Below are 144,179 nucleotides of genomic sequence, written 5' to 3'. Positions count from 1 at the left end.
ACAACAAATGCATATTTTAAAAATGAACAGTTTTGAGAGGAAATTGTGAATTGTACATAAATATCAAACAATTGAAGGAGACTAATTCATGAAGAAGCAAAATCTTCAACTGCAGAAATATAGGAATAATTGGACATCTGTAATTGGAATATGCTATGAGCCTCATAACTTTCTTCTGAAGAATTAACAGTTTGTTTAAATGGTTCCTATATGTGTTTCCCCATGCAACATTATAATAATTTAAGTGTAGCATAATAATAGCATTGTAAAGAGTTACTAAGATCTGCTGAGGTAGAGAGAAACGTAACTTATAAATGACACCAACACCCCTTGATACCTTAGTACAAACATAACTGAGGTGATTTTTCCATGAAAAAATGATCATCATCTATACAACCCCCAGAAATCTTACATCTTGACTTCGATTGATCTGATGGCCTCCTATTGATAATGGATTAGTATCTTCAGGGACCCTTTTACCCCTTGTTCTAAAGACAATATATTCAGTTTTACTGGCATTCAATAAAAGCTTGTTACAACAAAACCATTTAAATATATTTTTAATTTCATTGTTAGTTGAGAATATAAGAGTGTGCATATCTTTGTGATGGGAAAGTAGGCAAGTATCTTCTGCGAATAGTGAATAAGTAAACAATTTTGATGAATTTATAGTGTCATTAATATAAATCAAGAACAATAATGGACCCAAAACCGAGTCTTGGGGTACACCACATTTAACCTCCTTAGATTGTGATTTTACTCCATTAATCATTACATACTGACATCTATTTTTTAAGTAATTTTTAAACCAACTTTAGGCTGTCCCACGAACACCATATAATGCTTGTACAATAACATTTTATGATCGATAGTATCAAATGCCTTCGATAAATCTAGAAACACCAAAACAAAAATTTCCACTATCAATTGCACTTATAATGGTATTCACAAAATTCAATACGCCCATACTTGTGGAGCAATTCTTTCGAAAGCCAAATTGTTGTGGTATCAGGATATTATGAAGTTGAAGGAAAACATCAAATCTTTTGTACTATTTTCTCAAGAATTTTTGAGAATATTGGTGACAACGCAATAGATCTGTAATTTTTCAATGCATTTACGATCATTCTTTTTAAATACTGGGACTACTTTAGCTATTTTCAGTTTGTCAGGGAAAATACCCTGAAACAAGGACTTATAAAAAATATCGTATAGTACAGTATATATGGATGAGTGTGTGGGGGTGGGGGTGGAATGTGTGTGCGAATGTGTTTTGCTGTAGGTGGCCCGTGGGTATGTATTGAGGGTGTACGTATGAGTAGGCCTACATTACTATAGTTCAATTGTGTAGAGATAAGTGTTGTAATCTGTAGCTGCATTGCTATTCGCTTTGTTTACCATCACCTTTCTAACTTTTAACTGTTAAATTTGTACCTTATTCTTTAATCGTGTAACATTTCAAATTAGTCTATACTATACATAACTTTGTATTTATAATTTTGCTATATCTGTATATATTAGGTGTATCTACTTTATAATTAAAGGGTCCCAACGAAAACCAGTGTTTGTATTGATTGGGCTACCCTTTTTAAATAAATAAATCGCATAAGGGATCAACGATGCATTGAATACAATTGTTATTCCCTTGCGAGAAATACCATCTGACCCACATGCCTTTGATTAGATTGTTTTAAATTCGAAACCAAATTAGAAATTTCATGAACAGATGTTGGTCGAAAATACAAGGATGATGAGTTATTTTGGACGGACATAAAATCTTTGTATGATGTTTGGACAGGAGGTATTTCCTTGCTTATTTTAGAAGGTAGATCAATAAAATATTTATTGAAATACTCTGCTTTATGTAAATCCGAATTTAACAATAATCCGTTATGATACATGTCATTTGGGAGTGGTAATTTCTTCCCCCTCCCCAGCAGTTCATTGACATGTGACCAAGTCTTTCTGATATCATTTTGATTTGTTCGAAAAACATTATCATAATAATTCTTCTGACTATTTTGTAGTCATATTTTACTAGAACAGAATTATTTCTGACTAGAATATATGTCAGAAATGTGACTAGACATATCAGTTGCACCCAGCTGACTATTGATTTAGTCAATTTGACTGATTTTGTTTTTTAAATGTACTTTGATCGTATCTTTCATTTTTACTTTGTCAATAATCCAACTACCATGGTTGCAATGAGTTAATAAAGAAAGAAAGAAAGAAAGACATAAATAAATGAATAAAACCCGTTAAAGAACAGTATGTCTGTGGGCAAAGCTGGACTGGGTGTCCTTCCGATTTCACTTCCTTCGTGTCTCTTTGTATATATTGTCTTTCATGTTTCTTTCGTACTTGTTAATTTATATTTGGCTTTTATCGTTCTTACGTTTATTGTGAATTTCGGAGTATCAATGAATTCAAAATAAAAATAAGATTTGAAGGGTACAGGAGGGGATGGGGAAGGGACGTTTCTATATAACCGTGGAATTTTAGTTTGAATGGGAAAGAAATTCAAAAACATATAAAGGCCTATTATTTTCAATACACGTTTGTATGAAAAATTCGATAATTGTTAATTTCACAATTTATGGTTTTTGGACCTTTTTTTCCCCTTTCCATTCGTTTTCACCCCGTTCTTCTTATATTCTTGTGCTCTTGCATTTGGTTCTTATATGACTTTTTATGCTGTTCTCCCCCCCCCCCCCTCCTGCTTCTGTTTCGTCTCCATAGATTCGAGCGGACCTCAGAATATCAAAGGTATCATGCACGAAATGGATAAAGCAAAGGCCACTCAGGACATTCGTGAGTAGATATTATATTGATCTTACCATGCAGATGTACATGTATTTTAAAGATATCTAATAATATGAATAATTATTGAATTAATAAATATGTGATTCAGAGAAAGAAAGAATGAATGATTTAGAGACAAATAGGCATAGACAGTGCCAGATCCATTTTTTTCAACGGGGGTCCATTTTCATTCAGAAAAAACCCGATAAGTAAAAAAAAAATCAGTTATATCTGGCAAGTAGGGGGGGGCAACAGCCGGATGTGCCTCTCCCCTGATTCGCCACTGCCTAAAAGAAAAAGAAGATACATGGCACATGAATAATTAATAACAATTTACGAAAGCAACCTTTTGTTCATAGACTTTGTAGCGTATCAGAATGAGAAATATGATAAGAAGAGAGAGAAAAAGAAAGGGGAGGGGTCAAAACGGGATCTATGGGTGGTGCAGACCAAGGCCCCTAATAGACCTCTGCATCCACCCATTAGTTCGTGTGTCACTATCCCGCTTCTTCGAGAAATTCCAGGGAAGTAGGCCAACAACAGGGACCGCGGAACGGTTTTCAAAGTGGGGGGGGGGGGGGCTGAGCAAAAAGTGGGGGGAGGGCTGACTATGCAAAAAATCACAATCATAAGGTAATTTTTACGTTTTTGTACACGGTTATGGAAAGAAGTGGGGGGGGGGGGCTGAAGCCCCGCCCCCTGCTTCCACGGCCCCTGAACAAGCCATGAATTTGAAATCACTCATTTGTCTTCCATTACATCATGTTCATGAACGGCGTCATCATCGTCTTGCTGTGCAGTTCGACGTCGAAAGCAGAAGTACTCGTCGTTTGTGATGGAACCGATGATGGGTCGACCCGTGGTGGAAACTCCTGGGATCGGGGAGAGAGAGGCCAGGATATTACATAGACATGGTATTGTGAGGGTAAGTTATATACACTGGCTTACAGATGGAAGGAGGGGGTGGTCTTGTGGCCATCGCCCCAAAAAAGTTTCACTAAAAAGAAGAAGAAAGGGGAAGGGAAAATATTATTATACTTTTATGTTTGCTTGACAATAATGTGAAAATTAATACCCTAATTCTATTTTTGCATAAAAAGGACAAAAAATGCCCCATACGCCGTGTCTGGCACTCCCCAAAATTTAGGCTTGTGAGGCTACTTGTAAGTCAATGAAAGAAAATACGAATTAGCAGCCATGTATGGTACCCTTTCAATTCCGCGATAAACCCAAATCTAGCCATAGTGTTACATTCCCGCCTTTCCCGGGCAAAATTCTTAGCAGTGCAGCTTTGTAAGATCGGCCCAATTTAAAGATAACAATCTAATTTACTACTCAGTACAATACACCAATATTTTTAGGTTCTCAAGAAGCAAAATATTGTATTTCCTCTCAAAACATTAATAGTGTCTCTATATAAATAATTTTCTTTTTCTTTATGGTTAACAATACCTGGTGCTTTTAGAGTGAGAGAAACAAAAAAAAGATCTTTAACAAAGAGTCGATGAGAGAACAAACAAGGTGTTAGTTTGCCCCCCCCCCCCTTAGAAAAAAAATGAAAGAGCTATTCCCCTAGTTCTGGACGTACATTAAAGTGTTTGTAGTATTATCACAAAAAAATGATGATTAACTTTATTACGCTATAAAGGGACATAATTTTATTTTCTAGACTTTATTCATAAATTAGTTTTTATTCCCGTTCTCACAACAAAATTACCAGAACATCTCTTCTAAAGGATGGAGACATGACAGCATTCGAGATCTGGTTATCTGGTAATATTTTAAAGCTCCCATACTTATCATCCTTTTTTGTCTAATTTCTTGACAGTCGACGCATCTCCGAGAAGCTTTCCTAGACCTTGGAAGGAAAGAGTTCATCGAATGGCTCTGTGACATGGGTATCGCCGAACACGGTGCGAAAGAATGCGCTCAGTCTCTCCACGATTGGTGCGTCAATTATATCAAATTACCTCGCTAGAACAACCACAGTTCCACGAGAGGAGGTGTGAAGATTCATGATGTGGGAGGGGCTGCATGTAGGCCCCGCCCCTATGAGGGGTACGATAAAACTGAAATGGCCTGGGTTCAACTTCGTATATACTTACATTTTCTTAAACTTTTCAAATCGAAATTTCACTGTAAAAACTGTGGTGTTAAAACTGACACCAGTTGGTGTGAATAGAGGACCACACCCTGAGGTGTTAAAATAACCCCTAGAGATTGAACATAACACCAAAGAGTGTAAATGTAACAACCATAGGTGTTGTAATAACACTTATAGGTGTAAAAGTAACACCATCAATTTAACACCGGTGTGAAATAATAGGTGTGGTCCTCTACGTACACCGGTTAACACCACAGTTTTTGCTGTGTTTGATCATAAAAAGTTCATCATCGACTTACACAAAGGCCTATAATTTATGCCCCAGTTGGTATGCCATGTAACACCGAGGGAATAGTTTAGAGCGTGCATGTATAGTATGGAGCAAATGGTTTCACTGCAAAAACGCCGGTGTTCATTTAACACCAGTCTGGTATCTATTTCAGTCTACACCAGAGAGCTGTTGAAACAACATCAGTAGAGAATAAAACCGATATTGGTTCAACACTAATCGGTGTTGCTTAAATGCCAATTGGTGTTAACCTAACACCAAACCGGTCTTGTTTCAACACCTCTCTGCATGTGTGGACCGATATAGATGCCTGGCTGGTGTTGCATTAACACCGGCGTTTTTGCAGTACAATCAAAACGCTGTTTGCTATGAACTTTAACAGATTAAACAACCATACATAATTTATCGATAATGAAATATTTCAGAATAAGCTTTGCTGTTTAAGATTTCAAACACTGACTTGTTTCAACCGTTTACATCTACTTTAAGGTTAATATGTATTAAATAGGGTTTTAAATATAAACATTTAAACAATTTTTTGTGTATGAGGGATCAGATCACCAAATAGACGGAGCGGATGCAGACCAATCTACCACTCGAGTGTGACACGGATAATGGGTTTATTAAAGAGAAATTCCAGTAGTTGCAGTAAACACTGATTTCATGAGAAATTCTGTAAAACAAGGCTTAATTGTCAGTATATCAACAAGGATCTAGATTTGGTACAGTTACGTTAACTGAACTTTGTGAAATCTTGAAATCTACGCTGAAAAATGTTCACGCCGAAGATCCCCAACACAGATAAGCGCACGTGGGACAATGTATAATTATTGCTTAGGGCGTCGGGGCCGATCGACGCTTTACCCGAATCCTGTAATTATTTGCTGATTTCTCAGCAATTACACAATTTCTTCCAGAATCCTTTGGCACATGCGTTTTATTTATACAAATATACACTTTGGTGGTCATTTCATTGGATTCTGTACAAACTCATTTTTATATTGTTACCAAAACTAGTATTTACCTTTAAACGAGTCTGTAAACGGTTGCCAAGTGTATTCGATTAATGCAGTTTATACAGCTCCCAAGAATGTTCTGTAATTTGATTGGTAAAAACTGGATCACATGATATTCAGCAAATTGTACTATGGCACTATCCTGCCCTATGACGTCATACAAAATGTGTTATCTGCAGTCTGACGTCATACCAAATGCACTATCCCGCACTCCGACGTCAGAGTGCAGAATAGTGCGAGGTCTGGAATTATCTAGAATTTATTAGATCAAATATAGTATTCGGGGCAACTCAGTAACATGGGGGGAGGGTGTTTCAAATAATGCACGCGTTCTTTTGTGCTCGACTAGCCATATGGATATACCGCTCTCGGTCCTGCGGACCTCGTATATCCATTGGCTATTCTTGCACATAATTCATTTTGTAGCCCTGCATGCACGCGCTTACGTTCATTATTTTGTATAATACTCTGGTCTTGAGGCGAAAGTTTGCGCTGTGTAGCGTAGATTCTGAATGTTTAATTTACATTCTATCAAAAACAAGGTCTGTATAGGCCTACTAATATTTACACTGCATTATCACTTTTCTCCGATGGCATGCAGCAGCTTTTATATTTAATACTTGATATATTTTGTATTTATATTATATAATAGTGTACAATCTATTGTACAATATACTGGATTATATGTACGACAAATATAAAATTATCCCGAGTGCAGGTTTATTTCACCGAGGCCGAAGGCCGAGGTGAAATAGGCTTGCACGAGGGATAATTTTATATTTGGAGTTCATATAGTCCAGTAATATTGTATGATAGAACGTTCACTATTTATTATAGTAAATAGATCCCTTAATCTAAGCCCCCCATCATGGATTTTGCCATCCAAAAATCGAAAGTTATATTGTACATATGTACAATATAACTTTTTGAAGGGAGGTCACGTGGTACAAATCCAGCCAATCACAGCTCGTATTTTACTACCACTATTTACTATAACAGTATATAAGATATTTAGCATTATTCAATCTCAGCATGGATGAACTTAAAAAATGTATAAACTCGGGATTGCAAGATTATTTTGTTACATGTATTACTGCAGGGGCCGCGGGACTGTTTTCAAAGTGGGGGGCTGAGCCAAATGTGGGGGGGGCTGACCATGCTAAAAATCACAATCGTATGGTCGTTTTTGCGTTTTTGTACACGGTTTTGGAAAAAAGTTGGGGGGGCTGAAGCCCCCCCCCCCCGGTTCCGCGGCCCCTGATTAGTAATTAGTGAAAGATATTGTAAGTATATCATATAGGATATAGTCAAATAACTGAACGCAGAAACTTTCCGTAGGACGCATAAAAGCGAGGGAAAATTCAACCATGATTGTCATGGGGCACTTTATAGTGTTTTCTATAGTAAAATTGAAGGTTTTGTGCTCAATTTTGGTGAATTTGGAATAAAAAAATCGTATTCTAATATACGATCTTAGAGAATTTACGTTTTGCTCATCGGATAAGAAACATGTCGAAAAATATCTACTGATTCGTATATCATTCACGTTAATACACTGTAAAAACTGCGGTGTTAAAACTGACACCGATTGGTGTTAATAGAGGACCATACCCTGAGGTGTTAAAATTACACCCTAGAGATTGAACATAACACCATGCAAAGAGTGTAAATGTAACAACCATAGGTGTTGTAATAACACCTACAGGTGTAAAACTAACACCACCAATTTAACACCGGTGCAAAATAACTGGTGTGGTCCTCTATGTACACTGGTTAACACCACAGTTTTTGCTGTGTAGACTCAAGCATATATGTAATTCAGGTATAGGCCTACTTCATGCCATACCTAGCAGTTTTTATTTTACAATTTATTATTAACCTACAAAAATATATATATAACTAATTTTCCACATAGCGGGAAGTCTAATAGGCCTGATGAAAGATGTTGAATTTAAAAAAAAGCAGTATCAGTTGGAAAATTCTAGATCCTGTTTTTATTCTAGATCCTGTTTGATGTTGCCTGCCTCATATCTTAATCCCTCCCCACTTGAGGTCTTTCTTTGGCCTTACTCACACTAACTTCCCTTTGTGTCTGCCTACTCCTTTTCTTTCATCCCCTTCATTAACCTGATTGGTCATCTCTTCTCACTAATGCCCCTTTTGTCTCCTTGTTTCCAGTGTTGCTGTTGAATGTCTGTGGTCTATATTATGGTTGTTCCACTTTATATGTTTGTCATTTTGCCTCCGAAGAAGATTCTGCTAGGATCGAAAGCTTAGGCCCCTTTTGACTCTCTTATTTACTCCATTTGCTCTTTTTTTATTTTCAGAAGCTTCTTTTTGCAGTTGGAAAATTTTAAGAAAACAAAGGAGAGTCAATATACTTTGTTTGAAAAGATGATATTTCTTTGAATATTGCAATATCTTTTGCACATACTGCCGATAATCTTTATTTATATTTTATCAACGAACAGTACTATCACATTTTATAAAAATATCTTAATTTGAAATCATTTATAGCGTACCATTCTTTCATCATCCGACAAGCAAGGGTATATGATACTTGTTTTAATAATCGTAACTGTATTTATTCGCACATTAACACTGTATTGCTGATCGTGTGAATTTTTATGATGATATGGATATGTAGGAAGATTTCTGTTTGTATGTTTATTCATTTATATGTTGTCGTTCAATCTTTCTAACTAGGCCGCATTGCGTAATAGTTAATACATTACTTTGAAGAAAACAAAAATACATTGCTAGTGTACAGTAATGGAAAGTCACATATATTATGTAATAAATAGACCCTGTAGTGGGAAGTAAGTTTATGTCACATTCTGTTTTCATTTAAATACCAGCTATATGAATTATTCTCTTTTGGGGGGTGAAATATGTGCTTAACATGTATAGCCATCAATTCAAAATCAATCTAATATTATCAATAATGATACTACTTCTACTGATGATAATAATAATAACTATCCTAGTTATTATTATTATCATTATCATTATTAATAGTAATAATGATAATAATTATTATTATTATCATTATAATAATAATAATAATTATTATTATCATCATCATCATCATAATATTAGTATACACACTGATGCGAGGGGATAAGATTATATAGGCCTGTTGGCATGAAAAAAAAATAGATAAAGGGAGAGAGAAAGGGTATGCGTAAAATATGAGGATATGTGTGTGAGAGAGGGAGGGAGAATAATTAGACCCGAGACTGATCCAAAATTGGGGGGCGGGGTCAATGTACAACGACCAAAAAGTGACATTTAGATTTTTTTTGCTAGTAAAATATCTGTTGATGAACTAACATACCATCTTGGAAATCGTTCACACTCTTCTGAAGAAGTTGGAAGGGAGGGGGGATACAAAACGAGGTTAAGTATTAAATTTCATTTGCTATAAAAAAAACATAATAAACGATCGCGATGTGCATGCACGATCGATAGCAAAAGTATCGCAACAACGTGTGTTTCTTTGATTGATATCATTATTATTGACGATTAATTTGATGACATTTGTACAGTCAAATTAATTATTCTAAAAGTTATAAGGCATCATAGCATTTAGGTCAAGTTCTTCATCGATCTAAAGAAGATGTGAACTTATCGATTTGATTAAGTTGAATGAGGAACAGCTACTTTTGATTGGACATTTTGGTTGGATCGGGGTTGGATCAATCATCATCAAGACGGATCTCCAGACCTAACTCAGCCTGAACCTACCCGGCAAGTACGATGCAGAACCGGTACCCTTACCGGACAGCCAGTCAGTCGGTGAACGCCTATCGTTAACTTTTTGCCTATCTAGGCCTAAGGTAGACTCTAGTTTGCAAAACTTCCTTGGACTGGGAGCAAACCGATGTGAGTGTCAATAAAAAATATTCCTATTCATGCTATTCATTTCAAGTCAGAATGAACCGTCTACTCTTACTTTTAGTTTAACTTAGATGTAGACTAGGCCTAAAGTTAGCCTAGGACTGGTTAACCCGGGCCGGGAGCGCCTGCCCGCTTTGCGGGCCGGCCCCCAGGTCAGAGCTCACCGTGTATTTACCCATACTCGCGGGACAAGGGTAGGTTATGGTCTCTCGACTCTCCTACCCCAGTCTCGATCGGCCATTTTGTTATGAATCATAACAAAATGTCCGATCGAGACTGGGGTAGGAGGAGAGAACTTTTCGGTTTTTTGAGGTTCCAATCTGTGCCTCGAATCTCGATGTCACCACATATACTCGATAGACCTTCATCCATAAATCGTGGTAGGCCTAGGGCATAATTTGTGTTTTCACAATTTATCTTGCTAGATATTTTTACCATAATTTACCCTTGTCCTGTTAGTATGGGTAAATACACGGTGAGCTCCTGGGTGCCTGCGCTTGCTGGTGCTCCCTGGGTTAGGACTAACAGGTTAGTTACCCAGAATCTAGACTACTTTCTACTAGGCCTATGTTCTAACTTTAGTTAGGCCTACTAGATTCAAACTAACCAGTTAGTGCCATAGTACCAGCACGGTACCGTTCGTAGTCGTAGACGTAGATCTAACGCTAAGGTATTAACATTTAGATATTCTGACTTGATGCCAAAACGAAAAATTTTTCCATAAGGCGCCTAATAGGAAATTTGATGCTTTTTCTTATGGTATGATTTTTAAAAGATTTGGAAATCAAATCACAATTAAAAATTGCGACAAAGTGAAAAAGTGTGTGCCAAACAGAAATTTTATTTTCCCTATGTCCTAACGTACGCACTAGTAAACACATGGGGCAATGGCAATCTCAATACACACTGACAAATAAGGGTTTGCAATTTATCCCTATAATATATCCTTATGTAAAATAATCATGTAAACTTGTCCTTACTGTCAAAAGAAGTCCCTGGATTTTCTCTTTCCATACATTCCAAACATAATAGAAATAAATTCAGATCACATTTTTTCAGCTGCCTGAATTTCTCAAAAAAATGTGCCATATTTTTCCCTAAATCAGCCTGTTTTGTGCTGTCACCTTTCAGTGTGGCTTCAGACAACACCCTTCTAAGTTAGATCTAATGTTAGAATTATGCTACTAAGCCTAGAGACTAGAGTCTAATTTAGATTCTAGAAAGAATCTAGCCCTAGACTAGATTCTAGATGACGAGAACTTAGAAGACTAGTTATAGACTTCTAGATCTAGGCCTAAAAGTTAGGGCCTATCAACATATTTGATTTTGAGCTGAGAGTGAGAGAGACAATCTGCCTCTCTGACCCTGTCTCTGTCTCTGACCTGATGATTTTTCAATAACACAAGGAAGTCTTTTTTTATTAGGCCTAGAAGATCTAGGTCTAGTCTAGGTATATAATTTTTTGGATTAGAATGATTTGTGCGAAATAGCTACCCGTAAGCGGCCGACACTGGCGGGGATTTAGATCTAGATCTAACTTTAGATCTACATGTAGGCCTAATACTCTATAGCACCTAACAATGTTAAGCCTAGATCTATCCCTTTGTTAGGACTGAATGAACCCTTGAATTTGAATAAGCCTTGATAAATCACAAAAACTTGGATCAGGAAATTTCAAGTTAGGTCTTGGCCTAATTTAATTGCTCTGTTTGTTTCTTTTTCTCTATTCTATTTGTTAGATCTAGACCCTTACTTTAGAGTCAAAGGCCTGCAGTTTTTTTAACTCCGTGGTCTTACTTAGGCCTAAATTGGGGTCTAACTAAGTTAAGCATGGTCTAAACTTATGGGATGCTGTGACTCGATATTAGTGCAAAAAAAATTCTTTGAACTTTAATACTTACCGGTACCAGTAGAATATTGTGGTTTTTACTTGGAGATTCCCATGGTTGACAATAGACAATAATTATGAAAACTAACAACTATTGCAATTATCATTTCAATAATTTTCTAATGATTTGAATGCCAAATGTGATGATAAGCTGATAGTCTATCGGAAAAACCTCATTCACCTCTGCATATCAGACAGACAGGCATCCACTTTCAAGTCCTTTACTCAAAACCCATCTTTTCCGAAACTCATAACTTGGTGGAGTATAGGAAACTCTTTTATACTCTTATAGATAATAATTGTAAGTTTAAGTATTAATCCTGTTATTCACAAGTTTATTTTCTTTGTTTGCAGATTTATATTTTTGTATTCTTTATTGTAAGGCGCGTAGAGAAACTTTCAGTTTATTATGGGCTATATAAGAGAAGTACTATTATTATTATTCACATTTGCTCTACGGTGAGTCAAAAACAGCCGTTTTATTCTATTTTATTCAAACCACCTACATGTATATGTAGCTATTACAAATAAAATGTTAAAACGGCTGTTTTCAACTCACTGTACAGACGCGTACTAGGTATTAGGGAAAAAAATGTTTAAAAACTCCTTTAAATAGATTAATTTCATATGTTTAGGAATTAGCTAAGCCTTAATACTAGACTAACAAGTATTTTAAGGCCCTTGTCTAATTAGGCAGAGATCTAACGTTCGATAGGTCTTGGCCTAGATCTGATTCCATGGAGACCAGAAAATGCAATAAAGCCTGAAGAATTTGGAAAATAACCAGATGGGTGTCGGCTATTTCTGCATAAATCCTGACGAAGTTTGGTCAATGATCTGTTGATAGGGAAAGCTCTTGTCTGAGTCTATATCTGATTCTCAAAAAAAATGCTAAAAGCTACATTTTTTAAATGTTTTTATTAAACAAATCAGAACAAATCACAAACAATCACAAGCAAGCAATACATTTACAGAATATTGTATCATTTGAAAAAAAGGAAATAAGAGAAATAAAAAGGCAGGCAGCCTTATCAAATTTTACATCAGCTCTAATCACTTGATAAAAGAAATCAAACTTTTGAATTATCTTGGAAAGCATATACAATATGGGCATGATAGGGGTCACAATTGGAATCTCCATTTTTTGAAGTGACAAGAAAGTGTGTTATTTTTTTAGCAATAGGATATTCAATGTCTTTGCTGCCATTTACATAACATTTATAACCTTCAAAGTTAGGTGGTCTGCTCTGAAATTTACAAATGTCAACAAAGTATTTAAGCAAAAGAAATAAATATGTAAGAAATTTATCAGAAAGTAAACCAAACATTTTCTCAAATGCAGAGACAATTAAGCTCTTATTAGAAGCTACATGTTGATAATCGTTGCTAATTCTCAGAAATGGTAGACCCTAGTAGATCAGGATGGGACAGAGGAACGGACCTAGACCAATCCCATCATTGCTAGAATACAAGACCATTCGCCTTCAAGACCGTTACTCAGCCCTCGATAGTGATCAGCTGGAGAGGCGCAAACCAATCCTGGAACAGGGACAGAAAGGGATCCTGGACTCAAATGGGTAGGTACCAATAATGCAAAGCTTAGTAATCATTGTAATACATTTTTCAATTATTTATTGCATTGCATTGACTACAAAATCAATCATACAATTAATTGCTAGCCTTGGAGTTGTAGGTGTACTACCAGATTGTCTAACACAATCATTGCTATTAAGACCACTTGAGTATAATATCTTGATATTTTTGGCCTGATCATCACTTCCGCTTGTGAACATGTACACTTGGCCTAAATGCCATGTAGCTTATTGTCCAGATCTTAGTCTAATTTCCATCTTGTATCTTTTCTGTGTTTGTGACAGAATGTAACTGTTATTATACAAACCCACAATTTCTTATGGGTTTTATCTATCCCCTTTTGCTCAGCTGCTATTCTTTCAAGCATTTTGCTTATATGATAGAAGATGGCCCATGCATTTTAATCATTTGTACTTGTGTAATATCTATATGGATTATTTTTATCATCTATGGCTATTACATGAATGTCACAATTTGTAAATTTGATCATTCATTTTGTATTTTTTATATATTTATATATCGTAATTACTGTGATTTTATATTTTCAATTATTGAAAATGCAGAAGCACCTGCTATTAAAACAAATGTTTCTTGATTAGTTTGTGGATATTAGACAATTTTTTTTAGCTTATACATGTATCTGGAAAATAAACAAAATTGTTAAAGTTCTCTGTTAATATGTTTTTTGTAGGTTTTGTTGACAATTTTCAGAAAATAATGTAGACAAAATTTGAAAAAAAAAAGTCTTTGTTTCATCATTATTCATCAACTTGGAGTCTGGAATATTGAAATCAACTCCAAACACACACACATGCTGATTATTTTACCCTCATAAATCTTCTTTTTTAGGAAACCCTCCTCTGCCTCGTCCCCACAACTCCCGCCATCGCTAGCCTCCTACGGTGGCATGCACTCCTTCAGTCAAATGGCACAATTCTTGCCATCCATTGGTAGCCAGAATGTCAAGCGACGTCCATCCACCCTGTTACCCCTGACCTTCCCCGGCCATGCTGGCCTGGCCACTGGGCAGGCATCAGAAGGCACCGAGTCCACAATAAAGCCATTCTACAGAAGTTCTATGCCAGAGGTACAACTTTTATTTCTCTTTGCAGTTTGCAAGAAAAATAAGTTGGATTGAGTTCTCAATGTTAGGATTAAAACCCGGCTGTTCACTCTATGAGAAATGTACATAAGCAATTTTGTTGCAAGCATATTTGCAATCAATAGCAATTAAATTTCTGTTGCAAATTCACAAATGATAACTTAAACAAATCAATCTACACCTGTTGATACAATAAAGACACCAGTAATCAATTGCAAATTTTGTAATTGAAAGTTTCTTACAGCACTCCATAAGTAAAACTCTTAGTCATTGACAAACCTTTATAAAAATTAATTGAGATTACTGAGTATGTATCTTTTGTGACATAGAAGCCAATCTGGAGTGGGCGCTGCCTGCTGTTCCCTTGGGGCCCAAGCCACTACCCCTGGATGATAGATTGTCCAATGCATTGCGCTATTTTTTAAAATATTTTTTGCTTATAATATCTTTTGGAGATTCATACTTTGTATTATTAAGTATTAACCTTCTCTTTTTTCTATTTTTTCCAATTTAAATCAGCGAAAATAAAGTGGGGTCATTTCTTGCAAGGCAAAATTTTTTCCATAAGTATTGGTCAAATAAAATCAAATATTTTTCTTGGTCCTATCATATGCTCAAAATTTTATGAAATACTGGATCTGCTGCTTGTGTGAACCATTTATTTTTGGTAAATTTGGAGGATAAGAAACTTAGCAAATGTTTGGATTTAAAATAATCATTCTCCTTTGTTGAAATAATCAGCCACAACCATAAGAATATGTAGATTGATATTGTAGAATGTGGATAGGGAAAAAATGAGAATATATACCATTTATTTCTTTTCTTAAAACACACATAGGTTGTGGGCAACAGCAGCTACAGAGGATCAAAATTGACTTGGACTTGTAATCAAGATGCAAAGTGTTCATATACTTTATTTTTCTTGCTCAAGCATTTTTAAATCAGGAAAATTTTCAATATATCACTTAAATTGTGTAAACTATTTCCTCTGTTTTGTTCCTTTTCCTAGGCATTCTTGTCTGCGAGTTCCAATATAATCAATTCTTCCTCAGCAGTGCCTTTCACAGAATCAGGAAACACCATGGGCAATCAAATTGCAGTGAAATCCAGTAAGTATGAATCCGTTCTTATTATTTTCATGTTAAGTACAAGCAGGAAGCATTTCTAGAAGCAGGCACCAGTTCTCTCTAAATTTTGAATATTTATACATCTATAACTGAAGATAAATTGAGGATTGTTTGGGGGCTTTGTAAGTTTGTATTACTTTTGTTTGTCATTGCTTTTCAATGGTCTTTTTTCCATTTCATCTAAATTGTTAGTTTTCTTGAATAAAAAAGTCATGCAATCCCTCATGTTACCCATCTTGATATCGAAATTGACCAAAGTAGAAAAAAATCAACCACATTTTAACAAAAGTTTAAAAGAGTGAAAATTCACTCTTAGAAAATAAAGGTAAACAACAAATCTTATCAATATGAAATTAAGATAAATAAAACCCAGAGAGTAAATAAAGTAAAATTAAGTTTTTTCCAATAGAATTAGTGAAGGTACTTTCTTGTTTACAGGAAAAAATTGAAAAATTCACTCTTTTTATAGAAAAAAAGAGTGAAAATGATTCTTATTACTGTCAACTTTGCACATGTTGAACATGAACACATGTTTGAAATGTACTTTTTTATCATGTTTAAACTCATCTTCTAGCAATGGGATTTCACTGCTTTGGAAAGTCAGATCTTGAACTCTCGAAACCCTCCTCAAAGTCTGACCTCGAGTCTGTAATTTCATTTCTTTCTGTCTTTTTTTGGTGAAAATTATCTACTACATGTAGCACTAGGACTTGAGTGCATTGGAAAGTCGGGTCTAGAACTCCCGAAACCCTCCTCGAAATCTGAGCCTCTGTGCACGTTGAAAGGCGAGAGGCTGCCTCCCATCGAGCGGTCACACTGCACTGTGCATTCTACCAACTCCTCTTGCGTTCATAAGAATCGCTCTCCAGACAAAAAGCAGGTCAAGAAGGATGTTAAGAGAGAGGAGATTCAGGTGGCTAGTAGAAGGAGAGTGAAAGGAGGGGAGCTGAGCGGGAGCCAATCGAAAGGAACCAAGTCTTTCAGGAAACCAGGTAGATCGTCATGGTGATTGTTCACTGTTTAAAAACCCTGATTTTACAGGAAAAAAAAGAAGATTTTGCAGAAAGCAATAACAGAATCATTCTGTAAACTCATAAAACAGGAATTTTCAGCAATTTAATTGAACAGGTCTGTTTAAAAAGGGGAAAATGGTGTTTTCAAGGAAATTTGTAAGGTTCCATACACCAAATACCAATTTCCTGTAAGATTACGCAATCTGGTAAGATTACAGGTGTTCTCGAGACTCTGCTGCAGGAACTTCTTTTATTTTCAGGATAGATTTTCCAAAACTGTTCAAAGTTATTTCTTATCGCTTGAAGGGGAAGCTCACACTGATGTAAAAATTTGTTTTGATAAGAGCCAAAAAAAAAGAATATAGTGAAGGTTTGTTGAATATCTCTCCAGACTTGAATAATGGGATAAGGGATTTTACTTTTTGATTTGTGATGTTACTAGCACAGAGGCTGTATCATGAAATATACATTTCTTTAAAGTTTCTTTACAAGCAGAGAAAAGTTGTTTTTTTTTCACTTGAGTTTGAGCTTCTTATCAAAGATGTTGGATCATAAACATTGTACATGATATTGTTATACATGATTATGTTAAAGAGGATAAAATGACTCCAGGTAGGTACTTCAAACAAGCTAAGACCGGGAGTGGTACATTTCCAAGTTAAAAGGGGACTACTATTAAAATGCTTGGTTGTGGAATGAATTGTTTAATAAAGGTTCCACTAACTCTTATAAGTGCAATTTAAACTAGAAACAGAAGGGGTGGGAGAGGGGGGCGTTGCCAGCTTTTGTTAAAAAGGGGATTAAGGCCAATGCTTTTTGTTTGTGAAAAGTATGTTTTAATATATATTCCACTAAATCTCAACTCTTATTTGTAACTGATAAAGTAGAAGTTAAGTAAAAGGGAACAAAAAAAAAAAAAGGAAGAGACAAAAATTGAAAGCGATGAGATCGGAATAAGACAAGTTAGAAGAAATTAGGGGGAGAAAAAATCTTGATGAGTCTAAGGCGGCAGTCACATTAACAAATCGACTCCAAACAGAGCAATGGTATGTCTTTGGAAAGATCAATTATTAGTTCTGTTCATTCGCGAGTCAGTTTTGTTGGTGTGAATGATTATAGCATGAGTCAGAAGTAATATTTCATGTCTTTCTCTGGTTTGCCCTGCAGATAAGAAAGACTGTCCAAAAGCGAAGCAGAGACAGAAACGTGAGACAAGGGACGAGGCCAAGAAATCCAACAGTTCTGATCAAGCTGAACAGCGTCATTCTGGCAACCTAAGAGACACCAAATACCTGTATGATGGTAAATATGACACAGACTTCAAAAGTATATTAAACTGGAAAAAAAATGCACTGTTGAAATAAGCAAAAAGTTTGTATCCAATACTCAGATTGCCTTATAGCGTCATGGCTAAATCCAGTTGGTCTTCTAGCAGATGTTCTACTTCTTAGGTAATAAAAATGAAATGATTTGCAATTGTTGGGATAGATAAGTGTAAGTCATTGGTCTACTAGCAGATGGTCTAATTCTCAGATTGCCTAATATCATCATGGTTAAACCTACTTGGTCTACTAGCAGATGGTCTAATTCTCAGATTTCCTAATACCATCATGGTTAAATCCATTTGGTCTTCTAGCAGATGGTCTAATTCTCAGGTAATAAAATGAAATGATTTACAATTGTGATAGATTAGTGTAAGTCATTGGTCTACTAGCAGATGGTCTAATTTTCAGATTGTCTAATACCATCATGGTTAAAAAATACTTGGTCTACTATCAGATGGTCTAATTCTCAGATTGCCTAATACTGTCATGGCTAAATCCAGTTGGTCTTCTAGCAGATGTTCTACTTCTTAGGTAATAAAAATGAAATGATTTGCAATTGTTGGGATAGATAAGTGTAACTCATTGGTCTACTAGCAGATGGTCTAATTCTCAGATTGCCTAATATCATCATGGTTAAACCTACTTGGTCTACTAGCAGATGGTCTAATTCTTAGGTAATGGATATAGAATTATTTGCAATTGTTGTGATAGATAGGTACATGTATACCCCGTTGGTCTAGCAAATGGTCTAATTCTCAGCTCGCCTAACACAATCAAAACTAAACCTGCGGTATGTACCATACATTTGGTATAATCACCTACCATTACTTGGTCTAATTCTCACTTGGTCTATCTATCATTTAGCCTAAGCACCAGATGGTCTAATTGGTAACTCATCTTATACTATTAAGCACTTTGTAAGATGTAATTATGTAGACCAATACATATTTGATTGACCAAGTGGATATAACATGAAATGGCTATATCCAAAATGGATATTATACATAACAGTAAAAGGAGTGTCAATTAGACTAAACGGATAGTAGATAAATCCGTTGTAGATGATCTTAATTTAGACCAGTGCTTCTCAACGTTTTTTCACTCGAGGACCACTTTTACTCTCAGATTTTTTAGAGGCCCACCTACCAAAATTTTAAGAAAACGTCTATTTTGATGAAAAATTGTTTCATTAAATTTTAACACAAAGCTCTGAAGCAAATTTGAAACAAACCGTTTGAGGACTAATCTGCATTAGCAAATGTGAAACGGGTGACAATTAACTACATACACAACATGCATGCACCTGAGGTTCACATCATAGTGTGCATGCTTTGCAACATGCAAGATACTCAAGCATGCTTTAGTTTTGCTTGACCCACGTAGAATGATCGGAAATATGTTCGGACAGGTCTGTGAAATATGCTATAGTTTTTCCCCTATTTTTTTGTTCTCCCTCCGGAAATTCTCGCGGCCCACCAGTTGAGAAGCACGGGTCAATGGGGTGTTGCTAGAAACTTGCGATCAATTGCAAGTCTATTTTGGTCGCTCAATCACATGTCTTGTAGTTAATTGCAAATTAATGATTGATTGCTAATCTGTTCCTTCAAACAAGAAGTTTAATCTGATTTGCTATAGCTAACATTGGTCTATCAGTTGTAAAATTGCAACAGAATATTTGCAATTGATCGAAAATATTTTCACGCAACACCCCCTTAGACCATGTTTGAAGCGACCAAACAGAAAGAAGATGGAGTGGGTGGAGAGTGTGCAGACCAAGTGGCAATGTACCTTGGTTGAGTAGAAAGTATAACTTGGAATGGAAAGGTACAGGAAAATTGGTCTAATAGAAATATTTTTTGCTGTTTTCACATCTAATGTAGATCTAGCCCACATTTCATAAAACTTGTGATGATAGATTTGCAATATCAGTTAAAAGCTACTGAAATCCCTCAATCTGATTGGATTATATCAAATTTGTTATTTTAATGAGTCTTTTGAAATGGGACCCTGATATATCGGTAAAGGTAGACAGTAAGGCCCATATTCTGAAGTCGGGTTTAACTCGGGTTTAAAGTTGTTTTTTAAGTATGGATAGCCAATCGTTACATAAATCACTAACAGTAGAGATATCATATTTCATATCATTTGGCTCTGAAATCATTATTATCTAGGAGGTATAAATATACGATTGTCTTCACTATCGGTAAATCAGGAAAGAGCACAGTAAACATAAGAAACATAGAACTTAATAAAGGTGTTGACACCTTTGGCTTCCAAAAATTTTAGCACAGACTTAGACCACGGCCTATTAAAGTTAAACCTGTATTCAGAATACAGGCCTTTAGAGTGAGCAATAGCTTCTGTTCAAAACAGGGTTGTATGAAAACTTCTAATTAATTCACCCGTCTCCCTCTCTGTTTTTTAATCCTCTATATTTGTTGATTTCTGTCCGTCCTTTGCTTGTTATCTCTGTTTATTTCTTAATACAATGTATTTAAGCTATAATTTCATGCATTTTAAAAGACGAATGTCCTCAAGGTCTTAAAGGATTCTATTGTATTACCCTGTTTAACATATCAGGTAATTTGTTCTAAGGTGCAGCAGAGGAAACTTTGAGTGTCAGAACAACATTAGAACAAGTATTTTTTTTACTTACCAGGACGTATATGTTGTTTGGTCTTCATTTTTTTGCAGTACATATTTCAAATATGTCAATTTTTTACCAATATTGTGTTTTTTCTCTTAATTTTACACAGACGAAGAAGAGGGTATTACATCCAGACAGAACAGTTCTACAGGAGGCAGCACGACACTCAAGGACGAAGACCACGCTGTGAATCTGAATGAAGAGGAGGATGAACTTGATTACTTTCACCACAACCTCTCCATACTGCACCCGCCACCGAGCTCACTTCCACCAATCGGAAGCAACAAAGGAAATCACCGCGGTGGCAGTTTGTTTGAAGATCTCGGTAAAAGTATGGATGGTCAGGACAACATGGGATGGGCCAAAGATGGCTTTCTAGAGGACAGCGCCCTCAGACGAGCCATATTACTCCGCAACAAGATGATTCTGTACAACACCAGTTCAAACAATACAGCATCTGAAACGTCCGATGGCATGACTTCAGAATGTGAGAACTTTCCCTGCAAAAATAATGAGCAGGAAGTGAGGGATTTTGTCGCAGAAGAGACTGAAGAAGCAACAGATACCTTGGAAGATGCTGATGAATCAGTTGAAGTACAAGGTAGAAATAACCACAATTGCAAAGACATCAAGAAAAAGCTTGGATTGCCACAGCAGATACAATCTGTAACATTGCAGGAAGTTTCGCCACACGGAGCGAAAAGGACAAAGATATCGCGAGAAAAGACAAAAGTGACTCCAAAGAATGTATCGCTGAATCCCATCACAGAACAAAAGAGCCAGTCAAGTATCGCAGCGGAAGCCCTGAGGTGTCTGCAGAAGAATAGGAAGCAGAAGCCTCGGAACCATACACACTGCATCTCTACAGTCCCTGAAATGCTCCCGGACGACCTGTCAACTGCCAAGATCTATGTCAAGAACCTACCACCCATAGAGCCAAATAAACTAGCCATTGATTGCAGAACAAGAACCTCAAAGTCTTTAGGTACCATACCAGGGCAGGAAGCTAGGATGGGTCCAAAGCCTCTGTCCGATGCTGCTACGCTGATGACATCCAATTACCCAAAGTTCATCAAGATGTTTTCGTTGCCGACTTACAGGACACGGTTTCCATCCTTTGACCAAACTGGAAAAGAAGAAAAGTTTCAGGGCCAGATCGATGGGAAAAAGGTTCAACGAAGAGGCCATTTAGAGACGGGCTCAAGTTATGACATTCAGCAAGAACAGTTAGAAAAACCTCTGAATAAGCCCAAATGAAAATGAAAGCTTGCCCACCATAGCAGCAGCTGATATTCATAGGTAAGGCTAAAGGTAACAAACCTTCAAGCTGTATTAGGTTCCAAGAAAATTGGGTTACCCATTAAGTCTATCCATTTTGTGACTATGCACTTTGGTTTATATTCACTTGGTCTAAAAGCAGTTGGTCTTGTTCTCGGATAGTTCAAATGGGCTAAACCCATTTGGTCTACCATCAGTTCAGTCTAATTGCCACTTGGTCTACACTACACATGGTCCAATACCCACAAAGCCATTAATGTAATTTAATCTAATGCTCATATAGTCTAATGTGCCTAAATGCTGTGGCATAATATCTACGTATTTGTTTCCTTGATATTTTTCACTTTTTGAAATGAAAATCTGATTCATAAACAGTTTTAGTAAAGAATACAAATGGTGTTAGACCAATTAGGTACTACAGAAAATAAATAAAGCCTAATTGGATACTGGACCAAACGATTAAAGGCTAAATGGTAATGACATGTACTGAGTGCACACAAACTGAAGATATAGACCTTAATGGGATGAGACCAAATGGAAAGTAGATGAATTGGACGTAGACCATCTTTCGCAATTTACCTTCACTTTTTGCCTATGAGTAGACAGTGTGAAACTGAATTAAGCAACATTTTTAATACTACATTATGTTCTCCAACAATAAAGACTTCATATCAATATGTATGCATATGCCTCTCCATAAAATTTTGGTAAAGATTCAATAATTTGCATTATTAAAATGGAGTATATCCCGACATTCCAAAAATGCTAAAATTGTAATAAAATCTTTTGTTTTATCCGGGTTTTTTTTGGGGGAGGTGGTCGTATTTGAATCTAACTTTCAGGCTATTTAAAGCCTTCTTTATCAATTATCACAAAAAATGAAATATTCATGTAAAAACTTAAATTTTGAAATGTATTGAGTACATACAGTATGTATTTATTTCAGATCGTCCACACCAGAACAGGTATATTGGTCATAAGCGAAAATTTATGTATGATCTGGGATATTATTTTAAATAATATCCCAGATCAATACAAGAAACTTTATTTGGTGGTGGGGGATTACTGAAGCTTAGGAGAGGCTTAAAACTATTTTCATGAACAATTTCAAACAATACTAAAACACAAACATTAGTTTTTAATTTGAACTTTATTCAATTCTACTTTCAATAATATATTGAATTTGTGTTAGACACTGTAGCTAAAGATGGTTTACAAATTAGGATGCGATTATTCATTTGGAGATGTGAAAATGACGCGAGTATTTTGCTTTCTTGATTTGTATAATGGTATATTCCTAAGATTCACCTTAATCTAGGTTAACGTTCTTTAAACAGTACTTTCACTGGTTACTGTAATACTGAAGAAATACCTATGGTGTTTTGAAGTATAGTTACATTTACTCTCAGCATTTTGGGGTGAAACATTTATTAAACTAACATGACTTCCGATGTGTGTCCCTAAAACGGGGCTTCCGAAAGTTCACATTTGCCCAGGGCTTCTAAAAGCAGTGTTTTTCACATTTTTATGACTGATATTTATGATCAATTATACACATTGATTGTTGAAACCAGAAATACAATCAATTGCTGAGTTTTTTGCTACTGGGCCTAGTCGCCAAAACGCAACCAGCAACATGGAAAGAGTGTAAAATTGAACTACAAACATCTAAAGAATCAAATATCATTCACATCTACAAGTACATGTATATTCATTCACAAGTTGAAATTAAAATGTTTATGTACAAAACTTTGAGGTGATATGAAGTACCAGATTTCACAATCATCTGAATTGAATTGTTCTAAAGTATGCCTAGAACGACATAATAGGGACTTTTTGATCAGCATAAAGTATTGACCAGTGACATGCTATGTTATTACACCACAATAGCCAGCCTTGTGTAAAATCAATATGAAGAGTTGATACGTCAGGCAACATTAGTCAACATTTAGGCATGCTCAGTGACTTCGTCTTTGTACGCCTGCACAACAGCTATTATGGTGTACTTACATAGCAGTCCACTAGTGGATGTACAGATCGTCAAGAACGTCTGTAATATTGCATTGAATGTTGAGATGATGACTCTGGGCCCAATCTGAACAGAGTCGTGATTGATCCAATCAACCACAGCTATGGAATTCAAACTGCATGTTTGTTCAAAATGTTTTCTAGATACGATGTATATTCATACATTCATCACTTTCTTGCCAACTCAGTGTGCCTCTCTGTTTTACATGACAATGTAATATGGAGCGTTGTGGCCCAGTGGATTAGTCTTCGGACTTTGAAACAGAGGGTCGTGGGTTCGAATCCCAGCCATGGCGTAATTTCCTTCAGCAAGAAACTGATCCACAATGTGCTGCACTCAACCCAGGTGAGGTAAATGGGTACCGGTAGGAAGTAATTCCTTAAAAAGCTGTGTGCGCTATGAACGCCTAGCTTAGCTGGGTAATATAGGAGTGCCTTGAGCACCTAACAAGGTGGATATGTGCGCCATATAAATATCCTATATTATTACTATTATTATTATTACAAAGAACATTGTTCAAATTCCTGGAAAAATTTGACATTGATGGATTCATATATAGTTGAGGTTGTGAAGATCAATCAAAACTCTTTGTAAGACGTGGCCCTGAAGTTTCTTTGAATGCTCAAAAAGCATGATATTTACAAAGTAACACTTTATGATAAATGCATTATTAAATTGTTATATTATATTGCTGATTTAATAAATATCTATGACCCAATCAACTGCATCGACTATTGAGATCATAATCCCAGTGTTTCTCTGAATGCTAATAAAGCATGATTTTTTTTTACAAAGTAACACTTTGATATAAATGGATTATTGAACCTGTTATAAATTGCCAATTTGAAAAAAAATATATAGACAACTACATTGACTGATAAGATAATAATTGTCACGTTTCATTGACTGCTCACAGAGCATGGTATGTATGAATGCTAGATTGCAAATTGATTATTAGCTCTCCATGTATTGCTTTAAAAATATTTGTCATTTAAGTGACTGACTAAAATAACTGATCCTTGTCAGTTATCATGAAGATAACACACAGAGAGTAAGTTGCATAAAATTGGTAAGCATTAGCTCTTCGGCTAAATTAACTAAATAAAAATGATACACATTGAATTAGACAAAATATACACCAGTGCGAGATACATTACCAATTAACAATATAACTGAGTAATGCTAAGAACTACATGTACATATCAACTACACATGCTCAAGTACTATAAACAAATATTTTAATAGCTACACAATATATACAAGCAGGCCTATGCTGATTAACATAATCCAAACCTATTGGGATTTCGACAAGATGCATGTAAGTTTTTGAAGTCGGCAAATTCAGCGCATATTATATTCTTTAAAAACCAGTTTAATATTTGTAGGTGGCCATATGGTTTTATGTAAGTTTCAAGCTATTCGTTCAGAGTTATCAATATGATAATTTTTTTTGTGAAGGAATAGCACTATATCGGTTCAAAGCAGTAATACACAGTATCTTAGAATGACAAGACACACTAGATATTGTTAAAAAGAATTTATCTGGTAAACACATGGAACATGAACAATAGAAATATCATCCAACTTGCCCTCATACTTGTCATCATTAATATTTCTCTATTTTCATATCACCATATTGTGCTCGTTGGGGTACATTGTAGCTTAAGGTTAATCACAATGTTCAATATATCAACGTATCAAGGCCTTAATAGTGATGGTTTTTATCGTCATAAATATTATGAATTTGTATAATTATTAATGATCAGAGCAACATAAAACTAAAAGTCTTTTACAATAGAAAGTCAATCTCTTGGCATTCGAGACTTGACATGCAAGAAAATTATCCTCTTTCATAAATGTGTGTAATATTGTGATCACTGACAAGTGGCCATGACAATAGTTGAATACTGAAATCTGTAATCCTGATATAAGTTTTTGTTCAAAGACCATCTTGTTCCATTAGACAACAAGTTAAGGGGTACGCCTGCTGAAAATAATTTATATCTTAAGAGTAAAATTCAACAAGTGAAATGCTGGAAAATATTTTATCAAAATCTAATAACAAATGATAGTTTTTTAATTTAAAGTTTTGCAATATTTTGTAATATGGTTATTTACATAACGTTATGAAGGTGGGATGATGATGTCCCTAGATTACTTTTTCTAATGTCATATGAAATCACAATTTTGTCACATTGTAAAAAATGAGTCTCCCATTTTACAAGTTGCAGCAACAAATAACTAGTTGGGGTATGACATCCGCTTTCTCATTGCAGAGTCATGAAAGACATGTATTTGAAATGCATCAACAAAATAAAGCATACATTAAAATGTCGAAACTTATTATTCCTTGTCTGATTTGCGTGAAATTTTCAGGGTTTTGTTTGTCTGATTTTACTTCATCCATTCAGATCATCATTTTCAGCCTGGAGCACCCCTTTAAAATCAACCACTAAAACGTGATTGACAATTATCCATCCATCGAACAACATTAAGCAGGCGCTCTTTAAACCGCTCCTTCACCCCACTCATCAGCGATTCCTTCTCTTGCTCCATCTGAACGATAACCGGTTCGTTCTCATGGACCAGGTTGTCAAGGGCCTGGAAAGGGTCGTCCAAGCGGGCTAGCTCATGTACGCTCTTAAACGTTGACTGCCTGAATAGGCAGAATGAATGGAGTAGCTCTTCATGGTAACCTGAAGAAAAGTGATATTGAAATTATGTGGTCTGTACGGTCATATAAATATATGTGTGTACTGAGTTTTCAAATCTACCTACATAAACTTGACAAGGCAAGATATTTCATCTTGCCTTGTCAATTTGTTGACATTGTAAGATATGTTATCGTTCCAAGTCAACTTGGGATTATGTGAATTGATTTTAGTAAAAAAAAAAGTTCTTAATGAACAGAAGTAGGATTTTGTAGGATTTTTGTCTCTGGTTTAAACATTTCAAAAGTAGTTGGAATTTTCTTCTGAGTAAACTATGAGAAGAAATCATACAGAAATCATATAGAGAAACATCAGAGCGTTGTTTCGTGAACCGAATCATCAGTGACTCGCTCTGACCAATTTGCCCTGTTCAATCAGATGCAAAGATTTAGGGTAGCTTGTAACAATAGCTGGTGAAAATCTTTATTCATCTCATGAAATGCTTTGCATCACTTTTTTTTCTTTTCTGCCGAGTCAAATTTAACTCAGAATGGCACCAGTTTGGAGTCGATCCTATTCAGAGTTAAAATGACTCGGGGTTCAAATGAATTCCACTCAGAATGGTGCATATAGCATCAACTGACAAATCACTTGAATCTGAGTCAAGGTGACTCAAAAACTTGTCAATAAAACTCAAAACAGAGTTGAGTCCCAGCTGGTACCATATCTGAGTCAAATTTGACTCCTTAGAAATAAGACAGCATTCGACTACCGTTTCTTTTGGAGTAAGGGACTAAGTAGGAGTTGCATATATTTCATTTTCATCTTTAAAAAAAAATGATTCTAGTCAAATTTGACACCTAAGAAACAAGATTGAAAGCCTTACCTAGTATTTGACCTGTGTTGTATTGGATTAAGTGACTCAATATTTTTATATTCCATTTTCATCTTTTGGGAGTTTTTTTCTCAAAAATTTGATCCATGTCAAATTTGACTCAAAAATAAGAGTGAAAGCCTTACCCAGCATTTGACCCTTGTTTGTCTTGGAGTAAGCAACTACGTAAGAGTTGAATATTCCATTTTCATTGTCGATAAACCACAGGCCTTGGTTGTGTTTATGTTGGGCTAGGTTGTGTACCTCTCCTTTATACAGCCAATCCTGTTGATAATACTCTACTGCATTCTTTCTAATTGTCATCCTTCAAAAAGAAAATGTGGGATTTAATAGAAATAAATTAATTCCTATGCCAGTGACATGTTTGTGTTATTTAAGTGATGACAACATTTTAAAAAAGGTCATTTGATTTAGAGGAAACAGAGTGAAGAAGGGAGACAAGGAAAGAGAGGGAGAGGGTATTTATTATTACTAATAGTAGTATTATCATTATAATCAATATCATTATCATTATTAGCAATATCATTATTATTATCATAGAAAAATTATCATTATTATCATTAGTAGTATTGTAATCATCATTATTATTAGAACTATTGTCATCTTTACAATTATTATTATTGTATTAGTGATAGTAGTAGTAGATATAGTATAGTTATTACCATCCTCATTATTGTCATCAGCTCTGTATTTATTGGCAATCTTCAATATTAATCCTTCAAACGATACTAGGGGCCCGTAACACAAAACTTAGCAATGATCGTAGAAAATTTAGCAATTGATTGCATTGACAACAATGTACAATCAATCATGAAAATCAAGCGTACATTTAATCGCAAACTTTTGTGTTACGGGACCCAGATAAAACAGGAAAGTGTTGCCAATTTGAGGAGCTTAACCCACCTGTCAAGATGAACAGTGATGTAGTCAAAGATCACAAGGTCGCTATACTGGGAGAGCTCCACAAGCTGAGTAATGTTGAGGTCAGAGAGTCCGGGAGTTGAGGGGGTGATGGTGTTGCGCTGGTTGTCATACATTATCTCTGGTAGGTCGGATCTAGGGTAGGTAGGAAAAGAGGAAAGTATCAGTAAATATTTGTTTCCATTTTTAGAAACCCACCAGTACCCCATCAAACCCAGATACACACAAACACACATTCTTGTATTATTTTGAATGAAGTTTTATCTGCCATAGGGGGTGCTGCAAGAAAAGTGTTGCAATCAATTGCATATATCCTATGGCAATTTTACAATTGATATATCAATTTTAACTGTAGCATGTCAAATTACACCCTTTGTTTCAAGATTGATTTTGGTGACTGAAAACAAACTTGTAATTGATCGCAGGTTTCTTGCGACACCCCAATAGACTTGAGAGGTAAAGTGACAGAGAGTAACAGTGGTATTATGAAGCCAAAGGCAGATTAAGTGAAACGGACACAGGCAGGAAGAAGAGAAAGAGCTGTGTTTCCACTTTGAAAATTCCAGGAAATTCCGGGAAATCAGAAAATTGCATTTGAACTACAAAAATGTAGCAACTCTTAATATTCACGTAATGCTTAAAGAATTGTTTGCCTCTTATGTGTGGAGCATTGTGGCCCAGTGGATTAGTCTTCGGACTTTGAAACAGAGGGTCGTGGGTTCGAATCCCAGCCATGGCGTAATTTCCTTCAACAAGAAACTGATCCACGATGTGCTGCACTCGACGCAGGTGAGGTAAATGGGTACCGGTAGGAAGTAATTCCTTAAGAAGCTGTGTGCGCTATGAACACCTAGCTTAGCCGGGTAATATAGGAGCGCCTTGAGCACCTAACAAGGTGGAAATGTGCGCAATATAAATATGTATATTATTATTAGCTTAAAGAATTGTTTGCCTCTTTCGGTTCGCATTTTGTAATTTTGTTGCTATTTTTAAAAAGTGCATTCAACAAAAGAGGTTAAATTCTTTGATTTGGTCACTTGGACCAAGTTTAGGCTCGCTTTATTGTCCGATTTTTGTTTTAAAAAATAAAATTTGAAAACTCCACGAAATGTCCATAAATTTCTGGAAATTTGCTTTGGATCTGCATGGAAAAAACTGAGAAAGAGAGAGATACAGATAGATAAAAAGAGGGAAGTGATCTTAATTCTATCCTCTTATTGAGTGTAACAAGTGGAATGCCTCTGGCCGTCTCACCTGCACCACGCAGTTCAATATAGTAGCAGTGCTGACTTTGAATACTACTCTAACTCGCACAAGATGTTCAGTGATACATGGTTACTCTTATGTCCACTTTTTATGAACTAGACCAATAAACTTACAGAGATATGATGGTTATTCAACAAAAAACCCCAACATGGCCAAAGTTCATTGACCTTACATGACCTGTGACCTTGATCATGTGACCTGAAACTCGCACAGGATGTTCAGTGATACTTGATTACTCTTATGTACAAGTTTCATGAATCAGATCCATAAACTTTCAAAGTTATGATGGTAATTCAACAGATACACCCAGTTCGGCCAAAGTTCATTGACCTTTGACCTTAGTCATGTGACCTGAAACGTGCACAGGATGTTCAGAGATACTTGATTACTATAATATCCAAGTTTAATGAACTAGACCAATAAACTTTCAAAGTTATGATGGTAATTCAACAGATACCCCCATTCGGCCAAAGTTCATTGACCCTAAATGACCTTTGACCTTAATCATGAGACCTGAAACTTGCACAAAATGTTCAGTGATGCTTGATTACTATTATGTCCAAGTTTCATGAATCAGATCCATAAACTTTCAAAGTTATGATGGGAATTCAACAGATATCCGCAATTCGGCCAAAGTTCATTGACCCTAAATGACCTTTGACCTTGGTCATGTGACGTGAAACTCGTGCAGGATGTTCAGTGATACTTGATTAACCTTATGTCCAAGTTTCATGAACTAGGTCCATATATTTTCTAAGTTATGATGACATTTCAAAAACTTAACCTCAGGTTAAGATTTCGATGTTGATCCCTCCAACATGGTCTAAGTTCATTGACCCTAAATGACCTTTGACCTTGGTCATGTGACATGAAACTTTAATAGGATGTTCAGTAATACTTGATTAACCTTATGGCCAAGTTTTATTAACTAGGTCCATATACTTTCTAAGTTATGACGTCATTTCAAAAACTTAACCTCAGGTTAAGATTTGATGTTGACGCCGCCGTCGCCGCCGCCGTCGGAAAAGCGGCGCCTATAGTCTCACTCTGCTTCGCAGGTGAGACAAAAACTATTTATCACTGTGCAACATATCTCTCGCACAGATCTAAAGTAGATGTGGAAACAGCAAGGAAATATTTTCTGTGAGGGGGATATTTTCCCGCATTTAAAATTACATTCATAGTGAACCCGATGACTGGTATTGCAATTGGTTCAGCTTAGATCATGGTTAATGGGAATACTACAGCTGCATGCTGTGACTCACTTTCCAATGTCATCAATCCACAAACTGAAGCTAGCGACCGTGTCGTTCTTCCACCGGGCGTTGCGGATGTCCGCAGTGACCGAAGACCACTGCGATGAACTGTCGTTGGACACGTGGGACAAGACAACCGTTGGCACGTTCTGCATGTCGAGCATTCGAGCAAGATAGTAGCAGTACAAATCACCTGAATTTTTGACCAACACGAAGAAAAATCAAAATAATGCAGAAGTGAAATAAAAAAAAATTGCAATTTACAGTAATTGGCAATAAAGCCTGACCATGAACTCTTCTCATGTAGCTTGCTGACATTCCAAACTATCACAGCATAGCAAAACATAGATACACCAGACATAGCAAATTAAAGTATCTCAAATACGTGACGCTTAAAGAGGGCTTGTTTAACTTCATTAGGGATCTAATATTTTTCTCTTGCAGCTAATGCTATATCATATTATGGAATATATCAGACCAGACAGGAATATCCTAAGATTTCCAGCTAATTATACCACAATCAATTACGACTACGGTCATATGCGTTCATATGGACTCCAACTTAAAGGGGAAGTTCACCCTGAAGAAAAGCTTGTAAAAATAGAAGATATAATAAAAAAAGATACTGGTGAAGGTTTGAGGAAAATCCATTAACGATTAAGAAATTAGAATTTTAAGTTTTGCATTTGTGACGTCATTAAAGATCAGCTGCCCTATTTGTTAACTATAAAATGCATAAATTTGATTTTTTTTGTTAATGGTTCGTGATGACCATTTTACCTCCTTTTTAGGGACAGGTATGGAATGATTTGTCTATTCTTATACTGAAGGTACAATATAAACCATTTCCATTTTTTTAATGACATTTTTTCATTGATTTTGTTTCCATACTAAATGTAGTAAAGCTGCTTGTATATGACGTCATAGATCTAAATCAAATAATTAAAATTCTAATAATTTGTTTATTCTGTTATGGATTTTTCTCAAACTTCAAGCAATATCATTTATTTTTCTGCTATTTTTAACACAAAATTTTTATTAAAGTGAACTTCTCCTTTAACATTTTTAAAACCTAAGGGCTGGGGAGGGAAAACTATCACTTTAATACTTGTTGCAAGGCATGTGATAGCACATAAAAATAAACTTTTCCGGTATCCTCTTGAAACATTCCTGCGTGCATTGACAGCATTATGGTTCCCCATAGCTCAGCTTTGGCAAACCTCCACAAAATTACTTGGCCCTTTAAAACATCTGTAGGCATATCATCTTGCCTATCCTTACCCAAGACGAACTGGGCCATCGGATGCCTGTATCGAGCGCACGCAGTAGTCCCATCGTTGAAGATCACGTGTCTGTTCATGCTGCTTCCGCACTTATCCATGGAGGCATCTTCCACCCTCGCGACCCTCAACTGTCTGATTCTCTTCTTCCATGTTTCCGTTACCGAGTCGCTCAAACCTGCTCAAAATCAAAGAATATTGTTTCATCATTATTTTTTCATCTAATAAGTTGTCTGGGGAGCGTTTCATGTAAGGTCTTGTCAGACGTTTTATCCGACAAGTCCTGTTTCATCCGACAGTTACTATAGTAACAGTGCTTCTCAACCAATCAGAATCCAGGAAAGTTGTCAGATCTGACAACTTGTCGGACGAAAATATTGATGAAACGCCCCCCGCCCCCCTGGTCTAACTATCTTATTTGTTTTGATTGGCTAAGAAGCTCATGTTTCTGTGGCTCAGGTGTCTATGTCTTTTTAAACTTTCGGATACAATATCTGACCAAACGCAACGAACCCTTTTATTAAAATCTCCAAGGGATCCCTTTCATAATGATTTTAAACTTTGCCAATAACGTTCGGTCAATAGCAACTATGTACGCATGGTAATCTATTTCTTCAAATCAAACAGTTTCTTATGATTGTTTATAGTTGAAAAAATGTACTACAATCGTCCTTTAATGATGGGTGACGTTGAGCCATGGCCCAACATAGCAATAAGATATTTCCCCTTTCCCACCGGAAATAAAGCATATTCTTGATTTTTAATAAGTTCCAACCACCATACCAGGTTCTATGCAATTATTATGAACTCATTTGGGAAGACCTTAATTTAAGTGTGGTACTTCTCACCGAGGTCACGTAAAGGGTATCTGGGGGCAAGTTCCTTGAATGTTAGAGTGCTTGATCATGATAGCCTAGAAAAAAGGAACTGGTGTCATGAGGAGCTTAGAATATTCTATTAAGCACTCAATAACATTGTTCTTTTTGTTGTATATCATTTTTATCATTATTACTTTTGACTCCGCTTCAATCATCACATAGCAAGATCATAATTCATAAAATATTACCTGGTGGAATTGCGCCTTCGATCGTTGCTGACCAGATCATCCCGTCATTCACTGCATGGGTACTTCCTACAGCATTTAAGAAAGAGCGCTTTGCAAAAACTGGGTGCTTTTGGCTTGCATCTCTTGAGGTCGTTGAAGTTTGCAGATTCTCCCAATGACGTTGATGCTTCTTTTGCTGCTGCTGTTGGTGATGATGTTGTTGCTTCTGTTGTTGAACTTGGTGACTTTTAGGGGATGTTTCCGGTGATGATTCGCTAAAATATTGCTGGTGTTGCATTTGGAATTGTTGATTCGATCTTCTACCGTCTCTTAGAACAGAGACATTTGACTTGTGATGAAAGGAGTGTCCTTTTGGGGTGCCTGTGTGTTGCTTTTTGGTCGCTTCAACTGCATCAGGATTTTCCTGGTTGACGTGGCCCCTAAGATTCATACCTTTGGAAGGTGACGATGACTGGGTTTTGGCTTCTAGAAAATTTGCAGCATTGTTCGAATAACGATGGATCGTTCCAGCGATCTCATCAGCAACTTCTATGTGTTTGTTTGGACAGTTAACGGTGTTACAGATCTTGGGGACACCATGATCTACGAGACAGGTGACTCCCCTGACCAACACCAGGGCAGACAGAAGAGCGTGAATATGGGAGACGCTGCAAATAGCCATGACTTTCTAGAGGGGCTTTGAACGGTGGGGAACGGCAGGCAGTAATGTTGCGATGTTTCAGATGATTCATTTAAAGTGGCCAGCACTTAACACCAAATTCAATACCGTAAACCTGTAAAATGCAAAATAAAAATGAGAATATGTGAAAAAATGCGTTTCGTTCTGTTACTTAATATCAGGACAAAACACACAAATGTTTTCATTTTTGGATCAACCTACTTTATTCTATAATAATTTGTCATAACATGATGAAGGCATCCACTTTATGTGAAATGACACAGGAGCCTATGACATGCCAAAGAAGGAAAAACAAAATCTGAGCAAGAAAAGATTATAACCGACTCAGTACTTCGTCAGAATTCAATGCGCCTTCAGGAGATACAAGTTGTGACTATTTTGGGAAAGAAGTATTTATTAAGAACGAAAGAATATTACAAGATCCCAGATGTGACCTGGGTCTCGTAACACAAAGGTTAGCGATTGATCATACCTTGTTTATTACGATCAATAATTGTACATTGTAGCCAATGCAATCAATCGTACACAAAAATGTTCTTTGTGTTACGGTCCCCTGGTCAGAAAAAAAGTTCTTCGTATCATTGGCGGCGGAAGCCAAAATTTTAGGAGGGGACAACCAAAAAAAATTTGACAAGCAAAAAAAAAAAAGGTTCTCAACCTAAAAATTTCGCCGCCTATGGTTCGTATACAATCAAGAAACATGTTTTTATGAGAAAGAGCTCCTTTCTATACACAAGGAGAAATGACGGCCATCTCAGAAAAGTCTCGTCAGAATTCAATGGGGTTTTTTTTAGGGGGGGGGGCAAAGAAGAATACTCGCTAACAATATTTTTTCCATGAACAGCCAAAGAGTTCCCCAAAATGACCTCGTCCGAAAAGTTTTAAAGGATAAACAAATAACTTTAGACACATTTGTCATAAAGAAAACTTCTACCAACAACAAAAGTATATACCTAGACTCAAGAAGTAACCCTGTCAGGCCAAAAAAAGGTGTTTCGTACGAAAATGGATCAGCCTCTTCTAAGAAAAAAAATATAACAAGAACACATAATAGTCTTGTCGGAATTAAGAATTTGCTATTTGATAAACAAATTAAGAACAATGTAATTATAAATCATCCATTTCTAGGATCAACGCAAGAATATAGCGAGGTCTAAAAAGTAATACCCAACAAAATAAAAACATTCCTTCCAAAAAAGCCTTTTAGAAAAAAAAATATTCCCACATCTCAGAGGTTCCTCATGAGAAATCAAAATTTCTTAGGGATAGCGGAGTAGAACGTATGAGAAAAAAATCCTTTCTCGCAACAGCGAAAGAATATACCAAGATCCGAAATGTGACCTCGTGGGGTCAATCAACTCAAAACTCACAGACCAAAGAGACAGTTCCGTTGCTAATCCAAATATAATGACAAACCCAATGAACAACTCAGACGTTTATATACACGCAAAGATATACCTGGGAAGTTTTAGTGAGACATTTCCCTGGTTAACTTTCGCTTCAATGCGTTTCACTGCATATGGAATCCAGAGGCCCGTTTCATAAAAAGTTACAACCATTATGGCAACTAACATGACAACAGGGCTCAGCAGCCAATCAAACTCAAGGTTGCCATGGTAGTTGCCATAATGACAAAGTTACCACAGTTTTTAACCCTTTATGAAACGGGCCCCTGATCAGTCGCCTGGCAATTGACCAACAGCTTTGCCGTTTAGATGCTGTCTAATTGATTTGAACAAGGGGATTCCTGAGCATGACTAACACTTTGATCCTTTTCTTGTCCTTTTCACAATTACAAGAGATATCAACGTGTTTGTCTCTTCACGTATCTTTTACGAGCTGTATTGTTACACGACTGTATGCTTCAGTCAGCTCAGACCAACGACATCCAACCAGGGGCGGATCCATGATTTTCCAAGGGGGGGGGCACTTTTGTAAAAACGGTATATTTACATTAAAAATATTGACTATGGTTCTCAAAGGGAAGGGGTACGGATCGGATGTGCCCTCCTGGACTGGATTCGCCACTGCATCCAACCCATAACAGATGACTTATAAAAACATTGGTGCTCAAAATATTACTCATAGTGAGCCCCATCAGACAATGAACACACTGTAAGTGTTCAAGTTCTGCCATGTTTTACATAATTATCTAATTGTGGAGTCATGTGATAAAATATTGCACTCAATAAAGTTATAGTTTCTCCCGGGAGTTTCTCTCGGCTCGCCGACCATTGCAATGTTATTGTCTACATTCAACAGCATGAAGAAGTCTTGTGGCGAGGTTCACTAACTTTCGAGCACAACTGTATACGCCATTAGAAACTACGTTGTAAATTTAAAAGAGCACGAAAAGGTGACAAGATACACAAGTAAACAACATCCTCTTATGTCACCTCGTAAAGAAATAGAGCAAATAAAGTCAGACAAAAAAGTGTGAAATCGCAAACTCGCGCTAAAATCTCCAATTAAATCCTATATCCGACCTGATTTGATACTTCGTTCCCACCAGAAAATCGTGAACGTATAATGGTACATGTATTTGACGATTAAAAGGGACCGGATAAAACTCATATCATTCTTCAGAAACCAGCGAAATAATATAACAGTGGTGTTTGAAAAATTTTGGGCAAGAAACATGATAAAGTTCCCTACCTATTCGACCTTTGCCAGCTTTAATACTGCCTTATGCTGGAAACTGCTTTCATTTTTTTAAAGACAAAACCTAATATAGGAGATAACATCGGAAATTCATGGAATTCAATGTAAAATAGGAAAAGATATAAATTTTCACGTGTTATTGTGTTCGATTTTCAAGTTAATGGGGGATAATCAAGTCTTAAAAGTAGCTTCAAGATGAAACAGGTGACAATTTACATTTACGAGGTAAAAAGCATAGCGAGGAGTTCCGACACTGCACGGCAAGCAAAACGAAATTAGCACCCCTTCTCCTGCTTCTAACAGCCGATTTTCCCAAAGTAAGTTCCACCTCCCCCAAAATGTGCACTGCCTCATACCATGTACTTTAGTTCGACCTCCCATGTTCAACCCAGCTTTCGCCCTTGCTGCTTGCCGAGATGTCCATGGAGTGTACAAGCTGAGTATCCAGTTGAGACAAAACCTCCCGGAAGGTGTAAAATTCAGGAGAAAAGGGGGCGCAAAAGGGGGTTGAATTTGGAAAGGGTGAAAATTCCTATAATAATCTCCTCCCATGTTTAACCCAGCTTTCGCCCTTGCCGAGATGTCCATGGAGTGTACAAGCTGAGTCTCCAGTTGAGACAAAACCTCCCGGAAGGTGTAAAATTCAGGAGAAAGGGGAGCGCCAAAGGGGGGTTGAATTTAGAAAGGGTGAAAATTCCCTTTATGGGAAGATTAATAATATCATTCACATCCAGAGAAGTTACTGGCGCAAAAGGTTGGAAGGGACATTATTTCAGCAGTTTCCTCTTGGTTCAGGCGTTGGAAGGGGCCCAAATTTATCGCCTGTCCTTGTCGCCGATTATAGGAAGAGAAACGACATCGTCTACTTTGCCGATTCCAAGGGTAAAACTAAAACGCAATTATAGAATAATAAATTCCTTAATTGACTGGATTTCTTTCCCGGGGGGCCACTTCCATTCACTAGTGGATACCATGCGCGACCACGGGGTCTCGAAAAGCACCCTAAACACGTAATTTCCATATTCTGAAAATGCACCCCTTAACAAGTATTGGCGTGTGAAACCCTACCCTTAACAAGTATTGGAAACAAAACGATACTCTTGGCAAATGTTCCCTGAAATGAACCCCTAAACAAGTACGAATGTTTTATTGTCACGGGTCCTTCGGTCGTCGGCTGTACCTTATTTGGTTTAGTACGACCCCACCTACACCTCTCGCAAATCGGACTCTAAACACGAAGTGTTGGGGCAAAAAGGACATCCTTTATAAAACATTTTAATTTTGTTTTATCATCCCCGCAAATTCGACCCTAAACACGTAATATTCTTAGCGAAATAGATACCCTTTTTTCATTATTTTTGTGTTTTTGACACCCTTATCACGTTACGTACGTAACGTGCCCTATCGTGAAAAAGACATCCTTTTTACGTGTTTTTTGGTTGCGCATGGTATCCACTCGTCAATGTAAGTGCCCCCCCCCCCCCCCCCCGGGATTTCTTTATCAAACATGTACGACTTCACAATGGAGCGTATTCTGTTAATAATTGACAACATTTATATAGCGCTTATCACAAAGAATGTCTCTAAGCGCTTAAAGAAGATAAGTGTTTACCTTCTGAGCATTAAAGTGGGAGAAGGTAAGGTCATGCTATTATCGGGTAGAGCCTCGTTGAATAGATGAGAAGGGGGAACTCTTATTGTATAGGGATTCTATAAGCACAGTCTCCTGCGGTTTGTCCATACACATTCGGAAACAAGATAAAAACGCTGTTCAAAATATTTTCAATCACGTTGTTTAAGCCTTCACTACAAACTTTAAAGAAGTTGTTTAAACTTTCAAGCAACAATTATTGTTGTGTGAAAGTTGAAAGTTTAAACAATATCTGTTTCATGTGACAGTATTAAACAACGTGCTTTAAAGGTTTAAACAACGTTTTTGTACATTCTTAAAACAAATCAGTCATAATGACCAGACAAGTAGTCCGCCGGGTACAGCTGATATGCTAGTCACATCTCTGACATAATAGAAATCACTAGAATCTAGTGAAATACGACCAGAAAACAGTCAAATATGACTAGAATAACAGTTGACCCATGAAGCTGACCCTATTAACTAGGCTATTGTTGACTGATTTGTTTTTAGAGTGTACAGTGTAGATTATTATTCCGCTCATCAAACAATCGGAAACAGCCTACGTTTGTTTCAAAAAGCGATATTACGATATGACACATACAATCCAAAAGGTTATACAATTTAAGCGTTAAAAAATCGGGTTCTTCCAAATCTACACAAACAGATGCTAATCACGTCATAGTGACCGGTTCATAAAGACTTGATAATTCACAATTGCTATAACAAGTTTACCGTTAGCCAATCGTATCCACTGATTTTAGTAATTGTAAACTGTTATTACAATTTTGTTCTAATAACAAGTTTTGTGAAACAGACCCCTGATTCTACTTTTTCCATAGGAGATGACGCCACATCTGACTGTTTCTTGGGCCAGCGTATGCCAGTCTACTTATGGTATCATTCGTTTTCTCATTTTAATTTTATTTGGCAGTTATCAAGTATCAATAGATATAAGCTAAATATCAAATATCATAATTACAATGTAAAGTGCTTAGAAAGTATTAAGCGCTATATAATTATAACCATCATTTATTTCATTCGATTTCGTGATATCAAGTATTTGTTGTCTTATTAAAATGTATTATTATTAAGAAACCAGTAAATAATAAAGCGACTTGCCAAAGGCCTAATCGAACGTCGGGCTTGCTACCGAACTTAATTTCCAGGTCCGAATTGTGGTTCACCTCCTTGGAGGGAGAAATCTCACTAGCCGCTGGTCAGATTTACAATTTCAGAAGAAATTGACAAGCCCTCTACCGCACCGCACCCCCCCCCCAAAAAAAAAAAAGAGGAAGAAGACAAAGTTATCAACATTCCCGCATTAATTTCCAATACAAATTCCCCTTTTACCAGCAAACACCTAGTGTCTTCATGGGGTTGGAAATGCCCCTCCTTTTTCTACTTAACATAAACAGGCGCGTGTGAGGGTGCGGGCGCACATTATCATTTTACTTGTCAACATTTTCGGGACACGAAATTCCCTTCACTGTGGGCTGATGACCTCTCCTACTTTTTTCAAATACTTTTTATTTTGCTTGTCAAATTTTTAGACATTTTTCACACCCCGTGTAAAGTCCGACTCTGGATCCGCGCCATTCACACAAGGAAACACTTCACTTTCTGAAACTGCGCCAACAATGGGGGACTTTATTTAGAATCCCCCTGCCCAAATCACTCGTCTATACAGGACTCGGTGATACAGGTGCGATCATTGTGTCTAAACCCTTTTTACATGGTTTAGTGAAACGTATTTTATATTTTGTTCTTTATTTGCATAATACTTAGAGAATCGTGATTAAATAGTGAGTTATTGGGTCACCCATTATGCCCCGTTATGGTAGACAGAGAGGGTGAGATGGGTCGACAAAGAGAACGGAAGAAAGAGAGAGAGAAAGAGAGAGGGGGGCGGATCCAAGAAAGGGAGGATGGGGGGTAAACTCAGCCAGAGTTTGGAATGTAAAGAGTGATATTGCGATGAGTTTGAGAAGTAAAAAGTAAATTTGAATTCACGTGTTTAAACAAAATGTGTTTTTTATTCTCCTAAAACGGCCTTCGAATTATCTAGGCACATATTTCCCCACCGGTAAATTTAAGTTCTGTTCTCTTAAGTCACATTTGTTTTCAGCTAAAACCAATAAGCCAAAGGGAGTACTTAGACATGTTAGAGTTCGATCCCACTAAAACACCCTCTTTTTTCATGATTTAAACAAGATTTCCTTTCAAGATGAATATCGATACATCCAAATCAAGAAATCAAACAAGAAGGAATGAAACCTCTTACAGAATCATAGTTCATACATATGACAAAAAAAAATAATCTCATACTATCCACCTTAACTATCCACCACCACACACACACGTTATCAATCCAACTCGGGACAAGGTAAGGTACACAAAGTCGATTTGACCACACTCTCTGCAAGCATGCTTCGAGTATCACGTCAGACGAGTTAGATTGAATAAAGAAGATGTTTCTACTATTTTCATATCATTTATCCAGATTCTCGACGCTAATCATCGTGACCATCAGGTCAGTACCACTGAAATTTTAAAGGGATGGTCCGGGCTGAAAATATTTATAGCTAAATAGAATTCACTGAGCAAAATGCCGAAAAATTCACCAAAATCGGAAAAAATAACAAAGTTATTGAATTTTAAAGTTTAGCAATATTTTGAGAAAACAGTCGCATGAATATTTATTAGGTGGGATGATGATGTCACGTCTCCACTTGTTCTTTTGTGTTATGTTATATGAAATTAGGTTTGTTCATTTGTTTTCCTCCAAGAAATATAAAAAATAGATTTCGATAACTGATTTAGTGCATTAAATATTTATTGCTGCCACTTATCTCATTATAAGGAGACATTATTCACACAAGTATGAAATAATGACTTATGATTTCATGTAATAACATAAGAAAACGGAAAGTGGGGATTTGACATCATCAGCCCACCTAATGAATATTCATGACGACTGTGTTCACGAAATATTGCTAAACTTTAAACTTCGATAACTTTATTATTTGTTATCCGATTTTGATGAAACTTTTGGCATTTGCTCAGTGAACTCTATTCTATCTGTTAAGATATAAATATTTTCAGCCCGGACCATCCCATTAAGAGGCAAAACCTCTGTATTTTTATTATGTACTTTCAGTGAAAAGTAATTACAAAATAATATGGATCTTTGTATAATGGGGTTATGGACCACCAAACGCGGACCGAAAGATTCCATACATTTTTATCCAAACATAATGTCAAAGAAACAAGGTCGAGCTTTCAGAATTCAGACAGGTAAACCTTGCTTATCAATGACTCCACGAGTTTAAATGAGACGTAAGCTTAGCATCTACAAAACGAATTGTACATGTTACTATTTTCATTTGATGATCCTAATTTGGATTATCTGAGTATAATCTTACAAAAAGACAAAGCTCTTTTTAACTGTAAACCAGTAACGTGTGCATTAGAAAAGATGACCTGCAAATGACTTCTTTATTATGGATTAATGCGTATTTATAATATCGTTCGGATGTTGCCCTTGTAAAAACCCAAGAGATTATTTTATTTGGAACGCCGCTTAAGAGTATGATCAGTGAGAATTCAATGCTTTTGGAATTCCCACCAATGCTGCAAAGAAAAAAGACGGAGAAAACAATAGATCGAGTGACCACGAAGAGTTCCCAAACAAAATTTGTTCAGAGAAAAAGTATGCAAGACTGCTTTACTTACGAAAATACCCATTTATTCCAAGGACTTCATAACCTGCCGAGCTTCAGGTTTATATACAAACTTTTCGATTTGAATTCAATTCCTTTCCAAATTGAAAAATATATGGGATCGAGAATAAATCCGGTTTTTGACTGGCCACTATTCAGAGTCGGTCTAGATTGATTCGAAATCCTTGGAAGTTAGATTTGAATTATACCATTCATGCATATTAAATTTATCTCTCAACAAAGCATTCTGGCAAAATGTAAAGTAAATTGATAAATTAAATAATTATTTTAATGTCACTTACACACACACATACACTCAAATTGATTTACATACTCCTATAGGAGATGATTACACAGTACATGGAAAGATAAGAAAATATGCATGTAAGAAATATGAAGTTGAATAGATAGATGGCATCTTTTTAAATCGTTTGAAAATACTAAATTTCTTCAATACAGGATAAAGCTTCCATTTATGAGACACTTCCTTCATTCTCAGATACAGTGTAATTGCAGACGACCAACATGTTGATAAATCACACAAACACACAAACACCATAAAAAGGATTTGAAATATTCGTCGTGAGAGAACTGTATGGCCCGGTATTGAATTTTACACAAAGGGGGTATACGCTCATTAAATTTCTCAAGATGGTTACTCTTTGATGACATTGAAAAATAAATTAGGCAATGGGCAATATTATTCTTACGCGTAATTGTGTATACACGAATTATAAACCGGATGAAAGAGCACGCATTGAAATTTTATCAAAAAGGGATATACGCATTGTTGGATCCTAATTGACCTTGTAATATCATTTTGAAAATGAGTAAAAGATGAAAGTAGGGAGGAGATAGGAGAAATGAAAGATAAGAATGTGAATTGGGGGAGGGGAGTGCATCTGGTAGAAATAATAAAGGCATGGTTTGTTAATCGTGTGTTAGCAGTTTGTTAATGTGTGGATTCAGTGTGTTCAAAGTGTGTGAAGTGTGCTAATAATGGGTTGACAGAGTGTTAAAAGTATATTCACAGTGTGTAAACAGTGTGTTCACAATATGTGAAGCGTGTTATCAGTGTGTTAACAGTATGTTCACATTGCTTCTACGGTTTATTAACCGTGTGAACAAAGTGTGATCAGTGTGTTCACACAGCAGACTTTGTGAAGATGCGATTCACAGTATGAAAATTAATCACTCTAAATTACAGGGATTTAAAATAAGTCCAGATGGACTGTAGTTAGGGACCAATCGATTTCTGGATTTAGTTTTAATCCTAAAGACTTCAATTTAAATCTCAAATGATTTAAATTCAAATCTTTCGAGATTTAAAAATAAATCTTTAGGATTCAAACTAAATCCGAAATTCGATTGGTCCCTAACTACAGTCCATGTGGACTTATTTTAAATCCCTGTAATTTAGAGTGTTAGTTTATACTGTGGATACCTCTCGAATGTGCGTTTTCACACAGTCTATTGTGGTTCACGCTGTTAAAATGCTGAAATAAGAGTTAAGAAATGTTCAAACTTCATGGACAAGTTGAATGTATTCACAGTGTGTTAACAAATTTGATCCTACAAGGATGCGATTGACACTGTTAGATAGCTCAACTGTCACAGTGTGAAGATAATTCCACAGCGTGGACATCTCTACGGTGTATTCACATGTACATAAAGAGTGATTGTAAAAACTTATTCAAACCGTCAAAATGCACAAAACCATCAGTGTGAAAATATGTTCACACTGAGGACACCTCGACAGTGTGACGGTTCACAGCGTGTCCGAATGATCAATTATTTAATGTGTGATTTAAACTGCTGAAATGCTCAAATTTTACCATGTGAAGATGATTTCACACTGTGTTCCGCACTGTGAACACAAGGCACACTGTCTTCTTTTCAGCAAGGAGGAGGGGGGCGAAATATATAGATAGCTCGGAAGAGAGAAAAAGAACGAGATGTAGAGAGACAGTGGAATAGATGGAGGAGAGAGGGATCATTAATTTTGACGAGGGGCAAATATGCTTCCGACTTTATGTCTCTACATCCAAGTAAAATAAGTACATTATTGTAAGTAAATTACGTGGTTGAGAGAGAGGGGGGGAGGGACTGGGGTGTATACTAAAGTTTGAAAACACATCACAATGCAAAATAGAGAGAGAGAGAGAGACGGTGAGAGAAGGGGGAGGCTTTATTGAAGTTTTAAAAAGGTGTCACAACGCAACAGAGGTTAACTGGCAATTCATCATCACTTTATAGCAATGTTTTGACACCAAACAATCATTTTCACTTGTCGTTCCTCGTCAACGGAATGACTTTCTTCTGAGAAGTCAATGAACATGATGAAAGGGAACAAAACAAAACCCACAGAACGCTAATTTAACGTTTATTCAAGAAAACCTTCTGGGATATTACTCAATTCTTATCCGAGTCGCGCTTTACCTTAATTACGTGATTCACTTAAAATGCATGATAATACTTCCATAATTTGGCCTATTCACAAAATCAGAATTCGTGACTCTTTCCTCGTTTTAAAGGTCAAGTCATGCTAGTTTGATTTATCTCTATTATTCAAGTCAGACTTGAATAAATAGAGATAAATCAAACTAGCATACTGCTGAAAATTTCATCAAAATCGAATGTAAAATAAGAAAGTTATGACATTTTAAAGTTTCGCTTATTTTTCACAAAACAGTGACATGCACAACTAGGTGAGTCAGTCGATGATGTCCATCACTCACTATTTTTTTTATTGTTTGAATTACACAATATTCTTTTTTTTTAATTAGACAATAAGGTCCAAATTGACTGAACCATATAATATTAAACAATGCTAATTCCACATGTTCAGGAAGGAATTAATCGTTGTATCACTTGACAATGAGGAGAAAATCAGAATATTTCGTATAATAAACTACAACATAAAATAGTGAGTGGATGACGTCATAGTCTCCTCATTTGCATACCAGCCAAGATGTGCATCTGTTTTGTGGAATCAAGCGAAACTTTAAACTGTCAAAACTTTCTTATTTTACATCCGATTTTGATGAAAATTTTAGTGCTATATATGCTTGTTGGATTTTCTCTTTTTATGCAAATCAACTTTATGTTGGGGTAGACTTGTCCTTTAATTAGATTATATATATACAGCCCCCAAAAACATTAATATATCATTTTCAACCACCCCCCCCCCCCCGCAGTCTACCCAGTAAAGCCAACTTGATGAGGACAATCATTTTAATACCAATCACACACAATGGGTCTAGCATTTCCACATTAAAAGGATGCTATAACTTAGACACAAACACTCTCAATGTATGTGCTACATGGCCACCCGTAGACCGTCCATTGATCCCTTTTGTAAGTTAAGAATAATAATGGGCCTAAATGTTTACCCTGCGGCTCATCCCAATGTTTGTGTATATATTGTGTATGGCATGGCGGAGAAAGGCAAATTTCTGTTCATTAACTCATTAATATGAATATGCACTGCAAAAACTCTGGTGTTGATTTAACACCAGCCCGGAATCTATATATGTCCACACCAGAGAAGTGTTAGACCAACACCAGTATCGTTTTGGTCTAAGACCAGAAATGTGTTTATACAACACCAATGAGTATTAAAACAGCATCGGTTTGATTCCAAACTGGTGTTGTTTCAATACTTCTCTGGTGTGGACATATATATATTCCGGGCTGGAGTTAAATCGACAACGGAGTTTTGCGGTGTGCTTAATTCATTACAGCGAAAATACTCTATATTCTTGTCGAGCCACAATCACAAACTTGACACTATTATGATCCTCGACCATCCATTAAATAATTGTACACGAAATAATTCACCTTTCGTTCGCACCCATGAAGTAAGGTTGCACCCAATTGACTACTATAATCTCGTCATTTAAGCCAGCCTTGTGTTTGAAGATCGAGCTCTTCGCTGTGCCAAAAGAATCGATAACCTTCGCAGAACTATTATTCATCTGCATGTCAGAGCTGATCGCTTCCTTTTTGGAACAAAGGCAATAAAGAGGAAGACGTTTTACTATATTGTGTTTGTGATGGCCCATAATGACTCACAAAAGAGCTTTCGGTTCCCCTCTTAAAAGAGTGGGTCAGGTATGACCACACCTTAACATAGAGAAAATGTTTTTTAAAGACCAATACTTCCGTCATTATCTCCAACATGCATGATAGCACGAATGAATGTATTAATAATCATTAGTGAGTGAATGAATGAATAGATAGATAAATGAACTATGAATGAATTAATTAACAAATGGATGGTTGAATGGATGATGAATCAATTATTGAATGAACGAATATACGGAAAAGGGTTGACTGAAAGAATGGATTAATGAATCATGGTGGTGCCCCACCCATGAGGTTTTTTTTAATGAAAACTTCTAGGGGCTCCTAATCCCATGATTTTATCTAATTTGTATATACCTGTATTTTTATGATTGATTGAATAAAATAAATTTTGAATTTAATTTAATTGAATGATTTGACAATGAATGAATTAATTATTGAATGAATGAATGAACAAACCCTGAACGAATGAACAAACGGAGAATGGTTGATGGAATAAATAGATTAATGAATAATTTATCAATTTAAATTTTGTTTCCCATCGATAAAAATGTTCAAAATCAATCAAAATTCTTCCTGATTCTTATACCAATAAAGTGGTTGGTTTAGACAATTTTGTCGGTCGGAAACATATTTATCAAGATGAAAGTTATTTTGATGAATTCTTTATAAAAAGTGAACAAGACTGGAATATTCGAAGTTCACAATATTATTATGACAACGCTTTTCTCATTAAAGAAGAATACAATGCGTGGAAAATAATACGAAACCGGCAAAAGCATTAAACAATTCATTAGTTGTCTCGACATGCTCGATGAATGAATTATCAGAGTCTGTATAATTTTGAAGTACATCTCAAATTCTTAATTACTCTAAACTATTTAAAAAACTATTATTATGTTCATAATTTAAACTAAACTTTAGGGTGGAAAAAATATCTGACAATGCATGCCGTGGAAGAACTATAACTATTATTATCATCCAACCGGAAATTCATAGAGGCATTATTTAGTTGCCCAATCAAAATGCGTCAATGGAACAGAATCATCGCTACACATGCAATAAAAAAAAAATATATATATATATATACAACGCTGTTTACTATATGAACCTTCCAGTAATTGTTTAAACAGTTTAAACAAGTGTTTTAATCTTAAGCAACAAAGTTTAATTTTCAATATCCAATCTTCAATTAATTAAACATGATTGTTTAAATGGTTAAACAAACACTGTAAAGTTCATAGTAAACCGCGTTGTATAAAATCTTAAACAATGTTTTTACTGTTTAAAGATACTTTTAATTGGGAACGAGGAAAATAGTTCTAAACATTTTAAAAATAACGCCCGCAGAAAATCTACTACTTACTCGCTCATTCCTGGTACCAATGAGGTCCAAACATTACACTCATACACTGTAAAAACTCCGGTGTTGATTTAACACCAGCCCGGAATCTATATATGACCACATCGGAGAAGTATTGAAATAACACCAGTTTGGAATCAAATCGATGTTGTTTTAATACTAATTGATGTTGTTCAAACACCTATCTGGTGTTAGACCAAAACGAAACTGGTGTTGTTTAACACTTCTCTGGTGTGGACAAATATAGATTCCGAGCTGGTGTTAAATCACAACACCAGAGTGTTTGCAGTGTATTTTTTTTTAAAGCTTACCACTGCACTTCTTTTTGGTGTACGCGTTTCCCAAGAGAAAGGCACGGCAAAGCGATTTATACTTAATGTGGGCCTGTAAGAATATATACTGGTGGAAAAGAGGAAATTGTGGCTCGATCGTTGGGGGGATTAATTATTTCCCAAGACTTCCCGGTAATTTTTCAACAGCGTTTGCAAAGTGAAGATAAAGCATGGGGCATTCCCCAAATAATTCACCAATTCAATTGCGGTACTACAAGCATGACAAGGAAAGAAGTGAGAGCGGTAGCCGGTAGGTATGACGAGTGATATAGGAGGGGTCGAAAATGTTGAAAAAGAAAACAAGAAACACCGGGCCACGTCCTGTTCGTTTCCAAGACATTTTGATTATCGATAATCTTAACACCTTGATAGGCCTATCAAAATAATTTGCCTATATATTCGATCTTGCGGTTAACACCACCATCATTATCGTCATCCTTATATAATTATCATCGACATCACCATCGTCATCATTAACATCATCACTACCACCACCATTGTCATAATCATCATCATAATTGTCATCATCACCACCATCATCATCACCGTCGTCATCACTAACATCACCACCACTACCATCGTCATCATTGTCATAATCATCATGATCATGATCATCACAATGATCATCACTATCATCACCATCATCATCATGATCACCATCATCATCACCATCACCATTTTCATCATTGTCATCATCATCATCACCGTCGTCAACATCACCATTCAGCAGCGTACGTCATCATCACCATCGTGTCCATTATCAAAATCTACATCCTCGCCATCATGCATTTGCAATGTTTTTACCATTCCAGAAACTTTAATTCGGGCACTTAAGCGATTGTAAATAAGTGGTAGTCGTACATGCAAATTGCACCTGCCCCCCCCCCCCCCCCTCCTCCTATAAATGCTGTAAAGCATACACATAGAGAAAGTGTCTATCACGACGTAACCTCAATCAAACGAAAGTGCTGCTTTTTTCAGTCATCCAATCTAATTATTAGTCAGAAATATTTGCTTGGATTTCTTACCCCAATCGTCTTTTTCGTCTATCCGTGCGGCGAGTTGGCCCGCTCCCGGAATCTCCCTGTAAATGAATCTGTGGTTGACGCCAGAACTCCGCCGCCGACGACGACTTGGAATGGGATTCTCCCCGACTAGCGCATAAAATGCGGGGCTATCGCTGCGCAAGTGGCGACATGTATACGGCGCCGAAGAAATAAGTGTCCGCCCCGTGCGTTAAGTACACACCACTGAACTGTCTCCATTAATGGCCCGCCAGATCCTCACCGCGGGGAGTACAATAGAAAGGTATGGATACGAGCACCACTCTTTGTGGTAAGGGCATTTTAACAAAAGAAACAATCAGGTGAATAAAAAAGGTTACCGGCGCGTGACTCCAGGTTTTTTTCTTCTTCGTCATGTGGCGATCTCTCTCAGTTCATTCATGAGCCCTTCATGCGGCAATAGGAGCTTGCATTATTGCGTAATAATCGGCGAACCGATATTTCGTCACTTTATTCTTTTCTTGGCGAATGTTAGCTTGGTGATTGAGGAAGGGTGTGTCGTGTACAGGGGGTGTTCAGGTGTTCAGTTGGGATTTGTTGGTTGAGTTTGGTCAACTGCTTATACGAATTCAGGGGGCTAAGGGGTCGCCCCCCCCCCCATTGACGAAAACGAATGGGGGAAAAAGAAAGAAGAAGAAAGAAGGGGGGAGAAAAGGAGGGGAAAAAGATACACAGAGGAGGGAGAAAATAGAATGAAACAAGTGGAGGGGAATAATTGGAAAAGTTGACTCGGAGGTCATTATATAAAAACAAAAATTTATCTTGCGATTCACGCTCGCATTGCCTTCAAATATATAATAATTTCCTCAAGAGAATGGGGCATTTATTTAGGAAAATACACATTTTTCAAGATTTCAAAAAGTGGAAAGAATTTCCGGTGTATGTTTTAATCTATAAACGAAATTCTTCCCTCCGCGCTTCACATTCGTATATGCTATTGAAATACATTAATTCTTTATTAAAAAGTGCTTAAATTGTTCAGTTTTTTAAGTCGAAATATCAAAACCTTTCAGCTCGCTTTTAGATACCCATCTTGTTCATGGATACAAAAAAGGTGCATAGATAATCTAGTTTTCAAGTCGGAATATCATTTTTAGCTCGCGCTTCGCGCTCGGATTATTTGATTGAGCAGCTAAATCGTAAAACCCATATTTATTTTTCGCAATTTCTATGTAAAAATCAAATCCACTCAAAATTTATCGCATTACATAACTTATTCGGCATTGCAAGTCTTCAGGGGCGTCGATCCATTTTTCAGATTGGGGGGGCAAAATCATGAATCAATTTTCCAAAGGCGCTCGATCACACCCACACACATATGCCTATATATATGTGTACATATATATATGTATATATATATACACACACACACACACACACAGACATATATATATATATATATATATATATTTATATATATATATATATATATATTTATATATATATATATATATACAAGCGCGAGCTGAAAATTTTGATATTTCGATCTGGAAAAAAAATTGAGTTTAATGGACGTTTTTAATAAAGAACAAGATATATACATGTATATCCAACAAAAGATTATTGCAAATCGAAGTGGGAGTTCTTTTGAGGTTTAGAACTGAAAACGGGACCATATTCACCTATGTATGGGTTTTTGTTACAAAAATGATGCGAGCGCAAAGCGCGAGCTGAAATTTTTTGATATTCCAATCTGAAAAGTGGACATTTTGAGCACGATTTTAGACGAAGAACGAGTTGTGTATCTCAATCTCGCTTGCTGATTTCTGTGTAGCATTACAATCTTATTTTATTTTTAGCACATGCGGAATTATTGGGGGGGCAAAATGATATGTTTGCCCCCCCCATATTTTCATTGGTGGGGCGATCGCCCCCCCTGCCCGCACAGGATATTCGGCATTGCAAGTCTTCCAAATCAAGTGTTCACAAGTCCCATATTATAATAATTTGATTTACAAAATAGTTAATCTTCATAGTTTATCAGTTGAACAACCATACCATGCTTAATTTATTAAGAATTAAATATCGAAAATTAAAACTTTGTTTTGATAATTTAAACGCTTGTTTAAATTGTATAAAGAACCACTTTTAGGTTCATGTAGTAAGCAGCTTTGTATAAACTATATGGGAAAAATAAAAAGTGTGATACCGTCATCGACATGTCAAGGATACCAAACAAAGTGACCTAAAAAGATTTCATACAACACCCTATCACCCTCATCTTTCAGTCTCTTGAGAGTTTTCATAAGTAATAATCACACAGACTAGACAGGATATCAATAAGGTATGTATACCCTGTGAAAAAAAATGATTGAGTCTATGCGTTACTTGCGGGACGGAATTACTTACAGGTCATGTCCACCTCAGAAAACTGTTGATTTGAATCATTTGATAAAAATCAAACAAGCATAACTATAACCCCTACCCCCCCCCCCCCCTCCCCCCCCCCCCACGGCAAAAAATCATCAAAATATGATGTAAAAAAAAGTAAGAAAGTTACGACATTTTAAGATTTTGCGTATTTTTCAAAAAACAGTTATGCACAACTCGGTGACATGCAAATGAGAGAGCCGAAGTTAACCTTCAGTAACTCTTTTATGGTATAACCAGTAGCGTATCTAGGGTTTTCCACAGGGGGCAAAAAAATGACATAAAAAGACCTTCAACCACAAATAAAGGATTTCGTGCAAAAAAAAGAAAAGAGATTCCTCAACAGGATATAAAGGACGTTTAACAGCAGAAAAAAAAGAATTGACAAGCAAAAAAAGAATGTCTTCAACTTCAGCAGGGGGGCAGGGATAGGCCCCTTGCATGGGTTGTGACTCGTCAGGAGGGGCAGTCTGCCCCCCCCCCCCACGTAGGTACGCTAGTGGTAATAACACGTGTTCAGGGAGGACAAGAATTTTGGTTTACATCATGCCAATGAGGAGAAAAATCAAATACATTTTTCTTATGATGAAAGTCAACAAAAAAGTGAGTGGGTGATGTCATGAATCCCTCTATGTGCATAATTTATATACCGACCAGGAATATGCACAAATTTAAGTGTTTTGTGAAATTAAGGAAAATTTTAAAAGTCATAACTTTTAACACCCGATTTTGATGAAATTATCAGTGTTATGCTTGCTGGATTTTCTCTTTTTATTCAAATCAACCTTTCGTTGAGATGGATTTGATCTTTAAAAGCTGCAAATGAGCGAAGGGAGTGCGGCGAAAACTTTGACCTTTTGATGGAGTTTGTCATAATGTTCAGAAAATAATTTAACATTGACCCTTATAGATTAAAAGAAAAAAATCACTTTTTCGTAGTCGGGAAAATTCAAAGGGTCCATGCTGCCAAGCCCCCAGCATGGAACCAAGAGGTATGTTCATTCAATATAATAGACACGCCAAATAAAAAATGTATGGGGGGACTCGGCACGACCTCCTTCATAATTTTCAATCAAAATAATTAACCCTGAATTGTCGAGGTCCCTAAAAGTATAAGGACTTGTGATTCTATCATGCTCAGGGAACAATAAATTGAACCATTAATGGTCTCTCTGTGTATCACGTATTTTTCCACAATCAAAGGATTCTTCTCCTTTTTTCTTTTGTACCCCCCCCCAAAAAAAAATCCCTTAATAAATTCCTTTACAGTTCATTTGTCCAATGCATCGACTGGTCAAGGAAGCCATAACAAAGTGCTCTAACAAAATAATGAAAAGTAAATTACCATTACGACCATAAAATTACCATCATTTTGGAAAGAACCGTTGATAAATCATGCTTAGTATTCTCTTGTCTATTCAATAACCAGGATTAATCTAAAGATTCTGTCTGGGTTTCTCGAAACTAGACTGGGGGCGGCCGTTTCATAAAGCTGTTCGTAAATTGAGAGCGACTTTAAGAGCGACTGTTGATCCTTTCTTGTGGTAAATGATATGTTCATTGGAGATGGTTAAGCGCGAAGAAAGGATCGCCAGTCGTTCTTAAAATCGCTCTTATCTTACGAACAGCTTTATGAAACGGCCCCCCAGATATTATGAGCTGGTGAGAGTGACAGTGTAATGCACTGCGTTCAATGAGTATAACTAATCATTCAACTATTGGTCTAAAATAAGCTGCTTAGTATAGCTGGTTTCACTAGCAGATCTGGAAGAAAGCAGAAAGCCCCTTTGGTACGCTTGGGGCATTCCTCGATCAAACTTATCATTTTTTTAAACTCTAAAAATATTGCGTAAAAAGTTATTGCTCCATGAGCGTAATTATGCGTCCAACAAACATTGGGCATTTCTTTGGAGCATTTTTATTTATCCAGTGTGATGGAAATTTACCCATTCTAAAGTAATTGCTGCTTATTCTTTAATCTTGCTGGACAATACGCTTCCCACATTTTGGTAAAATACTGCCCATAATTGGTTGGACATATTATTACCCTCGTGCTGGTTAAAATTTTACCCAATATCCATTACAGAGTATATGAAATAAGAATTGGAACAAGGTCGGGGTTTCGGGGAGGGAGGTTGGGTGAGGGTTTTTTAAATAATAATTCATAATTGAAATTTTATATCGCATAAATTGTTTTACTTTAAATCATTGTTAGATTTATTGAAATAAGTATGAATCATTTGTTGGAATGAGAAAAAAAATAGAAATGTAAACTGACTAGTCATGTAGTGATGACACTGAACCGCCATACACACTATACTTTAATAACACAAATTGAATATTTCCACATTATTTTCGCTACTTTGCGCTATTCTGTTTAGGGCCTCACCCTTTTCATTTTTGTGGGTGCAGGTGTAACTGCAACTTTCAACTCTATACCCTCCTTCAACATTACAAACGAACCGCCCTTTCAGTTTAATACTTTGAAAAGAAAAGAAAACAAAATACAAGGTCTCTAAACACAGACACAAAATAGATGTAGGTCTAGCTATAGTCTAGTACTGACTTTGGTAAATATTTGATTTTCTGTGTCAGAGGCACCGTCACAAGATGCGACCGCTTCTTTCTGATTTTTCGATGAGAAAACGAAGAGAGAGAGAGAGAGAAAAAAGTGAAGAATGCAAAAAAAAGGAGGAAGAAGATTGTAAAAAAAAATAGAGGTCTGAGTTTACAAAGCAAATCTGTATCAATTACCCTTGATATTATGAAATCGAGAAAAAAAAAGTCCTCACCGCCGTACGTCACACCACTCCCCCCCCCCCCCCGCCCAACGTCAAACTATACCCTGTCGTCGCCCGCCCGCTGGTCTGATCTGTGGCAGCGGCGTATTATAGGCCAAACTTTTTGACGGGGTCAGTTAAGGTGGGAGCCCGGAGGGGCCACTTCCATTCACGAGTGGATACCATGCGCGACCATGGGGTCTCGAAAAACACCCTAAACACGTAATTTCCATATTCTGAAAATGCACCTCTTAACAAGTATTGGCGTGTGAAACCCTACCCTTAACAAGTATTGGAAACAAAACGATACTCTTGGCAAATATTCCCTGAAATGAACCCCTAAACAAGTACAGGAATGTTTTATTGTTACGGGTCCTTCGGTCCAATCGGTCGTCGGCTTTACCTTATTTGGTTTAGTATACGACCCCACCGTACACCTCGCGCAAATCGGACTCTAAACATGAAGTGTTGGGGCAAAAAGGACATCCTTTATAAAACATTTTAATTTTGTTTTATCATCCCCGCAAATTCGACCCTAAACTCGTAATTTTCCTAACGAAATAGATACCCTTTTTTCATTATTTTTGTGTTTTTGACACCCTTATCACGTTACGTACGTAACGTGCCCTATCGTGAAAAAGACATCCTTTTTACGTGTTTTTTGGTCGCGCATGGTATCCACTCACCAATGTAAGTGCCCCCCCCCCCTGGGGGTGGAAGCTAAAGTTCTGAAATGGGTGCCGTGCATGGAGCGAAGCGAGGGAACAAAAATTTTGACCTATTAAAGTAAAGATATAATAATATTGACATGATAGCTGGAAAATGATCTAGGCCTAATATTTCTCTCTTTTCTCCTTTGTTCTTGGTCGTGAAACTTTTTTTTTTGGGGGGGGGGTCAATTAAGTTCTGAGTGTTCTGTACATGTTTAACTTTTGCAAAAAGTGTGTGGGGTGTCCCCCGGTTCTGCGACTCTGCGACCCAGTGCAGAAAACGGATTAAGGAGATGGGCTGATTTATCTTCAGCCTGAATAGATCAGTCTCGACTGTTTATTTTGTCGACTTATCACTCGATCTTTTCGTTTGTCAATCTGTCTCGTCCTCCCGTCATAATGCCAACAATCATAAATTATTACAGCACAAGAATATATAGGAAACAAACTGTTGATGTAACATTAGGCCCAACGAACGTAGAGGGCAGCAACACACAAGCGTGTTGCTCTAAGGAAGGTCAACTCAATACGCGCATGCAACTGAGCTGCGCGCATATTTTATTGTTCATGACAACGAAATCAAATGCCGATCAAATACAACAACAAATTAGTAGTGATCAAGAAACGAATATGAAAGAATATGACTACAACGATATCAAAGATAACATTAAAAAAAATGTTGAGGGATATACATAAATATGAAAACATACTTTGATATTTAAAACTTTACAAATTCAAGTTTCAGGAAACTAAAATCATTACCAAATCGGTGATTGTTGTTATCAGCGATTTCACCAGACGGCTGAATTAGTTGATTTGCGCCGAGACGATTTTGTGACCACTCGCAAAGCATTTCGGGATTGATTATGTCCCCCTTATTTTCTCTGGGCTCTTCGCTGAACCCATCATCATTCTATGCTTAAGCTACATTATGCTCCGTCGTCTGCTTAGATTTCAACCCCCTAGTCTAGCACTGGTACTTGTTCTGCCTAGGCGTCGATCAGCATTTATCTGCAGTCCATATAGGCCGTGACTCATTTATTTATTTATTTATTAGAGCAGGCAGCAATGCCAATGGGTATTAAAAAAAATAATTCACGTATCTATCAGTAGTATGTTATCATTTCTTTTCACCATTTTCCCCAAAACTTATAAATTTACTTAGAAATACATTCCAATCAGTAATAAGTGAAGTCTACATCTAACATAGATCTTGATCATGTTGATCGATAGACCAAAAGCTTCAGTCTCTGTATTTTGGTTGCTCTGCTGAACTGCGCTGGCTCACTCACCGATGGAGATTAAAGTAAAATGTCAGAAATTGTTGAATAAATCCCCAGAAACGATGGTTATTCCTGTCTAGTTGATCGATAGACCCAAGTCTAAAGATCTAGAAAACTTTATTTGTCTAACTAGACTGTAGACAAATGCTTTGACCAGTCTCGATCTGTTTGTTGAAGATGTTGTTCCACACTGGATATCTAAGTAGATCTAGAATATATATAGATCTAGCACGTCTTGTTGGTATGAGTTGGTATGAGTCTATGCAACAATAAAAAAAATACTAAAATAATAATCAACTCAAAACAGACGAATTCCACATTGTCTTTATAGTATAGGACGCCTAAATCTAGACCATTTGAGGGTTGGTCCATGCAAGCTAAGTTTGGTTCAATTAAGGCCAGTCTGCATGGGCTAGCCGCTAGGAGGTTATGATTTTTTAGTCCGTTAAATGCCTACATACAGGGTAAAGTCTAGATCTAGAACTAGAAGATTATATGGTTGACAAGTTACCGTTAGGCATTAGCGTTAGGCATGAAATCTTTAAAATTCAGTCAGAAAATGCATAAAAATAAAATCACGACGAGCTCAGTCACTTTGCTCTTTCACTTTCGAAATTTATCCCCAAAAAAACCGCGTTCTGCCAGCCAAGCCCAGGCCATGCAGGCCCATGAAAATTTACCAATTGCAATATGGCAAACAAATTATGTAAAAGTATTTAAACATTGATTGCACAGAATCAATGGTCAAATTAAGATATAGATGCTGTCTATCAAGTCTACTTTCTACCCAAAATCAGAAATTAAGATGGTCTAATCTATCTAGCCCCCATTTCTAGTCTAGGCCTAGATCTATAACTAAGGTTTCTAACGCAAAACGAATGTCGATGATGGCACTCTGCAAACGATGTAACATTGCAATCAATTTCCCTCAATTGGCTGATTTTCTTAGAAATTATTGAAGAAAACCAGGGAAAATGTGAATAGGTGGCCGTTTATTCAAGCTTCAATTTGGCTTTGGAAGTTTGGTTGCTCAATGATTATCGACCTTCGACGCGACGCAGCGCCTGCATGGCTGTGCAGCTCAGCTGCAGCGCGCAGCCAATGCAATGCATCCGATGCATGGTTTTTTTTTCGCCGTCCATAGTCTCGGACTCGAAGTTGAAATTAGACCCGGATTTCGGGGATGCAGCTTCTTGTATTAAGATTTATAGACTTAAAAGTCAAATGCAATTTAAAATTTGAAATCTGACCTTGAACAATCATCGTTGATAAACATCAGCCCTGAAGCAATTGCACTTCAAATCAGACCAGGCAAATTAGATGTCATTGTCTATGTTGCTAGAAGATCTATGACGAGTCGACTGAAGCCCCAGCGCATCATCAACGTCACTAGTTAGCTACGCGACCGGCCCAGACTCGGCGCACCCAGGCCAGAAAAATGACCTCGATTATTACGGTGGTTGTCTATGCATTTATTAGTGGTGCAGCGAAATTCAGCAGAGGAAAATAAGAGATAAGAGGGATCCTCGTCATAGACTTAATATTCCAAAATGAGAAAAAATGTCAAAATCATGATTATTTAAGCTAAATAATTTCTTTAAAATTAAAATTAATATTTTTAATATTTCTACCCAGAATAACCGATCTAATAATTGTTCATTAAAAAATATTTGAAATTAACAAATGAAAAAAAATCAACTCGACAAATTTCCGAAAAGTCCCCCTTATTTTTTAGAGTGGTCACAAAATTCGAGCGGAGTTGACCTTCCTTAGAGCAACACGCTTGTGTGTTGCTGCCCTCTACGTTCGTTGCTGTTGACGCCATCTACGGTACGTCAATTTAAGAGTGGTATCTTCAAGATGGCAGCCCCCATGACTCTCAGAATCTCTCCTGCAATCACCATGTATATTTTACAATTTTGTCTTTTGATTGCATCTTTTGTTTCAATATGCAATGGAAATCGGAAGGTAAATATCAAACGTTTATTTTGGATTGAATATTGACGATTTTAATGATAATTTGATAACTAGAAACACGTTCAAATTAATTATGAAGAACTTCGCAATCGACCATGTCGACCGAGGGCGAGCGCAGCGGCGCCTACTCCTCCCCTGGCCATGGGCCAGGCATGATGCCGCCAGTCGACCTCGCGGCGTTGCACAGTGGGCCTGAATGAGTTGAAAATGCGCCAATATTTCATGTGATATTTTACGGCCTTATCCTGAAATAAGTCACCTCTCTTCTCTTGTGTGTGTCAGTACTGTAACTAGGTCTAGGGACTTCACCCGGCCCAGGTAGCCTGGGGCGTTGTGGGGAGTGAAAGTTATATACTGTACGTAGCTCACTCCCCACTAACGCCTGGAATCACCGTACATGCCTTTGCGTATCGGACAGGATTACCCATGGTGAACCTAGACCTAAATCACCAATTTTAGTTATAGTTTTTCGCCCAAAGTTATGTACATGGGCAAGTTTTATGTTTACCCCCATAAATACAAGGAATCGCAAAATATTTTTTTTTATCGATAAATATCATATAAATTATGTCATGATATTTATCAACCGAAACAAATATTTTACAAATCGGGATTTTTATTAACAAATGCAAGTATTTTTTAAATCTAAGTTGCAGCTCTGCACGCGTGTTACCGCGTGTGTATCTAGGTATCATAACAAAAGAAATCAAAATGGCGGCATAAACAGACGGGGTAAGTGAACGCTCTAGCTCTTAACTTCTTTCAATTTTACGACTATTTACTTAATGAAAATTAAGAAAAATATATTTAAATGGGGGTAAACATAAAACTTGCCCATGTACATAACTTTGGGCGAAAAACTATAACTAAAATTGGTGATTTAGGTCTAGGTTCACCATGGGTAATCCTGTCCGATACGCAAAGGCATGTACGGTGATTCCAGGCGTTAGTGGGGAGTGAGCTACGTACAGTATATAACCAAGGCTCGACATTAGCGGTGGCCCGGGGCCACCAAAAATTCATCTCGGGCAACCATTATTGAAAAAATGTTAAGTTTTGGTGGCCCGAATCGGGCAACCAATAATTTTCAAAGTAGCGCAATTTTTCTCCCGATTTTGCATGCATTTATCAACCTTCTACAGTTAAAATTGCAGGCCAATTCGTCATGCGCCTTTTTTGTTAATCTACACACAAATACACACACACAAAGATTGCATAGTCATGACAGTATGTAGGCCTACCGCTAGCATACAGTAACTATTATTCAGCCGGCCGCGCCGGCTGTCTGGCTGAGCTTTGCATGCATGAAACCAATGCAGCTAGCTAGCTGTGCACGAGCAGACTATTCAGACCCAGGGAGCTGCGATACGAAATGTTACTGCTAAGAAATCTTCCCCAGAACTTTGGAAATCTACGTCAAAGTCACATTTTACACCAATGAAATGCCCTTCTACAGTCCATATTACTGAAACCTGGTTAAAAAAAAGGAGGAATTATGACCTCTCTTTTGACTCCAAAAGACCGATTTCCAAATGCATTAATACACATAAAACACATAGGTGAGTACATCACAGTCCCATATGTGCATTTGTATGTATGTTGATATTTGGTTTATTTCGAAGCTGTGTCTTTTTGAGCCAAAAATAAACAGGCCGCTCTTTCTTGTTTACAAATGACTTCTTAAACCACTCTAAAGGAAGTAAATACTTTGGGGAGGCATTTCATTGATATGACATGTGATTTTTTCCATCATTTTGTCAAATATAGGGAAGGAATTTTCTCACTGTTTTTTCCAGATAACTTTTGCCATTTTATTTTTTTCTTTCATTTTTTTTCAGTGATTAAACCATTTATACCCCTTCCCATTGAAAATGCCTGATTAAAGAACATGTTTCTACTGAATAATAATAATTTTCCCCATTTTTTGATAATTTTGTTTTATTTATTTTTCTTAAATTTTCTTTTGTTTTTTCTCAAATTTTTTTTATGACCTGTTCTTTGTTTTTTTCTTTCATTTTTTCTTATGTTTTATTTCACTTACCGTATTCATTTTTACAATTTTTGTTTTCTTTTTTCAATATACTATTCTAAAAATTATTTTTGTTTATTTCCCCCTTTTACACATTGTTCTAATTCTGCAGCATGTGATTTTCTCCTGCTATAATATGCTGGAAAAGAGAAAATAAACTGGATTTGGGGCCTGCATAATCTAGGTTTTACAATCAAAAAGGAAGAAAGGAAAAATCATTGTTTTGTAAATCTATCTGAGTTTGATATATGCACTATTTATTTACTTTACCATTATGAGTACATGTGTCTATACGGAGATTAAAAATCTACACAACCTGGGAACAATACAATTCTTTTATTCTCTTTCAATCATTTCATATTTACAATGATAGAACAATATATATATTACCACAAAATAAGCAAAGTAAAATAACAGCAAGCACGATTTACATACAAGATGTACAAAGAATAGTGGTACGTGTTAGTGATTGCAGAATATTTCAGTTTGTTTTATTCATTTTTAATTAATGTTTTTCTTTATATTTTTCGGGCCACCAAACCTTATTAGTGGGCCACCAAAAAAATTATTTGAAGGTTTTGGTGGCCCGAACGGGCCACCACCAAAAAAAGTTAATGTGGAGCCTTGCTATAGGTTTCACTCCCCACAACGCCCCAGGCTAGGCCCAGGGACAGGGTGTCCATGGTGTCTGCCTTGCTTGTCTGGAGAAAAAAAGTTATTTTTGTTATTTCAATTCAAGAAAATATCACAATTTTCTTTGTGAATTTGAATAGAAATACATAGGCTTCAGATGAGTGACGGTGACCGAAATGTAAAACTTTATTTTTAAAAATCCCTAATGGCTGCAAAGAAGGAGAATGAAATCAGGTCAATTTTCAGCATTTTCTTCTTCCTCGAGCGAAGTTCGTGCAGGCTCCACTTCGCTTCAAGCTTCACTACCGCTACACTACACTCCACCTACCCTAGACAGGAATAACCGTTGTTTCTGGGGATTTATTCAACAATTTCTGACATTTTACTGTAATCCCCATTCACCGACAATAAAGTGTCTGTGTGGGCTCCGATTTGTTATAACACCAGCACTTTTGTCCGACCAGAGTCCAAAGTTTGGGGTTATATAACACATCGAGGTTACAATCTAAGGATATGTAAACTACAAATTAAAAATATTTCATTATTCAATTTTAAAATACTTTAAACGATATAGATGAAAATGCATGAAAATTATACTTTACCGATGTTTAGTTGGGAAAAGCACAGCTCATCGATCCAAATTAAGGTCGGGAGAAAATGTCTTAGATGACAGATTTCTCAATCATCCAGTGGATTTTTTTTAATAACTCCGGTCCAAGGTATGCAATTACTTAAGTTATTTATATTTCCCTGATAATTAAACTGTAAATTTCGCTCAAAAAACAGTTTTAAATCGCGATCTATAAAACGCTAGTTCACTATACGTCTATGTATGGTGAGTGGAGCCAACATAGTTCAGCGGAACAACCTAAATACAGAGACTGAAGCTTTTGGTCTACACCTACCCGAACTTCGGGACGGTGAACTCGTTGGATATTCCAAGTGACAAAGGTGGGATGGAAATGTTATTTATTGTAAAAATTATAGAAAAAATATAACCAGAAAGTAAAATAGCTTAATTTCATAATCTTCACCCATATTTCACTCCATGTCCATCCTCTTCTTATCCTCTAAATTGGTGATTTTGGGCCAGTATCTATTTCCTCACGTATTATTCATGGCCGATTTCAAAACATCACACGCGCTTGGTCAGTAGAGGCGCGGGCCAATATGGGAGACTCTCCAATAGGGGAGACAATCTCTCACATTGGAGACTTGCTTTGCAAAAGGACAAAAGCATGATTTTTTCCACCCAAAATTTTGTCTCACTGAGGTCAGAAGCCCATTTGTTTTGTGTGCAATTGACAACAAAAATCCTTATCAAAACAAAAGTAGACGGTGAATTTTTAAAGTAGACGGTGAAAAGGGGTAATTTTTCATGAGGAATCTGCTTTTCACATTTTTATTTGCCGCCAAGGTAATCCTTTTGCAGCAAATGTAAACAAAGGAAATTGGTCTCCAAAACTGGAGACTGTCTCTAAACTTGGATACCCAAATTCTTTACAAAAGTCTCTGATATTGGAGATAATCTCCCACATTGGAGACAGTCTCCAATATTGGCCGTGCGCCTCTACTGTTGGTCACAGGTCAAACTGCATAAATATTTATATTATATCTGATGGCTCAGAAAATATCAAAACTATTTTAAGAGTTTGAGAAAATATTCTACTGATTTGTGGAATATTTTTAGGTGGCACAATAAATGTGTTAGCTTTAGTCCCCCCCCCATCATACTTCTTCATCATGAAGCCTTGAAACCCTTTCCGTACATGCATAAGCGATTACCTATACACCCGGATGGATTTCCCTAGGAAATCCATATTTAGAGAGTGAAATCGGTTAGTATCTATTTTATTCATCTATTAACCTTCATACGCCTACTGCGTATGAAGATGTAAAAAGTTTTGATAGTAAAAATTAGAGGTTTCTTACCAGACCGATCATGTGTAGATCCCTCGATCCATTTGTAAACAACGCAAATACAATAGGCTTCACCTTGAACCGCTTCGCTTTGACGTACCTTCGATAATCGATGTTATAAAATGCCGTTTTGAAAAGAAATTTATAGTTAAAAATCATTTAGCAAATAATAGAATTTATTTATAATCAAGTTTCAAATTTTGAGACATTTGTTTTATGGTGAGTGAAGCCAAGGATCGGCAGAACAACCATTTGGCAGTGTACAGAGACTGAAGCTTTTGATCTATATTTGAAATCAATTGCAAGACTTATGATCGATTTTGTGACCCAAGATTGACTTGCAATTGATTACATTGTTTTATGCAATGCTCCATTACAATGATTTTGTTTTTCCAATGCAGGTTGCTGAACCCAAGCTCCCCATCCATGATCCAGAAGGGTTATCAACTTACGTTCTTGTGATCGAGCATTCTTTTGATCAAGGTATGTGCGGTGAAGATAATCTGCTGAACCCTTGGTGGGGACAATTATGGTGTGTTATATTTCCGGGGGGGGGGTACTTACTTCGTTTAAATACTTACGTATATTGGGTATACAGGGATATGCTGTTTGGAAGGATGACTTTTTCAAGAAAGATCCTTAGATGTGGGTCCCCTTTTCATTAAAAAGATCCTGAGTCATGGGTCTCTGAGGCCGGAATTCACAAAGGTGGTTTTGAAAACCCTCGGTTGAGTTCACGGCTTATGTACATCGTAGATTTCCTGTATAAATTACACTTAATTTAGTGCGTATCGGGAGCGTGTATAAAAAATCTCCAATGCTGATGCACGCTTTTATCACAGTGTGCCAATTTGACGCCTGTTACCATGGTTATACGCTATTTTATTCATGAGTCCACTGTTTTGAGTAATGAGTCCACTATTCAAGCAGTGGACTCATGAATAAAATAGCATGGATAACCATGACAACAGGCGTCAAATTGGCACACTGTGACAAAAGCGCGCATCAGCATTGGAGATTTTTTAATATAGGCGGTAAAATAGCCCATACAGGAAATCTGCATAAACCATGGACTCAACCGTGGGTTTTCAAAATCACCTTTGTGAATTCGGGCCATAATGTTTCTTTCGTTCTCTCATTATTTTGTCTGAGATTTCCTGATTTGTTCTCAAATACTCCAGCTTCCATTGATAATTTGCAATGCAGAGCCAAGCCTAGTACATCTCATGAATATTCATATCCATACAAAATAGGCAGTATATAGTGTAAGTTTTGTCCCCACGATCAGTTTGTCTGGTATGGTGCAATAAATTTATCAGTGCCATAGATGCTTCAATTGGTACAGGTTTGAATCTCGCAGAATCGGCGAACCCTGTAAGAATTCTTTTAAAAAATCAAGTTGCACTGTATTACACCTAAAAATGTGTAATATTTAAAGTTCAAAATCAAAATAGGGAAATTGAAACAGAACTTGGGATTTAAGATCTTTATTTCTATGTCCTTACTACATTTGGGAATGTTATCAAAGTTTGGGAACAGAGGAACACTAGGTTTTAAATCTAGCAAGGAATGTTTTTACTGACTGATGACTTAACTGCTGGGGCAAAATATGAGAAATTGAAAGAAATTGAAATTAAAAATCCCCAATCTTTCTTTTGTTCTTTAGGAATGTCACCCAAGTTTGGGAGCAGAGGAACATTAAGCTTCAAATCTAACAGAGAGAGTCAAGGAATGTTTGTACAGACAGCTGCACTGACTGCTGGAGAAAAAAGGAAATTAAAGGTAACATGATAATGTTAAAGCATTTTTTTGTCTTACGCTTGGGAAATAATGAACATTGATTATTATCAATGACAATGACAATCATCGCTATTCTGTTTATTGAAAAGGAAAATAAGAAAACTGATGATTTCAAAATCATTTTATTAATTCGAAAGAGATGAAAAGGAATGGAAATGAGAAGGTGAAAAGAAGATAGAGTAGGGAGTGTCAAATGATAATAATGATGGTAGCAATGAGAAGGAGAGAATGAGGATGAAGAGGAGGATGTTTAGAGGGAAGAGAAGGAAAAGGAAAATGATAACAGAAAAAAAATTACAGGGGGGAGCGGCACGGTGTGATTTCACCCCTACCTGAAATGCTTTAAAGAACCTGGGGGAAAAAAGAGCCTGGAAATCCGCATTCACTGTTCAAACCTTGTCCAAAGTTGCCTGTAACCTCTTATTCAATTCCAAATTTATCTCTTGGCAGGATTTAGCCAAACACGATGGCATCTATAGGATACGAGTGCCAACCAGTCTTGAGGCAAACCCTGATGATAGCTCACTACAGTTCGTCTCTACTTTCACAAGAGCGGTAAGGGCATCTCTAGTTCAAATAAACATTTATTTTTTTCTATTTCTTCTGTCAAAGCTAACACAGTTCCAAAGATGAACTGTTGTTGAAGATTTTTCAAGATCCTCTTAAGTCAACATTTGCAGTCATGAACTTGACCTCCCTCCCCAAACTACATGTACATGTGGGAACAGCCTTCCAATTGAGAAATGATGCTCTCCGTTGCTAAATATCTTTAAATCTGAATTAAAACATATCTGTTCAGTTGAGAAAATACTTTCTTAGAATTATGTACTGGTAAACAGAGCTCTCGGCCAGGGCAGCTGAATATATTCGACATATGAAAACTGAGCTATACCACTTTGTGTATATTATTTTTAGTAGTATAACTGAACATTCATTTCAAGTATTGTGAAGGTAATCAGTAGCAATGGCTGTACTTGTGCTAAGATCTTGCTTTTATATTGGCAGTTCAGTGCACTTATCTAGTGCTAAACTAATATGATGATCGAGTATCACTACGTAAGTGTCATGGTGTAGTGGTTCTGACTCTCGCCTTGTAGACAGAGGGTCATGTGTTCAATTCCCAGTGAGGCACTAGCATCTTAAGCAAGGCATCAAATTCAATGCAACTGTGGCCACTCTCCACCCGGGAGTTAGATGGGTACCTGGTAGGATACAAATGCATGCTGTTGGCTAAGCAATTAGAGCAACGTGGCTGCTCATTATAGGAATACTTGATCCCCAGGGAGTGGAGATTGTGCATGTACGCCTTATGTAAAGCAAACGGGCAGTTTCATAGAGCTTTTTTGTAAGTTAAGAGTGACTTTTAAGAATGACTGTTATTCCTTTCTTGTAGTAAGCGATATTCCATTAAATGTTCATTTGTGATTATTGAACTCCAAAGAAAGGTTCTCCTGTCGTTCTTAAAGTTGCTCTTAATGAACAGCTAAAAAAAATTATGAAAGAACCACCGGGATAATGATGTAATCACAAGGCACTAAGAGATGTTGTTCCAGTAAACGTTTTATGAAAGCAGAATTATAATATTATTGATAATCCTGATTATTTTCTTTCCTTTCATTTTTACAGTGTGCACTTTTACAGTCTCGATTATCAGACAACATCACCGTCAGCGTTGACCAATCAGGAAATGTTCTCGGGGTATCACTAGTGCCAATGTACGGGTCATGTGACCGGGACTCCTCAAGCGAATCATTATCATCCTTAGATTACTTCAATACAAGTGTGTCGCTTTCAGTCACGACAGCTGGTCCAAGGTAAGTAAAACACTTCTGATCTTTTAAAGACAATTTGTGGTATAGAATGAATTAAGTTTTGTCTTAATGCTTATTATTACATTTCATACCAGTTTCTATTTATATGGTATTATGCATCTCCAACAACTGCTTATTGTTGTATTCATGGTACTATTATAATAGCAGAAGTTAAAAAATGCTATATAACGTGGATTATGTAATTTACCACGTTTTTCTCTTATTTAAATAAATGGGAGTAGTTGTAGTAAACACTGATTTAATAAGAAAGTCTGTAAATGAAGGATAATTTTCATTATATCACAATAGATCTATGTCTTTTAGAGTTTCGCAAATTGAATTTTTTAAAATCATAAAATCTAAGCTGAAAAACAATACCCTGAAGATCACCAACACAGATATGCACATGTGGGACAGTGTATCATTATTGATTGGAAAGACATCCGACAAATGGCTCCAATATACGTCAAGCTTGTTTTGCCAATTTTTCAGCAATCAATTTATTTCAGAATCCTTTTTCAAATATATATTTATTTATACTTAGACAATTTGGGGTCATTTTATTTGATTCTGTATGAACATGTTTTGAAATCATAACCATAATTTGTATTTTATATTTAATTTTGTAGTATGAATATGAAATTTAATTTCTTTTATTATTTGTATCTTTTGTCTAGCCCTGATACACAAGCATATGTGAGGAAATTAGAAGATGAACGAATGATGAAGGAGAAAGGAAAAGGACCAGATAATAGATCGTTCTTGGCAAAATATGTGAGTAGATTTACATTCATATTTTATGATATTTGAATTTGTTGCTTCAATGGTGTAGAACTTGCTTTCTCTTGGAACATGAAATATCAGCACTATTTCAATTTGTGGTTTAGTGAAAAGATGTTTCATCAAATCTTTAAGAAATTGAAATGGAAAGTCTGATATTTCATGAATGAGATACAAAAGAAACAATGAGTGTGATATCATTGACTCTCTCATTTGCTTATCATCTGTTGTGCACACGGCAGTTTTATTAATATACCGTAAACCAAAATTCAAAAGTCAGTACCTGCTTGTTTTACATGTACACAGAGATGCCAACCATTATAGAATATTGATCAGATAAGAAATTACAATGTGAATAACCAAACGGCTGAACCAAATGTTTTCTTTCGAGACAAAACATGTCAACAAAAGTGTTTTGCTCAGTCATTAAATCGGGAAGTACATGTAAACACTGAATTTACATTTGAACACATCTCACTAATATTCCGTAAGAATCGGCAACTCTGTACGTCGTATTTTGATTAAAATCATTTTCCACAATTTTAAGCTTGTTTGATCTTTCTATGTTCAAAATTGAAATCAACGGGATCAGAGGCGGCGGAACATCAGGCTCATACAATGAAAGTGGAGGTGCACCCATTGTTTGGCAGATAAAATGTGCCCCTCCACTTTGTCCTAGCCTGATCTTCTGCCCCCTCTGAACAGGATGTTTTGGTGGACTTTACCTTTACGGTAATGGCAGTAAAACCAGCTCTACCGGGGGAAGGGGGAGGGGGAACCAACTTCTTTGATTATTCAGATAGTGAAAAAAAGAAGAAAAGGGGAAGAGAAAGGGGAATAAGAAGGGATTGCATGGTCTAGTGGTTACAGTATCAGTTTAATTCTGAGGTTTTTGAGTTTGAATCCTTGCTCTACCATTGTCTACACTTAGATAAAAAAAAGACCAGAGAGTAATTTCTGGTAAGCCACGATGTCTGATAACTTAAGACACAAAGTCCCGAATTCACATCGTGGTTTTTAAAACTGTTCAAACAGTGGACTCATGAATGAAATGGCTTAACATGGCAACAGGTGTCAAATTGGCGCACTGTGACAAAAATGCACATCAGCATTTTACATTTTTTAATATACGCGATAAATAAGCATAATTTATACAGGAAAATACATGAACCATGGTCTCAACCGATGGTTTTAAAAACCACCTTTGTGAATTTGGGCCAAACTGTTTCCTATGTAATTGTATACGTATACCAGCAGAAAGCTGTCCAGCCGAGTTCCTACAGGAGTTACCATATACAGAAACAAATAATGGTTGTGTAACTTTAAATCAAATTTAGTCATTTGATCATGCCTCCTATCAAAACACCATGTATCCATCCCTGTCTAAAGGTGAATAAATGTTTGCAAGAGTCGGCAAATCGGCTAATTTGTTATTTTCTTTTTATTTACTTACAGTGGATGTACATTGTTCCGGTGGTTCTATTTGTCTTGGTATCAAGCGGAGGAGAACAGCAACAGAGAGGATAAGGCAAGATTAGCCTAAGATTAGGATTAAGATTAGCCTGGGATTTATGCCATTTGGTGCTAGGCATCATGCCTTGGCCTGAACATGGGAAGTTACATGTACGCCTTGCGCACACTACACGTTCTGATAAGATGCAAATTTTAAACAAATCGCATTTCACATTAACTGCAAAAAGTGCAGAGAGGTAATATTTAAATGAAGTTTGGCATATTGCTAAGAATACTAAAATCAAGATTCCACTTTGCTGCAAGACTTGTGGTCAGAATAAAGTCCAAATTGACTTCTAGGTCATTATGATTTGGACTTGAATTTGCACTTTTATAATAATTATAATAGTTACATTTACAGTGCTTAATACTTTAAGTTTCTAAGAGTAATAAAGTGTAATTATTCCTTCTGGGATGCTTGAAAAGACTAGAATTTCTTATTTCATTATTCATAGCATTATTTGGTCAATATTTACCGGTTCAAATGTTTATATTGAATACTACTACAATTTTTGTTGAAAATTGGATCGCAACGAATTGTGTAGTGTGCACCGGGCTCTAATGTAAACCATGATCTGATATTAAGTTTCCACACTGCAATCTACCAACTTGATCAGTTAAACCTGTTTTAGACATGGGTTCCACAACACATAGCTTAGCAGTTAATCATACTATTGAATTTTATGAGTGATTATGCAATATGGTCATTGTGATCAATCATAAATTGTTCTATGATCATTGCTAAGCTTTGTGTCAATGACCCCTGTTGACCCCACTCTGCATGGTCATGGGGTCAGTATGTCTTGTTGTTGTTGATGATGATGATGATGATGGTGATGATGATACATGTAATGATAATGGTGATGATGATGATGATGATAATGATTGTAATTAAATATTTGAGGCATTGTTTAGTGTGTGGACACTTTGAAGTCCTTGAATGAGCTTGGTGTCCACTTTTGTATGACTATGACAGGGAAAGGCATTTCTTCCCCGAGATATTACAGGAGCCTAAAAGAGATGGTTGTCTTGTCCCCCGCTCCACTAAATTGAAAAAAAATCTCCCGAAATTCCCTCCTATGGTAAAAATTACAGTGCTAATATTGGTGTTTTAAGAATGGTCTAGTTGCATGCAAAATTATTTCAACCCCCTTTTATTCTACAATAAAATATAATTTTTGTGTAATATTTGCAGTTTTGGATGGACTATGAATCAGTTAGTTTTCACCAGTATTCAATTGTAATGTATGAACTTCTAAGTCACTGGAGTCACTTAGTAATATATTCATTTTCACAAATATTGTCAAAATATGAGGGGCAACGGGAGTTAATAAATGTGCTTGCATCTGTAGTGTAGTGTCAGTGCATCACTATCATTGGAAGACGGAAGTGCATTGTATTTCTGTTCATCATATTTCTGTTATATTGAATATTTATGTACGTTTAGCCTTCTTTCTCACATTCAGGATTTTTTTAAATAGAGAATTGTTTAATTGTACATTAATATAAAAAGTGTTGTGTAATCTTGAAAATGAGACAAAACTACAATTTTAATGTAGAAATGTCATTCTTCACTCTGTTTATCTGATTACAAAAAAGTCATATTTCAACTATTTATTTATATTTTTAGATAAGATAAAGATTATTTTAGTCCTAGCCAAGAATATTTACCCCCTCCAAACAAACAACAGCAGCAAAAACTATGAATGTATGCACTTTAAAGTGAACAGAAACAGTGAAAATAACAAGAAGATTTTGAATGTTTGAGGGAAAATGGACAAGGCTTTTCATATTTCAAGAATAAATGGTAGTCATGTAGATTACAAAAATCTGTTCTATGTTAAGTCTTTGCACAAAAAATATTTCGAAGTTCTTAACTTAATAAACATGGTCAATATGTGGACGTGCACTGACATGTTGATCAGATATTCATGATCAGCAATTTGAGGATTTCAAAAATTTGTAACTACATGTATTTTACCTGGCATTTGCCTCAATACTGTCAGTGTCATAAGTTTCTTTTGAAAATAAACAGTGGTCAGTTTGGACGATTTATTCCACCTGGCAGGGTTGGCGATTTCCCAGTTCCTGCCTAGGTGAGAAATATTGGGAATAACATGTTAACGTTGGGACTTAGTTAAGATGTACAGGGAGATACAAGCAAATTTTAATTCATTTAACTAAAGGTCAAGTCCACCTCAGAAAAATTTTGATTTGAATCAATAGAGAAAAATCAGACAAACACATTGCTGAAAATTTCATCAAAATCGGATGTAAAATAAGAAAGTTATGACATTTCAGAGTTTCGCTTATTTTCAACAAAATAGTTATACGAACGAGCCAGTTACATCCAAATGAGAGAGTCGATGATGTCACTCACTCACTATTTCTTTTGTTTTTTTATTGTTTGAATTATACAATGTTTCAATTTTTACGAAATTGACGATTAGGACCTCCTTGCCTATTCAAATCAAGTTTTTGTTGGGGTGGACTTGTCCTTTAAGAAACACTTTAGGCAATACTTGAACAAATATTCCAGAGGTACAGTGGTGCTCATAAATGAGTGAACCCCACCAGAAGAAGAACATATTTAAAGCATTCCAAATTCTACCATATTTAGATCATCAGTTGAGAAGTCACGTTATAAAATATTATGTTCAACAAAGTTTATTTCTCTTGGCTCGCTGAACATTGTAGTGTTGTTATCTACATTCAACACTCAGCATGAAGGAGTGCATTTTGTGGTTTGGGCTCACTAACCTTTGAGTACAGCTGTATGATCCTAAGTATTTCCCTGCCTTTCAAGCTATTCTAACTATCCTAAAAATAAGGTGGTATTACTACATGTATTTGCTGGTATTTACCCCAGTTTTTACTACTCTGGCCAACCCCTCTTACACCTGAACCAATTTTGGTGTATCAAGACTGTATGTATTTATGACTTTGATAAGTGTGTAATGTCAGTTGTAATTTTTGTACATCGTTGCCAGGAATGTAATAAATTTCTTGGAATGATCAATAAATGTTAATAATTGATATATTTACACACATTTCCACCTATCATCTATTCACATAGTACTCCTAGCTATTCTCAAAGGTAATTGTGATCTAGATACGAACCTACCCTTGAAATGAAAATTTACTTTTTAATTGTTTCCATAAACTTAATTTAATCATATGGGCATTTCCCTAAAGTATGGATGTTCACCCCCCCCCCCTCCCTCACCTCTGTATGTGGGATCAACTTATTTTTCTATAATTTAATATGAAAATACATGTATATAATGCTGTCAAATTATCATGACTTGAACAGTTCATTAAGTTGATCAAGAATATAGAAAAATGGGAGTCAGACTGACAAACAGGTACATTATATAGGTACCTACATGTATACTGAGGTACTATATTTTACAAACCTGCCCTGTTACACTTATGATGGAAAATCAATTTTAGGATTGTGTTTCCACAAATTACCCTTTTTTTACTATTTTCAAGGTTTTTTGTAATTTCAAAAGTTGGGATTTATTCAATGAAACTAGAAGATATTATCTTTGCTACAATCCATTTATGAGCATAGTATTTGAGTCATTTAAATTGATTATAAAGGTAAATGAAGGTTATGTACAGTTTTTGCAAACTGACACGAATTATTTCTTAATTAGTATGCAAAAGCACTTGTTTATGCACATGAAGAAGGGCAACTTCATGAAAAGAGTGCTGATACGTAATGATAGTCTTCCAAAGCTGATATCAATCTTTAAGCCTGTCTACTCAGGAAGGAAAATGGAGTAAAATGCACCCATAATGCAGCTATAGAGGAAGGAGAAAGAGAGAGGGGAGGGGAAAGAAGAAGAAGAGGAGGAGGATTGAGGGAGGGAACGAGAGAAAGATTAATGAAAAGTCAGGAGAGAAAAGAAATAGATTAAAGGACGAAAAGAAGATGAGGCAAGATAAAGAGAAATGATTACAGCGAGAGAGGCAGGAATAGATAAAGGAATAAGAAGGAGAGGGAAGAGAAGAAAGCAATGATCAAGGAAAAGACAGGAGAGAAATACAATTTGAGAGGTTAGAATAAGATAAAGCAAGATGAAGACTAAATGTGAAGAGAGAGAGGGAGAGACAGACAGAGGGAAATAGAAGAAAAGATGAGAGAAGGAAGAATAGAGGGGTATGATAGAAAGTTTCGGAAAGGGAGATGGGGTGGGGGGAGAGAGTGAGGGAAGAAAATGCAAGAGAAGGGAGATTGAGAGGGGCGAGAGAGGGAGAGAGAGGCTTAATGATAGAAACATGTAGAAAGAGAGAGTGAGGGAGTGGAGAGAGAAGAAAGGATAAATGAGGGAGAAGAGAGGGGGTAAGTGATAGAAAGATATAGTGGGAGAGAGTAAGAGAGTGTGTAGGTATGAGTTGTTTAAAGCCATCTGAAGTGATCATCTAAAGGGTAAAGAAATCCCTCGAGTAGACGATATGTACATGAGTCACATGTCCTCTATAGCTCCATGAGATTGGTTGTTCAGCCGTGTGACATGCTATCATCGTTAGCCCCGGATTAGTCGACAAGCTGGACAAGTTGGTCAAACTCTGTCAAATTAAGAGTAAAGTTTCAGGATGTTCATTTATTGGGATGTACATGTACATGTAATTTAGCTTTCTTGAGAGTGAAGGGAGACTTCTAATTGCAATCAGGCAACTCATCTGCCAAGAATGACAATAAATGATGTTTGATTATGCCGAATAAACAGGGGCGGAAATCTCTCCCAAAAGGTAGGGGGGACAAGGGTCTGGAAAATTTGACAAGCAAAAAAAAAAGGCTGTTACCTAAAATTTAAGGTAATTTCAACGAAAATATATTTGACAAGCAAAAAATAATTAAAAAAAGGTCATCTCGTCCCAAAATGCATGTTTTATTCCCATTTTGAGTGATATATTTCTTAGCATCACCAAAGACCCAAAATAGTAGGGGGGACATTTGATATTGTGTCCCCCCTACTATTTTGAGTAGGGGGGACACGTCCCCCCTGGGATTTCCGCCCATGCGAATAAATAATAATAATGAATGATAGTAAATGAATAACCTAAAGATGGAACAAATGAAGATTAAATATATAATTTAAGGTGTTCTATTTTTAAACAGAGTACCTTGGCTTAAATGATAAAACATGAAACATTGCAGTGATTAGCCTATAAAAAAAATGTCAGGAAGTTGAGATATTTAGCCTGGTATTGAAATTATGAATACAAACTCCCCAAAAGATCAGGTGACCTGTTTATAGAACATGCAAAACTTGGATGAAGGACAAATTTCTTTTTATTTTTATTTATCTATGATTGGAGCCTTCCCCCAGCCAACAGACTGTTCTTCCCCAGGGCTTAGTGAAACATCACTTTGTGCAAATACATGTATTGTATTAGAAATAGAGAATTTCTTAGTTTAACTACATGTATAAAAAAAGAATCTTGTTGAAGACAGTAAAAAGACAAAGTGATATCATTATGAAGTTAAGAAATATCTGGGAAGAAAGAAATCGGATAGCATTAGGTGATATATCTGTGTATAGTATCTCATGCATTCTTAGAGAGGAAATTGAAGGCTCGGATTGAAGGGAAGGGAGGCTTTTGTGCCTTTTATACGTTCTTCCTACTTGAGAGGAAGTAGCTTATAACCCAAGAAAAAAATAAGTCTAGCTAGTGCGTAGGAACGAGGAAGGGGGTTACGAGGGAAAACTCTGTATGTAAACTCGCTGATAGATGCGTCATACGTTGAACATGTACATACAGACACTGTACAAGGGTATATACAGGTTTATGTATACACCTAGATGTCATCGCATGAATTGAACTTGAGCTGTGCTACACCCAAATGACTGAAGTAATAAACTTGGAAGTTTCTGCCCATCAAATGTCCTAATTGGTGCTGAACTTTACTGTCCGGAGAGGCTATTCCATTGTGGATTTATTTGGATTTGATAATGTGATATTTTTGCTGAGTTATCCAGGAAGGATAGAGTTTTATGGTGGTTTATAGTTAACAGCAGAAGTCGAAGGTGAGTTGATTTAATTTTTGGTTTTAGTAACCCTTTGTAAATTAGTTTACCTGTGTTTGAATAAGACGGATCCGCTTGCAGGATTTGCATAATTAGATTTCAAATAATATGCTGGTCTTTACATGCCCTACGCAAGTACATGTACAGTACATGTGGCTTCTATAGAAATAGAAATGTGACATTTGATAATTAGTTTAAAATTTCCATACTTTATCAGAACAAACGTTGCTCTTTTCAAATCACATCTTATATGCTTTGTTGGGTGTCTGTTTGTATTGTAATTTGAATACACATGGGGCCCCTTGGAAGACATTGATAAGTTTTTACTTTTTTAAACAAAACTGAATGAAATAAGTTTAAATGTATTCTTTAAAAAAGAAATCTCAAATATCTTTTAAATTTATGTCAAATCATGCAATGTTTAAAAGTATTTTCCTTTCAAATTTTTATTCTAATGGTTTTTTGTAATTTATATTGAATGAATATGTGTTTCTTTTATGCCCAGATTCTAGTATGTCATCATAATTTGACATTTCTGTATGACGATTTAACTATGTTTCTTTAATATTTGGAAAAAATATGTGTAATTATTCACTCACAATAGGAATTATATTGACCAAAAACTTCCTTTCTCTTTTTGAAATATTTAAATGTAGAATATATAGTATGTTGCATTTGAATAATAGACTAATTAAGGTATTGGAATTGTGTGCATTTCAAAATATTGCAGTATTTTCATTTTTGTCATTGTGTTTCCGAATTATATTCTTGTTAGTCCATTATTCATAATGTGTTTTTGCATTTAACATTTTTATACAGGAAATTTACCATCCAGAGCCCACTGTAGAAGGAAATAAAGGATTATAACAAGATTTACTTTAAAGTGTGCGATGAGAAGGACAGACGAACAGAAGAATTAAATTTAAGATATGAGATCTGATGTTATGATAGAAAGATCGACTAACTGATAAAAGTAAAGACAAAGTTGAAAATACACAACTTCTATCAATTAAAAGGAAGCAACCATCTTATCTTAATAAATAAATTTCTTATAATTTATAAAATCAATGATTAAAGGTAAAGGAGAAGTTATGATTGAAGGAACAAATAAAAGAAAGATTGTTTGAAGGGAGGATCAGGGAATACATATTGCTTTGAATTTATTTCGATTGAGGGAGCAACTGACAATAAAAACCCATATCAGATAGAGAAGGGAGATACAACAGTAATATAATAATACTGACATCATTTCACAAGAAATAATTAAGCACCACAGAAGGGAGGAGGAAGGAAGAACAAGAAATTAAATTTTCTTGTGATTGAAAGCATATATAGGATAATTAATCATCAATTCAAGAAAGTGTATACATTGTCAGATAGTTTCTGCCACTTGTCCTGTGATAGAGAGAACAAGTGACTACTGATTGACTGATAGAAGGAAAGGAAGAACCAACTAAAGGAAGACAAGACAAGGGATTTCAGGGAGTTTCTGACTCTAGACCTTTGAAGGAGGGAACGAGTGACTCACGGATTGACAGATAGTAGAAAAGAAAAGAGACAAGTCAATAAAGGATTTCAGGGAGCCTCTGGGCCGGTCCTGTGATAAAGTGAACGAGAAACTTATTGATTGACAGAAGGAAGGAACAACCGCCACCATAGCTCCGAAGGAGAGACTCGTGATGGAGATCGAGGAGGATCCTCCAACTCCCAAACCACCGTTATCAGAGAAAGGACAGTGTTATCGGGTCGTTCTCTACTGTCTAAATGTCTTCTTTGTGGTGAGTATGACTTGGTATATACATGTACTGTAAAAGGGCAGCTCCACAAGGGCAAAGTATTTTACCAACACGTGATAATGATAATACATGAGATTTGCATAGGGGCAATTCCACAGGTTGGTCCAAATCATGTAACGTGAGTAACCGACACATTCCAAAGATTTGCCAGGAGCACAATAGAATTTCCCAAGTTTTGTTTTTTATACAAAGGATAGTCAGACTGTACTTTGTTGTGATAAGGAGATGTTTAGTTCCTATCAATAATAATGGAGTTACAGCTCCAAGTATGAGTCAAGGTGTCTCCAAATGTAACGTGAGTAACTGTGGAATAGCCCATAGCACACTTTCCATCTTGATTAGATGCTCAAGGCCTTCAGAGCAGAACAACAACAAAAGCTTTTTACATATGATACATGTCTGAACAATATGTCAGTGTCTATCAAAAAGCACTCTTAAACAGGTATGTTTTCAGGTTACCCTTGAAGGTGGTCACAGAAGTGAAGTGTTGTGCCCCATTTCTCCTTTATCTTTTCCTGAGAAACCATGAGAACATTTTCGTTTTAGAAACATGATATTGTCATATTTAATAGGGGTAACAGAATTACCAGATGATATTTTATCAACATGCATTGTACCAATACTGACTATCAAAGTGCTGTCTCTACTTGCTTTTCTTAATTCTTGATCATTTATGTGATGTGCAATCACCTAAACGAAGTAAGTGTTATCTTTTTCATAGTTCACAGGTGTCGCGATGGTAGCGATAGGAGTATGGGTGCAGCTGGACCCCATCAACGAGCAGGTCGCGCTTCTCCTCGGCAACGACCTTTTCAAGATGGCGGGCAAGGCCATTGTCCTTGGTGGAATCATGATCCTCATAGTGTCTCTACTGGGATGTGTCGGAGCTCGTCTGGAGAACAAGTGCCTCTTGAAAATGGTGAGTGTAGAATACTCCCCAGGGAGTGAAGAAGGTGCAGGTTGATGGGGCAAAGTCACTGTCCAAGATGGTATCATGATCCTCAGTGTTCCTACTGGGATGCGTCCAAGCTCGTCTGGAGAACAAGTGCCTCTAACAATGTTAAGTGTAAATATATTCCCCAGGGAGTGGGAAAAAATATGTGTGTGTATATTAAATGTGAATGATATGAATGGGGGTAATGACGGATCTGTAAAGTGCTTTAGACATGTCTATTATTTTAAGCTTCATATGATAGGAATTTGTTGGAGCATATCAAGCAAAAGTGCGTCTTGAAAATGGCGAGTGTATAATGCTCCCCAAGGAGTGAAGAAGATCATGAACACTTTTTAGCAATTATTTTAAGGCCAATGTCTGAGGTGGAATCATGATACTCATAAAGATCCCTACCTGGATGTGTTGGAAGTGTCTTCAAGTGCTTCTTGAAGATGGCGATAATCTCTATGCTTCTCAGTGAGTGAATAAACTGCATATTTGTGGTCCAAGGGCAATGTCCTAGCTTGGTACTCAGAGTGTCTCTGCTGGGATGCGTTGGAGCTCGTCTGGAGAACAAGTGCCTCTTGAAAATGGTGAGTGTAGAATGCTCCCCAGGGAGTGAAGAAAGTCCATGTTTATGGTCCAAGGCCATTTTCCGATGTGGGTATCTTGGTACTCAGAGTGTCTCTGCTGGGATGCGTTGGAGCTCGTCTGGAGAACAAGTGCCTCTTGAAAATGGTGAGTGTAGAATGCTCCCCAGGGAGTGAAGAAAGTCCATGTTTATGGTCCAAGGCCATTTTAGATGTGGGTATCTTGGCACTCAGAGTGTCTCTGCTGGGAGTGTTGGAGCTCGTCTGGAGAACAAGTGCCTCTTGAAGATGGTGAGTGCAGAATGCTCCCCAGGGAGTGAAGAAAGTCCATGTTTATGGTCCAAGGCCATATTCCGATGTGGGTATCTTGGTAATCATAGTGTCTCTGCTGGGATGCGTCAGAGCTTGTCTGGAGAAGTGTCTCTTGAAGATGGTGAGACAGGTTTCCAAGAATTTTTTTTATTTTCTCTAATTCCAGTACATTCCTATAATAATAAAAATGATAATATCGTCATATTTAACCCAGGGTAGTCACTTAAGTTCTGAAAACTGTTCTCCCAGTAGGCCCTGCTTAACATGATTATGTTTACTATTACCGCTGCTTTAGCATAGCTTCCTTGATAAATGAGTGAAGAATGCTCCTCAGGGAGTGAAGAGATAAATTGCTTGAAAAATATAATAATAATATAGTATATTTACCCAGGGAAGCCACTTCAGTTATGAAAACTGTTCTCCCAGCAGGCCCTGATATTATTATTACCCCGGCTTTAGCTGAGCTGCCTAGGCGCTCAAAGCATTCAAGGAATTTCTTCCCACCGGGTACCCATTCACCTCACCTGGGTTGAGTGCAGCACAATGTGGACAAATTCCTTGCTGAAAGAAACTACGCCATGGCTGGGATTCGAACCCACGACCTTCTGTTTCAAAGTCAGAAGACCAATCCACTGGGCCACAATGCTCCTAATATGAAGATTTCTTGGAATTTGGGAAGTTTTTTTCAAAGTAGAAACACTGCATGAGTGCATATTAGAACTTCAAAAATGTTATTTGGAAGAAATACTCAAATAGAGAACTTGTTGATATTCTAAGGACTGTCTACTTTCAATTTATGGTGAGGCATTCAGATATTATTCCCAGGCTGAGTATGTAATATGACTAAATAATTGGGAAGTAATAGCCTTATTGAAAGTTTGGAGGCATGCTTCTATTTTGCAATAAATAAAAGAAACAAGGGTCTTGAGATCAAGACTATTCTGAGTGCATGATTCAGAACTATTTCAGAGGATATGAGGTCATGACGTAGTTTGTCAGGACGTCTGTGGATAGGTTGGCTTACTCATCATCAGCAGTGCAAACTGTAGATGCTACGTATTCAAGAAGTGCTTGTGGAATAGCCAGATAGCATTAGAATAAGATGTATTGATAGGGCGACAAGGCCTTGTACCTTGAGAAGTTAAAAGGGGTGAAAAACACAGCTGACATTTCACTTCTTATGGTATAAAATGATACCCTTTGATGTTTGTTGCAGGGAAAAGTGAGTCTACTTGTTGAGCACTCTAAAAAACCTAAATTGTCCACGTTGCATTACAATTGGATTTGGCCCAATGGGAATTTCTGGGACTCTTCTATAGTTTGCCAGGGTCTTTTTGGTGACATTTTTACATGTAGGTTTATTTTCCAGAGGCTCCTCCACTGCAGTTTCATTTTTGTCTCGCCTGCATAGCAGAGCGAGACTATAGGCGCCGCTTTTCCAACGGCGGCTGCGTCGTCAACATCAAATCTAAAACCGAAGGTTGAGTTTTTGAAATGTCATCATAACTTAAAAAGTATATGGGCCTAATTCATGAAACTTGGACATAATGTTTATCAAGTATTACCAAATGTCCTGCCAGAGTGTGATGTCACATGACAAAGGTCAAAGGTCATTTAGTGTCAATGAACTTAGACCATGGTGGGGGAATCAACATCAACATCTTAACCAAAGGTTAAGTTTTTGGAATGTCATCATAACTTAGAAAATATTATGAATCAAGTGTCACTGTACATCCTCTGTGAGTTTCAGGTCACATGACCATGGTCAAAGGTCATTTAGGGTCAATGAAGTTTGGCCATGTTGGGGGTATTTGTTGATTTCCATCATAACTTTGAAAGTTTATGGATCTGGTTCATGAAACTTGGACATTAGAGTAATCAAATATCACTGGACATCCTTTGTGAGTTTCAGGTCACATGACCAAGGTCAAAGGTCATTAAAGGTTTAAGTATAATTTTCCCTATTAAGAATGATAAAGCTATGTGTGATTCTTGATTTTTTAATTTTGTGATGCCCTTTTAAGTTGCTCCCAAATTTGATTTAAATGTAAATTGCCTTTTTTTTAAGTTGTGAATTATTTCAGTATTCATTCAATATATTATTTGATGAAAATTTCAGTCATCCTGAACCAGTAAAATTATCAATTTATTGAATTTATATCACAGGAAGAGCTGCTTGTATTTCGGTTTATTGTGAAAAATGTAAATTCATAACTCTAATACTTTGCTGTATATTTTGATCAATCCTTCACTAATATTTCTCTCTCATTTTCTGCTTTTATTAAAACTAACTTTATGTCAGGTTGAGCTCCCCCCTTTAAAACAACATTGTAATTTTCATTGAGGTACGAGGTTCTCCTTCCCAATGACAATCTGACCTCGCTTGACTAGTTCCGACAGTTGAGGCAAAGACGTCTATTTATAGATGCAAGTGGCTAAATAAAGAAAGTATGAGATGGCTCATTAGTCTCCAAGCATTAATTACCAAGCACAGTTTCTTACAATTATGGTAACAAACTAGGAAACATTGTTTCTGATTTTTCCTTCTTTGGGATTCCATTTGGGTCCCATCACGCAAGACATCGATCTTACAATTGATGTTCACGATTGATTGTACATAGTTATCAATTGCCACCAATTATACAGTTTGTCCGGTGCTCATTCTTTGTGTTACGGAGCCCAGGGCCCCCATTACATTTAAGTTACTAAAATGGTATCTTTGCCATCTGATGTGTACTATCGTAGTAATAACACCCGTAATTCCCTTTTGTATTTCATCTTATTTCAAACAGTTCATATTTTTGCTCCAATAATGTAAATCTTGGTTTTACCATGCTGAGACATTATTGCCTGTATTCACAAAGGTGGCTTTTGAAAAGTTTCAACGGTAGACTCGTTAATAATGAAAATGCATGCTGAACCATGGCAACAGGCGTTAATTCGGCATACAGCAACAAACGCTTGCCTCAGCATTGGACATTTTTTCAATATACATGGTATTTAAGCATGATGGAAATCTGCATAAACCAATGATTTTTAAAATCACCCTTATGAATTCGGGCATATAAGACCTATTTTTATTAAATAAAGATCTTTATTTCTTTTAAAATAATTGATAAAATTTGAATTCTTCAACAATAGCACCATTATCATTTGAGTTCAACAAATTCTTTGACTTTCACCCACAATTGTTGAATATTCATTTTGTTATTAAAATTTATATTTTCCCATAATCTCTTTTCTTGCAGTATTTCTACTTCCTTCTGCTAGTGTTTGTGGTGGAGTTTTCTGGAGGCATTTTGGGACTGGCATTCTTAGCAAGCGTGAGTATCTTTGTTTTAGGTTTTGAAATCAAGTCTGTTGTGTCTTTTTGAAATAAAGTCATCAGATTATGATAATAACTGCACATTAGTACATGTATCATATATACACTACATGTGAGAAAAATGGTTCTTGTTTGAGTATTCAATGATAAAAGAATACCTATCCAGGGCCCCGTAACACAAAGGTTAGCGATCAATCACTAAAAAACGGCCTATCAGGATCGCCGTTGCATGCACAATTTATTATTATTATTATTTTCTTATTTTTTTATTTTCATTATTTTTCCCCCTTCTACGGGGTTCTTTATTTTCAAAAAGCATGTTACACTGTATAAAAATTTACAATTTTTTTTCAGACAAACAGTAAATAAACATGGTATATACTTAATTCCTAATACATAGATATATAGTCAAACTGACTTATTATACAATCAATAAGTTGTCACAGCCAAAGCAAATTTGGCAAGAAAATTAAGAGATCTGATACATATATATGTATATAAGAGAAAAACATTGGTAATAATTATGTTTGTTAAGGTGACAGATTGCCAGCTTGTTAGAAAAAGTTTCTGAAACCATTTCTTTCTGAACTTATTTGCTCTGAAATTTGTTTCATGCGCAATTTGCTCAATAGACTGACTAGGAACCAATCAGAGTCCGTCTTTCAAATTTGAGATTAATCGCTAACCTTTGTGTTACAGAGCCCTGGTCACTGTAACATGAGGCTCAGCAATTGATCACGGGTTGATTTTTGTTCATGATCATACACAATAATCAATACAATCAATCGTAGAAATTATTCCTATGATCGATTGCTAAGCTTTATGTTATGAGGTCCAGGTGGGTGTTTCATGAAGCTGTTCGTAAGTTAAGAGCGACTTAAAAGAACAACTGAACTTTTCTTGTGGTAATAAAATGGTGAATTGAATTGGCAATAATTTATGGTTTAGCGCGTGAGAAAGGTTCACCAGTCATTCTTAGAGTCACTCTCAAGTTACGAACAGCTTTATGAAACGGCCCCAGGGAACTGTTGCTTCTGAAGCACTGAAAGTTACATGTACCATAGCAGCATTTGGAGGCGGCAGTGCTTTTCAGTCACAGACCACGGACTAGTTGTCAACCAGTGACTTACATTGACAAATGATGAATGTTGATGACCTCCCCCCCCTCCTCCCCTTTACAGACCATCTTTTTCCTTTTCTGTTTCCTTGTGTGGTATTTATACATTGGTGTCATTGACTCATAATCACAAGTCTAGCTTAATGTAATCTCTGGTCTAAAGTATGTTGTGATTCAACTATGGATAGCCATGTGTGATGCTAATCTCTTAAAGTCGAGGTTCAATTTGTCAGCTTATTTGTTACTCAAATAATTCATAATTGTATGGAAATACTAATTAAAATAATTTTTATTTATAACCATTAAAATAAGGAGAAAAGGAATTTTTAAAGGACAAGTCCACCCCAACAAAAGCTTGATTTGAATAAAAAGAGAAAAATTCAACAAGCATAACACTGAAAATGTCATCAAACTCGGATGTAAAATAAGAAAGTTATGACATTTTAAAGTTTCGCTTCATTTCACAAAACAGAACTTATATGCACATCTCGGTCAGTATGCAAATGAGGGAACTGATGACATCACTCACTATTTCTTTTGTATTTTATGATATGAAATATGAAAATATTTTTATTTTCTCGTCATTGTCATGTGAAATGAAGTTTCATTCCTCCCTGAACACGTGGAATTCCATTATTTTAACATTTTGTGCTTCAGGCAAGGAGGTAAATCATCAAATTTGTAAAAATTGAAATATTGTATAATCAAACAAAAAAAACAAAAGAAATAGTGAGTGACATCATCGACTCTCTCATTTGAATGTAACTTGCTCGTTCATATAACTATTTTGTCAAAAATATGCGAAACTTTGAAATGTCTCAACTTTATTTTACATCCGATTTTGATGAAATTTTCAGCATTGTGCTTGTCTGATTTTTCTCTATTGATTCAAATCAACATTTTTCTGAGGTGGACTTGACCTTTAATATATTAAAACTTACAACCTAAACAAATTCTGACATTTTGGCCTCCAATAATTTGTGCATAAAGTTAGACCATATGGCCTGAGTTAAACATCATGGACTTCATAAAATGGGCCATTATGATATTATTGATGAATCAATATTTATAAATGATTATGTGAATTTCATTTCTTATAATATTTCAGGCTGAAACAGAGCAGAACTTGACGTGGTCGCTGAGAGATAATTACGGAGCAGAAGGTGGGGAGGAATACACCGAGGCATATGATTTTATACAGAAAAGGGTGAGTGTATATTTAATGAATGGGTTGAAAAAACTTTTACACGTCAAAAACTGATTTGTAGATTCATGTAAATTCAATCAAATTATGAGAATTTGTAGACAAACCCCTTTGTTTTAGTATCTATTATGTTGATTTAATAGGTACTTTATAATGAAATTCTCTGCAACTCATGTACAGTTATGACGTCATGGACATATGGGTTCATAACTTACTTTGGCGCAAATCAAATTTTACATAACAGCAAAGAATACTTCCAGATTATTGAATCGTAAACATACCATGGTTGGGCTGATGAAAATTGTATATCAAATTCAACAATTTTATTTAATAAGCTTTTAATAATAGAAAAGGCTGTATTTTGAAAATATTGCAATAACGGCAGACTCATTGTCTGAAAACAGTCTCCTAATACCTGTGAAGAACTCTTTCAAGGCCAAAGAAGGTTGCTACCCATGTAATAACTCTAAAATCTAGCTCTCACCAGAATATCTAAATTTGAGATACAAGGTTTGATCAGCCGAGCAGCAATATACTACCCGAAAATGGTATATTATTTTGAAGAACATTTTTTCAGGACATTAATCTAAAAAAAAAATTGAAAGTCTATGAAATTTATACATATATATCAGGTATTTTTGACCCAATTATTTTCCTTTTAAATAGTTTTATAAGGAGTTCATTTATAGGCAAACTTACAAGTATTTCTTATTTCCTCTCTCTCCCTCTCCTAGTTCCGGTGCTGTGGTATAACCGGGGATGTCGTAGCAGCAGTGATCGAGTATCGAATGACAGCATTCTGGCTGAACCAATCACCGTTAAAACCCCGCAACGTGGTGCCGTTAAGCTGCTGTCGAGAGGGCGTTGACCCCGTCATCTGCCGGTTGGAGAGGCCCCAGAACCTGTATAGACTCTACTTACATGATGTGGTGAGAAAATTATTAACATAGAGTAGGGGAGACTGGGATTAGTTGGAACATGGGGTAAGTTGAAACATTGTAATTTTCTTTAACGCCTGTAAAATGAATTTATGCAATACTGCCCTCAATTTATTGCTATTAATAATACAACAGTGTTGAATTATTATTGCAATAAATTGAGGGCAGTATTGCATATATTTATTCTACAGGCGTTAAAGAAAATTACAATATTTCAACTTACCCCATGTTCCAACTAACCCCGGTCTCCCCTACCGAATCGAAAACGTCACAAAAAACAATCTTATACATGTAACAAGTAATAATAATAATAATTGTTAAACGCCAAATCCACATTTATTATGTGCTCAAGGCACTGAAAATATTCTTGGTATAATATTACCCCGGCTGTAGCTGAGCAGCCATATAGGCGCTAAAGCATTTAAGGAATAAATTCTACCGGGTACATGTACCCATTCACTTCACCTGGGTCGAGTGCAGCACAATGTGGATAAATTTCTTGCCGAAGGAAATGACACCATGACTGGGATTCGAACCCACAACCCTCTGTTTCAAAGTCCGAAGACTAATCCACTGGTCCACAACGCTCCACGTTGGACAAATGGACTATACATATACACTCTGTATAATTGTTGTTTGGCCTGCACTTGAATTAAGCCATTTAGTCTAATTTCATCCACTTTAATATTTTGTACTTTGTCATCTGAATATCTGATTCACAAACAGTGCATCTTACCGTATATAGAGTCAATGGTGATAGAAATGGATATATGGCAAAAAAAAATGCAGCGTAATTTCCCTTGCTTAGCAGAACAGCTATTATGCACACTGCTAGGAATTTCTTCCTACCAGATACCCATTTACCTCACCTGGGCTGAGTGCAGTACAATGTGGGTAAATTTCTTGCCGAAGGAAAACATGCCATGGCTGGGATTCAAACCCACGTCCCTCAGATTGAAAGACAAGAGTCATAATCGACAATGACGCCCCCACATTAGACCAATTTCTTAGTAGATGAACTACAATTGTGAATGAAATACATGTTGGACTAGACCATATTGCATGAAGCTATTGGATAGACGAAGCGGTTGTAGACTGATCTGCAACTTGTTTTATGTTTTGATGTGGGTAGATATAAAATTATCTCAACAATCTTTTAAAATCTTTTAACTTTTACAGGGGTGCCTGACAGCTACAGAGAATCGTGTCACAGAGTACGGAGGTGTCGTCGGAGGTGTAGCGATTTGTATATCTGTTTTACATGTGAGTAGAACTCAATAGATACAGGGTCACTAAAGAGAGAGAGAGAGAGGAATCCTTAGGTTTCACTGTTTCGTCTACTTGTTTTTTACTGGCGCAGAACATCATCCGAAAAGACAGACCTAGATTTATTACCTCCGTTATAGCGAACAAACATTTATTAGATCTTGGTTGATTTTCTATGAATCCAATAATATTTACCCTAGTCAAAGGAATTTTTAAAACTACTGTAGATTACACAAAACATGCTGGTCAAATTTCTCCCAGGATGAACAGGTTTCTGAAATCCCACCAGGGCCCCGTCTTACAAATAGTTGCGATCGATCCAATCAATTGTAACTCTATGGAAATCCATCAGTGTCATATTTTTCTACAGGAAATTCTCTGTTTAGAACAGAGAATCACACTGAATCTTCAAGAGAACGATAAATATATGAATGAACATCACATCTAGAAAATATTTTGAGTAAATTTGCATTTTGTAGATGTTGACGTTGCTGGCCGTCCATAAGACAGGGCCCAGATTTATCATAGGAGGCATTTCTGAGCAGTAAAATTATTGTTGGTCCAGTTAAACTTTACCATTTAGAATTGTAACTGGCCCAGCTTATTACACCAACTTGACTGTTACCTATCCGGCTACTGCAGTTTAACCCAGTATGTGTGTCACTGGTCCAAGGTGTGGCAAAGGAGTGAGATTGTATCAATTTATTGACTTCAAATACGCTTGCGCGTCTTTACAGAGATTTCTTTTTAACAAGAATGACAATACTCAGGGGTGGATCCAGCATTTTATAAAGGGGGGGTTGGGGTGGTATGCGAGGGAGCGTAGCGACCGGGTCAAAGCGAGCAGAGCAAGCGAGGGGTGTCCCCCTCCCACAGTAGGGAAAATTTTTGAAAATGCGTGTGTGAAAATGGCGTTTTCTTGCATCTAAAACACCACTATTTTTGGTATAAAGGTAATAAGAATTAGGATAATAATAAATGAAATAAATACATAGAAATAGAATAAAATAAAATTACAAGTTTAGAAAAAAAGATAAGATTTTAAAAAATGGTCCCCGGCCGGATTTCTTTTTTTGGGGGGGTTGCAACCCCCCTCTAGATCCGCTTCTGATACTCTAATCTTTTTTTCGAAGTCTATATGCATCTTTTCAATCATCATTTCAAAGACAATATTAGTCAAGAAAAGTCTTATGAAATACTTTCTGATTGTACAGGAATAACGTTGTGGCGTTTTGCTCAATAAACATAATATTTCTTCCTTTTCATGTCAACATTTGGAGTTAATTCACCTAGAAATATTGACGAAATCAACGTCGTGGAGATAAAATAACTCCTACTCTCTTATGAGTTTTTTTTTCTTAAAGTAACTTGGGCACAAGCACATCACCCGCGTTAAAATGGCCAGATACGCGATGTGTATGTCATAGCCAGTAGATACGCAAGATAAAATATATACGCAAGATGAAATGTCATCTCACATTACCATTTTCATTTTAAGAGATAAAATAAAATATTTTAAAGATAAAATGACCTGAGAATACGCCCCAGGAATGTAGTCAAGGCCGGCCTTGAGTCACGTGTACAAAGTATATGGGAGGTTCTTCTCTAGTGGCCTCATGATTTGGATCTACTGACCTTGACTACATTCCTGATACTGACGATCAGGGCCCCCGTTTTACAAAGACTTGCGATTGATCCGATCAATTGCAACTATGGACGGCCAGCAATGTCAATATATAACATGTTTGTTCAATAAAAGTTTCTAGATATGAATGTATATCCGTATAAATTCATTGATTTCTTGACAATTGTGTGTGTTCTTTGGTAACAAAGGACATTTTGCAAATTTCCTACAGAAAATATTGATGGATTTCCATAGAGTTACGATTGATTGGATCAATGGTAACTCTTTGTAAGATGGGGGTCCAGATGCCACTCCATGCAGGAAATGTATTATAGTGACTCCAAACTTTATCTTTTCAAAGCCGAAATCTGCTGTATTCCATCAGTTACTACTACTAATAATAATACATGAGATTTGTTTAGCGCACTTTCCATCTTGATTAGATGCTCAAGGCGCTTCAGAGCAGAACAACAAAAACTATTTACACATAATACATGTCTGAACAACAAATCAATATCTATCAAAAAACACTCTTATACAGGTATTTTTTCAGGTTGCCCTTGAAGGTGGTCACTGAAGTCTGGGTTTTCAAACTCTGTGGGAGAGAATTCCACAGGCTAACTCCTGCATTAGCAGAGGCCCACTCCCCGCATGATTTCATAGCAACTGGAATTATTTGTAAGAGATTAGATGATGAGGATCTAAATTTCTTGAGGGTTGGTAATTATGTATCAAAGGCCTATTGTATCAAACTGGGGGAAGTCCCATTGATGATACGATAAATCAAAAGAAGGATTTTGAAGACTATGCATTCCTTCAGGGGCAACCAGTGATCACTTATATGTGTTGCTTAGAATTATAAATGATTTCACAATAATGTGAAATTTAACCTGTGGTCAATTCCATAAAATGATCAACCTTTTTTGTTGATCTGACCCCCCGTTTTTCTCAAGTTTTACCTCGCAAAATAAACTGACCAAGTCATGGTCCTTCTAGAAGTTACTGACTAACCACCATTATTTCTTGATCTGATTTCTGGTATCTATCATCGATGTTTCTCTCTTTCTTTCCCTTTTATTTTTATTTCCAGTTGGCTGGCATGGTATTCACATTCTGTCTGTACAGGGAAGTGCCAAGAAGCAGATAAGAGATAATCAAGTATGGATAAGTCAAGACCTTCTTTCATGAAACTCTACATAAATGAAGACTTTAGGAGATTGATGGCTCAGAAATCTTCCAAGTAACAGAGCAAGGGGTTGTTTTACAAAGTTGTTCATAAGTTAAGAGTGACTTTGAGAACGACTGGTGAGTCTCCTTACGCGCTATTTCATCACCAATTAACATTTTTGTGTATAGCATTTACCATTATAATAAATGATCACCAGTTGTAAACTTACTTCTTACTTCTCTTAACTTACAAACAGCTTTATGAAACACCAACCCATTCATTATTGTGTTTTCACTCTAAGTGCTGTTTCGTAATGTAGTTTGATAATAATATGCAACATTCATATAGCGCTTAATACAATGTTTTTAAGTGCTGCATACTATAACCCCAGTTTCAGCACAGCTACCATGATAGGATGCTCAAGCATTTCGTCGCATACACCACGAACCATCCTCTCTGTGCACTTCGATGCAAAAGTTACTTTGGCAGAAAACACATTTAAAGAAAAGCTTTTTTTTAAACCAGCAATAAGTGCACCTACAAGGAGAGCAAATTATTAACCGGTTTATTCGTTCAAAAGTTCAGGTCCCAAAGTTTCATCCCGTATCTTTATATTTTCTTTAAGTGAATTATTTACGCTACAGTGGGCATCGTAACAGAGCGGACGGTTCGTGGTGAAATCACGAGGCGCGATAGCGCACTGTATCTATTCCAGAGAGGACGGTTTGTGGTGTGTGCGACGATTCAATGAATTCCTTCATACCGGGTACCCATTTACTACACCTGGGTGGAGAGTGGCAGATGTAGATAAATGCCTTGCCAAAGCCTGTGATCAAGGTCAAGGAGATTAATTCTTGCTTTGATATATGATGGACTTGGAAAAAAATAAGCGAAACAGTAACTTGAATTAGTTATTTAAATTGGGGCATTTCATATTGAGTTGAGTGTAATTTTTGGTAAAAAATGTAGCTGCTTAAATTTGTTTTTTTAAGATGAGATATAGCTAAAAACCGGGATTGGAGACATAAAATTTCAATTACAATGATGAATAATACTAGTCTTCAGAATGAATTGTCATCACAACAGAAATATAACAATGAATGTAACAATAAACAACGGGGGGTGTTTCACGAAGATTAAAGTATGACTTCGAGTTGCACTTAAATGCTGATGCGTATATGATATGCAACATGCAATCTTATTGATCAATACGCAGAAGTGCAAGTCCTCTTCGCATGATCTGACCAATGCGGTCATGCCTTTTATACCACACGCAACTAGGCATTTAAGTGCGACTCTTAAGTCATACGTAAATCTTGTGAAACACGTCCTCTTCGCATGATCTGACCAATGCGGTCATACCTTTTATACCACACGCAACTAGGAATTTAAGTGCGACTCTTAAGTCATACTTAAATCTTTGTGAAACACCCCCGGACATCATTAGTCCCTTCTTACTAGTGTGTGGTGCTAAGTAAAGTGTAAGGAGGTGGTGCACGGATTGTGTCTCAATTTTTTTTTTGTCACAGATTATTGTGATACTTGCTCAATTTATAGTGTAAGCTTGTGTGAATGCAAGACATGAAATAATAATTTAGGTTTATTTGGATCTCAATAATAAAAGAAAAACTGCAGATAACGCTGTTGTGTTGATTGCATTCATATTTGATTAATGTGCACTATCTCCACTCCCTGGGGAGTGTTCCTGACGTGTATAATCGAGGGCTTACCCAAAAACTCTGCTCTCTTGGGTAGTATATGTGTATAACTGTAAATGAGAGCTTAAATTTCAGGTAGAGATAGACCAAGGGGGTGGGTAGGGGGGTGTTTCACAAAGATTAAAATGTGTCTTAGAATGGCAATTACGTTTCCAATTGCATGCGGTATATATATATAATGCATCACCAAATTGGTCAAAACATGCTTACAGGACACACGCTACTTTGTATTAATCCAATAAGTTTGCGCGTTAGATATCATGGGCGCGTCCATATTAGCATGACTCTAAACAATTTGTGAAACACCCCCAGAATCATAAAAGTACATATTCATTTAGTAGTTAATATATATTTTTTTCAGTTCAAGTTGTGGAGGGGTATTGTATGTGTATAGTATATATATATCTATGATAATAGTGAACATGTAAGTTGTATGGAAGTTGTATTCAATGAAATTAGATTTATTATATTCATACAAGGATTTGTAAATTGTCTCACTCTTCCATTTTATTTTGAGTTCCCATTATTTTGGTTGGAGCATTTATTATTTTTCTACTGTAATCAAGACATTTTTACAAATTTCAGCTATATTGTCAGTGAGGTAAATGTATTTACAAAGTTCATATCAATGCATTTTAATAGATGTTTACGTGTGATATTTGCTTTTATTTGCAGTGCAATAAACTGGTCTTTCAGTATAATTATTAACTATGTTCTGAACTTTTCTTTACATATTTTTTCATTTGGATTACTTAATTCCACTAAAACCTGGGAAAATACCCATTTTAATTAAGAGAGAGGATAGAGTGAAACTGTTTTGCAAAAGTTTAATCAAACTTAGTTATGAAAGTTTTAAGTCTTGATTTACTTTCTATGAAAACCTTCAAATTGGCAACATTGATTCAAAATGGCACATTTTGTTGTACAAAAACATCATATTTTCCCCATTCTCTTTCGATGCTGCTTGAATGTCTTTTTTGCGAACTCAAATTCTTTTGTCTAAAAATTTTTCCCATGATATATCTTGTGCTAAGGAGACAACTTGCACCTTGATATGATTGAGGGAAAATTCAAAATATGAAATTTTGTGGACAAAAATATATGGAGAGTTTTTCTACCAAACCTGCCATTTGAGGACTGTCCTCAGAGTTTGGATACAGAGCAATTGATAGTTTGGCCTACTTGGTTTCAATGGGTTACCAACATGGGGCAATTCCATAAAATGTGTACGTCCGATCCCTTCATAAAATTTTCTGTCTGCTTTCTTGTTCTTTTGACAGTCTGTTATGTTCTCAAAGGACCATGAGTTGGTCAGATTATGAAGTGAAGCAAGACTTGAGAAAAATGGGGGTCTGACATACAAAATGATTGATCATTTTATAGAATTGCCCTTTGAATAGGGCTTGCCTAACAAAGCATTATGCGCCATGATGGTGACCCATTGGACCAGGTTTAGCGGAACTCTATTAATGGCTCTGTTTTGATAGAATTTTTTTTTTCTTATTCTCTTTATCCACCTTTTTGTTTAAAGAGAGAATTTTTAGGGTTGTATTCTCCTTCAATTAAACAAAGAGGTCAATCACAAGAGAAATGAAATGGGGAGGGGGAGAGAGGAGGGAGAGAAAGAGGAGTAAGAGAGAGAAGAAAGATTGGTGACAGCAGAAAGGAGAGAGAGAACGAGAAATAGAACAAGAACAAAAACAGAGAAAAGAGGGGGAAGTGGAAAGAGGGAAGGAAAGAAAAAAGCCACAAGAAAGAGAGAGGGGAAATAAAGATGAAGGGGAAGAAGATGAGTATAGGATTGGAAAGAAAGTTTGGCACAAAGGAGGAAAAATACAACACGGAGGGGAGAATAGGGGGGGGGGGAATTTTACGAGGGATAGAACAGAGAGGTGGGGAGGGAGCTAATAAACCAACTCAAACAATACAGCAAGATCACTCAAATATTGTGCAGTGCATCCTAGTGAAAAAGCAGTTTGTGATGTTAATAGCAATGCAGGCATTTCGGTAATTCATGATTTAATGCCAAGGCAAATCTGTGCAATCGACACATTGCAAATATCCTTGAATGCACTGCATCACCACAGACAACTGCTATTTTGTATAGCGTTGAGCATGATGTACTTGGGAGGAGCCAGAGCGGGTACATAAAATCGTTACAGAGGTTATATTAGTCTATCTCATTCAAGCTCGATGTGTTTGGCACGTCACAACGATTTAATATTTCATAGAAAAGTGTCAAACTTCAAAACATGTTTGATGACAGTGAAATCTTTGCATAAAAGGTTTTCTATTTCTAAGATGAGTAGCTCTTAATTCTAACAAAATAAACAACTGAATACTCTGATAGTCTCTATAAAGTGGTTACTTTATTTTCTCATGATTTTCTGGGTTACACGTAGCACATCTACTTGATATTATGAGTTGCATAATACTGTAAAACCTATAACAGCACAGAGTGCCACATACTGTAATGCTACAGTTACACAGACCAAACGAACTCCAGACCGATCAAAGCTATTACGTTATTACCAATAACGTAATGGTCGGTTTGGAGTAAGATTCAGTTACTGTCACACCAACAAAACCGACTCCAGACCGATCAAAGGTATTACGTAATTACCAATGACATAACATTTGGTCCGTTTGAGTCGGTTTCGGTTACAGTCACACCAACGAAACCGAAACCGACTCCAGACCGATCAAAGGTATTACGTAATTACCAATGACATAACATTTGGTCCGTTTGAGTCGGTTTCGGTTACAGTCACACCAACGAAACCGACTCCAGACCGATCAAATCTATTACGTTATTACCAATGACATACCATCGGTCGGTTTGGAGTCGGTTTCGTTGGTGTTACTGCAGCATTAACTACATTTATATCCTGCTTTCCAAGAACAATGAATACAAACTTGTACAATGGCGGACAATAGGCAGTCAACCTGTTAAAAACGTCAAGTCTTCTCTCCTGCTACTGCTCCCTGCCGACTACTCAAGCTTTCCACTCATTCAAAGCCCCATCTTACAAAGAGCTGCGATTGATCTGATCAATCGTAACTATGGAAAGCCAGCAATGTCAACATCTCAAATGCATGTTTGTTCAAAAAAATTTCTAAATATGTATATTACATAAATTCATTGTTTTCTTGACAATTTGGTATGTTTGCCTTTGTTTACGAAGGACATTTTGCAAATTTCCTGTCGAAAAAATTAATATGATACTGATGGATTTCCATAGAGTTTCGATGATTGGATCAATCGTAATTCTTTGTAAGACCGGGCCCAGTTTTACAGTTCTTTTAAGGACCGAAAAGAATACCGTATTCTACTTCCTAACCTCCACTTTCTTGCATTTCCATTTCACTTCTATAGAATCTATCTCTATCCACTTGTATCTTGGTCCTTCAAGGACTTTACACATCATGTACCCCTGTAAACCTTCAAACATTATCTACAATTAATACAATGATTAAATTTTAAAGATACAAAAGTAAAATAAAATTAGTATAAATTCTCATCTAGAGACTAGCACCAATGCAAGGTCACTCTACATACATGTACTCTGAGTAATATCCATTTAATAATAAAATAATACTGTGAATATAAACTACATAGCATCTAAAATCTATATCGTGTTTCTAAAATTTTGAAATTCTAACAATAATCAAAGAAAGTATATATTCACAGACATACAGTTTCAACTAAAATGCTAGCACCAATGTTAGTCATTTCTAAATCTTGGTTATTAAAGAGTACTGATACTAAAATGGTCAAAAACTGGAAATGATTGTTACGCATATATTTTCAAATAGAGAATGGATCGAAGATAAATACATAATATGCATATTAAAGTACATGGGCAATGCAAATAAAATGTAGTAGCAGTATTTTCTGTATATAATAGATCAAGCTTTATATTAAAGGAGCATTCTGCATAATGTTAGGTGAGGAAAATCAACTAGCACCAGTTATTAGACTACTGAATAAGTATCCTGAAATTAAGTCCTTAAAATTTAGCTATTACAAAATATCTTTAAATGTTGAACAATGATGTGATAAATACCCCTGCTCAAAAAAAAGTAGCCTTGATTTTGAGAAAATGTTGAATAAATCCTTGTTTTCTGAAAATTATACAACACATTTTGTACCATTTTAAAAAATTCCAATAACAAATAGCTTTTGTTAACAATATGATTAACTTTGTGGTTTACAATACTTTAAAAGTAAGCTTTGAAAAGTAATTTTAAAAAGTTTGTTGTCAGGTATATAAGAATCATACTCACAGATATTGTAATAATATAACTTTAAAAGAATCCCCTGAACAAAATTTGATTGAAATTCATACCATGACACTCTCACAATATATAACTCATGAAGAATGCTAATTCACGATAGGCAATAAAATAACTACCCCTTTAAAATACATGTAATCCATCTCATCAGTTTAAGATTAGCAAATCCCAATCTCTAGATTGGTATTTATGAATAGTAAATATAAATATGAAGCTCTAATTAACAATTATGCAATAAAACATCGTGGGGGAAGACTTTTGAAAAACTGGTACACATTACATCTTAACATTGCATTCTAAGAATGATAAATATAAATGATAAATACATAGTTACATCAAAGCCAATTTCTATAAAAAGATAAGATCCAATAATTAGGTTTGTCCTTATTCCAAGTAGTTATCATCTTGCTCATGTTACTTGTAGATGTTGATTTTTGCTGGTGCAGATTTCTAATAGAAAATATGAATAAATTTAAAAAAAATTGATAAAAAATGAAGAGTGATAGAGCAAAGAGTAAAACAAAAATATGATACATCACACATATGTAAAACATTGATATGTTCAGGATCCCATATCACGAAGGTTAGCAATTAACTGTACGCGTGATTTTCACGATTGATTGTACATTGTAGTCAATGCAGTACACATAAACATATCAATGTTTCAGTACACAAGGCATGAGTAGGCTGCCCACTCAGACCCTGAAGGGTTTGCATAGCAGATTAGTTGGTCCAACACAATATCTGATTGATACACCTCTGTACAACTGTCATGGTTGGCGGTTTGCCAACAAAGTGAGATCAATATCGCTATCTCATAAAGATATAATACACATCACTTCGCCCAGGCATTAGAATAATTACCCACACTTTGCTTTCTGTGAAACAGCCTAGATGCCAGAGGCATAGCTGGAAGCATTCTAAAGGTTGACCGTGCGCATAATACTTACCAATGCCCTTGCTGTGCAATATTTTACACTGGAATATTAGCTTAGCTAGAACCCACTGGCATATCCACTTTTGGAAGTGAAGGCCTTTCTTTTCTTTTTTTTTCTTTTTGCTCGTCAAATTTTCTGGTGAACGAAATGCCTAATTTTTGTTTAAAACTCTTTATCTTTTTTTGTTTGCTTGTCAAATTATGCCTCTGGAAAATGTGCCCCCCTTTCAAAAAATCCTGGATCTGCCCCTGCTAGAACTGTTCATAAGGTACACTGTGTGTATAATCCTTACTAATGCCCTTGCAGTGCATTATTTGTACACTGGATAATTGGCTTACCTTAGGGGGTGAGTCTGTGGTGTCTCCTCCCCCAGAGAACATGGCCAAGCGCCCTCGTACCCCGCCCTCAGAGGCGATGCCACCAAGCTCCTTGGGTTTGAACGGTTTACCTGTCTCATTCTGAAAGAAACAACAAGAGGAGACATTGGCCCGTATTCTGAAGTCGGGTTTAAGTTAAACTCAGGTTTAAAGTTGTGGTTTAAGTATGGGAAGCAAAACGTATCAAATTTGTTATTAAGTTGTATGTTTCTTATGTATACTGTGCTCTTTCCTGATTCATCGATGGTGAAGGCAATAATTTTTTTATACTTCCTAGACAATTATGAATGATTTAAGAGCCAAATGAGCTTTAATTTAAACTCAGGTTCAAAGTTGTGGTTTAAGTATGGATAGCCAATTGCTAAATAAATCACTAACAGTAGAGATATAATATTCCATCTCATTTGGTCCTCAAAACATTCATAATTGTGTAGCAAATATAAACAGATTATTGTATTCACCATCGATGAATCAGGAAAGAGCACAGAAAACATTAGAAACATACAACTTAATAAAAATTTTGACACTTGTGGCTTCCCATAATTTTAACACAGAGTTAGACCATGGTCTAACTTAAACCTGACTTCAGACTACGACCCATTAACTCTTAACCCTATCTAGGCTGGGGTATTGTGGGAGGTCATATGGCCGGGGGGGGGGGGGACGTTCGTATTCGACTGCCGAGATCTCCAGGATGGGTTCCTTAGAATTTAAAATATGTGGGAGACTTAACCCTAAAAAGACTGGGGGGGCTGATTCAGCCCCCCCTCGACATTTTTCGCGATAAATCTGCCGCGCGAAATTTTTTGACCGCGTTGCTCGCTGACTTTTTACTTTCAAGTCTCGCGCAACTTTTGAGACCAAAATTGTGACCCCCGGGTACGCGGTTCCAAAATTACGCAACATTTCGTAAGTGCATGCAGACCCAAAAATTACTCAAAAACGTGAATTTGTGTACAAATCCAATGCAAATAGTGTTCTTAGCTAATATTCACAAATGCATCATTATTTTTCCTTTTACTGCTTAAAATCAATTAATTTTATCTTTTTTTATGGTCAAAATAAAGTCCCCAACAATTTCCATTGAAAAAACAATAAAAAACAAAAAGTCAAAAAACAAAGAAATACATAAGAAATTTAGAAAACAATAGAATACATAAGAAAATAAATGTGATTTTGAAATTTTTTTTAAATCAATTTGATCAGATGACTATCTTAAGTATGTGAAACAAAAATTAGCATTTCAGGGGCATTATTTTATTAATTAGAGCAAACTTATGATTTTACGCATAAATTAGCATAATTAATGAGACATGAGATTTTTTGCAGAATTTGATGTTATAGTTTTGTAGATAATGCCATGGGTAATGCGTGTGCCAATTTTCGTCGCGATCGCGCGATCGACGGCTGAGATCAAAGAGGGGGCTGAATCAGCCCCCCCCCCCCCGTCTTTTTAGGCGTCGAAATAGCCCAGTCTATTTAAGGTTAAAGGAAAAACGTAAAAAAAACATCACGTCAAGAGCTTTTTGTATTCTTGAAATATTGCATAAAACTGCGGGTGGGGGGGGGGCTTTGAGCCCTACCCCCTCCCCCAACCTAGATAGGGTTAAAATTATATGGGTGTCAGCTTTCATGAGGAGTGGATTACATTTTGCTGACCCTAGAATTTGTTAAGTGCTATAACCTGTAATATAGATTTCTTTAGTAAAGCAAACTCGTAACAGCCAAAACTTTTTGGGCAAGCCTGTTTAATCTCAGGCAAATGTCTGGTCAGGGGAATGATTTTACCACGAGGCAATGGGTGGATTTTCCAGTGGATTTTGTACATGTAGTTTACTGGTCATAAATCTTGTTCTACTCTGGGATTTTGACATTAGCTGTTACAGGGTGAGGATAAAACTGGTGTTAAATTGGTCAGGGAAAATTGACGAGAATGCTCCTTTAAAGGGAAACCAAACTCAGAACACAGTTACAGGCCTACATATACACTTTTGCAAAAAATAAAGAATATATTGTAAATTATGGTTTTAAAAATTTGATCTCTATTAAAAAAAAGAACTGAAGGCCTACTGAAAACTGTTTTTTCTTGGCAAACATATGTTTAATGACTGTTGTAAAGATTGTAATTAATTATTTATCATGGCATATGTGAATATACGAAGAATACATATCAAAATGTAGCATCATACATGTAGGATGCAGGGATGTCGTAAGGGAGTTTAGGTCTTGAGATAACACTATAAAAAATGTTGTGACAGACCAAATAATAATTTCAGGGACTACTTTTCACAACAAATTGCCTAAATTTAATGTGCAAAAGTGGATAAGCTTTAACATTGCAATGAATGGAGATTTTCCAGGGCTCCTTTCTTTAGTTTCCAGAGTTGTTTTTGAGCATTTCCGCCGTGGAATCGTCCTGAGTCCCTGTTTAATTTTACCCTGGATTGTGGTACAGTGGGATTAACTCACCTGTTTCTTTGGGGACCACGCTCCTCCATCTTTAAATTTACTCACACTGGGGAGAAAAACACAGTGACACACAGCATAAAATGAAATTACAGATTATTGAAAATAGTTGCAGTAAAGACTTATTTCACAAGAAAGTCTGTAAAACCCAGACTAACTGTCATTGTATCATCATGGATCTTGATCTGGGGCCCGTAATACAAAGCATAGTACTGATCGAACAATTTTCTACGATCGATTCCATTGACTACAATACACAATCAATTGTGAAAATCAAGCGTACGGTCAATCGCTAACATTTGTGTTATGGCGCCCCGGTACGGTAACATGCACTGAAATTTGTGAAACCATGAAATCAAAGCTGAAAACGATCACACTGTAGATCGCCAACAAAGATAAGCACATGTGGGCTAGTGAATTGTTATTGCTTGGAAAAAGACCAACAGTTCACCTGAATCCCATACAATTCCTTCCTGAATTCTTTGGCCCATGTTATGCAAACAAACACTTGGGTGATCGCTATATATGATTCTGTATGAACTAAATTTTGAAATTGTTACCACAACTGGTATTTGTCTGTTTTATGAATTCTGAGAGCACTCTCCAATAAAATATTGAGCATTTTACAGAGCAAGTCACTCAACATATATATATTTTTTTTTAACATATTTGAATTGAGTAATGGTAGCACAAATAGATGTATGGCATTAGCACTCAGAAATTTGTATGGTTAAGCAAATTTTTGGCACTCAAAGAGTAGGGAAAATATGCAAATTACTGAGCTAATGCAATTCTATTCATTCTATTTCACTTCCAAACAACTAAAATCTAGTAGATTCAGCAACAAAATATGCAATGAGAAACCATAACAAGAGTATAACTAGTCCCAATTATAATATGTAATATTGTGAAAAAAAAAAATCCATTCAAGTTAATTTCATATCTCATATGTCCGTAAAGTAGGAATACTTACATTCCAGTGCTCACAACAGGTGAAGACCTGAAAAAATAAAAAGTTTTAATGATTTAAACCTAGAACTTTGCATTGTAATGTACATGTACATATCTAGTATTTCGCATGCAAGACGATGTGTGGGTTCTTCGTACACGATACCAGTGGCCTGTAACACACAGCTTAGCAATCATCTTGGAGCACTTTTTAACAATTGATTTTATCATCATCAGGGGCCTGTAACACACACCTTAGCAATCATCTTGGAGCACTTTTTCAAAAGTGCTCTTTAAAACTTTTTGTTTAAATTATTTTGTCCTACCCTCTTTGTTATAAATGTAATTATATTCACCATTATCAATATCACAGTCATCATAATCCCACCATTAGCACCAATCCACCATCATCATCATCATCATCACCATCACCATCATCATCATCACCATCATCATCATCATCATCACCATCATCATCATCATCACCATCACCATCATCATCACCATCATCACCATCATCATCATCATCATCATCACCATCATCATCATCATCACCATCATCATCATCATCATCACCACCATCATCATCATCATCACCATCACCATCACCATCACCATCATCATCATCACCATCACCATCATCATCATCATCACCATCATCATCATCACCATCATCATCATCATCATCATCACCTTCATCATCATCATCACCACCACCATCATCATCATCACCATCATCACCATCATCATCACCATCACCATCATCATCATCACCATCACCATCATCATCACCATCATCATCATCACCATCATCATCATCATCATCACCATCACCATCATCACCATCACCATCATCATCATCATCACCATCACCATCATCATCACCATCATCATCATCACCATCATCATCATCACCATCATCATCACCATCATCATCATCATCATCATCATCACCATCACCATCATCATCATCACCATCACCACCACCACCACACACCACAACGATCATGGTCACTTACTTGGGAGTCTTGATGACATCAACCCTCTCATTCAGTTCATTCAGCTGTAAAAAGAAAACAAAGGAAGAGATGAAAAAGCTTTGAAATTAATTAATTCTACATACATTCGCAGGCATATACAAACGAAAGCAGATGATATTGGTCTTCACTCAAATAAACAATATGATGTTAAAGAGGATACATGTAACTCTTCCAAATAATTAGTTTGAAATAATTTGATGCTGGAATCTCACTGGTGGCACTTCATTGGGAGAAATTGTTACTGCAGAACCGGACAGGTTACACCATCTGAAGTTCAAAATAACTTTCTCCCCCTAGAAGGGAGTCGCCCCCCCCCCCTCCAGATTCAGGTCAATTACATCTTCCAACTTACATAGTACTCATTCTTTTTCTTCTGTTCATTCAGATCAAAGACATCCCCCAAGGTTGTCTTGAGTCTGTTGTAGAGGTCGTTGGCAAAGTTCCGCAGCTCGACCTCCGTGGTTGTGCTCGAGATGGTCATCGTCGGGACCCGGTCGGCAATGGTTTCCTCACGGTTCTTGGCCTTGGTCTGGGATACTACTTTCTACAAGGCAAAAAATACATTTCGATTGGAAAATTAAACAGGAAAATGTCCTCCCCATTTTACTGTATTTACAAAAGAGAATAATTCTATACACAGATCCTCCAGGCTGAAAATAGTAATATGTCAAATAAATAGATGCTGAAAATGTAATAAAAATCTGATAAAAAATAACAAAGGTATTGAAAAGAGATACATATATACATGCCATCAAAACTATGCAATAGGATAAGAGGGAAAAGGAGGGGGAAGGGAAAGGGAGAAAAGAGGGCAGGGGAAAGGAGGGGGAAGGAGGGGGACGGGATAGGAGAGGGTACGAGATAGGAGGGGGAATGAAAGGGGAAAGGAGGGGAGGGGAATGGAAGGGAGGGGAAAAGAGGGGAGGGGATAGGAGGGTGTACAGGAAACATGTAGGAGGAATGGAGGGGAGAGGGGAGGGGAAAAAATGGGGAGGGGAAAAGAGGGGAGGGGATAGGAGGGGGTACAGGAAACATGTAGGAGGAGGAATGGAAGGGGAGAGGGGAGGGGAAAAAATGGGGAGGGGAAAAGAGGGGAGGGGATAGGAGGGGGTACAGGAAACATGTAGGAGGAGGAATGGAAGGGGAGAGGGGAGGGGAAAAAATGGGGAGGGGAAAAGAGGGGAGGGGATAGGAGGGGGTACAGGAAACATGTAGGAGGAGGAATGGAAGGGGAGAGGGGAGGGGAAAAAATGGGGAGGGGAAAAGAGGGGAGGGGATAGGAGGGGGTACAGGAAACTTGTAGGAGGGGGAATGGAAGGGGAAAGGAGGGGAGGGAAAGAATGGGGAGGGGAATGGAAGGGGAAAGGAATGAAAGGGGAAAGAAGGGGGAGAGAGAGGGGAGGGATACTCACAGATATGTTGATAGGGGCTCCAGAGGGGCTCATCATATTCCTCTTAGCCCTCTCCTTCTCTTCCTTCTCCTTCTTCAGTCGTTCTCTTTCCTCCATCTGCTTCTTACGTTCCTCTTCAGCTTTCTTGATTCGTTCTTCATGCTGCTCCTCCATCTTACGAATCTCCGCCTCCCTCTGCTTACGATTCTCCTCCTAAAACATGAACAAATATTTGCCTCTAGGTTTATCAAAATGGGAATGACAAAACATGATCAAGGCCAAGGACTTAAAATCTTGCAAGGCCAAGGACAAGGCTAGGCCTAAGGCCACACTATAGTCTTCCAGGCCGGCCTTGAGGCCACGGCCAGTCTTGAGAAGCAGAACTCCAATAATGATAACACTATATTTCCACTCAAGGCCAAAGACTAGACGTCTGAGGCCAAGAACAAGACCATACTATAGTCCTCAAGGTAGACCTCGAGGCCAAAGCCAGACTAGAGAAGCATGACACTGATAACAATAAGAATACTTAATATTTCCAAACTGCTTTTTCCACTGGAACAAAGTGCTTTGAGATGCCATCCATGTTTTCATTTCAATAAAATACATGGAGCTCAAATATAAATATTAATATTTTCTCCTCAGTGGTAACATCTAAAACAAGCTCTGAGGCTCATTTCTTCATGAGTTACAACTATGGTAACCCTTCCCTTATGGCATCTGCCAAGGTAACAAGGCTCAGTGGCCAATCAGAATCGAGGATTCCATGGATTTACAATAATGCAAAGTTATGATTTGTGAAACAGGTCCCTGGTGTCAAGCCATATTATACAGTGGTGAAAGTTAGTGAACCCCACCACAAAATACACTCCTTGATGCTGAGTGTTGAATGTAGACAACAACACTACAATGTCAGGAGAAAAACAAACTTTATTGCATGTGATATTTCATAACCTAACTTCACAATTAAAGGTCGAGTCCACCTCAGAAAAATGTTGATTTGAATCAATAGAGAAAAATCAGACAAGCACAATGCTGAAGATTTCATCAAAATTGGATGTAAATTAAGAAAGTTAGGCACAAGAGATTTAATATCACCTACGTTCGCGTGCGTTCGGAATGCGCTCTGAACGGGGATTAAAAAAGTAGACAATAGACCCCGTTCGTTCAAGTTCACTCACGTTCAGAATTCTACTGAAGGAGTGAGCCAAGAAGAGTATTGATTTTCATTGTCTTCTCGCACAAAAGGGGGTGTCACTGAACGGCAAAGCGAACGGTCGGATTATTAATGAATGAATACATGCGAACGTGGTGATTAATTCAAGCCTTGATAGAGATTTCTTACTACAACGCTGAGCATTTCCCGAATAAAAAGGGATGATCAAACTTTGAGCACTTCTTAAGTTGGACGAATAAACACGCATCCTTGTATTTATTCATTCATATTGAAAGTTTATTATCAACCTTCCCCTTTTTAATTTCGACGGGCGTATTTGTTCATTGATAACAATTTTGACATTCAGTACAGATCGTTTGTCGAGAATTTTAAGACATTTCCCGTGTATAAAGGAGTGTCCAAACTTTGCGCTTTTTTATTTTGACGGACTATATTTTTTTTCATTTATATTTAAAGTCAATAAATCATACATTCCTTACAAATCGTCTAACAATGATTTTAAGACATTTCTCGAGTTAGAAGGGATGTCCAAACTTTGCGCTTTTTAATTTTGACGAACGTATTTCATTTTATTAAAAGTTGATAGTCAGACAACTTAACGATGTCGGCGCTATCTCTGCGACACCAGGTCCGACGAGAAAGTCGGCCGCTAGTTCATCCTTGACATTTTTCTTCCCATGGGTATCATTTATTTCATACCCTGTCATCGTTTACGTGATCATAAAATAGGTTCGGACGTCACACAACTTAACGATGTCGGCGCTATCTCTCCGCCATTAGATCAGGCTCGGAGGTCGTCCGCTAGTTTATTCTTGATATTTTTCTTCCCGTGGGTATCATTTATTTCATACCCTGACATCGTTTACGTGATCATAAAATAGGTTCTGACGTCAGACAACTTAACGATGTCAACGCTATCTCTCCGACATTAGATCAGGCTCGGAGGTCGTCCGCTAGTTTGTTCTTGATATTTTTCTTCCCGGGGGTACCATTTATTTCATACCCTTACATCGTTTACGTGATCATAAAATAGGTTCTGACGTCAGACAACTTAACGATGTCGGCGCTCTCTCCGACATTAGATCAGGCGCGGAGGTCGTCCGCTAGTTTTTCGTTGATATTTTTATTCCCGTGGGTATCATTTATTTCATACTCTGACATCGTTTACGTGATTATAAAATAGGTTCTGACGTCAGACAAAACGATGTCGGCGCTATCTCTCCGACATTAGATCAGGCTCGGAGGTCGTCCGCTAGTTTATTCTTGATATTTTTCTTCCCGTGGGTACCATTTATTTCATACCCTGACATCGTTTACGTGATCATAAAATAGGTTCTGACGTCAGACAACTTAACGATGTCGGCGCTCTCTCCGATATTAGATCAGGCGCGGAGGTCGTCCGCTAGTTTTTCCTTGATATTTTTATTCCCGAGGGTATCATTTATTTCATACTCTGACATCGTTTACGTGATCATAAAATAGGTTCTGACGTCAGACAACTTAACGATGTCAACGCTATCTCTCCGACATTAGATCAGGCTCGGAGGTCGTCCGCTAGTTTATTCTTGATATTTTTCTTCCCGGGGTACCATTTATTTCATACCCTGACATCGTTTACGTGATCATAAAATAGGTTCTGACGTCAGACAACTTAACGATGTCGGCGCTCTCTCCGACATTAGATCAGGCGCGGAGGTCGTCCGCTAGTTTTTCCTTGATATTTTTATTCCCGTGGGTATCATTTATTTCATACTCTGACATCGTTTACGTGATCATAAAATAGGTTCTGACGTCAGACAACTTAACGATGTCGGCGCTCTCTCCGACATTAGATCAGGCGCGGAGGTCGTCCGCTAGTTTTTCCTTGATATTTTTATTCCCGTGGGTATCATTTATTTCATACTCTGACATCGTTTACGTGATTATAAAATAGGTTCTGACGTCAGACAAAACGATGTCGGCGCTATCTCTCCGACATTAGATCAGGAGAACAATATCATACTGCTAAAGGCGACCTCCCCCTTTAACAATTAAGTGCCCAAATCTAGTTACCAACAATGTGTATAGCTTTTTCATTTATTTGAATGCAGGATAAAAGAACACTGCGGATTAAATGCCTTGCTCACGAACATAGGTGCCGCGGCCGGGGATTTGTAGTGATTCTTAAGGTATAAATGAAATCAAAGTGTATGTTATTGTGAGCGAACATATGAATCTCCTTTGACGCGGATTCGGGTCATAATTGTTTGGGTTTTAACAGAACTTCTAATCCAGTGGGTAGAAGGGGGGGGGTCGAATATATTTGAGCAGGATAAATCCCACTAATAAGTATACAGAGAAAAGCGAGGGAGTAGGAGATAATGATCACTCATTTATACATAGGCATATCATTGTGACCAATGTTTTTTTCTTGGGATTTTCATAACCATGATCGTTGTTGAATGAAACCATTTCCCCCCAAAACCCTAAAATTCGACATTGCTGTTTTGATAAATTCTTACTCCGACATCGGAGGATATTTTAACGACATGTAATTTGCATTGGGAAATCATAGTCATCTTCCATCCAAATATGAGTCTCGCTTTTTCTCGATCCGACACGGCATGAAAAATGAAGGTTTAACAGTATAGGATATTAAATTCAAAGATGATTGTCTGTGCATAGCGTAATTCTGAATAATGAAATGAGGAAATTATAATTTTGACATAATTGTGTGATTTACTATCTATCCTCCCACAATATACACATATCTCTTCTTCTTGATGCTTCTCGATTAAAAGTTTTAAAACTTAAGTGTAGAATATCGGCCTCAACCCCCCCCCCTCCCCGAAATCGTCAAGCTCTCTGACGTCAGAACCTATTTTATGATCACGTACACGATGTCAGGGTGTGAAATAAATGATTACCACGGGAAGAAAAATATCAAGGATAAAGTAGCGGAAGACTCCGATGTCGTAGAGAGAGCGCTAATATCGTTAAGTTATCTGACGTCATAACGATCATGTAAATATTGTCAGAGTATGAAATAAATGATGACCACAGAAAAAAAATGAAAAGGATGAAATAGCGGACGACCTCCGCGCCTGATCCGATGTCGTAGAGATAGCGCCAACATCGTGAAATTCTCTGACGTCAAAACCTATTTTATGATCACGTAAACGATGTCAGGGTATGAAATAAAGGATACCCACGGGAAGAAAAATGTCAAGGATAAACTAGCGGACGACCTCCGTGCCTGATCCGATGTCGTAGAGATAGCGCCTACATCATTAAGTTGTCTGACGTCAAAACCTATTTTATGATCACGTAAACGATGTTAGGGTGTGAAATAAATGATTACCACGGGAAGAAAAATGTGGATAAAGTAGCGGACGACCTCCGCGTCTTATCCGATGTCGTAGAGAGAGCGCTAATATCGTTAAGTTATCTGACGTCATAACGATCATGTAAATATTGTCAGAGTATGAAATAAATGATGACCACAGAAAAAAAATGAAAAGGATGAAATAGCGGACGACCTCCGCGCCTGATCCGATGTCGTAGAGATAGCGCCAACATCGTGAAATTCTCTGACGTCAAAACCTATTTTATGATCACGTAAACGATGTCAGGGTATGAAATAAAGGATACCCACGGGAAGAAAAATGTCAAGGATAAACTAGCGGACGACCTCCGTGCCTGATCCGATGTCGTAGAGATAGCGCCTACATCATTAAGTTGTCTGACGTCAAAACCTATTTTATGATCACGTAAACGATGTTAGGGTGTGAAATAAATGATTACCACGGGAAGAAAAATATGGATAAAGTAGAGGACGACCTCCGCGTCTTATCCGATGTCGTAGAGAGAGCGCTAATATCGTTAAGTTATCTGACGTCATAACGATCATGTAAATATTGTCAGAGTATGAAATAAATGATGACCACAGAAAAAAAATGAAAAGGATGAAATAGCGGACGACCTCCGCGCCTGATCCGATGTCGTAGAGATAGCGCCAACATCGTGAAATTCTCTGACGTCAAAACCTATTTTATGATCACGTAAACGATGTCAGGGTATGAAATAAAGGATACCCACGGGAAGAAAAATGTCAAGGATAAACTAGCGGACGACCTCCGTGCCTGATCCGATGTCGTAGAGATAGCGCCTACATCATTAAGTTGTCTGACGTCAAAACCTATTTTATGATCACGTAAACGATGTTAGGGTGTGAAATAAATGATTACCACGGGAAGAAAAATATCATGGATAAAGTAGCGGACGACCTCCGCGTCTTATCCGATGTCGTAGAGAGAGCGCTAATATCGTTAAGTTATCTGACGTCATAACGATCATGTAAATATTGTCAGAGTATGAAATAAATGATGACCACAGAAAAAAAAATGAAAAGGATGAAATAGCGGACGACCTCCGCGCCTGATCCGATGTCGTAGAGATAGCGCCAACATCGTGAAATTCTCTGACGTCAAAACCTATTTTATGATCACGTAAACGATGTCAGGGTATGAAATAAAGGATACCCACGGGAAGAAAAATGTCAAGGAGAAACTAGCGGACTACCTCCGTGCCTGATCCGATGTCGTAGAGATAGCGCCTACATCATTAAGTTGTCTGACGTTAGAACCTATTTTATGATTACGTAAACGTGTCAAAGTATGAAATAAATGATACCCACGGGAAGAAAAATATCAAGGATAAACGAGCGGACGACCTCCGTGCCTCATCTAATGTCGGAGAGATAGCGCCGACATCGTTTTGTCTGACGTCAGAACCTATTTTATGATCACGAAAACGATGTCAGAGTATGAAATAAATGATACCCACGGGAAGAAAAATGTCAAAGATAAACTAGCGGACGACCTCCTCGCCTTGTCTGATTTCGTAGAGATTTAGCCGACACCGTTAGTTTTCTGACGTCAGAACATATTTAACAATCATGTAAACGATGTCGTGGTATGAAATAAAGGATGACTTAAGGAAGAAAAATGTAAAGGATATTACTAGCGGACGACTTCCACGCTTGATCCGATGTCGAAGAGATAACGCAGACATCGTTAAGTTCTCTGACGATTAACTTTTAATTAAATGAAATACGTTCGTCAAAATTAAAAAGCGCAATGTTTGAACATCCCTTCTGACTCGAGAAATGTTTTAAGATTATTGTTAGACGATTTGTAACGAATGTCTAATTTATTGACTTTCAATATAAATGAAAAAAATATATATATATCGTCCGTCAAAATTAAAAAGCGCAACATTTGGACATCCCTTCACACACGGGAAATTTCTTATCATGAACTCAAAACATCTGTAATTGATCACCTTTTAATAAAAATGAAGAAATACGTCCGTCAGGATTAAAATGCGGGAAGTTTTGACTCGGGATATTTCTCAAAATGATCACCAACGATCTGGGGAAAATCCCCCTGGACCTGGCTGTATCTGTTTCTAGCTGAGCAGAACCATTCTCCGTTCTGAACGGAGTACTTAAGCGCTTTCTATTGACTCCTTTGTTATTAGTAATCCTTGCGTTCGTGGGTATCGTGAACGGAGTACTTCAGCGCTTTCTATTGACTTCTTTGTTTACAGTAATCCTTGCGTTCAGGTGTATGCAGGGGGCACTACGAATGCGTTCGTTATGGGGATTAGCAAGACAATAGAGCATTCCGAACGCGCGCGAACTTAGGTGATATTAAATCTCTTGTGCCTTATGACATTTCAAAATTTCGCTTATTTTTAACAAATGGTCATATGAACGAGCCGGTTACATCCAAATGAGAGAGTCAATGATGTCACTCACTATTTCTTTTGTTTTTTATTGTTTGAATTATACAATATTTCAATTTCTACGAATTTGATGATTAGGACCTCCTTGCCTGCAGCACAAAATGTCAAACTAATGGAATTCCACATGTTCAGGGAGGAATGAAACTTCATTTCACATGAAAATGACGAGAAAATCGAAATATTTCAGATTTCAAACAATAAACAAGTGGAATGCCTCTGGCCGTCTCACCTGCATCACGCGGTTCAATATAGCAGCAGTGCTGACTTTGAATACTACTCTAACTCGCACAAGATGTTCAGCGATACATGGTTACTCTTATGTCCACTTTTTATGAACTAGACCAATAAACTTAGAGATATGATGGTTATTCAAAAAAAAACCCCAACATGGCCAAAGTTCATTGACCTTACATGACCTGTGACCTTGATCATGTGACCTGAAACTCGCACAGGATGTTCAGTAATACTTGATCACTCTTATGTACAAGTTTCATGAATCAGATCCATAAACTTTCAAAGTTATGATGGTAATTCAACAGATACACCCAGTTCGGCCAAAGTTCATTGACCTTTGACCTTGGTCATGTGACCTGAAACGCGCACAGGATGTTCAGAGATACTTGATTACTATAATGTCCAAGTTTAATGAACTAGACCAATAAACTTTCAAAGTTATGATGGTAATTCAACAGATACCCCCAATTCGGCCAAAGTTCATTGACCCTAAATGACCTTTGACCTTAATCATGAGACCTGAAACTTGCACAAAATGTTCAGTGATGCTTGATTACTATTATATCCAAGTTTCATGAATCAGATCCATAAACTTTCAAAGTTATGATGGGAATTCAACAGATATCTGCAATTCGGCCAAAGTTCATTGACCCTAAATGACCTTTGACCTTGGTCATGTGACGTGAAACTCGTGCAGGATGTTCAGCGATACTTGATTAACCTTATGTCCAAGTTTCATGAACTAGGTCCATATATTTTCTAAGTTATGATGACATTTCAAAAACTTAACCTCAGGTTAAGATTTCGATGTTGATCCCTCCAACATGGTCTAAGTTCATTGACCCTAAATGACCTTTGACCTTGGTCATGTGACATGAAACTCTAATAGGATGTTCAGTAATACTTGATTAACCTTATGGCCAAGTTTTATTAACTAGGTCCATATACTTTCTAAGTTATGAGGTCATTTCAAAAACTTAACCTCAGGTTAAGATTTGATGTTGACGCCGCCGCTGCCGCCGCCGTCGGAAAAGCGGCGCCTATAGTCTCACTCTGCTTCGCAGGTGAGACAAAAACAAAAGAAATAGTGAGTGAGTGACACCATCGACTCTCTCATTTGGATGTAACTGGCTTGTTCATATAATTGTTTTGTGAAATGAAGCAAACTTTAAAATGTCATAACTTTCTTATTATACATCTGATTTTGATGAAATTTTCAGTGTTATGCTTGTTGAATTTTTCTCTTTTTAATTCAAATCAAGTTTTTGTTGGGGTGGACTTGTCCTTTAAATATCTATAATAACTGGGTGTTGTGGCGCGTGCCTGTAATCCAAGCTACTGTACGTGTTCGAACCCTGGTCACGTCTTTCGGATGGTGACGTTAAAGGTCGGTCCCAGACGTAAATAATCATATCTGATTGATATACGTCTGACAAAACTCAAATATACACACACACATATGGCAGATCTTGAAAACTTTTAAATATGTTCATTTCCTGGTGGGGTTTACTTAAACTTTTCAGCACCACTTTAAATTCTCATTCCATCGTCAGAGACCGATATTCACACTCTACTTTTGTTTATGAATGAAAACTAACCCTCTGAATTCTGTACTTCTCCGCCTCTCTCTTGCTTTCTTCCAAATCCTCTTTCAGCTGTTCTGCGGAACTGTAGGTCAGCTTGATCGGCTCTTTCTTAACAGTCTTATCAGCATTCTCCTGAAAAAGCGTGAAAAAAATAAGATTCATTACAAAAAACAACATCCCAGCTTTTTCTAAGCTGTTCTGCCAAACTGTATGTCAACTAGGTAGGCATTTCGTTGGCATTCTAATCTGGATTCTCTTTAAAAAAAATTGAGAAAAAATCTAAAGATAATTCGTTGCTAAAACCTAGATCTCAGCTTTTCTCTCAGCGGCTCTGTGGAACTCTATGCCATCTTAATCGGCCCTTTCTTTCCTACCTTCAATATCAGGTTTTCCTGAAAAAGATTGAAATAAAAAATAAAAAGATAATTCATTGCAAAAACCTACATTCCAGCCTTTTTCTCAGATGTTATGAAGAACTGTACATCATCTTTTTGGCTCTTTCTTCAGTTTTTAAAGATAAAACAATAAAAAGATAAATGAAAAAAGAAATGGATTCAAACTCCTCACAGCTGTTCAGGGCCCTGTAACAAAAAGGTTTGCACTGAATTGCAAAACATGACAGAACCACTCTGATTGGTCTCTGGTCATTATTTCGAACAAAGGGCGCATGCACCGATGATTTTTATTGGTCATTGGCAATTAGTAATTGATTGCAAAGCATGTATGCAATGTGTATCATCTTGGTCAGCTCTTTCTTCAGAATCATATCGAAATTATCCTGAGGAAAAAAATTATAAAATAATTTAATTGCAAAACAGAGGCATCATGATATAGTGGTTCTGACACCCATCTCCTTATATTTCAACAGCAAGAAATGTATGAATTTACATTTATCTGTGTCGCTGAATATTCTTTGCGTCGCTGAGCAAACAGTTTAAACAAACAATGATTTCATGGGAATGTCTGTTAAATGTCATCTGTCCCGTGTCATCATATCATCAAAGATCTAAATTGGGTTTATTTAAAAATCTAACTCTGTGAAATCATGAAATCTACAATCAAAAGTGACTGCACTGAGAATGGCCAACACATATAAGCACATGTGGGACTGTGCATAATTATTGCTTGGAAAACTAAACATCTGACTTGAATACCATGCTTCTTTTGTCAAATTCTCAGCAATTAAAAATTTTCTATCATAATTATTTGGTACACATTTGCTTCTATTCATACACAACCACTTCAGTATTAATTTCATTGGATTTGGTTCGAAGATCGCTACTACCATTGGAATTTATGTTTATAAGTGGAATGGAAACAAGAGATCATGTCCTTACCGCATCCTTCTTGAGATTGTCTTGCAGCTTCTGAAGCCTGTCAGCTATGTGACCACTAGAGGGCAGGCTTGCCTTCAGATCAACGTTCTGTTTCTGCTTCGTAGCCTGCAATACAGAATCATAATATCACAAGGGATTATGATTATTGAAAGGGATTGGTTAATATTGATTCGACTTTTTTAAAAAAATATAAGCATTTCCTACATGTCTTTGTTACCTGTGTCTGTCACAAATTCAGACAAATAATATTTCAATTATATTCCATATACTATGAGTATTGCTTTGGGAATGGTCAATATCACATGTAGTTTAGTTTCCTCACTACCCATGATAATGGAACTTTTGTGTTTCACTGATCACTACAGCCTATAATATCGATCATAACGCTTTATAAAATCAATCATTTTGAACTCGCCAAAAATAGCATTGCATTGACACTCAATTTTTTGTTCAATTTTTCTCTATCACATACACTAAAAAGTGACATTAAAGCATTTCTTTGTGATATCAAAATCAGCTTGCTGGAGCAAAGTAAGGCAGTACTTTGTCTCACAATGTACATGTCGGAGTACAATTGTCTAACTGGGCAAACTGCTATTAAATATTGCACTTATATAATAATCTAAGTAATATTATGTAACTAAATTGATATTCACATCGTTTCTACAAATTTGATGTGTTTCAAGCGCCAAATTTAAATTTAGATTAGATTTATTTCCGTTCAACAATTTTTTCAAAATACAAATAAATAATAATGATGAATAAGATTGTTGCATCAGGACCATGTTTCACAAAACTTGATATGATTGCTATATAAATGCCTATTATTATTATTATGATTACAAATTTTCAATAACAGTTTAAAGCTGCTAAGCTCATTCAATTTGATTGGCTAATAGTAAACTTGTTCTAGAGGATGTGCATTTGTTATTGTAACAAGTTTTCATGAAATAGGACCAATATCTCAGCAAGGTTTAAGACAGTAGAAGCTGGTATACTATATTCATATCTAAGGTAGATTTATCTAAAAGAGAAAAGCTTTTGAAAAATTGATGAAGTTGTCATTCTGAATGACATGAAGTAACTAAAATGCAATGTACATTCACCTTGAATGTTATCATTGTTAATGTGTATGGTTTTTGAGTATGTTCCTGGGATGCCATCTTGTATGTGATGATTCTCATTTTGCAATATATGTATGCATGTATTTTTTATGTAAAACAGGACTACCATGTAAAATGTATGTAAATAAATAAACAAATGAATGGGTGGATGGATGGATGAATGTATGAATGGGTGGATGGATGGATGGATGGATGAATGGATGGATGGATGAATGTATGAATGGGTGGATGGATGGATGGATGAATGGGTGGATGGATGGATGTATGAATGGGTGGATGGATGAATGTATGAACGGGTGGATGGATGGATGGATGGATGAATGGGTGGATGGATGGATGGATGAATGGGTGGATGGATGGATGGATGAATGGGTGGATGGATGGATGGATGAATGGGTGGATGGATGAATGGATGGATGGATGGATGGATGGATGGATGGATGAATGGGTGGATGGATGGATGGATGAATGGGTGGATGGATGGATGGATGAATGGGTGGATGGATGGATGTATGAACGGGTGGATGGATGAATGTATGAACGGGTGGATGGATGGATGGATGAATGGGTGGATGGATGGATGTATGAACGGGTGGATGGATGAATGTATGAACGGGTGGATGGATGGATGGATGGATGAATGGGTGGATGGATGGATGGATGGATGGGTGGATGGATGGATGGATGGATGAATGGGTGGATGGATGGATGAATGGGTGGATGGATGGGTGGATGGATGGATGGATGGATGGATGGATGAATGGGTGGATGGATGGATGGATGGATGGATGGATGGATCGATGGATCGATGGATGGATGGATGGATGAATGAAGGATGGAAGAATGAATAAGTGAATGAATGAATGAATGAAGGAATGGATGAAGGAATGGATGAATGAATGGATGATTGAATGGATGAATGAATGGATGATTGAATGAATAAATGAATGAATGGATGAATGAATGGATGGATAGATGAATTGCTGAATGAATTGATGAATGGATAAATAAATAAACAAACAAAATAAATAAATATACTTTTGCCCTGCAATATCCTAATCTTTATACTATTTTGTATGTTAATGTACTTTGTAAATAGCTTTCCTTTATTGTGATGTCAATTAAGTGATATCATATCAATCATGCATTATGCTTGTCAAAATCGATGAAAACCAAATACTAATGCTAAATACCTTGTCATCAAAAGAGAATCCCTTTTCCTTCAGCATGCTGACTCGGCTAGAGTTAGTGGTTAGATGAACAATGCAAATCAAATCATATCAAATCAAAACAAATCATAACAAATTATCACAAATCATAATAAATCATATCATAACAAAATACATCAAATTATGACCAGACGAAAAAAAACTCATAACATAACCTAAATCGTAGCAATATACATCAAGCAATAACAAATAATATCAAAGCACAATAAGGATGACAAATACAGTCCAACCTCACTCCTTTTCTAGCCGCATCGGGAACAACCCTCGTCAATAAGGAACCATATAAACCTTACGCATATGATGTCATAATGCACAGCGCCCTCCCACAAAGATATAGGAATATGCGTAAACGGAGTTGTAAAAAATGCGTCGGCTGCAGATTATCAACGCATGCAAGGAAATGGCTTTACGAAGATGGCAACGCAATTAAGTGAGTGCATAACAAGAGGCCAAGCCACGTTTCTGCAGCAATTTGCAGGGATAGCCAAATATAGAGCGGAGGTTGAACTATGTCATATCAGAAAGATGCCAAATAATATAAAAACACAGATGAAATGTACATGTAATGATATGTAATTAAAGCACAAAATGATGATTAATAATCTATGAAAATCATACAAATCAAAACAAAGCATGACAAATTAATTTAAGTGAAGTGATATCATCCCCCCCCCCCCTCACAACAGCAAGCTTTCGTCATGAGACGGTAGAATGTTTTTCCTCTTGTACTTTTAAACAACATTGATATTTTTCACTCTGTTGTACATTTTGAACTTTTCGGAGCTCCAATGTAATGTTGTTCAGTCATTACATCCATAAGAATAAATCAACATCATTCCCTTTTCAAATTGGGCAAAACACAGATCATAATTAGAATACTCATTGCTATCTATTATATTTTCAAATAGAAAGTTTTTCACTATCTTTCAAGTCATACATACATGCTCATTTTAAACGTTTTATATTTTACCATTTATGTATTTCATTATGAGTGCAATATAATTTAGTTGTATATGACTGTGCTGTATTCTTGTATTTTTCTAGAATGTGTACTTGATGTAAATCTTCACACTTTCAGCTGATTTATATATGCACATTAGAATGTGTGACCAAGCCAAATTTCCATAATGGACAGAGAAATTCAATTGAATTAAATTGAATACGAGTTTACATGTATATACAATGAAAAGTTACACATGTTGCAGTCAGCAATACAACACATAAAATTAATTTTCAAATCATTCCACAGGCAAATTAAGAATGTTAAAGTGCAAAGGAGAGATTATTACATCCTCTAATAGTGTGCAAACAAGTGTATTAATCCTATTGTGTGGTTGTGTGAATATCATCAGAAGCTACACATGCACATATAATAATAGTTTTGTTTTATCTTTTTATCCAAAAATGTCCCTAATTTCTTCTCATATTCAAGATTTGGGTTTAATTTTGCTTTCAATAATTTAGCTTGCAATAATGGTCATATCAACCATGGGAATAATTATTATGCATGTTGGCTGGGAATAATTATTATGCATGTTGGCTGGGCAAAATAAAACCATCTCAAACATTCAAGCTCATAAAGCATAGAGATAAATAAATTTGAATGTATATTTTAATGAACAAATGGTTATTCTTTGCTTGACTGTGCTTGAGTCCATTAATGCATTATGCTTCATTGACTTCAATAGGTGTGTTTAAATATTAATTTCAACTGTATTAAATCTTCTTAGTTATTGAGGCAATTAATTAAATATGCCGATGGTCATACCGTAAGGGAGCTAGTATTCAACCCGTTTGGAGAGTTTCCTCAAATATATAGAAATATAAAATTTACCTGAATTTCAGACCCGTCTTATTTCCAAGAGCAAATGCTGGTTATTCTTTTTCTGTTATTTTTTCTTCAACCCGTTGACTGTGTGCGCGGGCAATCAAATTATACGTTGATGGTTTTTGGCACTAGTATTCAACCTAGCGATTAAAAATGGCCGTCTCTCAATCTGCCCTTGTCCCATCCGACTATGGACTAGACCATTTGAGATGAGACCAAACAGGGAATTAATCAAAGTCAGAGACTTACATAGATCTACATCTAGTTTAGCAATGTAAACCATTTTGAGATTCGCTTTCTATCATCACTAGGTTGAATACTACTGTGCAATTCAGTGCAAAGGGTCATCGCCGATTAATTTGCGCATACAGTGAACAGATTGATGAAAATGAAAATATTGACAAGAGATTACCCTGGAAGTAACAAATATATGAAATTAAGATAAATTTCCCAATTCTAAATATTCGGGGAGTTTGTCCAAATCTTTGAATGATGCCAGGTTGAATACTAGTGCCCATAAGGTACTGTTAACTTTAATAAACTGGTAAGTTTGTTTAATCCCATCATATTTTCATTGGTCTCTCTTTTCTGACATTAGATTCCGGATCCAAATGATTGAGCGTCTACAGCCTCTTTGCTATTAAACCAATCTCTAAATTATTGACATGTGCCTAGTTTATTATCATTGCAGCTAGCCTGTGTTCAAATTATGTTCATTTTGACTAAGTTGAATTTGTGTAGTGCATTTGTGGAAGTTTCTTTTGGAACCAAGTTTAGTTGACTCTTTAAACAAACCTAATGTCAGGTTCTACCTGAAAGATAACATGAAGTATGCAGATAATGTTGAGGAGAGAAACATGCATGCATATGAAGCAAACTTACCCCTGATCAACTGTTGGAATAACATTCACAGTCCTATTTAGAAAAAAAAACAAGCAATTTTTTTTTAGTATTCCACCCCCTAAGACAACAATAACACATTAATTAAAAATAAAAGCTAAATTTCTAGAGCTCCTATTTTTCTTTTTAATAATAATGTTAAATGTAATAATCAAGAACAATATCCAACCAACTAAGACAATCATATCAGGTCAAACTCATTCTCTGTTTCATAAATAAATTTGCGAGCAATAAGAACTCAACAAACCTGAATTCAGGATTTGTGTCACATTATCATCCCAGCATGCAGTTATTGGAAGAAACCTACAAAAAGATCAGGGGCCCATAACACAAAGTTTAGCAATGATCATAGAACATATTTCTATGATTGATTCCATTGACTACAATGTACAATCAATTGTGAAAATCAAGTGTACGATTAATCACTACCCTTTGTGATAAGGGACCCAGGGGATGTTTAATATAGATATTTGCAAGTTACGAGTGACCTTATGAACGACTGAAGACCCTTTCTCAGGTACTACCATCAATACCGATGAAAATCATGTGTATACCATTTACCACAAGGAAGGATCATCAGTCCTTAAAATCGCTCTTAGCTTAAGAACAGCTTTATGAAACAGCCCCCAGTAATTATCTCTGATGCTTGTAAGAAAGTTCAATTAGTCATGTTATCTTAGTTTACATTTTATCAAATAAAAAACTGAAGTCTTGTCTTTCTCCCCCCCCCCCCCCACCTCTCTCTCTCTCTCTCCCTCTTCCCCATTTCGTGAATTATGAAAATACTTACTTATGCTTAACAAGATCTTTGATGCGAGCATTCATCTCGTTGAGCTGTCAATGAGAAAAGAGCAAGTACAATTCATTTTCATCCAACACTGTCCCTCTTTCAAATGAAGGATATGTCATATTTTCAGGAAGAAAATCTATTTGACAAAGCTAGTCATAAACTTATGAGTGACTTTACAAATGCTTGGATTTTCAAAACAAAATAAGAGACCAACATATTTTTATGTTTTCTGGTCATTTTCCAGCAACTTTCTATACAGCTCTTAGACCCCCCCCCCTCCCATGCCCACTGCTGCTACTACCAGCGTTCTCGCCAGAAAAAAATTCACCCATGTCGGGGACTTTTGCTGCCACTCCCGGGGGGTGGGTGCGGGAGGGGGGTTCACCCCTCCCGCGCGGAAGCGACGGCCTTTTCATGAAATAGAGACGCCAAGGGAGCCCCATTGTGGCGTATTTTTAAGCCCACACAAATGCACATAAATGCTAGGCCTGGGAGTAAACATCGATTGATCAAATGGTTCGATTGGCATGCCGCCAATCACCAATCGATAAGCAAAATTTACACAAATCGAATGTTCGGCAGATCCCGATTATGACATTGGGAGAACTCAAATACCCAAGTAATAATAACAAAATGACAAGAAAACAATGATGACACTTCATACAGGTTTAAAAATTATGTTACCGAGATAATTTTTCAAAAATAATCAATGATTGTATTACATTCACAGTTACACACCAACATGAAAGCGCTCCGATTTTTTTTTTAATCCCAGCCAACCTTGCCCTCGATACACAAAATGAGTTCATCGTCTGCGTGCACAAAACAATAAGAAAACACACAACCAAGCTCACTTGAGCTGATTGGACCTTCGGATAGCCAATGAAACTTTTGGGGAAACAAAGAAGAAGGCAGTGGTTCCCTTATCAGGAGAGGTCATGACTTCAGAAATAAATTGACCCCTCCCCCATCTGTGTGTGTGTGAGGGAGAGCTAGAGAAAGATAAGGGTGGGAGCCGGAGAATTCCTTTGTTTCAAAACAATAATGCAACCTTTTTTCTATCCCCCTCACACAATGAAAACTACATTCCAACATGCGCCCGTCTTCACCGGTACTTTCTCGACTAGTCTCCAAAAATAGACCCAGTTATACATGTAGGTTCAAATGATAAAAAATCATAATTTTATAAGGTATTTCAAATTAAATATTTTGCAAAATATTTTTTTGAAATACATGTGTAGAATCGTGGGCAAGGGATGAAATTGTTCAAGAAATGCTCCACCTGGGGTCAGTCTCAAAGAATAGTTCATGAATGAGTTGTTTACATCTTTGGGATTTGGACTTTGCACTGGCTGATCTGGGCTGATTCATTCATATGCAGGGGTGTGGCACTTGGAGGGATGCATGCATAATACCAGAGTACCAGCATGGATTTAGGAAGGATTTTCATTGGAACAATAAACTGAAAGTTTTAATCTCATTTCATGTAGTTTCTTTTGATATAAATATCATGGAGAAGGGGAAAAAGGTCCTACTTTCATTTATTCTAAACATGTGACTTTGATGGAGATTTCACCATAAAGTAGGTCAACTATTGTGACTTAAAAGACCTGATTCCCGACGAACAATCAAATCATTTGATTATTTTTTGAGGAAATAATTGAATGGTAAAAATGACAATCGTCCCAGGCCTAACATCCATGCACCATAGCGGTCACGCACAGTTCTCAAACTCCTTTGCTATTCGTTCTTTGTGTGCAGAGAGGGCGGGATAAAATGACAACACAGTACAACTCCTTTGCTATTCGTTTATTGTGTGTATAGAGGGCGGGATAAATGACAAACACAGTACAAGTACATGTTCCTTGTATATACAATGCATTCATTCCAAGTTCCACTCCCATCATATCAGTAAGCGCAGCTACCGGTAGGTCCTGGAACATAGCCGGTGTGATGTGCGGGGCAGACGGGGGAATAGTCAACGGAACGACCGTACCGTGCCGTCATATGCCCGCAATAGCAGCCGCGAGCTAGCTGGGCGCCTTGCCACTTTCCTAGCCGTAGTAGGCCTGTAAGTGGTCTTAAGTTGGTGGGACTTCGGCGCAACCCGATAAATGAAGTTGCTATCACTAAGATGAGTTCATAGAGTGTATTATTTTTTTCTGAATATTTCCATTTAAATTTTCCACGCATGTCGCTGAAATTTTACGCATGGTTCCACTTGGTCTCCATTTCCGCACGCATGGTGTTTGCACCATGCGTGTTATACACTGGCGAGAACGCTGGCTACTACGTATACACTACGACTAGTTCTTCTGTTTCTTTTCCTCCCTCCTCCTTATTCTTTTCGTTCTTCTCCTCTTCCTCCTCCTACTACTAGTACAACTATTGCCATCTTAACTACTACTAATACCACCACCAGCACTACTATTACAACAAAGACAACAACAACTTCTACTACTGCTACAATTTAACTACTACAATTTTACTACTACTATTTTACTACTACTACTTCTACTACTACTTCTACCACTACTACTACTACTACTACTACTACTATTACTACTACCACTATTACTACTACTACTACTACTACTACTTCTACCACTACTACTATTACTACTACTACTACTACTACTACTACTACTACTACTATTACTACTACTACCATTACTTCTACTACAACAACTACTACCACCATCACTACTATTACAACAATGAACAACAACTATTACTATTACTACTACTACTACTACTACTACTACTACTACTACTACTACTACTACTACTTCTACCACTACTACTACTACTACTACTACTACTACTACTACTACTACTACTACTACTACTACTACTACTACTACTACTACTACTACTACTACTATTACTACTACTACTACTACTACTACTACTACTACTACTATTACTACTACTACCATTACTTCTACTACAACAACTACTACCACCATCACTACTATTACAACAATGAACAACAACTATTACTATTACTACTACTACTACTACTACTATTACTACTACTACTACTACTACTATTACTACTACTACAACTACCATTACTACTACTACAACTATGACGACTACTACTACCACCACCACCACTACTTTTACAACGAAGAAAAATAACAACAACTACTACTACTACGACAACCACTACTACCACCACCACCACTACTACCACCACCACCACTACTATTACAACAAAGAAGAACAACTACGACCACTACTATTACTACTTCTACTTCTACTACTACTACCACAACGATGACTAGTACTATTACTACCACCACCAATAATATCAAAATTGATAATCATACTTACATCATATTCCTGTCTCTCTTTCCTCTGTTCAAGGTCATAGATATCACCATAGACCTCCACCAGCTTGGCATGAAGGATCTCCGCAATCTCACGGAGACGCTCTTCAGAATCACGGGCGCTGATGCGTATCTGAGGGAAGTTCTCCTCGATCCTCTTCTCTCTCTCTGCCATGATTTCGGCAGAGGTCTGCATCTTCTCCTGCTTGGCTCTGGCGATGCTTTCCTGGAAAGAAGAAAGACAATAATAAAATAATTACTTTTTCTAATATAATTTTTCCATAAATATACCATGCCCATACTCTATTTTTTACTGTTTCCAACTAAATCCACAGTTTGCACTTGTTTCTTACTATCCATCATACCACAATATTTTCTCTGAATTTGAAACGCATGTAATAGTGTACTGGCAAGAAACTTCCTATTCCTTGATGGTTTTGTAAACTTATATTTCTTTAATTCTGAAATGGTTAATGCTAAGCTACATATCTGGATAAACATTTTAAAAAATGGTGAGCCCTCGACCATGTGTTACCATCGACACTCTTCTCCGATTAGACTTATTTTGAATTCCTCTTTATTATTTTTTATTAACCTGTTAAAATATATAGTAACATTCTGATTTTAATAGCCAAAACAAAATAATGATGATGCTGATAATAATAATGACGATGATAATGATGCAAAAGAAGAATGAGGAGGAGAAGAAGAAGAAGAAGAAGAAAAGAAGAATAGAGAAGATAAACAAGGGGAGGAAGATTAAAATGCTATACAATATTTACCTGATATTGTTGTTTGTAAGATTTATTCATTGCAAGGCTCACTACAACTTGGAACCAATGCCATAGTTAGAATATCCAAAGTTTTTCAGAAGAAGTCAAAAGTTTTTCACTTTGTAATGGACGCTATGATAACTTTTTTTAGCTTTAATATATAATGGCCGCTATAAGAACTGGAGTAGTAGCATATAATGTAATTTTATACTCTTCTATGCTTTATGCTAAAGTACTCACAGCAATGTTGTATTTTGGAATGGAGTAGATTGATTGATTCTCTGACTCCGCCTTTTTGCGTTTGGCCTCGGCTTCCTGTCGTCGACGTTGAATGTCTTCCCTCATCTTACGAGTTTCCTCCTGAAAAGAAAAAGGGGGAAAATGGAAATAACAGTACTGTAAATCAATCATCCACTATTTAACCTTTAAGAAAATTATTTCATCTATCTCTTACATGTATGTCTTCAATATCAGCATAAAAAAACACATGAAGAATAACAACATTCAGTAATTTTACAGAAGCTTGACATGGGTGACATCCTCTTGAATGAAAAAAATAAATAAATAGTCCCTACAGTACAACTGACCCCTTTACCACATAGTAATATTCAACATTTTGTCATTGGTTATGATAAAACTGACTTGTGTTTTAGAGAGCAAAATGAATGCACCCATGCTGAGATGAAGGTTTTTTAGGTCTATGTAGGATTTATATTCTTGGACTACAACTTATACATGTAGTCTCAAACCACTTTTGGTCTACCTTTAATTTGGTCTACACTACACGTGGTCCAATTACCACTTCATCTAATTGTCATATATATTCCAAAGCCCAGTTGGTCTAATTGTGACTTTGTAGAATCGTCATTTACTTTGTCAAATGAAAATTTGGTCCAAAACAGTTCACTTAAATACAATGCAAAGTGTAGATATTAGACAAAGTGGACACAACCTGATTGGATAATACACAAATTTCACAAAATGGTATAAAATGGGCTAGATGCCAATTGGAGAAGTGGGTGAAGAATAATTGAAAATTTATCTGTTGAAGCAAAGTAGATATTAAATCATGTGTAGCGTTGTCACAGAATAAAGAGATATTGATGATTGGGCTTTTTGAAATATCATGCAGGAGGTCATTATAAATGCCATTGATTTAGTCATGTGGTGTAAGTTCTAAAAAAAATTGTTTAGTATGATATGACGTACGGGGTAATGTTTGAAAACAAAAAAAAGAAATTCTCTAAAGTATGAAGTCTATGAACCCCATAGAACTCCCACCCGAGTGGAGCCAAACAATAGTGTGCAGATGGGTGCAACAGCGTCTAGTATGCTCTTGCCTGACGAAGACCAGCAGACGAAACGTCACTGTACTATGTTTGAACAATCATGAGACAAGTTCTGCTGAAACATTTTAACTTCATTCAGATCATCAACCCCAATAGTGTCAGATATCATACTTTTTAACTTCCAAAGAGAGAGAGAGAGAGAGATAGAAAGAGAAGAGGGGGGGGGGTAACAGAGAGTAACAAAGAGAGAGAGAGAGAGAGAGAGCTCCAAAGATTTCCCATCCCTGGACCCAAAACCGATTTCCCTTGTTTCGAGCAAATATTTGAAGTTATAGCCTTTCAATGATTGAACATCAAAAAAATGAAAAAAAATTGTGCTGAATCTTTTTACTTTTATACACATGACCTTAGGCCGTTTAAATAGCTGTGATTATTGAACCAAAGAGTTATCACCATTGGTTCCATACAGATGCGAATAAAGGCATATTTTCATGAAAGCAGACAGCCATATATATGACTTTTGCTGTACCAGTCTACGCATACCGCACAAAGAGCTGCGCAGTGGAACGAATTGAACACAACGGTAATGGCCAATCAAAATCGTTGTACCTTGAGAATTTTGTCTGAAGCAACGATCAGGAACAAATCACAATGATCGTTCTTTCATACCAGCACGCCTTTGTGTTTCAGGCAAGCAAGCGGAATATCGTTTCTGTACACGTGGTTGTAAAATGAATGTACATTTTGTTCTATTTTGTGGACTGGACTCCTGCTCAGTATCGTAGTAAGTTTTCAATGTTATATTTGTGTGAAGCATAGAATATTAAATGTATTTACAATTATATGTACCATACTAACAACAAATAGTGCTTTGTACATGTACATGTACTGATCCGGACTAGGGACGGACAATGAGTCACCAAAGATGAGTAAATAAAAATGGCGGTCACCATGGGCTTTCTTTCATGCTTTGTGCTCATAAATACAATTTTTAAAGCCTTTTGACCCGATATCGACGTTGATGGCATGCATGTCCATTGCTATTGGCATCTAAAGAATACAAGAATCATGATTGGTGCTACAATATGTCATCATTCAATCTTGAAAATTTGTTAAACTGCCATAAAATTTGAATAACTGATTGGCAAAACAAGCTTATCCATTTTTATATTTTTATAATAATTTTCTTATTTCTTTTTGCTTTGCAGCATACAAAATGACAATGTATATTCAGAGGTGGGTAGCAATACACGTAAGTGTGATTGTCTTATTCTCCTGTCAAGCTGGATGTGATGGCGAAATACAGCACATAGACGCAATAGAAGGAAAACGTGCGGATATGGATTTTCCATATCCCTGTGACAGCACAAGAATAACTCTCCAGAATGGTAATAGTATGCCATTCTTCAACTCGGGGAATTCCTCGTTAGTTTTCCCAAGAAACTACATCATTACAAATAATAATGATACTACCAGGTGCTCTCTGCACCTTGCTATTTCACCAGTTACAAGAGACGACAGAGGTGGTTACATCATGACCCCATACAAGAACGGTAATCAGCAACCAGACGTCAAGATATACTTAAACGTTGACTTTTCTCATGGAAAAGCATGGTGTTCCTCAAGCACCATCTCCATCGGAGGAGAATGGATCAAACTGAGCTGTACAGCTTCAGCTGATGCAATTCCACGGCAGATCTCATGTTGGCAAGATGGCATGAGGCTACCCAAACTGGAGCCAACAGATGAGAACAAAGGAGGACAGTTATTACAACATCAAGACATATTTGCCAGAGTATCTGGTCCTGTACACTGCTGTTCCCACGGCATTGACCGGAACCAGACACGATGCGAGTGCAAGGACTGTGCATGGGATCCTCTTCAAAATGGGCCAATGTATGACATACCTGAACCTTGTCCCCAGTCCACACAACCTCTACCCTCTACACCGGACGTAATGAATCCTCGAACCACTGAGGCACACAGCAACTCTACTAGCAATTTAGATTGTAAAACAGGCCATCTGTGGTACACCACCAGTACAATTTTTCTTATAATTTCATTATTTATTAACATCGCTCAGTGGAAGCAACGCTCTGTGCTTAAGGCACAACTGAAGACAATTCTGCAGAGACAGCCCTCGCCTGAGAAAGAATCTGAGACACCTTTGCAGGATATTGAAAACACAACATAAACGTGTGATGTGGATGTCACGTACGTGCAAAGCGCCAACTTAATGTGTTCCGCCATCTTGCTTGTTGGTTGCCGATAAAATGCGCATTTTCAGATTTTTTTACGCTCAGTCATTATCCATGACTGAAACATTGACCAATCAAAAATTAAGATTCTATAAGAAATATGAATATTCATATACGAAAGTATAAACATAGATAATTTAATTTTATGTGAAATTTAAACACAATTCTTCAAAATTGGGTTAGTTTTATGTCTGTAAAATGACCCTTAAAACCAAAGTTTTTTTTCGAAAAAATAAGGGTTTTCCCAAGTTGTCATGGTAACATGGCCTGAATTAAAAAAGCGTAGCAAACACTTTATTTCAGTGATCGAGGATGTATTTGTTTACGGTATACGTCTACAAAAGTTGTAACATTTTTTTCCAGACCATGGATGAACTTTCAAAAAGAGATATTTTAGGCAAGTTTTTATGATTTCCGGCAATTTTCTGACATAGGCATTTTGAAGACATTGTTTTTACAGAATTAGAAGAAGACATCATGGATTTTCCTAATTATCACGACGGATATGCAACTTACTTGTAAATAAATCAAACAAAGTCTATGATTTATTTTCGATAATGCAAAAAGAGACATTCAAGTCTCTGATTGAGAGCCGCAGATTTAACATTCGCACGGCGCAATGGTAACGTTTTCGCCGAATTCGTTGGGGCGAAAACACCAAGCGAGCCGTCCCACTCACCAGTCCCGAACGCTGCGCTGTATGTTTGATGATATATCTGGTGCCATTTCGTGCTTATAAATTTGTTTTTTCTACAATGCCACTTTCTCATTAAAATTATTTGTCATGATAACATTGAAAATATTATCGTTTAATGGCCCAAAGGATCGACTGTAATAAAATACACTTTGAAATATTGTCAGAGAGTGATTAGTTAGGTGATGTTTATGGTCAGAATTTAGTCATGGCTTCGGGTGAACTTACGCGAACGCGGTCACTTGCTCACGGGGCGAGTCGGCCTGGCAATTTGGTGGAGGGCCGTTACGTGCAGTGCAGCAAGAGCAGAGTTGGGGAGTTAAGTAAAAATACTTTGAAATAAGTAATCTGCAACTATTTTTTGTCTTACTCTTATCCCTTTAGATAAGAGATTAAAATTCTAAAAGATTAAATCCAATTTTAGACAGTGGCAGAACAGAGTGGTGCTTTATAATTCAATGGGGGGGGGGGGTCGTGCATATGCCCCCAATTCAGAAAAAAAAGAGGAAAAAGAAAGAGAATCTTGCGAACTTGTTCAATTGGATTTTTGTAACCAAAACATCAAAATTATGCTCATGTCGGTTGCAACTTACTAAATTCTTTTTAAATTTTGCCTGATCGATACGCCATATCGTGTATAACCCCAAATTTTTTTTCGCTCGTTCATGTCGTTACGCCACTGATATAACAGCTAGTTTATGCCAACATTATTTGGTTGCGGGATCAATTCAGCTATAACTAAACATTTATACTTTATGCCTGTTCAACTTCATACAGGTTTAGGCCTGTATTTATGAGATATTTTTAAGATCTATGGGTGCCTTCATTATTTTCATTTTCAATTAAAACAATTATTAATTATGTATTAATTTAGTATTAAATTTTTTCATTTTTTTATTGTGTTAAATCGTGCCATTTCTGTTATATTAAGCCCTTGTAAAAACATGCTCAGTAGCAGACCCCCTCCCATATATAAACACAATATAAATGTATATAAAATGAATTGACCCCCCCCCCCCCCCCCCCCCCGGCTTCCCTATCAAGGACAAAATGAAAAAAATCAAAATAATTGACCGCCCCCCTTTGACGAGGCAGCTGTCGGTGGCATGAGTGGCATGATGTCTTCTTTGACTTTTTTGCGTGTAAAAATAATACTGAAGAAATATAGGGGCACTCTAAGTGTCCCCCATGAAAATCAATCTGGATCTGCAAGTGCATGGGGCTGCGCCCTCTCCAACGTCATAACTTCACCATGGCTCCGTAACACAAAGATTAGCGATCAATCGCTAAATGAATTGGCTAATCAAGATCAATGTTACACGTGCATTTGTCGCAAAATACTGACTAAGAACCAATCAGAAGCGTTCTTTCATTTTTGCTATTCATCGTAAACCTTTGTGTTACGGAGTCCATATGTTTACGTTCTAGCTCTCATATTTTTCATCTCCCTGATTTTTGGAAGAAAAAAAACAAGGCGAAAGAAAAGAGTGAAATAAATCCAATACGATTAATCACAATTTGAGTTGTTTGAAAGAATTATACTTTATTAAATTCTACAACCATGATGAAGAATAAACAGCAATCTTGATAAATTCTGGGGGTTTTTTTCAAAAATGAGAACCAATTAACCTTTTTCTGATTTTTCTGTCACTTTCCACATTTTGAAGAAAAAAAATTAAGTTTTTCATCGACGCCCTGCACTGATGATAAAACTGTATCCCCACTGGGTCCTCTTAACTCCCCCCCCCCCTCTCTCTCCCTCCCCCCCCCCATAAAGCGCCTTGCTCATTTCTCTTATCTCACCTTGACCTTAATTAGTTAATCTTAACGATTTGGCGGTACTGTCAAACGTGACTGGTCGCCATCATAGCTTCATCCCCAACAAACACGGAACAAACAATCACAACAATATTCTGGTGTTCGACCCAACATCATTCCGTTCAATACGCGTAAGGCCATACGTGGGCATGCACAAACAACGTGGGTTGTCAAAAACTGACCCGCGTTTGGACTGAAATTGTGATTAAAATAAAAATGTTACAAATATCACAAAAATATGGGTATAATAACGGATATTTGATTAACGGAAAAACATCAATCGCTTATTCATAATAATTCCGGAAAAGATTTGAACGAGGTTTTTATCAATGGTAATCAAGAGGAATTAGTGTATAGATGAATGGCGCTCAACGTTAGCCGGGTGAGGGCGCGCGCCAAATCTGGCCAGAATCTGGCAATATGGCGTCGCCCTTTAAGCTGACGTTGGGTCTATGGCTCGTGCACGTACGTGGTGGGTGGGCGGGGTTCAACTTTATTGTGTACAGCACGTACGTGCAAAGCGCCAACTTAATGTGTTCCGCCATCTTGCTTGTTGGTTGCCGATAAAATGCGCATTTTCAGATTTTTTTACGCTCTGTCATTATCCATGACTGAAACATTGACCAATCAAAAACTAAGATTCTATAAGAAATATGAATATTCATAAACGAAAGTATAAACATAGATAATTTAATTTTATGTGAAATTTAAACACAATTCTTCAAAATTGGGTTAGTTTTATGTCTGTAAAATGACCCTTAAAACCAAAGTTTTTTTTCGAAAAAATAAGGGTTTTCCCAAGTTGTCATGGTAACATGGCCTGAATTACAAAAGCTTAGCAAACACTTTATTTTAGTGATCGAGGATGTATTTGTTTACGGTATACGTCTACAAAAGTTATAACATTTTTTTCCAGACCATGGATGAACTTTCAAAAAGAGATATTTTAGGCAAGTTTTTACGATTTCCGGCAATTTTCTGACATAGGCATTTTCAAGACATAGTTTTTACAGAATTAGAAGAAGACATCATGGATTTTCCTAATTATCACGACGGATATGCAACTTACTTGTAAATAAATCAAACAAAGTCTATGATTTATTTTCGATAATGCAAAAAGAGACATTCAAGTCTCTGATTGAGAGCCGCAGATTTAACATTCGCACGGCGCAATGGTAACGTTTTCGCCGAATTCGTTGGGGCGAAAACACCAAGCGAGCCGTCCCACTCACCAGTCCCGAACGCTGCGCTGTATGTTTGATGATATATCTGGTGCCATTTCGTGCTTATAAATTTGTTTTTTTTACAATGCCACTATCTCATTAAAATTATTTGTCATGATAACATTGAAAATATTATCGTTTAATGGCCCAAAGGATCGACTATAATAAAATACACTTTGAAATATTGTCAGAGAGTGATTAGTTAGGTGATGTTTATGGTCAGAATTTAGTCATGGCTTCGGGTGAACTTACGCGAACGCGGTCACTTGCTCACGGGGCGAGTCGGCCTGGCAATTTGGTGGAGGGCCGTTACGTGCAGTGCAGCAAGAGCAGAGTTGGGGAGTTAAGTAAAAATACTTTGAAATAAGTAATCTGCAACTATTTTTTGTCTTACTCTTATCCCTTTAGATTAATTAGATAAGAGATTAAAATTCTAAAAGATTAAATCCAATTTTAGACAGTGGCAGAACAGAGTGGTGCTTTATAATTTAATGGGGGGGGGGGTCGTGCATATGCCCCCAATTCAGAAAAAAAGAGGAAAAAGAAAGAGAATCTTGTGAACTTGTTCAATTGGATTTTTGTTACCAAAACATCAAAATTATGCTCATGTCGGTTGCAACTTACTAAATTCTTTTTAAATTTTGCCTGATCGATACGCCATATCGTGTATAACCCCCAATTTTTTTTCGCTCGTTCATGTCGTTACGCCACTGATATAACAGCTAGTTTATGCCAACATTATTTGGTTGCGGGATCAATTCAGCTATAGCTAAACATTTATACTTTATGCCTGTTCAACTTCATACAGGTTTAGGCCTGTATTTATGAGATATTTTTAAGATCTATGGGTGCCTTCATTATTTTCATTTTCAATTAAAACAATTATTAATTATGTATTAATTTAGTATAAACCTCCATGATACATTTTATTGTGTTAAATCGTGCCATTTCTGTTATATTAAGCCCTTGTAAAAACATGCTCAGTAGCAGACCCCTCCCATATATAAACACAATATAAATGTATATAAAATGAATTGACCCCCCCCCAGGCTTCCCTATCTAGGACAAAATGAAAAAAAAATCAAAATAATTGACCGCCCCCCTTTGACGAGGCAGCTGTCGGTGGCATGAGTGGCATGATGTCTTCTTTGACTTTTTTGCGTGTAAAAATAATACTGAAGAAATATAGGGGCACTCTAAGTGTCCCCCATGAAAATCAATCTGGATCTGCAAGTGCATGGGGCTGCGCCCTCTCCAACGTCATAACTTCACCATGGCTCCGTAACACAAAGATTAGCGATCAATCTCTAAATGAATTGGCTAATCAAGATCAATGTTACACGTGCATTTGTCGCAAAATACTAAGAACCAATCAGAAGCGTTCTTTCATTTTTGCTATTCATCGTAAACCTTTGTGTTACGGAGTCCATATGTTTACGTCCTAGCTCTCATATTTTTCATCTCCCTGATTTTTGGAAGAAAAAAAAACAAGGCGAAAGAAAAGAGTGAAATAAATCCAATACGATTAATCACAATTTGAGTTTTTTGAAAGAATTATACTTTATTAAATTCTACAACCATGATGAAGAATAAACAGCAATCTTGATAAATTCTGGTTTTTTTTTTCAAAAATAAGAACCAATTAACCTTTTTCTGATTTTTCTGTCACTTTCCACATTTTGAAGAAAAAAAATTAAGTTTTTCATCGACGCCCTGCACTGATGATGAAACTGTATCCCCACTGGGTCCTCTTAACTCCCCCCCCCCTCTCTCTCTCTCCCTCCCCCCCCCCCCCATAAAGCGCCTTGCTCATTTCTCTTGTCTCACCTTGACCTTATAATTAGTTAATCTTAACGATTTGGCGGTACTGTCAAACGTGACTGGTCGCCATCATAGCTTCATCCCCAACAAACACGGAACAAACAATCACAACAATATTCTGGTGTTCGACCCAACATCATTCCGCTCAATACGCGTAAGGCCATACGTGGGCATGCACAAACAACGTGGGTTCTCAAAAACTGACCCGCGTTTGGACTGAAATTGTGATTAGAATAAAAATGTTATAAATATCACAAAAATATGGGTATGATAACGGATATTTGATTAACGGAAAAACATCAATCGCTTATTCATAATAATTCCGGAAAAGATTTGAACGAGGTTTTTATCAATGGTAATCAAGAGGAATTAGTGTATAGATGAATGGCGCTCAACGTTAGCCGGGTGAGGGCGCGCGCCAAATCTGGCCAGAATCTGGCAATATGGCGTCGCCCTTTAAGCTGACGTTGGGTCTATGGCTCGTGCACGTACGTGACAGTATACAAATATACAAATAGCGAATAGGCATGAGTGCGATGGTGCGAGATTTCGCACGAGGTGAAAGAAAGTTGCTCTATTCAACGAGGCGTTAGCCGAGTTGAATAGAGCGTTTCTTTCTTTCACCGAATGCGAAATCTCGCACCATTGCACGAATAAGAATATTCGCTATTTGTGTTGTACAACGCCTCGGAAGTCAGCGAAAATGTGATAATATAATTTTTTTTTTCATATATCAAATTAAAATGATGGAAATTTTAATGCAGACAATAATTAACACAATTTTTTAGCCGCTGGCTAGCGTTGCGCACTTGAAGCAGCCAACATCGCGCATTTAATCAGTACGCGTTTACCGGCAATTATGACGTCACAAAAGATAAAGTTATGAGATCTAGGCTTGACCGAACAAAATTAGGCCTGCTAGCCTAGAGTAGGGGATCGAGATCTAAACTAGCTCAAGGCTTAATAGATATATAGTTCTAACGCAAGGTCTAGATCTATCGTTAGAATATAATGCTGAGCGTTATATGATAATCAACTTACCGTTGATGGAACTGTGCAAGTGTCCACAACACAACAGAAAAACAGCAGAGCAATCAATCAAACATGGATTTGGGGTCCAACATGAAATCCACAAAGGCACAGCTTCCGAACACGGATTTTGGGTCCAACATGAAATCCACACAGTTTAGCTCCACTGATTTTAGGTCCAACATGAAATCCACCTCTTTGGTTCCAAAAAACAAGTCCAACACCAACATTAAATCCAAACAGTAAACTAGTTCCAATTAAACATGGATACAAACAGTAGTTTCAAACAGTTTTTAAAAATCCAACTCCGACTTGTTGTCAACATATTTACAATTTTCAAGCTTAAAAATAAAAATGTTACTTTTCTCAGACTGAGTTCACGTACCGTACGGTACACTGTCAAATAAGTTCACGACTAGATCTACAGCAATCTAATTCTGAGTTCAGTGAATTGTGATAGGGCTAGGCCTAGGTCTAGAAATGTCTAACAAAGGGTCGAGGCTATAGGTCCTAGTCTATTTGTTGTAGAAAGTAACAGGCCCGTGAAAATGAAAATGTTGCACGGTATTCGATGACGATGTATTTTGGTGGATATTCAAATTATCCTGAAATATCAATTGTTCCTGGGAGAGAGACAGGATGGGTTCGTCAATTCCAGCAATCTCAAGACTCTCAGCATCGAGTGTTGCATTACTATTAGCAGGTCTAGATTTAGGTCTATAGATAGGAGTTCCATTTCTACTTTGTGTCTGACTGGAGACAAGACAAGATCCCGGACCAGTGTCAGTGGGACAAGTTGAAGTGTGTGGTACAGGTCTAGATCTGGATCTAACGTTAGATAGGTCTAGGCCTATGTTAGATCTGTTGCTTGGAGTTAGGCGTGGTCCTGAGACTCCTTGTTCTAATTTATCTTCTTCTTGCAATGAAGATGCGATTTGGGCACTCATTTCTCTCTTCTTCTTCTTGCTTGTTTTTACATAGTTTTTTAGAGAGGACTCTGATCTGTGTCCAGTTACTTCCATGATATCTCGGGAAGCAATGCCTGCTTGATCGAGAATGGTCACTGTAGTCGCCCGCAGGCTATGGTTGGTGTAGTGAGCTGTGCATCCAGCACTCTTTGCGATGTTTTTCATTTTGTTTCCTAAGCTGTTTAGTCCGAGAGGTGCTTTGTCATACCAGGGTCCATTTTCTGGGGTCTTGGACTTTGGCCTTTGCCAGAAGTTTGTCAATTCGGGATTCAGCAAAGTTATATATTTCATCAATGAGAATACTGGACATCTTTCAGATCCTTGCACCTCATACATTCGTCCACCAAACTTTTCATCTTCATTTTCTCGTCTTGACTTCGTTAGCGTGTCGCGATGCTCAAAATATCGAACTCCATCTTCGTCTTTTTGCAAGACATAATCATCAAATTTCATGAGATGAAGATTTTCACGACCTCTTTGTCCGAAATATGTCATGACATCAAGAAACACTTTGTTTTGTAGTCCAAGTGGTGTGTTTGTATCCACTGCATCTGATTGAGCTATTTTTGCCATGTCATTATCAGATATGGCAGTTTTGTGTTGAACATATCCTTTGCCCTCTTTTTTCAGCTTTATCATCATGGCCTTGTACATTTTCTGACTTTCTGGGAAATTTGCTGCGTCTGAAATATCCACACCTCTCACAGATTTGAAATGACGACAAACGCCAAATCTAATGGCATGCATTGTCTTTTTGGCATAAAATGTGCCATCTTCCTTTCTCAGACCGGCATAGAAGCGGCAAAGAAACTTGTCTAACTCATCCTTGGATAGTTTTTCCACGTCCTCGAGCGAGGTAGAAGCACATTTGGCAAATTCTTCCAGTCGACATTTTGCAAACTTGATACCGCGTTTTGTGTTTTTTGCATCCGCATCAGAGACAAGCTCCTCCAATTCTAGATCGGTTAACAGTGCAAATGTAGGTGCCGCCATGGTAATCCGATTGGAAAATCCAAATAAATACTCAAAAAGTTAGATTAAGATCTAGACCTAGGCCTAGCCCTGTCCGCAACGTTAACGAGCTACACTCACTGTGAATGTGATCTAGATCGTAAAAAGCTAGTTGCTAGTAGCAATGCGCATGCTTACTCGCATACCTAATTTTTGTCATTACGTAGCACGAGTATTCGCGCATTTATTATCGTATTGTGACGTCATCTGCCTAAGCCGTGCAATGGTACATTTTGGATGGTACGTCTTGCGTGCAACGGTACGAATGTGTGACATTCAGCCTCCCATTTGATCGCGTACAACGAGCTAAGTAGGCGTTGTACAATACCGAATAGGCATGAGTGCGATGGTGCGAGATTTTGCATGAGGTGAAAGAAAGATGATCTATTCAACGAGGCGTTAGCCGAGTTGAATAGAGCGTTTTTATTTCATTGCATGAATAAAAATATTCGCCATTTGTGTTGTCCAACGCCTCAAAATTTAGCGAAAATATGAAAAAACAAAGAGTTTATCCCTATAGTAATCTATGAAAAAAGGGAACAAAAATACTGAAAGCGGAAAGCAAAATCCCACAAGCGCACATGACCTTGGGCAGCATTGCGCATTTACAGCAGGCTCCTATGTGCACTGCACCTTCATTTTTACTGAGCGCAATTAAGTCGTATTGTGACGTCACCTCCTAAAGCCGTGCAACGGTACATTTTGGATGGTACGGCTTTAATGCAACGGTACAAATGTTTGACATTCAGCCTTCCATTTGCTCGCGTACAACAAGCTAAGTAGACATTGTACAATACATACACACTCATTTTCCACAGCATATTATCTGTACACTCATCAGTCAAATATACATGTACTTCGTAATGAAACGCTAAGGAAGAGCGCCCTACAGCGTTGAGTAAGTACCAACCTTTTTTTACCTTTGCATATCGCGAGATAGTTGTTTGAAATGGTAAAGGGATGAAGGAATAGACAATTTTTACATTAAACATTTTTTTCTTCATTTTTTTTCTTAAATCAAAGATGAATATATTTCAGAGGTCTCTGGGTAATGAAAGGATGAATTATTCCCATGCACCACCCTTGAGCCCTCTCCAAAGTCCCCTCTCTCAATTCCCCCACATGTTTTATACACAGCTGCTTACCTATGTGTGATGGTTTACTTACTCAACGCTGTTGAGCACCCTTCCACATAAGCATTTTTCAGGCATTTGGGAGTGTTTCAAAAAATCGCCAAAGTGTCGGATCTTCCCCTTGTAGTATCTTTGAGTGTATGTAGACTATTGTAGGAAATTGTGTGTTTTTTTTAAGTTTAATTGGATGTAATTCAGCCTTCTAGCTGATTTTTTTTTCAATCACTCAATCTGTACTGTAAGTGCAGTGAGACCAAGGCTTAAGATATATATATATATCTTAAGCCTTGGTCTCACTGCACTTATACAGTGCGTCCCAGAAAAAACGAAACCGAGATTTAGCGATGATTTATCATAACTTAATCATAAATAAAATAGAAAAATGACCTATCAATGTAAAGCTTAGAGTCTCCTCTTTCATCTGGTATTACTTAGATTATTCCTCATTCACGCATGAGTGAGTAAAGACAATTCGAATAGAGGATGCCAAAAACTCACTTGGCGGGGGGTATCTGAATTTCAAAAAGAAAATCACATGACTAAAAAGTTCAATATCTGCTCTTTTCTTTGATACCTCAATCACAGAAAATGGACAAGAATTAAAAAAGTTATGATCCCTCGAAATAATGGTTGTATTTCCCTAATTTCATTAAATAAACTTGTTTTCACCGGTTTCCCACAGAAGCTATCGCACGGTAACAAAAGACTTCATGCATGGCTGATCGTCAACAAAACGGAGTGTCGAGTTAGTTTGAACGCTAGCCTGTAAAACCTCTTAATTTTCTGAAATTATTGAAATTCAAGCCTTATTTCAAATAACCAGAACTTTGTCATTTCTTGACCATTTTCTGTAATTGAGGTATCAAATTAAAGAGCAGATATTGAACTTTTTCAAAATGAGATTTGCTTTTTAAAACACAGATACGGCCCGCCAAGTGACTTTTTGGTACCCCCTTTTCAAATTGTTTTTGCTCACTCATGCCTGAATGAGAAATAATTTAAGTAATACCAGATGAAAGAGGAGATTCTAAGCTTTACATTGATAGGTCATTTGTCTATTTTATTTATGATTAAGTCATGATAAATCATCGCTAAATCTTGGTTTCGTTTTTTCTGGGACGCACTGTATATCTTAAGCCTTGGTCTCACTGCACTTACAGTACAGATGCAGAGAGAATGTTAAACGGAAAAAAATCTTGCCATCCGTTGGAAAACGTTAGGTATCCATTGTGTACTTTTTACATACGGGTTATCCATCGAGCATCCGTCCACTGTGATTTCACGGTTCGCCCAGTTTGGAGCGAATGAAAGCAGATGGAGCTAACCCGAAATTTTGCTTGTCCACTGTATACGTTCTGATAAATATTGTGTTCATCGGCCAGTGGGATCAGGCCTTTATCTTCATTTTTGGTCTATGCTTTTAAGCCACCGATTGCCAGACATTACTTTATGTTGCCTTTATCAGCTAGATAAGCAACTTTGTGTGTGTTATTATTTTATGCAAATGGACCGGGGGGGGGGGGCACTTCCATTCACGATTGGATACCATGCACCCCAAACACGTAATTTCCATATTCTAAAAATGCAATGTGAAACCCTACCCTTAACAAGTATTGGAAACAAAACGATACTCTTTGCAAATCTTCCCTGAAATGATCCCCTAAACAAGTACAGGAATGTTTTATTGTTACGGGTCCTTCGGTCGTCGGCTTTATCTTATTTGGTTTAGTACGACCCCACCTTTTGCACCTCGCGCAAATCGGACTCTAAACACGAAGTGTTGAGGCAAAACGGACATCCTTTATAAAACATTTTAATTTTGTTTTATCATCCCCGCAAATTCGACCCTAAACACGTAATTTTCCTAGCGAAATAGATACCCTTTTTTCAGTATTTTTGTGTTTTTGACACCCTTATCACACTACGTACGTAACGTGCCCTATCATGAAAAAGACATCCTTTTTACGTGTTTTTTGGTCGCGCATGGTATCCACTCCTCAATGGACAATGTAAACTTTGACTGTGCTAAAAAGATGTAGTTTAATGTATATTTATATGTATATATACTTTATATTGCAAAACTGTTTATAGTTTATACAGTAGATATTTAGGGAGTACTATCTAAGAGTTATAGAAGTCTGATTGAGATAACATTTTATATTTCTAGCTGTACAGTAGATAAAAAGGTACCTATAAACATCAAATAAGTCTTCTATAACTGTATATTTTTAGCTGCACAGTAGATTTAGGGAATATGTACACAAGATTGAAGAAGTCTTCTACAACTGTATATTTTTAGCTGTTCAGTAGATTTAGATAATATGTACACAAGATTGAAGAAGTCTTCAATAACTGTATATTTTTAGCTGCAAAGTAGATTTAGATAATATGTACACAATATTAAAGAAGTCTTCTACAACTGTATATTTCTAGCTGCAAAGTAGATTTAGATAATATGTACACAAGATTGGAAAAGTCTTCTACAACTGTATATTTTTAGCTGCAAAGTAGATTTAGTGAATATGCACACAATATTGAAGAAGTCTTCTATAACTGTATATTTTTAGCTGTTCAGTAGATTTAGATAATATGTACACAAGAATGAAGAAGTCTTCTATAACTGTATATTTTTAGCTGTTCAGTAGATTTAGGAAATGTGTACACAAGATTGAAGAAGTCTTCTACAACTGTATATTTTTAGCTGCAAAGTAGATTTAGGGAATATATACACAAGATTGAAGAAGTCTTCAATAACTGTATATTTTTAGCTGCAAAGTAGATTTAGGGAATATGTACACAAGATTGAAGAAGTCTTCTATAACTGTATATTTTTAGCTGTTCAGTAGATTTAGGGAATATGTACAAAAGATTGAAGAAGTCTTCTACAACTGTATATTTTTAGCTGCAAAGTAGATTTAGAGAATATATACACAAGATTGAAGAAGTCTTCTACAACTGTATATTTTTAGCTGCAAAGTAGATTTAGTGAATATGCACACAATATTGAAGAAGTCTTCTATAACTGTATATTTTTAGCTGTTCAGTAGATTTAGATAATATGTACACAAGATTGAAGAAGTCTTCTATAAATAACTGTATATTTTTAGCTGTTCAGTAGATTTAGGAAATGTGTACACAAGATTGAAGAAGTCTTTTACAACTGTATATTTTTAGCTGCAAAGTAGATTTAGGGAATATATACACAAGATTGAAGAAGTCTTCAATAACTGTATATTTTTAGCTGCAAAGTAGATTTAGGGAATATGTACACAAGATTGAAGAAGTCTTCTATAACTGTATATTTTTAGTTGTTCATTAGATTTAGATAATATATACACAAGATTGAAGAAGTCTTCTACAACTGTATATTTTTAGCTGCAAAGTAGATTTAGGGAATATGTACACAAGATTGAAGAAGTCTTCTACAACTGTATATTTTTAGCTGCAAAGTAGATTTAGTGAATATGCACACAATATTGAAGAAGTCTTCAATAACTGTATATTTTTAGCTGCAAAGTAGATTTAGATAATATATACACAAGATTGAAGAAGTCTTCTACAACTGTATATTTTTAGCTGCTAAGTAGATTTAGGAAATATGTACACAAGATTGAAGAAGTCTTCAATAACTGTATATTTTTAGCTGCAAAGTAGATTTAGATAATATATACACAAGATTGAAGAAGTCTTCTACAACTATATATTTTTAGCTGCAAAGTAGATTTAGGGAATATGTACACAAGATTGAAGAAGTCTTCTATAACTGTATATTTTTAGCTGTTCAGTAGATTTAGATAATATGTACACAAGATTGAAGAAGTCTTCAATAACTGTATATTTTTAGCTGCAAAGTAGATTTAGATAATATGTACACAAGATTGAAGAAGTCTTCTACAACTGTATATTTTTAGCTGTTCAGTAGATTTAGGGAATATGTACACAAGATTAAAGAAGTCTTCTACAACTGTATATTTTTAGCTGCAAAGTAGATTTAGGGAATATGTACACAAGATTGAAGAAGTCTTCTACAACTGTATATTTTTAGCTGCAAAGTAGATTTAGGGAATATGTACACAAGATTGAAGAAGTCTTCTACAACTGTATATTTTTAGCTGCAAAGTAGATTTAGGGAATATATACACAAGATTGAAGAAGTCTTCAATAACTGTATATTTTTAGCTGCAAAGTAGATTTAGGGAATGTGTACACAAGATTAAAGAAGTCTTCTACAACTGTATATTTTTAGCTGCAAAGTAGATTTAGGGAATATGTACACAAGATTGAAAAGTCTTCTACAACTGTATATTTTTAGCTGCAAAGTAGATTTAGGGAATATATGTACACAAGATTTAAGAAGTCTTCTAAAACTGAATATTTTTAGCTGCAAAGTAGATTTAGGGAATATGTACACAAGATTGAAGAAGTCTTCTACAACTGTATATTTTTAGCTGCAAAGTAGATTTAGATAATATGTACACAAGATTGAAGAAGTCTTCTACAACTGTATATTTTTAGCTGCAAAGTAGATTTAGGGAATATGTACACAAGACTGAAGAAGTCTTCAATAACTGTATATTTTTAGCTGCAAAGTAGATTTAGGGAATATGTACACAAGATTGAAGAAGTCTTCTATAACTGTATAATTTTAGCTGCAAAGTAGATTTAGATAATATGTACACAAGATTGAAGAAGTCTTCTACAACTGTATATTTTTAGCTGCAAAGTAGATTTAGATAATATGTACACAAGATTGAAGAAGTCTTCTATAACTGTATATTTTTAGCTGCAAAGTAGATTTAGATATGTACACAAGATTGAAGAAGTCTTCTATAACTGTATAATTTTAGCTGCAAAGTAGATTTAGATAATATGTACACAAGATTGAAGAAGTCTTCTACAACTGTATATTTTTAGCTGCAAAGTAGATTTAGATAATATGTAGACAAGATTGAAGAAGTCTTCTACAACTGTATATTTTTAGCTGCAAAGTAGATTTAGGGAATATGTACACAAGATTGAAGAAGTCTTCTATTACAGTGTATATTTTTAGCTGTTCAGTAGATTTAGGGAATATGTACACAAGGTTGAAGAAGTCTTCTACAAATGTATATTTTTAGCTGTTCAGTAGATTTAGGGAATATATACACAAGATTGAAGAAGTCTTCAATAACTGTATATTTTTAGCTGCAAAGTAGATTTAGGGAATATGTACACAAGATTGAAGAAGTCTTCTATAACTGTATATTTTTAGCTGTTCAGTAGATTTAGATAATATGTACACAAGATTGAAGAAGTCTTCAATAACTGTATATTTTTAGCTGCAAAGTAGATTTAGAGAATATGTACACAAGATTGAAGAAGTCTTCTACAACTGTATATTTTTAGCTGCAAAGTAGATTTAGGGATGAGAGCAAAAATATCACAGCATTCCCCCTGCAGGCTATCCCTACAGCACGCCCCAATTAAGAATCCCATGCCCCCTGCAGGCGGTCATCACTTGCTCTTAAACATAATCCGTCATGCCCACTGCGTGCTGCCGCTATTAATCTCTATAAATTAATCCACCATTCCCCCTGCAGCCTACCACCGGTCGTTCCAAAAAATAATCCGCCATGTCCCCTGCGTGCTGCCACGCAAGATTTTTCCAAATTAATCCACCATTCCGCCTGCAGCTTGTCACCTATTGCTCTAATCCGTCATGCCTTCCGCGTCCTGCCGTATAGATCCTGCCATTCCACCTGCATGCTACAAATGCATCCTGGGGCCCGTTTCTCAACCAAATCGGAGATAGTGACGTAATAAATCATCTTGAGCGTCCACATGCGATTTTTTGTAATTAAATTGATTATTCATAACTTCCTTTTCTCAGGAATTGAATGCTTCATGTTATAAGTATATAAGATGCATATTTTACCTCTATTAGTTTTCTTAGATGTGTTTTTCAATTCATATCACAATAATTACAGTCTTACCTTAATTTTAGATTTGACAATTATACTATTTTGTGACTAAGGCTACGTCTGAGCTGCTCTTTCTGTCGATAGTATCGTTATTAATGGATTCAAGTTTGGAATTCTTTTAATGCTCTCCACGGAGTGGAGAAGGTGCATACATCGTATGCGAGCATGGCAGGATCCGATGACAGGGGTAATGATATCATTGTGTTTAAAGCGCTAAGAGACGTCGTTACGACGTGATAAGTTCCAGATAAATGCGGATTGTTATCATTATTGGTTCATTTTTTTCTGTATAGATTAGATTTCCTTTCATTTATTTCCGATGTTGAATTTTTATGTAAAAAATGATATCATGTCCATCTCACAATTTTCCTACAAAGTGCTTGAAATATAGGGCTTAAATTCACCATTTTTCAGGTCGGAATATCCAATATCTTAAGATTATGGTTCTCGTTCGCCTCATCGATTTCATGATAAAAATGTATAAAGAATGCCCAGATTCTAGGTGTAATCTGAAACACGCGCCTTGATGTCTATTGAGATACGCAGCATGTTCTGTGTTAAAAATATTATTTTAGATTTTAGATCTTTTAAGTTTTAGATCCGAACACCAAAAATTTCGACACACATTATTACTGTAGGAAGGCTACCAAGCACTCACCCTCTTCGTTATTGCAAAACATAATTGATTATCCAGTTTTTAGGTCTAAATCTCGATGTTTTACCCACTTGCTTTGCGCTCGCATCAATAACATATCCTGTTTACGATTACAATAAGTGCTTAGAATTTCCATTCTTCAGGGAGAAACGTAAAAAATCAGCTCGCGCTTTTTGCGCTCACATTATTTGATTGTTAAAATATTTAACACTCTGATCTGAAAATTTTGTTAAGGATCACAAACAAATTTTGGGACAAAATAGATAAAATTTGAAAATAGCTCGCGCTCGCAATATTTGAAATATGAGATTATATACGTATGTTGATTTATATTATAAAGCTAAGAAGTGACTAACAGAACTAACCCTTCAAATAAAAAAAAGTCAGTTTAGATCGGCCAATCCGATATGGCTAGACCCCCCCCCCCCATGGAGAAGGCTGGATCCGCTGCTGGTATTGGCATGACAATTTATTTTATCATTTTCCTTTTCTCTCCAATATTGTAAGATTGTCTTGACTTATTCATTCGTCAGATTTACGGCTTAATGTTTTCTGTTAACTGTCGCAAAAAAGCAAACATATGTAGACAATTAATACATCGCAATATCGACAATTTCGATTGCAAAACTGATTTTTTAAATGCAAATTCAAAAACATAATAAAATACTATAAGGCATTGCATCCTCAAAGCACCATATCGGTGCAATAATTATTTGGTTTTTTTGTTCATAAAGGATTCATAATTTGAATACAACGGTGTAATGCTGGTTCTTGAAAGGCCTTCGCTGACGTTGCGATCGATCGACTGGTATACGAACTGATGGAAAAAATGCATTTTGCTCATTTCCTGAAAGTTTGCTAATTGAGGTTCAAAATTATTGTTCAATTACTCATAATGAAATTTTAAATAATTGCACGCAATTATTTCGGATTAAAGGTAAAATCGTCATCGATTGTACGATTGATACGACGTTATAACGATTATATTCTGGATTTCATTTCATTTTGAGGGTTGCATATTAATGGATTTAAAAAACTGTATGGTTTAGATAATAGTGTCTTACTTCGTTTTACTTGAAAAATCTGGTCACATAAAACAGCCGTAAAGTGCATGGGCGGTGGCCTTTACAAACATTTGATCATCCTTGTTCTCCGTTCAGTTTGTTCCTTCTTTTCTGCCCATCGCCCCCCCCCCTCCCCACTTCAGTTCTTCGATCAACTCCGATCTCCGTTCAGTTTTGTTCCTTCCCATTGCCCCTCCCCCTCTTGCCTTCAGTGTCTCGTTCTTATAATAGTCCAGGATAGAAGAGGCATGACCTTGTTTTTTTATATATACAATATTTTTTGATGGTTTCTTGTCAATTCGAGGGTGCTGATTACGATTCTGAATGATGCCACTCGTGTAACCTTGAGCATTTCCTGCAAATTGGCAAAATCCAATATGGCCGCCAAAATATGCAAATTACCCATGAAAATCATTAAATTGTCCGCACATTGACTGTGAAATGCATGAAATTGTGTGGCAGGAGTGAAATACAATCTTAAAAAATAATTTTTGACAAAAAATTATTTTCCTGATATTCAAAATGGCCGCCATAGGCCATTGTATACACTATCATGTACAATATGTATAGGGAAAACTAATTTTCACAAAAATGAGCACTAAACTGCAAAAAATCGCGATGTATGAACGAAGTTATATATGCAAATCACCATTACTAACGAGAAATATCATTTGTAATGTCATATATGGGAAAATTGCAGTATTTTGATATCTAAAATAGCCGCCACTGGCCCAAACAGTATTGCGTACAATGGCAATGGGGGCCAAAAAATTCTCAAGAGTGATCACTAAAATGCTTATTATGAAGATTAAACAGTTGGAATACTGACTATAAACATAATTATTAACGAAATGTATTATTAATATGCCATGTATGTGGTGAATGTTGTATTCTGATATTCAAAATGGCTGCCAAAGGCCCTGAAAGTATTATACACAATGAGAAAAGAGAGAAAAGAAATCACAAGATCACAGCAATGAGCGCTAAAATGCATATATATGTGATAAATTAATTGGATACTGTCTAAAAACGTATTTTCTAACGAAATATATCATTCAGGTTTCAAGTTTGTGT

At 36.6% G+C, this 144,179-nt stretch overlaps 6 protein-coding genes across 7 annotated transcripts in view; 4 read left to right on the top strand and 2 right to left on the bottom strand.

The window, feature by feature from the left end:
- LOC121421719 overlaps positions 1-5,008 on the top strand; it is a 7,672-nt gene extending 2,664 nt beyond the window's left edge. Inside the window, exons 3-5 of the mRNA XM_041616502.1 lie at positions 2,743-2,814; positions 3,606-3,730; positions 4,634-5,008. Coding sequence (XP_041472436.1) covers positions 2,743-2,814; positions 3,606-3,730; positions 4,634-4,783 — 347 coding nt within the window. The 3' untranslated portion in view covers positions 4,784-5,008. The remainder of the gene's footprint in view (positions 1-2,742; positions 2,815-3,605; positions 3,731-4,633) is intronic.
- A 21,275-nt stretch (positions 5,009-26,283) lies between these two features.
- On the bottom strand, positions 26,284-49,195 carry LOC121420948 (four-jointed box protein 1-like). 2 transcript variants are annotated; one of them, XM_041615503.1, is made up of 7 exons: positions 48,953-49,195; positions 33,452-34,224; positions 32,387-32,563; positions 31,115-31,298; positions 28,566-28,718; positions 27,788-27,966; positions 26,284-26,812 (listed from the first exon to the last, which is right to left on the bottom strand). In XM_041615503.1, exons 2-7 carry the CDS (start codon positions 34,110-34,112, stop codon positions 26,562-26,564), a joined length of 1,605 nt encoding a protein of 534 aa, XP_041471437.1. In that variant the 5' UTR covers positions 34,113-34,224; positions 48,953-49,195; the 3' UTR covers positions 26,284-26,561. The 2 variants fall into 2 exon arrangements, with proteins under 2 accessions (XP_041471437.1, XP_041471438.1); XM_041615504.1 differs by lacking the exon at positions 48,953-49,195 and adding an exon at positions 36,786-36,809.
- An 8,777-nt stretch (positions 49,196-57,972) lies between these two features.
- Positions 57,973-69,939, top strand: LOC121420947 (ER membrane protein complex subunit 10-like). Its single transcript, XM_041615502.1, has 7 exons — positions 57,973-58,099; positions 63,092-63,173; positions 64,357-64,472; positions 64,941-65,045; positions 66,117-66,304; positions 66,979-67,075; positions 68,537-69,939. The coding sequence occupies exons 1-7, from the start codon at positions 57,992-57,994 to the stop codon at positions 68,606-68,608; spliced, it is 768 nt and encodes a 255-aa protein (XP_041471436.1). The 5' UTR covers positions 57,973-57,991; the 3' UTR covers positions 68,609-69,939.
- Positions 69,940-75,683: 5,744 nt separating this feature from the next.
- On the top strand, positions 75,684-89,195 carry LOC121420946 (CD151 antigen-like). Its single transcript, XM_041615501.1, has 7 exons — positions 75,684-76,412; positions 77,152-77,349; positions 81,515-81,589; positions 83,817-83,915; positions 84,647-84,841; positions 86,030-86,113; positions 88,831-89,195. Exons 1-7 carry the CDS (start codon positions 76,314-76,316, stop codon positions 88,885-88,887), a joined length of 807 nt encoding a protein of 268 aa, XP_041471435.1. The 5' UTR covers positions 75,684-76,313; the 3' UTR covers positions 88,888-89,195.
- A 4,130-nt stretch (positions 89,196-93,325) lies between these two features.
- Positions 93,326-122,541, bottom strand: LOC121420945 (troponin T, skeletal muscle-like). Its single transcript, XM_041615500.1, has 14 exons — positions 122,423-122,541; positions 121,414-121,635; positions 118,075-118,118; positions 117,267-117,299; positions 114,521-114,566; positions 112,204-112,308; positions 110,879-110,998; positions 102,104-102,295; positions 101,044-101,235; positions 100,671-100,714; positions 99,677-99,703; positions 98,707-98,752; positions 96,199-96,318; positions 93,326-95,372 (listed from the first exon to the last, which is right to left on the bottom strand). The coding sequence occupies exons 1-14, from the start codon at positions 122,525-122,527 to the stop codon at positions 95,337-95,339; spliced, it is 1,332 nt and encodes a 443-aa protein (XP_041471434.1). The 5' UTR covers positions 122,528-122,541; the 3' UTR covers positions 93,326-95,336.
- A 1,631-nt stretch (positions 122,542-124,172) lies between these two features.
- LOC121420944 lies at positions 124,173-125,665 on the top strand. The gene is made up of 2 exons (XM_041615499.1): positions 124,173-124,255; positions 124,680-125,665. Exons 1-2 carry the CDS (start codon positions 124,207-124,209, stop codon positions 125,663-125,665), a joined length of 1,035 nt encoding a protein of 344 aa, XP_041471433.1. The 5' UTR covers positions 124,173-124,206.
- The last annotated feature ends 18,514 nt before the right edge of the window (positions 125,666-144,179 follow it).

The sequence above is a fragment of the Lytechinus variegatus genome, chromosome 9 (assembly GCF_018143015.1).
Source record: "Lytechinus variegatus isolate NC3 chromosome 9, Lvar_3.0, whole genome shotgun sequence".
Taxonomy (NCBI): Eukaryota; Metazoa; Echinodermata; class Echinoidea; order Temnopleuroida; family Toxopneustidae; genus Lytechinus; species Lytechinus variegatus.
This window is presented reverse-complemented; position numbering and strand designations above follow the sequence as displayed.

What these genes read in the sequence shown, in the direction of transcription:
- LOC121420948 (XM_041615503.1), bottom strand. Translation starts at nt 34,112, where the DNA reads ATGGCTATTTGCAGCGTCTCCCATATTCACGCTCTTCTGTCTGCCCTG. An exon ending in GATGGCCCAGTTCGTCTTGG is followed by an intron (nt 31,299 to 32,386) that starts GTAAGGATAGGC and finishes TCAAAAATTCAG; the next exon opens with GTGATTTGTACTGCTACTAT. An exon ending in AAACAAGGGTCAAATGCTGG is followed by an intron (nt 26,813 to 27,787) that starts GTAAGGCTTTCA and finishes ACTTTTCTTCAG; the next exon opens with GTTACCATGAAGAGCTACTC.
- LOC121420947 (XM_041615502.1), top strand. Translation starts at nt 57,992, where the DNA reads ATGGCAGCCCCCATGACTCTCAGAATCTCTCCTGCAATCACCATGTAT. An exon ending in TCTCTACTTTCACAAGAGCG is followed by an intron (nt 65,046 to 66,116) that starts GTAAGGGCATCT and finishes TCATTTTTACAG; the next exon opens with TGTGCACTTTTACAGTCTCG. An exon ending in GTCACGACAGCTGGTCCAAG is followed by an intron (nt 66,305 to 66,978) that starts GTAAGTAAAACA and finishes TCTTTTGTCTAG; the next exon opens with CCCTGATACACAAGCATATG.
- LOC121420946 (XM_041615501.1), top strand. Translation starts at nt 76,314, where the DNA reads ATGGAGATCGAGGAGGATCCTCCAACTCCCAAACCACCGTTATCAGAG. An exon ending in ACAAGTGCCTCTTGAAAATG is followed by an intron (nt 77,350 to 81,514) that starts GTGAGTGTAGAA and finishes CTTTTCTTGCAG; the next exon opens with TATTTCTACTTCCTTCTGCT. An exon ending in GACTGGCATTCTTAGCAAGC is followed by an intron (nt 81,590 to 83,816) that starts GTGAGTATCTTT and finishes ATAATATTTCAG; the next exon opens with GCTGAAACAGAGCAGAACTT.
- LOC121420945 (XM_041615500.1), bottom strand. Translation starts at nt 122,527, where the DNA reads ATGAGGGAAGACATTCAACGTCGACGACAGGAAGCCGAGGCCAAACGC. An exon ending in GAGCCCCTATCAACATATCT is followed by an intron (nt 101,236 to 102,103) that starts GTGAGTATCCCT and finishes TTTGCCTTGTAG; the next exon opens with AAAGTAGTATCCCAGACCAA. An exon ending in AGAAAAAGAATGAGTACTAT is followed by an intron (nt 100,715 to 101,043) that starts GTAAGTTGGAAG and finishes TTCTTTTTACAG; the next exon opens with CTGAATGAACTGAATGAGAG.
- LOC121420944 (XM_041615499.1), top strand. Translation starts at nt 124,207, where the DNA reads ATGTACATTTTGTTCTATTTTGTGGACTGGACTCCTGCTCAGTATCGT. An exon ending in GACTCCTGCTCAGTATCGTA is followed by an intron (nt 124,256 to 124,679) that starts GTAAGTTTTCAA and finishes TTTGCTTTGCAG; the next exon opens with CATACAAAATGACAATGTAT.